General features: G+C 61.1%; 7 protein-coding genes across 7 annotated transcripts; 3 read left to right on the top strand and 4 right to left on the bottom strand.

Annotated features, from left to right (window-relative positions):
- Positions 1-674: 674 nt before the first annotated feature.
- On the bottom strand, positions 675-14,543 carry LRRC58 (leucine rich repeat containing 58). Its single transcript, XM_039914340.1, has 5 exons — positions 14,351-14,543; positions 13,764-14,265; positions 7,738-7,866; positions 5,800-6,077; positions 675-4,104 (listed from the first exon to the last, which is right to left on the bottom strand). Exons 1-5 carry the CDS (start codon positions 14,541-14,543, stop codon positions 3,896-3,898), a joined length of 1,311 nt encoding a protein of 436 aa, XP_039770274.1. The 3' UTR covers positions 675-3,895.
- A 2,554-nt stretch (positions 14,544-17,097) lies between these two features.
- LOC114817335 (butyrophilin-like protein 10) lies at positions 17,098-21,749 on the top strand. The gene is made up of 4 exons (XM_029080945.2): positions 17,098-17,185; positions 18,798-19,214; positions 20,183-20,467; positions 21,388-21,749. The coding sequence occupies exons 1-4, from the start codon at positions 17,098-17,100 to the stop codon at positions 21,420-21,422; spliced, it is 825 nt and encodes a 274-aa protein (XP_028936778.1). The 3' UTR covers positions 21,423-21,749.
- A 2,905-nt stretch (positions 21,750-24,654) lies between these two features.
- FSTL1 (follistatin like 1) lies at positions 24,655-55,306 on the bottom strand. The gene is made up of 11 exons (XM_029081428.1): positions 55,147-55,306; positions 54,174-54,230; positions 40,252-40,356; positions 37,999-38,128; positions 37,385-37,417; positions 36,421-36,551; positions 32,042-32,160; positions 31,029-31,141; positions 30,630-30,740; positions 28,666-28,760; positions 24,655-27,160 (listed from the first exon to the last, which is right to left on the bottom strand). Exons 2-11 carry the CDS (start codon positions 54,228-54,230, stop codon positions 27,116-27,118), a joined length of 939 nt encoding a protein of 312 aa, XP_028937261.1. The 5' UTR covers positions 55,147-55,306; the 3' UTR covers positions 24,655-27,115.
- Positions 55,307-65,487: 10,181 nt separating this feature from the next.
- NDUFB4 (NADH:ubiquinone oxidoreductase subunit B4) lies at positions 65,488-68,794 on the top strand. Its single transcript, XM_029081439.2, has 3 exons — positions 65,488-65,710; positions 67,152-67,298; positions 68,674-68,794. Exons 1-3 carry the CDS (start codon positions 65,531-65,533, stop codon positions 68,734-68,736), a joined length of 390 nt encoding a protein of 129 aa, XP_028937272.1. The 5' UTR covers positions 65,488-65,530; the 3' UTR covers positions 68,737-68,794.
- Positions 68,795-69,749: 955 nt separating this feature from the next.
- HGD (homogentisate 1,2-dioxygenase) lies at positions 69,750-84,880 on the bottom strand. The gene is made up of 14 exons (XM_029081418.2): positions 84,582-84,880; positions 82,434-82,505; positions 81,190-81,278; positions 79,903-80,008; positions 78,578-78,637; positions 77,486-77,577; positions 76,789-76,823; positions 74,631-74,710; positions 73,625-73,724; positions 72,929-73,053; positions 71,877-71,981; positions 71,511-71,637; positions 71,207-71,388; positions 69,750-69,915 (listed from the first exon to the last, which is right to left on the bottom strand). Exons 1-14 carry the CDS (start codon positions 84,594-84,596, stop codon positions 69,763-69,765), a joined length of 1,341 nt encoding a protein of 446 aa, XP_028937251.1. The 5' UTR covers positions 84,597-84,880; the 3' UTR covers positions 69,750-69,762.
- Positions 84,881-89,831: 4,951 nt separating this feature from the next.
- LOC100086449 (rab-like protein 3) lies at positions 89,832-99,589 on the bottom strand. The gene is given in 9 exon segments (XM_001508203.5): positions 89,832-90,082; positions 90,193-90,231; positions 91,540-91,611; positions 91,968-92,118; positions 92,396-92,510; positions 93,957-94,086; positions 97,030-97,065; positions 97,067-97,122; positions 99,499-99,589. Coding segments are annotated over 9 exon segments (708 nt in total). The 5' UTR covers positions 99,542-99,589; the 3' UTR covers positions 89,832-90,016.
- A 1,701-nt stretch (positions 99,590-101,290) lies between these two features.
- GTF2E1 (general transcription factor IIE subunit 1) lies at positions 101,291-113,925 on the top strand. Its single transcript, XM_029081420.2, has 5 exons — positions 101,291-101,326; positions 101,990-102,468; positions 109,945-110,146; positions 112,260-112,501; positions 113,413-113,925. Exons 2-5 carry the CDS (start codon positions 102,021-102,023, stop codon positions 113,844-113,846), a joined length of 1,326 nt encoding a protein of 441 aa, XP_028937253.1. The 5' UTR covers positions 101,291-101,326; positions 101,990-102,020; the 3' UTR covers positions 113,847-113,925.
- The last annotated feature ends 7,971 nt before the right edge of the window (positions 113,926-121,896 follow it).

Below are 121,896 nucleotides of genomic sequence, written 5' to 3'. Positions count from 1 at the left end.
ATGGTCCCACGCCCGATCGTGAACGTGGGTGACGCGGAGGCCGGTCGGCACCCGGCTCCTCCAAGTGCCTCGGTGCCCCCGCGAGCCATCCCTCTGGATCTCCATCTCCCACTCCCATGGAGCACAAAGCCCAGAGCCTAGTTTCCAAGCCACCCGAGGGGCCGCCGGCCAGAATCCCGCTCCTCTCCCCGAGTCCCCACCCCGCGTCAGGCCGACAGTTGGTCCCTGGCGGTTTCGGAGAAGGAACGGGAAGGCCGGCCAGGAAGCCGGATATTCCCGTTTCCCCAAGAAGTTAAGACGGAGGGCCGACCCATCCCTCGAGCAACCAACTCTGTGCCGGGGAACCTATCTCCCCCCAAATTACCCCCCCCCCCCCCGGTGGTGTCCCTCTCCACTGCCCCCTTTGGGCTCAAGTTCAGTGCTCCCTCCCCTCAGGTCCCCTCTTGCTGTGACACCAAGGGAAAGCCCCTCAGAGGGGTGCGGACGCCGGCCGAGGCCACACGGCTCCACGGTGGCGGAGCTGAGATCAGAACCCGGGCCACCGGCCTGTGGCTGCTTTGTCCCGCCTGGACCCAAGGGCCGGGAGGGTGGGTGTCAAGGGGGCTGCCGGTGAATAGACCCCTTTCAGAGCAGACTGTTTCAGCAGGAGGGAGTGGAAACATGATACGACGTTGGCAAGGGGCAGGAACGGCATTTATTGAGCGCCTACCGGGTGCAGTCTACCGCACCGAGCGCTGGGGGGATGCAACAGAAACACAGGGCCACCGTGCCCACGAGGAGGGTCCTCTCTTACGGGCGTAAGGGATGAGAAAGCCTCGAGGGGGGAAGAAGCGAAGATGGTCGAGCCAACGGCCAGAACCCAGTGGTCCAGTAGGGAAGAGGGAATCTAACCAGAAAACCACCTCCCCGGCAGTAAGCGCCGTCTCGACTCCGTTGAGTCCCGCCTGAATCGAATGATTCTGTGCTTACTGAGCGCTGTGTGTGCAGAGCACTGTGCTAAGCGCTCGAGAACAGCCTCAAGGCGCCGGACCTGAGGCGCAACAGGTCTGCCCAGAGGGACGCTTCGCAGCGTGTCTGCGGGCTGGGGCGGCAGCCGTCCGTCAGGGAGCGTTCTGGGCTGACCGGGGGGAGACCCGCCCACAGTCTCGCAGATAAAACTCTCCTCCTCCTCCCCCGCGCCAGTTTGGCCCAACATTTCAAGTCCCATCGCGGTGACGGCATAAAGCACCAGGTCTCTCCGCCCCGCCGGCTGGCGTGCAAGACCACGGCAGACACATCTCCGAATCGGCGACTGGGTTCTTTCCTTCTCCCGGGGGGCGCAACCTTCCGGCAACCTTCTTCGGCCCTGTGCGCTCACAATCCCGCCCGGGGCACCCGTCGACTTGCACCCCCCCCCTTTCCTTTTTAAGCACGCGCCCTTCGGCACGTCCACCTCCTAACCCGTTAGGCCGTGCCCGCCTCCCCCGCTGGATTGCAAGCTCCCTGGCGACGGGGATCTCGTCCAACCGCGGCACTCTCCCGAGGCCTAAACGGCGCGCGGTGTTAATTGGCCTAACGGGCGGACGGCCCCGAAGTCCGAGGCGTCGCTGCCCGCGCAGGCACGGGACTCTGGGAAATAACGGCGGCCGCTTTTGATTTCACGCCGGGCGTACGACGGCTCAAGGGAACGCCGGCTCCGTGTGGGAATTCCCAGCCCGGAGGCTTCTGGCCAGATCCTTTGGAAAGGGGGAAAAGGAAATAGAGTAAGGCACTTGATTCTGAATCGGGTGCAATTCAGGGCCGGCGACAGAGGACCGAGCCCGTCTTCTACGGTCACGTGACCCACCCCCTCACGGGGGCGGGCCCGTGGTAACTGAGGAGCCGGGGCCCGCGTGAAAGGGTCGGGGACCCCTTGCCGGCCGTGTGAATTAGATGCATCGAAGTGCTCCTTGAGCTTCCAACAAAGATGCGATTGTGGGGATTAATTCTCATTACGCTCATTGGATTAAGTTTCCTTATTCAGTTCGGCCAGCGGGGGGATAACAAAGGCAGCGGCTTGTCTTCCCCGAGCCGCCAAAGGGCTCCTTTCAAGACATCCAAAAGCCGCAGATCCAGAGGGCCGGGCGGCCCTGAGAAACTGGATCTGGGTCCCGCCCCCCCGCCTCGATGGCTCCCGCTGGCACCCGGAAGTGCTGTCTGGGCCCCCGAGCCCAGTGGCCCATGACAGGGGGACGCTTCTCGGCCCTTTTTTCTCCGGGCTGGGGGCGGGGAAGGGGCGTAAAGAGACGGGGCGAGGGGGGGATGAGGAGGAGACACACACAGAGACAGAGCGAAAATAGGCCGGTGGACAGAACCGCTTCTCCCCTCCCGAGAGCGGAGATTTCTCTCCAGGATCTCAGAAGTCACGGTCGCCACAGGCCGTAGCTTTTCACCCAAGCTTCCACCCAGGCCGCCTCCGGAGGCTAGGGAGGTTCGGTCTTGGCGTGGGAGGTGTGTACGTGTTGGGGGGGTGACGCAGGACCGGACACGTCTCCAATAAGGCTGGGGGTGGGGGGGGGGGGGGGGAACAAGCGTGCCGCGGGAGAGAAGCTGCTTCTCCCCGCCGCCCTCCCCCCAGCCCCGGGACCTAGAATCTCAGCGCTGGACGGGAATTCCCAGGGAGAGGGCGGGAACGAAGCCTCCCTCCGACTCTTCCAGCCGCTTGCCCGGGAAGGGGCTTGGCATTTGGGTCTCCAGGCGACGAGGGTCAGCCTGAGAGCGAAGGGGAAATTGCCCTCTCTCCCGGGAGGGAGGGTGCCAGGGCTCTATCCTGCCCTGAGAAGGCAGGGTCAGGATCGACACGCAGCTGAGCCACCCCCGGCTCACCGAGCCTTCTGCCGGTCTAGAGGCTCGCGGGGGCGAGCCGACAGCGCAGCTGCGGAGTGCTAAAAACGCCGGGCCCGTCCTCGCCTGGCCGAGAAGCGACGCCTCGTTTGGTCTCGAAGTGGGCAACGACGGGCACACGTGAAGAGGGCACACTTCCAGTCCCCGGCAGTGCCCGGTCCGCGCACCTCCCTCAGGCCCGGCAGGCGGAGAAAGGTCCCCGTCTCGGGCTCGGGTCTCCGGGAGGAGTCGGGCTCCACCACGGGAGAGACTCGCTCGCGGGTGGGATCCGGGGCACGGTCCTGACCATCCCCACGCCCGACCGGGGACTCCTTACTGCACAGCGGAGGCGGGCGGCGGCTACCAAAGCCCAGATCGGTCCCGAGAGCAGGTGGGCAGAGGCGTCGAAGCTCACTGGGAATCGTCCCTCGGCCCTGGCGAGGACACCGGAATCCAGGCAACGTTGGCACCGTGGCCCGGGGACGGAAACCGCCCGGGTAAAGGCACAGTGGCGGTGGTCACGGAGGAGAAGAAGTTCGGGACGAGAGAGGAAGGACCGGAGCTCGAGAGGGACGTGGTCCCGGAGGACCCCGAGAGTCCGCTCCCGGAGGAGGACTAGGCTCGGAGGAGAAGGGAAGACGGGCGGGACGGGAGGAGGGTGGAAGAGTCGGAAGACCCGGCGGTGGGCAAGGTGGCGCGGCGGTGGTCTGGGCGGGAGACCGCGCCCGCTCTCCCCCGGGCCCCTCCTTCCACCCGGAGCTTCCAGCCCTTCGGTGCCCGGCCCGGCCCCGCTCGCTGTCTGTTGCCCACCCCCACCCCTCCCTGCCGGGGCCAAGAATCCGGCAGAGCGACGGCCCGCCGACTCGAAAACGCTTGACGGCCGGCCTTCTCGCCGTCGCTCTGGAACGGCGGCGCGGCCGGCCCCCGGCCGGGGCAGTCCGGGCCTTCCGCCGAGGCGGGGGGCGGGGGACGCCCGGGAGAGGAGGAGGAGAGGCCGACGACCCCGAGGCGGCGGAGCGGCCCGGCCGGGTCCTCGGCCCCCGAGGCGCGCAGCTCAGCCCAGCAGGACCTTCTGCATCCTGCGGGCGGCCACGCCGGCCTCGTCCTCCGAGTCGGACTCGCTCTGGGAGGTGGAGCTGTGCGAGGCGGAGCTGCAGGGGGACGAGCACTCCGGAGAGCACAGGTAGTGCATCAGGGGCAGCCGGTACTTCCCGCAGAAGTCGACAAACTTGATCTGCCGGACGCAGCAGTCGAAGTAGACGCCTGAGGGGCAGGGAGGAGAACAGAGGGACCGTTAGGAGGGAGGGTGGGGGCGGGAGACCCCAGGGGCCGGTCCGTCGGGGGGCTCGGGGCGCTTCCCGCCGGGCCCGCCGGCCGAGACCTCCTCCCCCTCTCCCGTCCCCCCGCCCGCCAGCGCCCTCGGTCGCAGCCTCTGCCCCGGGCCGCACGTGCCCGAGGCCCTCCGGAGGAGAGAATCTTCGAGGCCGCTCGACCCCGCGCGGCCTTGGCATGCCCCGCCCCCCCCGGGCCATTCTGGCCTGCCGAGATGGGGCAATACGACCTCGGAGGCCGGGGTGGCCCCGGCTCCTCGCTGACGCAAGCGAGGGCCCCGCTCGGAGATGACACTGGCACAGTACGTTCCGAGTATTTCCAACGGTGCCCTGCACGCGGTACGCGCTCGCTAAATCCCACTGACCGATTCCAGGAAAGTCAGCCTGGCATCCCTCGGTCCAGGTCGGGGACCGCGGGGACCCGGAGTCGCTCTCCCTGCGCTGTACGTTCCCAAGCGCTCAGCAGAGCGCTCTGCACGGAGTAAGCGCTCAATAAATACGACTGAATTGAGCGAACGAACCGCCCGGGACAGGCAGGCTTCGGGGGCCGCTGGTGACAGCGGTCAAGCCGACAGAGCCAAAACGGGGAGCACCCGCAACAGAGGGACACCCACGGGAGGAGGAGGTCAGTCGGTCGTATTTACCGAGCGCTTACTACGTGCAGAGCACTGCACTAAGCACTTGGAGAATACAATAAACTGACATTCACTGCTCACAACGAGCTTACGGTCTAGAGGCGGTGCCGGGCCTACTGTTCTACTGTTCTACCGTACTCTCTCCAGCACTAAATACGGCACCTTGCACACGATAAGTGCTCAACAGATGTGACCGAATGAGTGAACAGGCAAGCCAAGGTCACGCGGCCGACAAGCGGAGAAGCCGGGATTAGAACCCAGGTCCTTCCGACTCCCAGGCCTGAGCTCTTTCCACCCCTGCAAGGAAGAACTGAGGGGAAAGAGACCCGAGACAGTCAGTGGTTGCCCTTCCTGACTGTGTCCCCCCCTCCCCCCAGCTCCTGGTTTAACGTCCCCCGCCCCTGAATTTAAGCGCTTACTTTGGGCCAGGCACTGTTCTAAGCGCTGGGGTAGATACAAATTAATCAGGGAGGTGGGGCACAATCTGTGTCCCACACTCCTGATCCCCATTTTCCGATGAGGGGACCGACAGCCAGAGAAGCGAAGTGACTTGCCCAAGCTGGATTAGAACCCGGGTTCTCCCGACACCCAGGCCCGGGCTCCAACCCCTAAGCAGCGCGGCTCAGCGCAAAGAGCCCGGGCTTGGGAGTCAGAGGTCATGGGTTCGGATCCCGGCTCTGCCACTTGCCAGCCGTGTGACCCTGGGCGAGTCACCTCACTTCTCGGTGCCCCGGTGACCTCACCTGTAAAATGGGGATTAAGACCGCGGGCCTCACGTGGGACCACCCGATGACCCTGTATCTCCCCCAGCGCTTAAAGAGCGCTCTGCACACAGTAAGCGCTTAACAGATACCAACGTTTTTATCATCAAGCCTCGCTGCCGGCCCCCAAGTCCGGCCTGGGATTCGAACCCGCCCCTCCAGAGCGGGCCACGGCCTGAACGGTGGCGCCTCGGACCGCTGGGCCGTCCCGACGCGGACGTCGCAACCCACCTCCGCATTTCGGGTTGGGGCAGTTGCTGGCTAAGTCCAGGTAGCGGACGAGGTTTTCGGGGAGGTCCCGGGGAGTGTAGGCGATGCTGCGGGTCTTGATGGTGCGGCCCGCCAGCTCCAGGAGGCTCGGGGGGTTGTACGTGAGGTCCCTGACGAAGCGGACCACCAGCGGGTTTCCACGCAGGCTCAGCTCCTGCAGCTGGACCAGGCTGAGGATCTCCCGGGGCAGGTACGACAGGAGGTTGTTGTGAAGGCTCAGCGACCGCAGCGAGTGCAACCTGAATCAATCACAAACATCGCCGGGGCTCTTGGCGGTGACCGTAATCCCGGTACGTGGTAAGTACTTACGCTGAGCTAAGCGCCGTTCCAGGCAGCGGGGTTGATACCGGCTCTTCGGGTTGGACGCGGTCCCCGTCCCACCCGGGGCTCACACTCATCCCCATTTTACAGACGAGGTCGCTGAGGCCCAGAGAAGTCAAGTCACTGGCCCGGGGTCACACAGCAGAGGGGGCGGAGCGGGGATTAGAACCCAGGTCCTTCCCACTTCCGGGCCCACGCTCCATCCGCTAAGCCACACCGTTCCTCCTCGGTTTTGTGCGAAGCGCTGTACTAAGCACTGGGGCGTATAGATCATCAAGTCCCACGTGGTCTAAGTCAGAAGGAGAACGGGGGTTGAATCCCCGTTTTGCCGACGAGGGAACCGAGGCCCAGAGAAGCCAAGGGACTCGCCCAAGGTCACACGGCAGAGAAGCGGAGGAGCCGGGATTAGAACCTCGTCACAGTCCTCGCTGAGGTTTTCGTGAAGCGCTTACTATGTGCGCGGGGCTGTCCTGAGCGCCGGGGTAAGGTTGGACACAGTCCCTTGGCTCACGTGGGACTCACAGTCGAGGTGGGAGAGAGAACGGGTATCAAATCCCCGCTTGACAGGCGAGGAAACCGAGGCCGAGCGACTCACCCCAAGTCACACGGTGGAGGTGCCGGGATTAAGACTGAGAGCCATGTGGGACCTGGGCCATGTCCAACACCATCATCATGTAAGTACCCAGTGCTTAGAACAGTGCCTGGCACGCGGTAAGTGCATAACCAATATTAATTTAAAAAAAAAAAAAAAAAATCAGGTCCTCTGACTCTCAAGCCCCGGCTTTTCCCACCAGGGCACACTGCTTCTAAATCTGAAAAGAGGCAGCTTGGTGTAGTGGAAAGAGCACAAGCCTGGGAGTCAGAAGGTCACGGGTTCTAATTCCGCCTCCACGTCTGCTGTGTGACTTTGGGCAAGTCACTTCACTTCTCTGGGCGCCGGTCACCTCATCTGTAAAACGGGGATTGAGACCGTGAGCCCCACACGGGATGGGGACTGTGTCCGACAAGATCTGCTTGTATCCACCCCGACGCTTAGTACAGTGCCTGGCACAGAATAAGCGCTTAACGGATACCAAGGCCCAGCCTCCGGCGGCACCCCCGGGGTTGGTCGACGAGAACGCGGGCGCGCTTCCCGCTTTTTAACCACGGTCGTCGAGGAGAGCAAGGCGGGGGGCTCCCAGGCCGGATCTCGGCTAACTCACCCAGTAGCTACGACGGGAAGGGTGCCAGAGGCCAGAAGAGTCGTGTGCGATTGATCGCCCGGGGGAAGGCGGCCAATAGGTCGCCGGGGTTGCTTCAAAGGCTCCGGGCGAGGTCACGGAGGGTTTGCGGGACCGGACAAGCCTCACTGCCCCCGTGCAGGGCTGAAAACGAGGCCCTCTCCGCCTTCTTCCCCTGCTTTGGGCTTTGCCCCCCGACAGCCCACGGGGCCCGAAGCCAGAGCTGGGTCCCATCGCCGCCCGCTGAACGTTCAGTGCTCTGCACACAGTAAACGCTCAATAAACGCCACCGACCGACGAGCCCGGGGACGCTCCCCGGGTCCCCGATTCACCCTTGGAAGGGTCTGGAGTCACTCACTGGGCTAACTGGGGAGGGACGCTCTGGATCTTGTTGTCACACAGCACCAAGTAGTTCAGAGAAGGCAGGTTGGCGATTTCAGGAGGGATTTCTTTGATGAAGTTTCCGCCAAGGTATAAAAACTCTAAACTGGAAAGAAAGAGAGAGAGAGGAAAAAAGAGCTGAAAGGAAACATTCCATTCCCCTTGAGCGGACATCTACCTGAGAAAAAGGCACGGTATGATTCCCTCAACCACCGAGAACGAATCTCTTCATCCAGAGGAGGGCGGCGGGGGAAAACCAAAAAGAAAACACTAAAACCAATCAAGTTTATTGAGCGCTTTCTGTCGCAGAGCACTGTTCTGAGCGTTTGGGAAAGTACAACACAGCGAGGTTAACAGACACATTCCCTGCCCCCAAAGAGCTTATAGTCAAGGGAGGAACATAGATATTAAATAAATTGTAGGAGGAGGGGGAGAAGCAGACACCCCCTCCCCCCGCCGCTCACTCTGCCGACGTAGAATGCGCCGCCACCACCGTCCCCATCTCTCAAGCCTCCACACGCAGTCGGCTGCCCAAATTCCACCAGGTCTTCCTCCGCAAAATTTCCAGAATCCGTTCCTTCCTCTCCCCCTCCAATCCGTAAGCTTGTCGTGGATGGGGGACGACCAACTCTGTTAAACTGTATTCTCCCAAGCGCCTGGTGCAGTGTTTGGCACATAGTAAGCGCTCAAGACAACTGATGAACTCGCCTGACCGGGGGGCTCCTTTTCGGAAGAAAAGGAGGCTTGTTCCCTTTAATAATAATATTTATGGTCTCTGTTAAGCGCTTACTATGTGCCAGGCACCGTTCTAAGCACTGGGGTGGACACAGGCAAATACACCCCGCCCCCACCAGTAACGATGATGGTATTTTTTAAGCGCTTACTTTGGGCCAGGCACCGTTCTAAGCGCCGGGGTAGATACGAATTAATCAGGTTGGGCACAATCCGTGTCCCACGCTCTCAATGCCCATTTTCCGACGACGGGGCCGAGGCCCTGAGAAGCGAAGCCACTTGCCCTGGGTCACCCGGCAGACGAGTGGCGGAGCCAGGATTAGAACCCGTGACCTTCTGACTGCCAGGCCCGTCCTCTATCCAATGCTGTTTCCTTTTCTGCAGTTCTCTGCGGGCTCTGGCCCAGGCCTTTCTGTCTCCTGGGTGGGGCGGCGGGGGAGGGAGGGGTGTCCGTCTTGGTCCGTTCGTGGAAGTCCGATGCGATAGGTGGGAGGAAACCGCCTGATTAGGAAAAAGACAGCTTAGAGGCCACGGCGGCCGGGCCGAGACCCCGGGGGCCCCGCGGAGGCCCGGGTGATGCCCAGGGCGGTGGCCTGGGGGACGGCGACCGTCAGTACGGTACACACAGTACCGTTCTGTAATTTATTTTCTTATATTCATGTCCGTCTCCCCCTCCTCTCGCTCGTAAGCTCGCCGTGAGCAGGGAACGGGGCCGTTTATTGTTCTGTCGTCCTCTCCCGAGCGCTTAGGACAGTGCGGTGCACACAGAAAGTGCTCGATAAATACGACCGAGGGACGACTGACTGGAGCTAGTCCGGGAGGGAGACAGGGTGGGAAAGGGGAGCCCTTCCCAAAGGGGAGTCCGCAGTCTCTCCTAACGCCAAAAGACGGTCAGCGGCCGCCCGGCTGGAGACCCGGACGGACCGGAGGCCCTGGAAGCCAAAAGCCTGCTTGGATTTCAGTCCACGTCGGTCTCCCGCCTCGACAGCGGCCCGTTCTTGGTTCACCTGTCCTGCTCTGGGCTCTTCGGGCAAACCAACCCGTTTCGGCAGACTTCCCCCTCGAAGTTGCTTTGATGGTAATAAGCCCTTACTGGAATTCACGCGCTGGATCCCGTCCCTGTCCCAAACCCTCAGAAGGGAGGACTGGTACTTCATCCCCACTGTCCCGGATGGGGAAACTGAGACACGGAGAGCTTCAGGGACGCGGCCAAGGTCATCAAGGAGGAGGCGGTACATCTGGGACTACAAAGTTTCCAATCCCGCCGAGCGCTTCTCGGCCTGACGTCCGGGTGGGAGAGGGCTGTGAAAGGTGCCTCCCGCCGGGGGAGACGGGTCGGGGTAATTCCCGACCTCGCGGCCCTGCCACGCCGCGCCCATCTCGTCCTTGAGGAGACAAACGAGCTAACCGCACAAGCTCCTCCCTCGCCTCCGCGCCATTTCACTTGTCGGAAGGGAACTTTAGCGCTTACTACGCGCCAGGCACCGTCCTAAGCGCTGCGCACAGTTTAAAAAGGAGGGCGGCCTCACCCCGAGTCAGGCTGGGGCGGTGGAAGGGCCAGTTCCCCATTTCCTGGTAAGAACAACCCAATGTCCCAAAATCCAAGGTTCGGGGTGGGCGCCACGGGCCCGCCTACCCCCGTTTCCACGCAAGTCCTGCGAATGTCACCTAAGGATAACAGCACGCGCTAACCACTCGCCCGGTGCGTAACGCCCTGCCAAATGCCGGCAGAGTGAACACATCAGGCGGGGCCCTCGGCCCGGGGGACAGATCAAATCGCCCCGTCTGCCCCCGCTTCAACTCGAGTCCATCCAGAATGAGCGTTTTATCCTGGAATTAAAGTCATCGTCACCGACACAATCGTCACCGGGGTGTCGAAGACGGGGTTGAGCCTTCCTCCTCTCTTTAACAGCTTAATGCGGCCTCTTTCCGTCTCCCCGCACCCCGCCACATCAGAAATTTTGCAAGCGGGGGCGAAGTTCAGCAGGTCCGGGCACCGGCCGCATGAACACGCTGCCCGGGCCGGACCAGTCGGGATGACCCTCTCCAAATTAGTGGATAAGTGTTTAATAACTAAGTAACTTTGGTGAGAGGGGGACGAAGTGATGATCAAAGCTCACCTTCTCCACGTTGTTCGGGTTATTCATTCTCTCCTGGATAAGTCTGTGAGCCTCGCTGGGGGGGGAGGGAGGGGAGTCGGATGGGGTGGAGGTTTGAGTCGGTGGGTTAATCGATTACTGTGCGCGGAGAACGCCGCGGGGGAGACCGGACAACCGGATCGGAGACGGGATGATCGGACCGGGCCCCGCCTGATGATTTCGTACCTTCCAAAGCGCTTAGTGGCATGGCGGACAAGCAGCGTGGCGTAGTGGCTGGAGCCTAGGCACCAGAAGGTCATGGGTTCTAGTCCCGGCTCCGCCACTCGCTTGCTGGGTGACCCCGGGCAAGTCACTTCCCTCCTCTGGACCTCAGTTACCTCATCTGTAAAGCGGGGATGGAGACTGTGAGCCCCACGTGGGACAGGGACGGCGTCCAACCTGATTTCTCGTATCCACTCCAGCGCTTAGTACAATGCCTGGCACCTAATAAGCGCTTAATACTACCATTATTCGTAGTAGTACAGTGCCTGGCACGTAGTGAGTTCTTAAGTATCACCATTAAGGTCAGCTTTGCCTCGAAAAGACCCCCCAAGACACCATCTAGGGTCCCGGAAGCTACAAGTCCCAACCAGCCTACATCACACTGCCATCGCTTAGAACAGTGCTTGGCACACAGTGAGCGTTTAACCAATACCATCATTATTATTATCCAGGTTTCAGGAAGCCGCACGGCAACGCCGGGCTTTTCCCGGAGGGAACGTGAACGGCGCCACTGGGGTTCGACCCACCGCCAAGGCCACAGGGATCGACGCTCTCGCTCCGGAAGGTTTTGAGCGCCTCCCGTCCTCTTCCGATCAGGCACGTGGAGCCCCTGTGGCGGGGCAGCCTTTGCTTCCCCCCGAAACCCGCTCACAGTACAGCGCTCTGCACATCACGGGTGCCGGGCACATAGCAAAGGCTTAACAAATGCCATCATCCCCATCATTATCATCGTTATCATTATTGCCTGCGCAGGTTGTCGATCATCATTACTATTATTACTATTACCCGGTCAGGTTGTCAATGTCGGGGGGATGGCGTGGAGGAGGTTCCCGCCCTTGTATCCCCCCTGGTTCTTGGCACAGTGCTGGGCACATAGTAAAGGCTCAACATACACCAACATCATCCCCTTCGTTATTATTACCTGGTGAGGTTGTTGATGTGGGGGGGATGGGTTGGAGGAGATCCCCACCCGTGTCCCCCCCAGTGCTTGCCACAGTGCTGGGCACATAGTAAAGGCTGAACAAATGCCATCATCATCATCATTATTACCAGGTGAGGTTGTCGATGTGGGGGGGGATGTGTTGGAGGAGGTTCTCACCCTTGTAATAATAATAATAATAATGCTGGTATTTGTTAAGCGCTTACTATGTGCCGAGCACTGTTCTAAGCACTGGGGTAGACACAGGGGAATCAGGTTGTCCCACGTGGGGCTCACAGTCTTAATCCCCATTTTACAAATGAGGTCACTGAGGCACCGAGAAGTGAAGTGACTTGCCCAAAGTCACACAGCTGACAAGTGGCTGAGCCAGGATTCGAACCCATGAACTCTGACTCCAAAGCCCGTGCTCTTTCCACTGAGCCATGCTGCTTCTTTGTACCCCCCAGGTGCTTGGCACAGCGCTGGGCACATAGTAAAGGCTCAACATACACCAACATCATCCTCTTCGTTATTGTTATCATTATTATTATTACCTGGTGAGGTTGTCGATGTGGGGGGGATGTGTTGGAGGAGGTCCCCGCCCCTGTGTCCCCCCCAATGCTTGGCACAGTGCTAAGCACACAGTAGGCGCTTAACAAATGCCATCATCCCCATCGTTATTACCTGGTGCGGTTGTAGATGTGTTGGAGTTCCCCGCCCTTGTGCCCCCCCACCCAGTGCTTGGCCCAGTGCTGGGCACACAGTAAAAGCTGAACAAATGCCACCATCCCCATCATTATTATTACCCGGTGAGGTTGTCGATGTGAGGGGGATGTGTTGGAGAAGGTGCCCACCCTCGTATCCCCGCCCAGCGCTTGGCACAGTGCTGGGCACACAGTAGGCGCTTAACAAATGCCATCATCCCCATCGTTATTATTACCAGGTGAGGTTGTCGATGGGGGGGGGATGTGTTGGAGAAGGTGCCCACCCTCGTATCCCCCCCAGTGCTGGGCCCAGTGCTGGGCACACAGTAAAAGCTGAACAAACGCCATCATCCCCATCGTTATTATTACCTGGTGAGGTTGTCGATGGGGGGGGGGTGTGTTGGAGGAGGTTCCCACCCTCGTATCCCCGCCCAGTGCTTGGCACAGTGCTGGGCACACAGTAAAAGCTGAACAAACGCCATCATCCCCATCGTTATTATTACCAGGTGAGGTTGTCGATGTGGGGGGGATGTGTTGGAGGAGGTGCCCACCCCTGTGTCCCCCCCGGTGCTTGGCACAGTGCTAGGCACACAGTAAAGGCTCAACATACACCAACATCATCCCCTTCGTTATTGTTATTATTATTATTATTACCAGGTGAGGTTGTCGATGTGGGGGGGATGTGTTGGAGGAGGTGCCCACCCTTATATCCCCCCCAGTGCTGGGCACACAGTAAAAGCTGAACAAACGCCACCATCCCCATCATTATTATTACCTGGTGAGGTTGTCGATGTGAGGGGGATGTGTTGGAGGAGGTGCCCACCCTTGTATCCCCCCCGGTGCTTGCCACAGTGCTGGGCACATAGTAAAGGCTGAACAAATGCCATCATCATTGTTATTATTACCAGGTGAGGTTGTCGATGTGGGGGGGATGTGCTGGAGAAGGTGCCCACCCTCGTATGCCCCCCCAGTGCTGGGCACACAGTAAAAGCTGAACAAATGCCACCATCCCCATCATTATTATTACGTGGTGAGGTTGTCGATGTGGAGGGGATGTGTCGGAGGCGGTGCCCACCCTCGTATCCCCCCCAGTGCTGGGCACACAGTAAAAGCTGAACAAATGCCACCTTTCCCATCATTATTATTACGTGGTGAGGTTGTCGATGTGGAGGGGATGTGTCGGAGGAGGTGCCCACCCTCGTATCCCCCCCAGCGCTTGGCCCAGTGCTGGACGCACAGCAGGCGCTTAACCAATGCCCCCCCCCATCATCATCATCATCATCATTACCTGGTGAGGTTTTCGATGTCGGGGGGGATGGTGTGGAGGAGGTTGCCGCCGAGGCTGAGGCTCTGGAGGGCGGTGAGGCCGAGGAGGGCGGGCGGGAGTCGTCGGAAGCGGTTTCCGCTGAGGTTGAGGACGCGCAGGGAGCGGGCGAGGGGGGCGCGGGCCAGTCCTTTGGGCAGCGCCCCGGGCCCGCCCAGCCGGTTGTTCTTGGCCAGCAGCGTGCGGAGGCAGCGGAGGCCCAGCAGCTCGGGCCCCAGGGCGCTCAGCGCGTTGCCGCTCAGGTCGAGGAGCAGCAGGTGCGGGAAGCGGGCGGCCAGGCCCGGCGGCAGCGCCGGCAGCCCGTTGTGAGGCAGCAGGAGCCGCCGCGCCGCCCCGCGCCCGCCCCGCGCCTCCAGCTCCCACCGCACGGCCTCCGGGGACACGCCGAGACGCGACAGGTTCAGCTCCGCCTCGGGGCCGCCGCCGCCGCCGCCGCCGTCCTCCTCCTCCTCGGCCTCCTCGGGGCCGCCCGCCGCCGCCGCCGCCATCATGGCGGTCGTCGTCGTCGTCTTCTCCGCCTCCTCCTCCATCCCCCCTCCCCGGCCCCGGACTCTGGATCCCGCCCGCCCCGGACCCTGAATACCGCCCGCCGCCTCGCCCCCGGGGCGGGGCTGCGCCCGCGTCATACAGGGGCCGGGGCCGCGCCCCGGACTCTGAATCGCCGAGCGGCTCCCTGAGGGGGGGAGCCGGAGGAGGGGCGACCTCTGTCACGTGACGGAGGGCCCGGGGGAGGCCCACCCGCATGCGCACTACGGAGCGGCCCCGCCTTCAGTCCCCCCGGGCTCCCTGCCTACCTTCATTCACTCATTCCTTCCTTCCTTCCTTCCTTCCTTCCTTCCTTCCTTCCTTCCTTCCTTCCTTCCTTCCTTCCTTCCTTCCTTCCTTCCTTCCTTCCTTCCTTCCTTCCTTCCCTCCTTCCCTCCTTCCTTCCCTCCTTCCTTCCTTCCCCACTTCCTTCCTTCCTTCCCCACTTCCTTCCCCACTTCCTTCCTCCCTCCCTCTCTCCCTCCTTCCCTTCCTCCCTTCCATCCTCCCTTCCTTCCTCCCTTCCTTCATTCCCCACTTCCTTCCTTCCTTCATTCCTTCCTCCCTTCCATCCTTCTTTCCTCCCTTCCTCCCTTCCATCTTTCATTCCTTCCCCCTTCCTTCCCCCTTCCTTCCTTCCTTCCTTCCTTCCCCCCTTCCTTCCTTCCTTCCTTCCTTCCTTCCTTCCTTCCTTCCTTCCTTCCTTCCTTCCTTCCTTCCTTCCTTCCTTCCTTCCTTCCTTCCTTCCTTCCTTCCTTCCTCCCTCCCTCCCTTCCTTCCTTCCTTCCTCCCTTCCTCCCTTCCTCCCTCCCGCCCTTCCTCCCTCCCTTCCTTCCTCCCTTCCTTCCTTCCTCCCTTCCTTCCTTCCTCCCTTCCTCCCTTCCATCTTACATTCATTACTCCCTCCCTCCCTCCCTTCATCCATTCTTCCCTTCCTTCATTCATGCAGTCGTATTTATGGAGCGCTGACTGTGTGCTGAGCACTGGACTGAGCACTTGGAATGTACAATTCGGCGACAGAGAGAAAGAGAGAGACAATCCCTGCCCAACAACGGGCTCACTGACTAAATCATTCATTCATTCATACGTGCAATCATGCAGAGCACTGCACTAAGCGCTCAATTCATTCATTCAATCGTACTTATTGAGCACTTACTGTGTTCAGAGCACTGGACTATTCGTTCATTCATTCAATCGTATTTATTGAGCGCTTACTGTGTGCCGAGCACTGGACAAAGCGCTCAGTTCACTCATTCATCGAAGCATATTTATCGAGCGCTTACTGGGTGCGGGGCACCGTACTAAGCGCTTCATGCCTTCACTAATCACAATCGTATTTCTCGAGCGCTTCCTGCGTGCGAAACACTGTACTAAGCGCTTGGGAGAGCACACTAGAAGAGCGGAGACCTTCCCTGCCCACAAGGAGCTCACAGTCTGCAGGGGGAGACAGACATGAAAATAAACCGATAGCGTGGGGAGAGGTGTTCATTAGTGTAAATAAATTAGTAGATAAATAAATAAATTCCAGATATATATGCAGATCTAAACATATGTGCTTTGGGGAAGGGTGGGAGGTCGAATGGAGGAGGGAGTCAGAGCGGCGCCGAAGGGAATGGGAGAAGAGGAGGGGAGGGCTCAGTCAGGGAAGGCTTCCTGGAGGAGACGGGCCTTCAAAATAAGGCTCTGAAGTGGGGGGAGAGTGGTTCAACCCTACACTTGAATATAAATAAATAGATAAATAAGTTACAGATATATAGAGATATATGCAGATGTTCGTAGTTATTGAGAGTTTGCTGTGTGCCGGCCACTGTACTAAGCGCCGGGGTGGATACCGGCACATGGGGTTGGCCACAGTCCCCGTCCCCCGTGGGGCTCACGGTCTCCATCCCCATTTTCCAGCGGAGGGAACCGAGGCCCGGAGAAGTGAAGCGGCTCGCCCCAGGTCACCCGGCAGACACGTGGCGGAGTCGGCATTAGAACCCACCACCTCCGACTCCCAAGCCCCGGCTCTTGTCACCAAGCCACGCCGCTTCTCAGCGTGGTCTGCTAAGCGCTGGGGAGAAGACGCTACAACGATAAACAGACGCCTTCCCCGCCCTCGACGGGCTTCCAGTTTAGAGGTCCTCCGGGCCCACGTCCCGCCCGCATCCCTCCCGCTGCCGTCCATTCCCTGGGCCCTCTGCCCTCAATCCCTCCCACTGCCGTCCAGCTCTCCCGCTCCCTCGGCCTTCTGCCTCTATCCCCCCCACTGCCGTCCAGCTCCCCCACTCCCTCGGCCCTCTGGCCTCAACCCCCCCCACTGCCGTCCAGCTCCCCCACTCCCTCGGCCCTCAATCCTCCCCCACTGCCGTCCAGCTCCCCCAGTCCCTCGGCCCTCTGCCCTCAATCCCTCCCACTGCCGTCCAACTCCCCAGCTTCCTCGGCCCTCTGCCCTCAATCCCTCCCGCTGCCGTCCGGCTCCCCCTTTCCCCCTGCCCTCCGCCCCCCATCCCTCTTGCTCCGCTCCCCCGTTGCTGCCGACTCTCTGCATCCCCAAGCTCCACGCCCCCATCCCTCCCACTCCCGCCCAGCTCTCCCATTCCCTCGGCCCTCTGCCCTCAATCCCTCCCACTGCGGGCCTCCGTCCCTCCCCGCCACCCCCCCTCCGGCCTCCTGTCAGCCTCCCTCCCAGGGGGTTCCCGATCCCCGCCTCTCCGCCCCGCATCCTTCCCATAGACGGGGCGGCCTGCTGGCCCTCGCCACAACGTCCCCCGCAACCCCCCGCACCCGGAGGATGCTCAGATCGACCCCCCCTGCGCCCCTGGTGCTGACCGCCCCGCGCCCCCTCCTCCTCTTCCTCCTCCTCCTGCTCCACCGGCCAGGTGAGTCCGGCCCCTCGCCTGGACGGACCCCGGCGGACACCCCCGCTGGACACCCAGTCCGGATGGTGCAGGGGATGGGTGGGTGGGGGGCAAAGGCAAATCCGAAGGCGGGGGGGGACCCTCTGGTAATCCAGCGCTTAGGACAGCGCTTGGCACACAGTGAGCGCTTAACAGATCCCATTATCGGTGGGGTCCCCGAGGGCCAGGAGGCGGCCCGCGTCCGGTTCCTCGTTTTGGGGTGGTGGGAGAGGGGGAGGAGGAGCATCCCGGCGGCTGGGGGATGGGGGGCGTGGGGGGAATGTTCTCGTGCCCCCTCGAGCCCCCCCCCCCGCACCCCCACATTCTGCGGGGCCCGAGCGGAGGAGGACGACTCGATGGGGGATGTGTGCGTCGGGAAGGCAAATTTGGTCCCCGGGGGTTAGAGCGGGCCCGTGTCTGGGTCCGTGGGGTCGGTCGGGGGGAGCATCCCCGTGGGTGGCGGGTGCGGGAGGAGTGTCCTTCTGCCCCCTCGAGACCCCCACCCCCGTCCCGCGCGGCCCGAGTTCGCGACGGACGATCCGATGGGGGGGGGGGTGTGATAGGACGATAAATGTGGTACCCGGGGACTCCACCCGGCAGGTGAGATGCTGGGGTCGGGGGTGGCGGGGAAGGTGGAGAGACTGAGGCGGGGAGGAAGGTGTTCCCGGGTCCCCGCCAACCTTCAGAACGAACGAGGGGCCGGCTAGGTGTCATTCAAAGAAATATGGCCCCTAGGGCCGGAACCCACGGGAGGCTGAGATGGCGGAGAGACTGAGTGGCGGGGAGGGGTTCCCGGGAGCCCGTGGTCGAGTCCTTTCCCCACCCGTTCCACGACGCGACTTCTCAAAGGGAAATTCATCAGCTACTCCGAGGCGGCAGGGCACGGCGCGTCGCGCACGGGCCCGGCCGTCGGAAAGCCGCGGGTCCCGATCCCGGCTCCGCCACTCGTCTGCTGGGTGACCTTGGGCCGGTCACTTCACTTCCCTTTGCCTCATTAACCGTCAGATGAGAGCCCGAGCCCCACGTGGGACGGGGACGGCGTCCAACCCCGTTTACTTGTAGCCGCCCCGGCCCTTAAATACCCAGGCACTAGGTACTAGAGAGGCAGCGTGGCTCAGTGGAAAGAGGCCGGGCTTGGGAGTCCGAGGTCATGGGTTCGAATCCCGGCCCTGCCGCTCGTCAGCCGGGCGACCGTGGGCGAGTCACTTCGCTTCTCTGGGCCTCGGTGACCTCATCTGTCAAATGGGGATGAAGACCGGGAGCCCCGCGGGGGACAACCTGATGAGCCCGTATCTCCCCCAGCGCTTAGAGCAGTGCTCTGCACATAGTAAGCGCTTAACAAATACCGACATTATTATTATTATTATTATTATTACCTTAGTGCCCGGCACCTAGTAAGCGCCTAACCGGTACCACAGTTACGATTATAAAGACGGTTCGGGAGCCGGGGGCGAATGTCAGCTCTCGGTCGGCGGGCCCGGGCCTTCCTCCGCGGTGGGGAGCCGGGCCGGGGGGCGGGGGGGGTCTCTCGGCCGGGATCTCACCCGCCTCGCCCCCCGCTCCTCTCGCCCTCCCGGGACCCCCGCCCCCGCAGGGGCGCCGGCGTCGGAGGAGAAGGAACTGCGGGTCCGGCCCTACACGGACGTGACCCTGCCCTGCACCTTCTCCTTCGTGGACGGCCCCGACGGGCTGGAGCTGTCCTGGGAGCGCGACGACATCCGGGAGGAGTTCGAGGTGGCCGACGAGAAGGAGTACTTCCGCTTCTTCCGCTTCTACGACTTCTTCGAGGTCTTCTCCAAGGTGGTGTACCGGTTCGGCGACGGCCGGGAGCAGCTGGAGGAGCAGAACGGCCTCTACGGGGGGCGGGTGTCGGTGGACCCCGACGACATGGCGGAGGGCAGCCTGGCCCTGCTCCTCAGGGACGTCGAGGCGCACGACGAGGCCGTCTACACCTGCTCGGCCAGCACGCCCCACGGCCGGGGTAGGCGCAAGATCAAGCTGGTTGTGGAAGGTGAGGACCCCCCCCTCCCGTCCCCCGCGCCGGGGTCCTGGGGGTCCCGGGTCGGGGCGCCCCGCTGGCCCTGAGAATCGGGGTTTCCTGGGGAGGGGCCCACCTCCAGCACCTAGCTGTGATTTATTTAGAGAAGCAGCGTGGCTCAGCGGCAAGAGCCCGGGCTGGGGAGTCAGAGGTCATGGGTTCGAATCCCGGCTCTGCCGCTTGTCAGCTGGGTGACTGTGGGCGAGTCACTTCGCTTCTCTGGGCCTCAGTTCCCTCATCTGGAAAATGGGGATGAAGACCGGGAGCCCCACGGGGGACAAGCCGATGACCCCGGATCTCCCCCAGCGCTTAGGACAGTGCTCTGCACATAGCAAGCGCTTAACAAATACCAACGTTATTATTATTATTATAGAGAGAAGCGGCGTGGCTCAGCGGAAAGAGCCCGGGCTTGGGAGTCAGAGGTCACGGGTTCTAATCCCGGCTCTGCCGCTAGTCAGCTGTGTGACCTTGGGCGAGTCGCTTAACTTCTCGGTGCCTCAGTTGCCTCATCTGTCAAATGGGGATTAAAACCGTGAGCCCCACGTGGGACCTGATCACGTTGTCTCCCCCAGCGCTTAGAACAGTGCTTTGCACATAGGAAGTGCTTAACACATACCACAATTCATTTATTGTTCTTATTAGAGAAGCAGCGTGGCACAGCGGATAGAGCGCGGGCCTGGGAGTCAGGAGGTCACGGGTTCTGATCCCGGCTCCGCCGCCTGTCTGCCGGGCGACCTCGGGCAAGTCACTTCACTTCTCCGAGCCTCAGTTCCCTCATCTGGAAAATGGGGATGGAGACTCGGAGCCCCACGTGGGACAGGGCCTCCGTCCAACCCGATGGACCGGGGTCCACCCCGGCTCTTAGAACGGTGCTCGGCGCATAGTAAGCGCCTAAGAAGCGCCACGGTATTCATTCTTACCCTTCCCCGCCCGGGCCCTAGAGGCCGAAGAGCCCCAGGTGCGGTTCGACCGCCGGGGCGACGGGAACGTGGCCGTGTGCCTCTCCAAGGGCTGGTACCACATGCCCGGCGTGACCTGGCTGAACCGGGCCGAGGAGGACATCAGCAACTTCGGCAGCGTGGAGATCCTGGAGGAGCGGAAGGACGGGGCTCACCGGGTCGTCACCGTCCTCGACTACCCCGTCAAGCTCCACGAGACATACGTCTGCCGCATCCTGGAGACCGACGCCAACCACCAGCCCATCAAGTCCATCCGCCGGATCCCCAGTGAGCGGGCGGGCCCCGGGCCGCTGGGCCGGGGGCGGCGCTGGGCAGATTTTCATTCCTTCGGTCAGAGGGTCGTATTTATTGAGTGCCTACTGCGGGCAGAGCACCCGACTAAGCGCTTGGGAGAGACGGACACATTCCCCGCCCACAATGAGCCGACGGTCTAGGGGTGGGCATAAAATGAATCAAAAAATAAATCAGTGACAGAGGTGGGCATAAGTGCCGTGGGGCTGGGAGGGGGGATGGATAAAGGAGAAGCAATAGAGAAGCAGCGCGGCTCAGTGGCAAGAGCCCGGGCTTGGGAGTCAGAGGTCGTGGGTTCGAATCCCGGCTCTGCCCCTTGTCGGCTGGGTGACCGTGGGCGAGTCACTTCACTTCTCTGGGCCTCAGTGACCTCACCCGTGAGATGGGGATCGGGACCCTGAGCCCCGTGGGGGACACGGACCGTGTCCAACCTGATTAGCCTGTGCCCACCCCAGCGCTTAATACGGTGCCCGGCGCAGAGTAAGCGCTTAACAAATTCCGTAAAATAGAAAGACACTCGGTGTTCCAAAGAGCTCTCTGGGAGAAGTGCTGAGGGATTAATTATCGGCGTTTGTGAATCGATCAGGCATATTTATTGAGCACCTGCTGTGTGCGGGGCACTGTACTAAGCGATTGGGAAGCGGTGCGTCCCGATGGAAAGAGCACGGGTTTGGGAGACGGAAGACCCGGATTCTAATTCACGCTCCGCCGCTTACCTGCTGGGTGACTAGGGGCGAGTCACTTCACTCCTCTGGGCCTCAATTCTCCCGTCGGCACAATGGGGATTCAGTTCCTGTTCTCCTTCCTTCTTAGACTCAGTAAGCGCTTAACAAATACCGCACTTACCGTTATTATTGACGCTCCTCCTCCGATGCTGTTTTTTTTTTCTTTTTCAGAGAGAAAGTTCCACAAGATGTACGATTACTACTAGCTGCCCCGAGACCGCTCTCAGGAACCCAGGCCCCGAGGATCCCAGTCTTCCCCCACGGGGGTCCCGGGCGGCCCGCGACCCGCGTCTGGAGGAAGAGGGGCAGAGAGGGCAGATGGCCGGAGATCCCCCGGTCGTCCGCTGTCTCCACCCGCTGTCTCCGCGTCTCTTGTCTTCCCGGGGCGTAGGCCTCCGTTTCCTCCCCCCTTCCCGGGGTTCCGGCCTTTAGGTTTTCTCCATTTCCCCTCTCCCCCTCACCGTTTCTCCGTCTCGGGACCCGGAGGCTTCGTAGGAATGAAATAGAGTGCTAATTAAAGTCGCTATCTGTCTCGCTCTAGGCTTTGGCTGCTTCGATGCGGTTGAATGAACGGGGGACTCCCCGTTTTACAGATGGAGAAACTGAGGCCCAGAGAGGCGGTGCCTTGCCCTGCCCGGGGGCTCCCCCTCATCTGCGAAGCACTGTACCCGAGCGCCAGCCCCCGTAATGATCAAAATCGAGCCACTTCAGTCACAGATCTCTCCGCCCACGTCCCCGCACACCCACCTCCATCCTCAGCTGCGGTGCCGGCTCTCGGTCGATCCGTCGATCAGTCGGTATTTACTGAGCGCTGACAGTGTGCAGAGCACTGGAGTAAGCGCTTGGGAAGAGTAATAACAGTTGTGGCATTTGTTAAGCGTTCACTAGGTGCCAGGGACTGTGCTAACCGCCGGGTTCGATCCGAGCAAATCGGGTTGGGGACAGTTCCTGTCTAGAGGGGCTCTCCCCTCCTCTTCACTCCTGCCTCCCGCAGATGAGTTATTTGTTTGGTTTGGCTTTATCGTGTTTATTTTTCAGGGTTTGACTGTCTTTAGTTTCCCCTTTTCTTCACCCCTTTTACGCTGTGTGTCTGTTGAGGCTCCCCTAAGACTTTCCTTATACCAGCTCGGTCCTCTGGTTAAACTAAATGCCTCGTTCACTCATTCGATCGTATTTCTTGAGCGCTTACTGCGTGCAGAGCACTGTACGAAGCGCTTAATACTTCGTCCGCAGACAGAAATGGTCCGACTCCTTCAAAGGTCCGTTGTCCCAGGTCTGGCTGGTTCTCTAGGAGGAATGAGTTAGGAGAGCCTTTAGACCTCCATCCGACGTTCAAAGAAATTCCCCACGCAAAGCTATGCGCCGTGGCTGGGCCTATTAAGCTCCTTGAGGGCAAGGATCGTGTTTATCGCGCACATAGTACTCTCTCCCAAGCGCTTAGTACGATATCCTGCAAAAACCGAGTTCTCAATAAACACCAGTGATTTACTGAGGCGTGGGCCCACTCGTTTCCTGGCTGAAACGTCAGCGTGAAGCAGCGTGGCCCACTGGATAGACCACAGACCTGGAATTCACAAAGCCCTGGGTTTTAATCCCGCCTCCGCCACTTGTCTGGGCAGGTCGTTTCTCTTCTCTGGGCCTCAGTCACCTCGACTCTAAAATGGGGGTTAAGACTGTGAGCCCCTTCCAGGACACAGGCTGTATCTAACCTGATTACCTTGTATCTCCCACAGTGCGTAGGACAGTGCCTGGCACATGGTAAGCGCTTACCAAATACCATTAAAAATGATGCTGAGTTCTGGATTCAGTTTCCTAGACAAGAGGCCAGACATAGTTCATTACACTTATCCAGACAAGGAAAGCCACAGGAAGTTTCGCCAAGGTCATTCCTAGAGTCGGGGGTGTTCATTTTCTGGATCATTATCGGGAAAATTCGGGCCAAAGGTCTCTTTCGTTTGGATGATCGAGGAAGAAAACGGAGCGTCTTTTATTTATTTTGGGAATTAGCCAGGGACTTACTCCATTCTGGGCCTCGCCTGTGCTCTCAAGACCCTCACCACGGCTCACCTGGCTGGCAGACCCCCTAGAAGACAGACAGGAGCTCCTCACGATAACATGTATCGGGGAGCCAGGAGGCTGATGAAATCAGCCCGAGAAAATAGCCGCGAGGATAACGAAAATTGTCGCCGCGCTCTGCCTCCGTTTAGAGCTTTTATTTTCCCAGAGCGCTTTCCCGACAATTATCTCGTTTTTCCGCTCCCAGCGTCCCTGAGGCAGGTGCCTCCGCGATTCCCATTTTACAGAGGAGGGAGCCGAGGCCCAGAGGGGTTCAGTGATCTGCTGGAGGTCCCGCAGCAGGCCGGTGGCCCAGCTCGGGTCTCCGGACCGCCACAGCCTCACTCTGACCGCCAGAACCCGCCGCTTTGTACCAGGGACATCTGGCTGAGGGGTTCTAAGTGCGTGAAGCTGTTCAACGCCCCAAATTTTCGGGTTCACCACTGCTTTGGACCCCCTCTTCAACGAGTCTCCACTCCTCCTCGAACCCTCCTCCCTGCCCGGCCAGCGTTTCCCCCGAGCCCTTAGGTCTGGACCTCTTGCCCAGCTCTGGACCTCGAGTTCCCCGAATTCCCTTGGGTCCAAATCTCCCGTCACCCCGATATTCAACTTGGCGGAGGGAGACAGGGTCGCGTGAGAAGACAGAAGCGGCGTGGCAAAGCGGATAGAGCCCGGGCCTGAGAATCAGAAGGACCTGGGCTCTCATCCCGGCTCCACCACGTCTGCCGGGTGACCTCGGGCGAGTCACTTGACTTCTCCGGGCCTCGGTTCCCTCATCTGTAAAATGGGGATGAAGACTGGGAGCTCCATGAGGGACTGTGTCCAACTCGATTTGCTTGTTTCGCTCCCAGCGCTCAGTACAGTGGTGTCGACCACTCAGGGGGAAGGAAGTGAGAGGAATGGGGGCCCACGGGGGCAGTGAAAGGGCTGAATAATAATAATAGCGATAATATCTGTTAAGCATGTCCTGTGAGCCAAGCTCTGTACTAAACACTGGGACAGGTACAAGATCAAGTAGGACAAAGTCCCGGTCCCGCACGGGGCTCCCAGGTCTAAGCAGGAAGGAGACCAGGTACTGACTCTCCGATTTACAAATGAGGAAACTGAAACACAGTGAAGTGACTTGCCTAAGGTCACACAGCAGGCAAGTGGCAGGTCTGGGATTAGAACTCAGGTCCATACGCTCGCCACTAAGCCACATCGTTTCTCTCAGGGCAAGAGGGTTTCAGGGGGAGAGGAAGCAGTTTCCCGGCTGTACCTTGGGTGGGAACCATCCTCCCATCCTAACCCTGGGCCCAAACCAGAGTCCCCTTTACAAAACGCTCGACGGCGCGTTGCAGAGTCCTCTTGGCTTTCACTCGGGAGAGAGAACCGGAGAGAAGGCCTGGTGTAACTTTTTTTATTTGGCTGTTATATCCCAAAAAGAAAAACAAACTTATCAGGCATTATAAAAAACAAATAGTAGGATAAATGCAGTAAGGAAGCTCCCCGCCCCCCGAGTGACGGTTACATTTCACCGACTCCCTCGCTCAGACGCCCCCCCGCCCCCCACCCCCTCCGGGGAAAGTGGTTCTTATGTGGTTTCTCCAAGCTCGGTGGTCCGAACGCCAGACCCCCGGGGGGCTGGGACCTGTCTGGGGTTTAATTTGGGTCCGTCTTCCCTGCTAGATGGTGAGCTCCTCCGGAGCAGGGCACCTCTCTTGTACCCTCCCACGCCCGGCGTCCGGTACCCCGTGCACAGTAGACTGTAAGCTCCTGGAGGACAGGCGCCGTGTCTCTCTCCCAAGCGCTCAGTCCAGTGCTCGGCACACAGCGGGCGCTCCGTAAATGCTAGGGGTGGATCGGCCCTTCGGGCGGGCTGCCCACGGTGGGGCCCGAAGTCTCCTTGGCAGCCACGCTGCCCCGTGGGAAACGGCTCCGCCACCTCGCCGCCCAACGCGGCCGGACCCCCGCTCCCCAACTCCGCGGGGCCTCGGTGCTGGGAAGCGGAACCCCTTTCCCGCGAGTGAGAACTGGGAACTGGGTTAAGGCATAGGCTGTCCCGGGTTCTCTAAGGCACTTGGTCACGGAGACCCTGGGGCGGGGGGAGGGCCGGGGGAGGAGAAGGGAGGGAGGAGGGGTGTTCTCAGACGAGCCGAGTCCTCCGGGGTCGAAGAGCGCACTCGAAGTCGCCCAAACCCACTGGAAGAGGAGCTGAGGAGCAACCACCCGAGAGAGTCCTCCTGCCTCGGCCCCGCCACCTCCCTCGGCGGCCTCGACATCCGCCTCCGGGCAGTGGTGGGGCAGAAGAGCCCGGTTTCACCTCCCGGGGGTCGAGGGGGACGGAAGCGCGATCTCAATGGGTCCTTCCGCTGCGCCCCCCAATGATCTGTCGACCTCCCCGCTCTCCCGCTGGATCCTGGGGATCGTTCTCGAGATGACATCCGCCGCCGAGAGAGGTCACGTTCTCTAGGCCCCGCTCCCTGGGATCCCGGCAGCAGAGGCCCCCGGATTATAGCCCCCTCCCCGGGCCTTGAGGTAGGACCACCCCACGACTTCCGGTCGGAGACCCCCGCCCCGGCGAGGGTCGGCAGGACGGGACGTAGGACGTCGCTTCGTGTTCGTGAGGGAGAAAGAGAAGAGGTCCCCGGGCTAGCCAGCCGGGGAGGGGCTAGGGCAGGATCCCCTCCTCCTGAGATCTGTGGGGGAAGGGGACACCCTCAGGCCAGGGACCCGGTGGATGGCGACTGGTCCTCCGCTTCCCGGTTTCCTGAGTCCTTTGGCTCGGAAAGTCTTCCCGGATGGGGACGGGGGAGAGCGGGACCTCCGGAAAGGCCGATCCGGACAGGGTTGGGGATGGTGTCGGGGGAGTAGAAGGTGACTGCTTGAAGACCCCCTCGTTACTCGTTTCCAATTGGGTGCCCTCGCCGTCCTTCCCACCCCTCCTATCCCTCCAAGGCCGACTCCCTCCGCCTTCACTCCGGGAAGCTGGGAGAAATCAGGGGGCAGCTGATCTGGGATGGGGTGGGGGGGTCTCCGTCCTAGGCCAGAGCCATTTTCGGACCTACAGCGATGAACGCGATGCCTTAAATAACCCTCATCTGCCCACGCCCTCCCTCGAACCTAGGGACTCCCGGGAAGTACAAAAGCTCGTCTCTAATTAAGAAAACAAAATAACCACAATAACGACACCGACGGCCCGACCGGGGAAGTCGACTCGTCGTAGGGTCTTCAGCGATCGTAGCACCTTCGTGAAAAGTCAAAAATGGAGAGCGGAGAAGGCGGGGAGCGTGGTGAGCGAGAGCGGGGGCCGCGGCGGGGACAGAAGGGGACAGGGAATGGGGCCGCGTCCCGGGCGGGACCGGCCCGGCGGTTTGGGAGGTGGGGGGGGGGGTTGCAGGGGCCCCAGGGGTCACGTGATGTTGGCTGGTTAACGGGTCCAAGACCCGCCACCCCGCTCACCCCCCGGCTCCGATCCGCCCGATCCGGCCCGTCGGGGGTGGAGGATTCTGGGACTTGCGGGAGCGGCGGACAACCCCCCGACGCCCCGGCTTCCCGCTCTTCCTATTGCACTTCCTAGCTCGAGGGACCCTCCACCGCTTCCGGCCTGGGGGGCGGGGAGGGTGGGGGGTTGTCCCCGTACCCCTCCACCTACCTCCGGAAATGCAGCTCCCCCTCCCCCCGCTCTCCCCTCGCTTTTTCTCTATTACAAAACAAGTAGAACAAAACAAAACTCATCGCTATACACTGTAAATATCGGTGGCTGGACGGCTGAAGCAGACGGTCCGGAATACTGACATCAGAAGGGAAGGGGCGGAGGGGCCCAAAGCCACCTCGTCCCCTCTTCGGAGGCTGGCGGGCTCGGCTACATCTCTTTGATGCTCCCTCTCTTGGTCTTTTCGGCCGTCTCCTTAGGGGAGGGAGAGAAGAGGGGAGAGAGCAGGGAAGAGTAAAGAGAAGAGAAAAGAGTAGAGAAGAGTACAGTAGAGTAGAGTAGAGTAGAGTAGAGAAGAGAAGAGAAGAGAAGAGAAGAGAAGAGAAGAGGGCGGAAGAGAAGAGAAGAGGGCGGAAGAGAAGAGAAGAGGACGGAAGAGAAGAGGAGAGAAGAGGAGAGAAGAGGAGAGAAGAGGGCAGGAGAGAAGAAAAGAGGAAAGAAGAGAAGAGGAGAGAAGAGAAGAGGAGAGAAGAGAAGAGGAGAGAAGAGGAGAGGAGAGAAGAGAAGAGAGAGTAGAGAAGAGAAGAGAAGAGAAGAGAAGGGAAGAGGGCGGAAGAGAAGAGAAGAGGGCGGAAGAGAAGAGGAGAGAAGAGGAGAGAAGAGAAGAGGGCAGGAGAGAAGAGAAGAGAAGAGAAGAGAAGAGAAGAGAAGAGAAGAGAAGAGAAGAGAAGAGAAGAGAAGAGAAGAGAAGAGAAGAGAAGAGGGCAGGAGAGAAGAGAAGAGGAAAGAAGAGAAGAGGAGAGAAGAGAAGAGGAGAGAAGAGGAGAGGAGAGAAGAGAAGAGAGAGTAGAGAAGAGAAGAAAAGAGAAGAGAAGAGAAGGGAAGAGGGCAGAAGAGAAGAGAAGAGGGCAGAAGAGAAGAGGAGAGAAGAGGAGAGAAGAGGAGAGAAGAGGAGAGAAGAGAAGAGGGCAGGAGAGAAGAGAAGAGGAAAGAAGAGAAGAGGAGAGAAGAGAAGAGAGAAGAGGAGAGGAGAGAAGAGGAGAGGAGAGGAGAGAAGAGAGAGTAGAGAAGAGAAGAGAAGAGAAGAGAAGAGAAGAGAAGAGAAGAGAAGAGAAGAGAAGAGAAGAGAAGAGAAGAGGGCAGGAGAAAAGAGAAGAGGAAAGAAGAGAAGAGGAGAGAAGAGGAGAGAAGAGAAGAGGGCAGGAGAGAAGAGAAGAGGGCAGGAGAGAAGAAAAGAGGAAAAAAGAGAAGAGGAGAGGAGAGGAGAGAAGAGAAGAGAAGGGAAGAGGGCGGAAGAGAAGAGGGGAGAAGAGGAGAGAAGAGGAGAGAAGAGAAGAGAAGTGAAGAGAAGAGGGCAGGAGAAAAGAGAAGAGGAAAGACGAGAAGAGGAGAGAAGAGGAGAGGAGAGAAGAGAGAGTAGAGAAGGGAAGGGAAGGGAAGGGAAGGGAAGGGAAGGGAAGGGAAGGGAAGGGAAGGGAAGGGAAGGGAAGGGAAGGGAAGGGAAGGGAAGGGAAGGGAAGGGAAGGGAAGAGAAGAGAAGAGAAGAGAAGAGAAGAGAAGAGAAGAGAAGAGAAGAGAAGAGAAGAGAAGAGAAGAGAAGAGAAGAGAAGAGAAGAGAAGAGAAGAGAAGAGAAGAGAAGAGGGCGGGAGAGAAGAAAAGAGGAGGGCAGGGTGAGCCCGGGGCCGGCCGAGTAGGGGGCGGCCGAGCCCGGGGGCGTCTCCCAAGGGCCCGGGGAGGCCGGGGTGGAGGGGTCGCTCACCTGGTGCTTCTGAAGCTCCTGGACGTATCTGGCCAGCTCCTCCTCGGTCAGCTCCACGTCCGCCGGCTGCTGCTGTCCCCCCTTTCTCTTTTTCCCTGCAAGGACAAGGCCGGCTCAGAATGGTTGGCGTGAGCTCGTTGTGGGCGGGGAACGTGCCCCTTTTTTGTTCTACTCTCCTCTCCCAAGCACTTAGTACAGTGCTCCGCACTCACCGAGCGCTCGATACATACGACCGAATGGGGCGGTGCCAGCAGATTTGGTGCGGAAACACGAGATATCGCTGGGTGGGGACTGCCTCTATCTGTTGCCTAATTGGGCCTTCCAAGCGCTTAGTACGGTGTTCTGCACACAGGCGGCGCTCAGTAAATACGACTGAAGGCATGAGATTTAGACCGTAAGCTCCACTAGACCGTCAGCTACTTGAGGACAAGGATCGGGCCTACCAACTGCATTGTACTATGTTCTCCCCAGCGCTTGGTACAGTGCTCTGTTCCCAGTAGGTGCTCAGTAAATACCACCGACGGACAGACCGAGGCCTCCGCCGACGCAGCACGGCCCGGAGGAGCCGCGTGACCTAGCGGACACAGCCCAGGCTTGGGAGTAGGAGGGACTTGGGTTCTAATCCCGGCTCCGCGGCTTTTCGGCTACGTGACCCCGGGCAAGACGCTTAACTTCTCTGGGCCTCAGTCACCTCATCTGCAAAACGGGGTTTAAGACGGTGAGCCCCGTGTGGGACAAGGATCGTGTCCAACCTGATTTGCTTGTATCCACCCCGGTGTTTAGTGCAGTGGCCGGCACAAACTAAGTGCCTAACACATACTGTTATTAGTATTATTAATATTTCTACTACTACTACTACTAATAATGCATTTCTACCTTCCCCAGGTTATATCTTCAGCGACCACTTCAGCTCTTTCGCGTCTCTCACAACCTCGTGAACTCACAACCGCTTCTGTCCACACAGAAGCAGCGTGGCCTCCGCGGGTGAGAATTGGGCGGGATTGGGAATCAGAGGTCCTGGGTTCTAATCCCGGCTCTGCCGCTTGCCCGCGGCAACTCGCTCCACTTCTCTAGGCCTCAGTTCTCTCATCTGTAAAATGGGGATCAAACACCTATTCTCTCTTCCCCTTAGACTGCGAGCCCCTTGTGGGGCAGGGACTGTGGCCAACGTGATTACAGATTGTCAGCTCCCCATGGACAGGGAGTAAGTCCGCTGATTCTGCTTAGTACAGAAGCGCTCAGTACAGTGCTCTGCACGTAGTAAGGACTCAATAAATACCACTGATTGATTTTTTCGTCCCTACCTCGGTGCTTAGTTCAGTGGTTGGCACATAGGAAGCACTTAAATGCCACTGTTATCATTATAATCATAATAGATCAATCAATAGCATTTCCTGAGCACTGACTGTGCAGAGCACTGTACTAAGCGCTTAGGAGAGTACAATACAGCAGAATTAGCAGACACCCCCCCTGCCCCCGATGAGCTTCCAGTCTACCTTCCCCACGCTGCGACTTCAGTACTAACTCACCCACCGATTCCTTTTTCTTCCCTCCTCCCGCCTCTGTTTTATTTCACAGTCTCTGCAAATCATTTTCAAGTCTAGAACCCCGGTCTGCTGGATCGACGGGACCCCCGTCCGAGCCAGAGGTGGAGGGGTGGTCGCGGCGTGGCTCAGTGGAAAGAACCCGGGCCTGGGAGGCAGAGGTCACGGGTTCGAATCCCGGCTCCGCCACCTGGCAGCTGGGTGACCGGCCCCCAGTCACTTCACTTCTCTGGGCCTCAGTGACCTCATCTGTCAAATGGGGACTAACTGTGAGCCCCACATGGGACAATCTGATGACCCTGTATCTCCCCCAGCGCTTAAAACAGTGCTCTGCCCACGATAGGCGCTTACAGATATTGACATTATTATTATTATTAATATTACTTCCCCCCGGGCCGGGGGAAGGGGGAGGGTCCTTACCGTCGCAGGCCATGGCGGTGCACACCCAGTTCCCGCAGGCGCAGACGCATCGGTTGCACTCCACCTGGGTCTCAGCCCCGTCCTCGTACGTTTCGTCTTCCAGGGCGCATTCTGCGGGGGCCGGCCACGGTTCAGTTCCCCACGGGGAGCCCGGGCCTTCGGCCCCGTTGTCCCGGGAAGGGGCCGTCGTTGCCCTGGTCCCCAACGTGGCCCTGCTCCCGGCTTCGCTCTGGCCTGGCTCTCGGCTCCACCACCCAGGTCCCCGTCCCGGCCCCCGGTTCCCCCTCGGTCGCTGATACGGCCCGCGTTGCGGCTCCGTCCCAGCCCCCGGGCCCCGCGGCCCCCAGCCTCCCCCGCGCCGACCGAGTCGTCCCCGAGCGGGAAGAAGGGACGGCCTACTTTTCTCCGGTGGCTTGAAGGAAGGGTTGAGGCACTTGAGGAACTCGGTGAAGCTTAGCTTCCAGTCGGCGTTGTCGTCCGACAGCTCGATGAGGGCGTCGACGCACAGGCCCCTGGGAGAAAGCGGAGAGCTCGACGGGAACGGCGCGGGGACTCCCGGGCTCGGGGGGGACGGCCTCGGCCACCACGCTTCCCGGGGTCTGCGGTTAAGGGGACCCTGGGGCCCGCTCCCAGCAACGCATCCCCGGAATCCGCCAGTGCACCGAGCGCTCGGAGATCCAGAGATCCCCCATTATGCAGCCGCCCAGCCCCCTACCCCTCATCCTATCCAAGTGTTTTCTTTTCCCAAGACCCTCCCCAAATCTGCCAACCCAGACTCCGGAGGAGGGTGACCATCAGGCCCATGGAATTCACCGGCACAGGCTAAAATCTCCCCGGAGGGGACTCGGACCCGGGGCTCTGTAACATCATCAGGGCCGGACCCGGGGCCATCCCACTTGGAAGCCACGGTCCCCGAGGGGAGGGGGGGCCGTCACACGGATTGGGGGCCGACGAGGGGGAGCCCGTCTGGGGTCCGATGAAGATGCGTCCTGCCTCTCAGCCCCGCGGCACTTAGGTCCATAGCTGGAATTTCTATCTTTCTATTCCTAGAAAGACTGTAAGCTCAGTGTGGGCAGGGTACGTGTCCGTTCATCGTTGCACTGTACTCTCCCAAGCACTTAGCACAGTGCTCCGCACACAATGAGCACTCGATAAATACGACCGAATGAACGAACGAATTCAACCACCCTGAAAGCATTCGCCACTCGACTCCGGTGAAAAGATCGAACAGCCCGAATCGTCGTCGCCGGCGGCGTCACCGCCGAGATCGAGGGTCACCCCAATTCCTCAACCCCCTCTTGAATCACTGGGTCGAGTCCCTCGCCCAGATCTCCCGGGCCAATCCACCCCACTACTAAAACCTCCCCGGCCAACTCCGCCCCCACCGAAAAAGTCCTGGATCTCCCGGGTACCTGAGCAGCTTGTTGGTTTCTTGATCGACGTAAGTGGTGATGTTGAGGGCGGTCTCGTTCTGCTCCACGAACTTCAGGAACTCGCTGGAGTCCAAGCTGGAGTCTCCGTTGTCAAAGTTCTGCGAGGGGTCCGGGGGGACGCGTGGGGCTCGGCCCGAAGGGGGGGTCCGCCCTATCGACCCACCCGCTCCCTTCTGCCCCGTCCCGACTTGCTCCCTTATACTCGTCCCCCTCCCGGCCCCACAGCGCTCATGTCTGTTTCGCGAATCTACTGATTGACGATAACGCCCGTCGTCCCCTCTAGACCGTAAGCTCGTTGTCGGCAGGGAATGTGGCTTTTACTGTTATAGTATCCTCTCCCACTCGCTCAGTACGGTGCTCTGCAAACAGTAAGCGCTCAATAAATACGATGGACTTCCCGACTGGAGGGATCACCCCCTCTCCTCCTTACTCCCTCAGGAGAGACAATCCCACTTCCCTCTCTTAGCCTGTGGAGGGTTTCCCGGCAAGGAGGCAGCACGTGAGAGGGCTTGGGGCCTAGCGGATAGAAAATGGTCCCGGGGATTCAGAAGGGCCTGGGTTCTAATCCCAGCTCTACCATTGCGATGCTGAGCAAGTCACGAACCTCTCGCAGCCTCAGTTTCCTCCTCTGTAAAATCGGGGTGAGATCCCCGCTCTCCCTCTCGGATTGGGAGCCCTGGTTTTTTTTTAATGATATTTATTAAACACTTCCTATGTGTCAGGCGCTCGTCTAAGCGCTGGGGTAGATGCAAACTGACCAGGATGGACACAGTCCACGTCCCACTTGGGGCTCTCAGTCTTAATCCCCGTTTTCCAGATGAGGGGACCGAGGCCCAGGGAAGCGAAGTGATCTGCCCAACAGCAGACAAGCGGTGGAGCTGGGATTAGAACTCAGGTCCTTCTGACTCCCAGGCCCGGGCTCTCTCCTCGTCGGGCGGTCAAGATAGAGGCTGCTCGGCCGGATGTGGAAGCCCTGCATGCATTCATTTATTGAGCGCTAACTGTGTGCAGAGCACTGTACAGGACACCTTCTTCCTACCAGGTCCCGTGGAGACGGGGATTTGAGCACCGTGTGAGGGTGGCATGGGGCGCAGGTGGGGGAGAGCACTCTCTAGCCCGCCCTCTGAGGAGCCCGGTAATTAAATCGAATAGCAGGTGTCTCTAGCCCTTCGGGGGAGGCCTGGGGTCCCCGGAGCCCCCGCCAAGTTTGGATGTGTAATCGGTTCCCATCTGGAGAAGCAGCGCGGCTCAGTGGAAGGAGCGCGGGCTTGGGAGTCAGAGATCACGGGTTCTAATCCCGGCTCTGCCGCTAGTCAGCGGTGTGACCTTGGGCAAGTCACTTATCTTCTCTGTGCCTCAGTTACCTCCTCTGTCGAATGGGGATTAAAACTGTGAGCCCCACGTGGGACGGACCGATCACCTTGGATCCCCCAGCGCTTAGAACAGTGCTTTGCACATAGTAAGCGCTTAACCAATACCACAATTTAAAGCCAATCATCTTGAAATGAGAGGACGGTGCAGCCCACAGAGCCTGGGAGCCTGAAGGTCATGGGTTCTAATCCCGGCTCTGCTACTTGTCTGCTGGGTGACCTTGGCCAAGTCACTTCACTTCTCTGGGCCTCAGTTCCCTCCTCAGTAAAATGGGGATGAAGACTGGGAGCCCCACGTCTCTACCTCAGTGCTCAGAACAGTGCTTGGCACCCAGTAAGCGCTTGACAAATACCATCACCATCATTATTATAGAGAAGCAGCGTGGCTTAGCGGAAAGAGGCCGGGCTTGGGAGTCAGAGGTCGTGGGTTCTAATCCCGACTCCGCCACTTGTCAGCTGTGTGACTGTGGGCAGGTCACTTCCCTTCTCTGGGCCTCAGTTACCTCATCCGTAAAAATGGGGATTGAAAAATGTGAGCCCCACGTGGGACAATCTGATGACCCTGTATCTCCCCCCGGCGCTCAGAACAGTGCTCTGCACATAGTAAGCGCTTAACAGATACCATATTTACTATTATCGCTTCTCTGGGCTTCGGTTGCCTCATCTGTCAAATGGGGATCGAGGCTGTGAACGCCACGTGGGACGGGGACTGGGTCCAACCTGATTTGCTTTTATCCACCCCAGCGCTTAGTAAAAGGGCTGGCACATAGTAAGTGCCCAACAAATACCATAATTATTATTATTATCTCGTCCTCCTCGGTTCCTTGTCGAACTCCCCGCCCCCCCCGCCCCGCTCCCCGCCCTTTGTTCCCAGGGCCCCGCTCTTTGATGTGTGACCCCTCCCCTCCGCCCCACACCGTTCCCTCCTGACCACTCCCGGCCCTGCGGAATTACGGGCCGGGCTGCGGATTACGGACGGACGCAGAGGAGAAGGGGTGTGGGCACCCTGGCATCCTGGGGGCAGGGGGAGAGGGGAGCCGGCTTCGCTGGCTGGAAGACGCACGGAATTAAAAGTCAACTAAGGGCTTCGCCTAAAGGCGCTCCGCTTTCCCCCGAAAGGCTGGCCCCAACCAGACCGGCAGGCTAATAATAATCGTGGTATTTATTAAGCGCTTATTACTTGCCAGGCACCGTTCTAAGCGCTGGAGCCGTAGGGCTCATAGGCTCAATCCCCGTTTTCCAGATGAGGGGACCGAGGCCCAGAGGAAGTGAAGTGACTTGCCCCAGGTCACGCGGCAGACAGATGGCGGAGCTGGGATCGGAACCCAAGTCCTCGGTGGCTGGGGGCGGCGGGAAGACGGTGGGGGAGACGGACGGCCGAGAGCCGGGGGGCCGAGGAGGGGATCTGGGGGGGTTAAACTAGGCCCACCCGCGGCCTCCACCGGCTCTGTCCCCCGGGGAGTCGGAACGTACGGAAACGGATTAAACCCCGACCGCGGAAACTTCCCAGGGACGGTCGCTGGAATAATAATCATAATTGCGGTATTTTTTCGGTGCTCGCTATGCGCCAGGCACTCCACTAAGTGCTGGAGCGGGTACAAGCAAATCTGGTTGGACCCAGTCCCCGTCCCACGTGGGGCTCACAGTCCTAATCCCCATTTTACGGGTGAGGTTACTGAGAAAAGGGCAAGTGAAGCGACTTGCCCGTGGCGGAGCTAGGATTAGAACCCGGGTCCTTGCTTTTCCCAGGTCCGTGCTCTGTCCACTAAGCTTCTCGGGAAGCAGCTCTGGATGCTAATTCACCCACTCTGGGAGCCCCGGGGGTCTCCGGTTTCCAACCCGAGCCCGCTCTGGGGGATCGTAGATACGCGGGGAGAATTAATGTTGCCGAGAGGGTGTGGGAGACGAGGGCGCCGAGGGAGGGGCCCATCTGCCCCTCACCCACTATATCCTGTTTTGATCACTTCATCTTCCCTCATGACTCCGTCACCAACCTTCCGCCGCCCCCTCGCCCTATTATTAATAACTGCTGAGCGCTTACTACGTGCCAGGCGCTGTACTAAGCGCTGGGGCGGATAAGAGCAAATCGGGCCGGACGCAATCCCCGACCGAGGTGGGGCTCACAGTCTTAATCCCCGTTCGATGGATGAGGAAACCGAGGCCCAGAGAAGGGGGGTTACCTGCCCAAGGTCACACAGCAGACGAGCGGCGGAGCCGGGATTAGAACCCAGGACCTTCCGACTCCCAGGCCGGGCTCTATCCACTACACCGTGCTGCCCCTTCCTAGCACAGTTAATAACTGTGGTGCTTCTTGAGGGCTGGCTCCGGGCCAAGCGCTCAGTAGAGTGCTTTGCGCAGAGTAAGCGTTCAATAAATACGACTGACAAAAAATACAAGCGATTGATCGATGCCGAGCGCCGTACTAAGCGCTGGGGCAGAAACGAGATAAGCAGGCCCCACGGGGGACTCCCGCTCTAGGTAGACGAGAGAGAGCAGGTAGTGAATCCCCGGTTTGGCAGGTGAGGGAACTAGGGAACAGAGAAGTGAAGTACTTGCTCAAGGTCACACAGCGGACCAAGTCCCCCGACTCTCGAGGCTGGGCTCTTTCCGCTAGGCCACGCTGCTTCCCACGCTGCTTAATAATAATCACGATACTAATGATGGCATCTGTTAAGCGCTTACTACGTGCCGACCACCGTTCTAAGCGCTGGGGGAGATACAAGGTCATCAGGGTGTCCCACGGTGGCTCGTTGCGGGCAGGGAACGCGTCTGCTCACTGTTGCGTTATACTCTCCCAGGCGCTCAGCGCAGGGCCCCGCACACGGTAAGCGCTCAGTCAGTACGACTGACCGACGACCGACTGACCTGGGGGCGGGCACCGGGCCTAATTTCTCCCCCTCCCGGGGCATCTGACCCCCACGAGCCCCGCGATCCCAGGGAGTCGTGCCGGGGGAGGGGCGGGGGGCTTCCTGCCCCACCCAGGGGTACCTTGAAGTAGCGGTCTAAGATTTGACTGTAGTTGTTGCCCTTGGAAAACCAGCCGTCGGGGACGATCTCGGCTTCCAGCCACTGGATGATGCGTCTCCGGAGCTCATCGCGGTCGGACTGGTAGCAGACCACTGTCGGGGGCGGCGGGGGTCACGGACCACGGAGGGACGGGGGTACGGAGAGAGGGCAAGAGGTGGGGGTAAGGCCCGAGGTTACGGCGACTTGGTCGTGCCCAGATTCTGTTTCTCCGGTGCCCGCCTCTCTACCTCCCCGGCTGGGGAGGTTTCCAAAATGGCGCACCTCCGCAGCTGGCACCATACCAGCCTGGACTTGCACCGGGAGTCGGAGAGGGTCAGTGTCGTGGGGCAGAGGTGACCCCCCCCACCCCCACCCCGGGCGTCCCGATCCGCCTGAACCCGTCGGGTTCCCGACCGGGACTTGCCAGCACCACCCGGGGGAATCCAGCTCCGGGCCTCCCTTCTCCCAGATGAGCCTCGGGTCCTGGTTCAGAGGGATCGAGGGTGCAATCCTCGCTCCCGTGACCACAGTCCCCGAGTACCCAGCAGCGGGGGCGGGCCAGATCTGCAGGGACAGGGTCCCGCTCCGGTTCCGACCCAGACGGGAGGAGTTTGGGCGGAACCACCGGGGAGCCGGAAGCCCGAGGGGAGAAGGGACGGGGCAGCCGGCCGCCTCCCTCGGGCCCGAGAGAGCCACCGCCTTCCATCAGCGCCTGGGGCTCTTGGCATCAGTCGGGGGTCTCCGTGAGCAACCAGCGGGCCCGAGACCCCGGGGCTCCGACGCCAGCCACTCCGACGATGGCCAGAGCGGCCGGGCCCACGCCGGGCCCGGCTGGCATCGGCGGGAGAGGCCAGCGCCCGGCGAAAGACTCGGACCCCGGCTTCCCGGGAGGGGAAGCCGCCGGCCGGCTGGCTCGGGGGCCGGGGAGGGCACGGCCGGTCCTCACCTGGACTCGAGGACGGAGACGACGGCTTCTTCTCTGCCAACGGAAAGAGAGAGATGTTGTGGCACGGGGAGAGGGACGGGTCGCGTGGGGCGGGGGCACGGGAGGTAGCCTGAGCTCGCCCCCCGGACAGGTCAGGGGCCATCACCCTATACGGCGCCTGGGATGGGGAGGAAGGAGGGCTCCCGAGGGGTGGCAAGGAGAAGCGGTGTGGCCTAGTGGCTAGAGCCCGGCCCTGGGATTCAGAAAGACCTGGATTCTAATCCCGGCTCCGCCCCCCTGTCAGCTGTGTGACCTTCGGCAAGTCACTTGGCCTCTCTGGGCCCCAGTCCCCTCATCTCTCAAATGGGGATGAAGACCGCGAGCCCCGCGTGGGGCAACCTGATGGCCTCGCGTCTCCCCCGGTGCTTAGAACCGTGCTTGGCACACGGTAAGCGCTTAACAGGTACCATTATTTATTTCTCTCTCAGATGGGGATGAAGACCGTGAGCTCCACGTGGGACCCGGGCTGGGTCCAACCTGATGAGCCTGGATCTTCCCCGGCGCTTAGACCAGTGCTTAACCAATACTATATTATTATTATTATTATCAGAGGGGGACGGGGAGGGGCAGACCACCTTTGCACTGTCCGTCGTAGTCCACCTGGATCTTGGAGCCAGTGAGACAGGCGTCACGGTGCAGCTCGCAGTGGTTGAGGTAAGTCTTCGCGTTGCTGCCGCACACGGGCCTCTTGTGAGGTTTGCATTGCTGGAACAGAGCGCGACTCGGTCGGTCGATCGTATTTACCGAGCGCTTAGTGTGCGCAGAGCCCTGCGCTAAGCACCTGGGAGGGGACGATCCGACGATAAACGGACACCCGCCCTGCCCACAACGAGCTGACGGTCCAGAGGGGAGGACGGACACGAATAGAGAGAAATGAACGAGGGATGTGGGCGCGGGCGGGTGCGGGGCTGGGAAGCGGGGATGAAGAAAGGGAGCGAGGCAGGACGACGGAGAAGGGAGCGGGAGAGGAGGAAAGGAGGGAGGCGTCAGAGGAGCCAGCGAGGACAAGGGGGACGGGGCCCGGCCCGGGCATCTCCCCCTGCCATTTTATTTTCACATCGCAAAGCCCCCTCCCCCCGGGAAAGCCCTCCTTTCCCAGCCAATGGCATCAGTGGGGCAATCAGAGAAGAAAAAACGGGGAAAACCGGGAATACATTAACGGCCCCTCGCTTTTTCTTCGGGTATCCGTTAAGCGCTTACTACGTACCGGGCACCATACTGAGCGCTGGGGGAGATTACGAGCTATACAAACCGGACCCGGCTCACGGCCCAGATGGGGCCCGCGGTCTAAAATCCCCATTTTCCAGATGAGGTAACCGAGGCGAGGAGAAGTGAGGTGACTTGCCCAAGTTGACGCAGAAGCATTAGCTCTAGAAATCAACAGTTAGCCATTCCCCTTGAGACCTAAGGGGGACCCGGGCTCAGAGAGAAGCGGCGGGGCTCAGTGGAAAGAGCCCGGGCTTGGGAGTCAGAGGTCGTGGGTTCGAATCCCGGCTCGGCCACTTGTGGGGGACTGTGGGCAAGTCACTTCACTTCTCTGGGCCTCGGTGACCTCATCTGGAAAATGGGGATTGAGCTTGTGAGCCTCACGTGGGACAACCCGATGATCCTGTATCTACCCCAGCGCTTAGAACAGTGCTCTGCACGTAGTAAGCGCTTAACAAATACCGACGTTATTATTATTATTTTTAGGAGGCTTTCTGGCCTGTTGGCTCTCTGCAGCCTGGCCCCTCGGCTTTCTTTCTCCCACCAGAGTCAGCACCTATACCCGCTTCAGTCCGTTACTTCGTCCGCTTGGGAGAAGGACAGAAATGATTTGACTTTAGGCCTCCGCCTCCCACCTCTGGCCTGGAATGCCCTCCCTCCTCAAATCCTCCAAACTTGCCCTCTTCAAAGCCCTACTGAGAGCTCAGGAGGCCTTCCCAGACCGAGCCCCCCTTTTCCTCCGTTCCTCCTCCCCTCCCCATCGCCCCGACTCCCTCCCTCCGCTCTACCCCCCCTTCCCGCCCCACAGCACTTGTATCTATTATTCTATTTATTTTATTAATGATCTATAATTCTATCTATTTATATTGATGCCTGTCTACTTGTTTTATGGTCTGCCTCCCCTCTTCTAGACTGCGAGCCCGTTGATGGGGAGGGATCGTCTCTCTTCGTTGCTGAACTGTACTTTCCAAGCGCTCAGTACAGTGCTCTGCCCACGGTAAGCGCTCAATAAATCCGACTGAATGAACGAATAAGGTAGCAAATAAACACCCAACTCCAAGCAGAGTGACTCCACGTGACTTTATTTACTAGGCTAGGGCTCGGAGTGAACGATCAAAGAGACCAGGCCCCCGTTGAGGGTGGGAGGCCCGGCCGGAAGCGGCGTGGGCTAATGGGAGGAGCCCGGGCTTGGGAGTCAGAGGACCCGGGTTCTAATTCCGCCCCTGCCAACCGCTTGCTGGGTGACCTGGGGCAGGTCACGTCACTTCTCGGGGCCTCGGTTTCCTCAACTGCAAAATGGGGAATCAATACCTGTTCTCTCTCCTACTTCAGACTGTGAGGCCCACGTGGGACCGGGACGCCGTCTGATCTAAAGGGACTTGGACCTACCCCTGAGCTTCAAACAGTGTTTAACACATAGGAAGCGCTTAACAAGTACCATAGAGCAAACAAAGCAATAAAGCAAACCATTCGGCCGGCGGCAGGACGGACTTTTTCCCACTTAACCAGCGGTGTCTGACCACATTTCCACGGGTACAGGGTCCCAGCTGGTTAGGGGCTCAGCGGGAGACCATCGCTGCCACGGAGAATCCCTCCCTCGTGCCCCGAGGCGGGCAACTTACCTCGATGCAGAGGCAGGAGGGCTGCCCCTTCTCAGTGACGGTACATTCGCGGCCCGCCCCGCAGAAAACATTGGCACAGATTTTCGATTTGCTCTTTGGCTCTTCCTGCAAAGCAAGATGATAAAATCACCATCAGACCTTTTTTGTGTGCGTCTGGGGAGGGAAACCAAGGAGGGACCCAAATCAGGACAAACCAAGGAGAATGTTCTGCCTTCCCTAGTTTTTTTTAATGGCATCCGTTAAGTGCTTATTATGTGCCAAGCACTCTTCTAAGCACTGGGGTAGATACAAGTTAATCAGATGGAACACAGTCCATGTCCCCCGTGGGGCTCAGTCTTAATCCCCGTTTTACAGATGAGGGAACTGAGGCACAGACAAGTAAAGTGACTTGCCCAAAGTCACACAGCTGACAAGCGGCGGAGCCGGGATTAGAACCCACGACCTCCGCCTCCCGAGCCCGTGCTCTTGCCCCTAAGCCACGCCGCTTCTCTACACTGACTCCTCTTCGACCTTCCCTCTAGGTCGCTCGCTCTGAATTTCTCCAAGTTCTCCTCGATCCTACTGCTATTTTTGTCCCGTTCCACTTCGTCGGGTAACAGATGCCACATGTTTGCCAGCTGCTTTGTAAAAAATCGTTCCCTTTCCTTCCGGAACCCGCCGCCTTCCTGCTCCAGTGGGCGGATCCCCCACATCCCGACCCCTATCCGCGCCCTTCGCGGGTCTGTCCGTTTCGATCGCGTCTCCTCTCGGCCTTTGTCTTTGCAAAGTGAAGAATCCTCTCTTTTCTAGCCGTTTATCGATCGAAAGTATTTACTGAACGCTTACGGGTGCACAGCGCTGTCCTGAGTGCTTGGGAGAGTGCAATCCATCCATCAATCAATCAGTGGTATTTACCGAGTGCTTACTGTGTGCAGAGCACTTGGGAAAGCACAATGCAATAGAGTTGATCGATGCGATCCCTGCCCACCAGAAGCTTACAGTCTAAGACGGGGCGGGGAACGTGTCTTTTATACTGTGCTGTTCCATTCACTCCGTCACGCTTACTGAGCGCTTACGGCGGGCCCGGCACTGTCCTAAACGCTCGGGAGAGTACAATATAACAATTAACAGACACGTTCCCTGCCCACGATGAGCTTGCAGTCTCCAGTTGTACTCTCGCAAGCTAGTAAGTGCTCGATAGATACGATCGACTGACATTAAAATAAATTAGGGGTAGAGTGCGGGACTTAGAAGACTCGATGCCCGTCTCCCCCTCTCCGAGTGTGAGCTCGCTGTGGGCGGGGATTGTCACTCTTTACTGCTGCACTGTACTTTCCCAAGTGCTCAGTACAGTGCTCTGCACGCACGCTCGGTGAATACGACCGAATGAATACTTCCCGTACACACCCGCGCCCGCCCGGACCCATTCGTGCAAAGGCAGGCACACGGTCCCGTACACACACCCAAAAAACCACACTCAGAGCCGTGTACACACCCAAATCCGTACACATAAACCCGCTCCCGTACACACACCCAAACACACGGAGATGGGGCTCCCTAGTCAGTGCTCCTTCAAATCCTTACACTATCCAAGTCCAGCTTCCCTTCGGCCCTTCCCGCCGCTCCCTTTCTCCACAGGGCCAACTGTGCCGGGGGGGAGAGAGGGGAGCCCCCCTTCTCGCCATCCAGACTTCTTTGTCCAAGGAGACTCGGTTTCCTCCCCGACGAAATGAGTCATGGAAAAACTTCTCTCGACTCCCGGCGCCCCCTCCCCACCGAAATGTCCACGGAAAGGGGTGTAATCTGAGATGGGGAACCCGTGTCATCCAGGGAGAGGGGGAAGAAGGGTGGGAGATCGGGGAGGGCAGGCAGAAAGAGTCACACTCTCTTTCTCTCTCTCGGGAAGAGGGGGCTTCCAACTTCCCTCCCCAACCAGGGACTGGGAAATCCACCAGACCGTCAGATCCTTGAAAGCAGGGATTGTGTCTACTGACCCTCCTGGGAGTCAGAAGGACCTGGGTTTGAATCCCTGCTCTGCCACTTGTCAGCTGTGTGACTGTGGGCAAGTCACTTCACTTCTCTGTGCCTCAGTTCCCTCATCTGCAAAAGGGGGATTAGGACTGTGAGCCCCACGTGGGGCAGAGACTGCGTCCAACCCCATTTGCTTGTTTCCACCCTAGTGCTTGGTATAGAGCCTGGCACACAGTAAGCGCTTAATAAATACCACAATTACTATCATTATTAATGATAATGTCGGTATTTGTTAAGCGCTTACTACGTGTAGAGCACTGTTCTAAGCGCTGTGGGAGATACAGGGTATTCAGGTTGTCCCACGTGAGGCTCACAGTCTTAGTCCCCATCTTACAGATGAGGTCACTGAAGCACAGAGAAGTGAAGCGACTTGCCCACAGTCACCCAGCTGACAAGCGGCAGAGGCGGGATTCGAACCCATGACCTCTGACTCCCAGGCCCGGGCTCCTTCCACCGAGCCACGCTAAAGTGACCAGTCCCAGAGTCACCCAGCCTACAGGTGGAGGAGCCGGGACTAGAACCCGGGTCCTTCTGACTCCCAGGCCCGGGCTCTCTCCGCTAGGCCACGCCGCTTCTCCCAGCGCTCTGCGTGTTTCAGTAGGGTCTGCTGGAAGCAGACAGAGGTAGTTAAATGTTCCCATACACTGTATTGCCATAGCAACGGCCGGTCCGGCTGTAGGGGGGTGGGAGGGTGGACCTCCCTCTCCCGCGGCCTCCCGCCCATCCCCCCGCGAGGCCTCCGAGGATGACGATCGCCCTCGGAAATGCCGGGGGGACGGACGGAGGCGGAAGGGCCGCGCCGTCTCGGGGCCGGCGGGGGGGACCGGCCCGGTCGGCCCTCCCGCCGCCGGCTCCCGCTCCCCGTCTGGGCCCGGACGCCCGGGGGGAGACCGAGGCGGGAAGGGGAATGCGGCGGAGAATCTCCGACTCGTCGACTAACAGCCAGGCCACACAAAGCCACCCGGGTGCTAACGGCGAGGCGCTCCCGTCGCCATCCGGCCCGGTCGGGCCGGCCGGACGCCCGGGGGCCCGGCGGCAAACTGCTCGGGGGACGGTGCTCGGGCAAGGGCGGTAATAATAAATGGGGTGTTTGTTAAGCGCCCGTTACGTACCGAGCCCTGTTCCCGGCGCCGGGGACGATACGAGCTAGGTCGGATTCCGCACCCTGGGCGATTAGTACGCACTCTGCACCGTGGAAGAGCTCGCAGAGCTGGGGTAGGTAAGATAGTCAGGTTGGACACAGTCCCTGGGCTACCTGGAGTCTGACCGCCCGGGCTTGGGAGTCAGAGGTCATGGGTTCGAATCCCAGCTCTGCCGCTCTTCAGCTGGGTGACTGCGGGCAAGTCACTTCACTTCTCTGGGCCTCGGTGACCTCACCTGGAAAATGGGGATTAAGTGTGAGCCTCACGTGGGACCACCCGATGGCCCCGTACCTCCCCCGGCGCTCAGAACAGTGCTCTGCACATAGTGAGCGCTTAACAAATACCAACATTATTATTATTAAGTAAAAGAGACAGGACAGGTATGGAATTCCACTTTATACATGAGGAACTGAGGCACAGAGGAGGTGAAGCGACTTGCCCAAGGTCACAGAGCACACAGTCTACTGTACTGAGCGCTCGGGAGCGGACAACGGAGTTGGTATACCCAATCCCCACCCTCAAGGGAGTTACAGTCTACCGGTGCCGTCCTAAACACCGGGGCGGGCGCTACAGCGGTAGGATCACGATCCCTCACGATCCCTCGCTCTTCTTTACATCTAATACCTCCCCCTCTTTCTAACTTCCTCCGCCGCCGGCTGAGCTCCCTATCGCCGAGGAAGAGTCGCTTCATTCTTCCGTGCCGTCGGCTCCGGGCAGCGCCTCCCCGCGCTCTTGGGGCTTGGAGACGATAGGCCGCGGACACGTGCAAATCCCATCGGCGTTCCCGGCCCACGTATTTTCCCCCCCCGACAGCCGCGGGGACACAGCTGGGGCGAAGAACGCGAGCGGCAACGGCAGCCGGCCAATCTTCCACCGCCGTCTGCTCGGGGGCCGGCCAATGACCGTCCGCCAGGTACTCGGCCCCGCTCGGCCCGCCGTCCTCCCGCGTCTTGCTCCGAGGCCCGCGTGGGCACCGAGGGCTCTTTCGCGGCACGTTCGGACCCCGCTTCCAAACGCAAACGCTTTCTTTGCCGAGTCTTCCCGACGGAGGGGACGGAAAAGCCTTAAAGCGCCGCTACGCATGCCCCCGCCATCAGTCGCCTCACCCCCGTCGGCGCCAGATCGCCGAGTATCGTATCGCCATCGTGATAAGACGATGGTATTTATTAAGCGCTCACAGTGTAGCAGGTACTGTTCTAAGCCCCGGGTTGGATACAAGATAATCGGGTTGGACGCACGGTCCCTGTCCCACCTAGGGCTCCCGGTTTCAATCCCCCTTTTCCAGATGAGGAAACTGAGGCCCAGAGAAGTGAGCTGACTTGTCCCACAACGGACAAGAACAGTGCTCTGCACAGAGTAAGCGCTTAACAAATACCAACATTATTATTTTCCCGTAGTTTCCTTGGTAAAAAATACAGAAGTGGTTTACCACCGCCTTCTTCTGCCCGGTAAAAACTTAAGTCTCTGCCGTTGCCTTTGATCGACATTTTGATCAACTGATCATCCGCCTTGGGCTCTTTCCCAGCCCGCTGCTGGCCAAGGCAGGTCAATCGACTCTGTCCGACGCCTCGGCTTAGACCTTTCCGTCAGGGGTGACCCTGACGAGTGAGCATCTCTCGATAGCATAGCTCTAAGCTTCGTTACCATATAATAATAATAATCATTATAATAATAACAATGTTGGTATTTGCTAAGCACTTGCTATGTGGCGAGCACTGTTCTAAGAGCTGGGGGAGATACAGGGCCACCGGGTGGTCCCACGTGAGGCCCACCGTCTTCGTCCCCATTTTCCAGATGAGGTCACCGAGGCCCAGAGAAGTGAAGTGACTCGCCCACGGTCATCCAGCTGACAAGTGGCAGAGTCGGCATTCGAACCCATGACCTCTGCCTCCCAAGCCCGGGCTCTTGCCACTGAGCCACGCCGCTTCTCCTATGCAAACTATCCTGCCACCACAAGGCATCGATTCAGAGGAGAGGCTTAATAAATACCACCGATTAATTGACAGAGAGGATAGTCGCTAACCGAGAGGCTAGGAGAAGCAGGACCACGGGCCTGAGGGACCGGAGGATCCGGATTCTAATCCCAGCCCTGCCACATGTCCACTGTGTGACCCTGGCCAAGTCATTTCACCTCTCTGGGCCTCAGTCCCTCCTCCGTAAAACGGTGATTAAGACCGCGAGCCCCGCATGGGACGTGGACTGCGTCCAACCTGATTAGCCGGTACCTACCCCAGCGCTTAGGACAGTGCCTGCCACACAGTAAGACCTCGACAGATACCACAGATGAAAAAGACTGTGAGCCCCACGTGGGACATGGACTGTACCTCACCTGATTAGCTTGTGCCCACCCCAGCACTTAGTACAGTGCCTGGCACATAGTGAGCACCTAACAAATGCCATTTTGAAAAAAGGAGTCATTTCCTGACCTCCTCAAAGGGAGGACAGAGGAAACCCCGGGACGTCCCCGCTCCGTTACGCCGAGCTGAGAAAGCCAGCCGGTCGCAGTCATAAAAGGGGGTCCCGGGGAGGGATGGGGGGTGGGCGGGGGGCCGGGGCAAGCTTCTGTAGCTCCATCGACTCCACGGCCCTGCGGGCCGGAGGGTCATTATGCTTGGGCGTGCCTCGCTTTCTGCCAAATGGCCACCGCGCTGTTTATTTATTTACTTCTCTGCAGGTCGTTCTCTGTGGGGCCCGGGGCCTGAAGGGGGAATGGGATGGGATTCCTCAGTGTTCAGATGAACACTGTGTCCAGTCCCGTCCCCCAGGGGTTCTGGCCATTGCCGCCCTCACCCCCGGGGGTGGAGGGGTTTGCTTCAGGAGGGGACGGGGAGGGGGGATGTGCCGGACGATGGACTGTGGAGAGTTTTACAACCATCGCCAACACCGGCCCGCCCGCCCCGGGGACCGCACCGCCGGCCTGTTCGTCTCCAGCCGGCCAGGGTTCAGCCCCACCTTCTGTCGATGGATGGATGGATCGATCATATTTACCAAGCATCTACTTTGTGCAGGGCGCTGTATTAAGCACTTGGGAGAGGACAATCGAGCAGAGATGGTGGACACGTTCCCCACCCAAATGGGCTGGAGCGGGAGAGAAACACCAACGGATATAAATAAATGTCGGATGCGGACGTAAGCGCTGAGGGGTCGGTGGGGGGGGATAACTAAGCCACCGCCACAACAAGGAGGTCTGCCCTCCTCCACAACAAGCCGCTGGCAGGTTCGGCCAGCGCCGGCTACTCTCCCGACCTCCACACTCCGCCCTCGTTGGCATACGCCGCCCCGCCTTGTCCCGCTGACCCCGCTTTCCCTTTATTCCTCCCCCATCCCAAATCTGTTAAGTCCATATCCGTCATTTCCAAGCGCTCAGTACAGTATCCTGCACACAGTAAGAGCTCAATAAATACCCCGGCTGATGGACTGACGCCAGTCCCAGACTGAGCTCCCCTTCTCCCTCTACTCCCTCTACCGCCTCCCCTTCACCTCTCCGCAGCTTAACCCTCTTTTCCCCCCATTTCCCTCCGCTCCTCCCCCTCTCCCTTCCCATCCCCTCAGCACTGTACTGGTCCGCTCGACTGTATATATTTTCATCACCCTATTTATTTTGTTAATGAAATGTACATCGCCTCGATTCTATTTAGTCGCCATCGTTTTTAAGAGATGTTCTTCCCTTTGACTCTATTTATCGCCATCGTTCTCGTCCGTCCGTCTCCCCCGATCGGACCGTGAGCCCGTCAAAGGGCAGGGACCGTCTCTATCTGTTGCCGACTTGTTCATTCCAAGCGCTTAGTCCAGTGCTCTGCACATAGTAAGCGCTCAATAAATACTATTGAATGAATTGAATGAAAGAGATGGAGACAGCGGACTCCGGTCTGGAGCGCCGGGTGGGCCCCGGCCCCGAAGCTGAAGTCCGGAGAGCGGAGAACGTGATTACCAATTCTGTTATAGCGTAGTCGGTCAATCATATTTATTGAGGGTTTACTGTGTGCACAGCACTGTACTGAGCCGCTGGGAAAGGACACCAAACGCTTAGTACAGTGCTCTGCCCACAGTACGCACTCAATAACAAATAATATTAATTTTTATTGTATTAAGGACTTCCTATGTGCCAGGCACTGTCATACAATCAAATCAGGTCAGACACAGTCCCTAATCCATATAATAATAATGTTGGTATCTGTTAAGAGCTTACTATGTGCAGAGCACTGTTCTAAGCACTGGGGGAGATACAGGGTCATCAGGTGGTCCCACGTGAGGTTCACGGTCTTAATCCCCATTTTTGCAGATGAGGTCACTGAGGCACAGAGAAGTGAAGCGACTCTCCCACAGTCGCACAGCTGACAAGTGGCAGAGCCGGGATTCTAACCCACGACCTCTGACTCCCAAGCCCGGGCTCTCTCCACGGAGCCACGCTGCTTCTCTCACAGCCTCAATCCCCATTTTACAGATGAGGGAACTGAGACACAGAGAAGCGAAGCGACTGGCCCAAGGTCACACGGCAGACAAGCGGCAGAGCCAGAATTACAACTCAGGTCCTTCGGAGTCCCAGGACCAGGATCCATCCCCTAAACCACGCTGCAAGCGGCCCCGCTCGCATCCCCAGGGCCTTGCCCGTCGGGTGCCTACTGAGATCCGGGGTGCAACCGGCCGCTAGACGGGCAGGAGGGCGCTTGTGACTGTGACCCGAGGAAGCCGGCTGCAGGCAGAGCCGGCCTTCCCTCCCTAAATAACTCCATACCCGTCCCTTGCTCCGGACCCTCCCGCCTCCCCCACCCCGGAAGCGCTCTCCTTCCTCCACACGCCGCGCCTAGAGGAGAAGGCGCGGCCCCGGGTTCGAGTCCCGGCCCCGCCACTAGCCCGCTGTGTGACCTTGGCTGAGTCACTTAATCTCTCCGGGCCTCCGTTTCCCCGTCTATAAAGTGGCGATCATCTATCCCAATGCTTAGGGCATAGTATGTGTGTGATAAATGCCATAGTTATCATCAGCAGCCATCCCTCCCCGTTTTCAAAGCCCTCCTAGAGTCACCCTCTCCAAGAGGCCCTCCCTGATTCCTCCCTCCTTTCCCTCGATCATACCGACTCTCATGAATTTATCTCTGTGCCTCAGTTCCCTCATCTGTAAAATGGGGATTAAGACTGTGAGCCCCACGTGGGACAACCTGATTCCCCTATGTCTACCCCAGCGCTTAGAACAGTGCTCGGCACATAGTAGGCGCTTAACAAATACCAACATTATTATTATTAATATTATTTACCTGTTCCGTTCACTCTGTTTTCTCATAAATGTCCACTACCTCTCTCTATTGTCTCATTTCACAATATCTTTGTCTACCATCCCAAAGGCGCCTTCCGACTCCATTGTATCATATTCTCCCGAGCACTTAGCACAATGCCCTGCACAAGATAAGCGCTCGATAAACCGATCGATCGATACGGTCCTCAAGGGCAGGGAGGGCGGCTTTTACTTCCGCGTGCTTCTCCCAGTCGATCAATAATATTTCTGTGTGCAGAGCGTTATACTGAGTGCTTGAGAGTGTGCGGTACAAGAGAGTCGGAAGACACGTTCCCGATCCACCAGGAGCTCACGGGCCAGAGACGGAGACGGAAATTCAAACAAATTAGGGGTTTGTGCGTAGGAAGGGCTGGGGAGCTGAGGGTGGGGTGAATACCAAATGCTTAAAGGGTACAGATCCAAGTGCATAGGTGACGCAGAAGGGAGAAGGAGTAAGGTAAATGAAGACTTAGGGACGACCTCTTGGAGGAGATGTGATTTTAATAAGGTTTAATAAATACTCAGCCAATACGGCTAGTAACGCAGTGGGCCCCCAACTGGGAACTGAATCACGGGGGAATAGCGGCGTCTGTACTAAGCAGCGTGACCCCTACGACTTCCAGGTTGCGGAGGATCAGTTCGGGCAGGGATTGTCTCTATTTGTCGCCGACCTGTATTTTCCAAGGGCTTGCAGAGTGCTCCGCACACAGTAAGCGCTCAATAAGTACGACTGAACGAATGAATTGATGAGGGAGTTTAGATACAGTCCCTGTCCTCCACGGGGCTCACAGACTACGGAGTAGGATTTAATCCCCCTTTAACAGACGAAGAAACTGAAGTACAGAAAAGTGCGGTCACACGGCAGACAGGTGGAGGAACCGGGATCAGAACCCAGGTCCGTCCGACTCGCGGGCCAGGGCTCTTTCCACCAGGCCACGCTGCTTCTCGAAGCAGTTAATTAATTAATGTTGGTATTTGTTAAGCGCTTACGTGCAGAACACTGTTCTAAGCGCTGGGGGAGATAGGGGGTCGTCGGGTTGTCCCACGTGAGGCTCACAGTTAATCCCCATTTTCCAGATGAGGTCAGTGAGGCACGGAGAAGTGAAGTGACTCGCCCACAGGCACCCAGCTGACAAGTGGCAGAGCCGGGATTCGAACCCATGACCTCTGACTCCCAAGCCCCGGCTCTTTCCACTGAGCCACGCTAGATGACATCCCCCACACCCTCCCGCCCTCTCTGTCCAGGGAATGGATACCCAGCCTAAGCCTCCCTCTGGGAGTCAGTTCCTCCTGCGGTCAGGTCGGATCTGGGGCCAAACCCTCATCTTCCCGGGGACGAAACGAGGCGGAAATCGGGGCCCTTCCGGGGATTCCAGGGGGACGGGATCCCCTAGAACGGGTCTCTTCATTCAATCTTATTACTCTACACGGAGCACTGGGCTAAACGCTTGGCGGAATACGATACGACCGACACACTCCCTGTCCGCAACGAGCCAGGTCTCTCGAGCAGCTTCCAGCTCCCAACGATGGGGAGTCTAGCGGGGATTAAGGGTTAACTGGGTGTTTATGGCCGGGATTAAACAAGGGATGCTCCCTTCTTGGGGATGTGATAGCAGGCTGGCTGTTGACAGTACCAAAGTCGATTTCCGCCTCAAACAGGCCGAAGCAAACCGGACTCCCACCCTCACACGGGGCAGTGGCCGAGGCCGGCTCGGAGGACTTTCCGGGGTTTTTTTTTTCCGGCCGCCAACCCGGAATCCGGCCGGAGCAGCCGCCTAGCCCCCGTCAGTCAGTCGGTCAGTCAATCGTATTTATTGGCCGCTCACTGGGTGCACGGCACTGTACTAAGAGCTCCAGAAAGGACAACGGAACAATAAACAGACACATGCCCTGCCAATGACGAGCTCACGGTCTAGCGGGGCCGGGGGGCAGACAGTAATAAAAATAAATAAATGACAGATATGACATAAGTGCTGTGGGGCTGGGAGGCGCTCATTCGTTTAGACCGTGAGCCCGTCATTGGGCAGGGATGGTCTCTAACTGTTGCATTCCAAGCGCTTTGTACAGTGCTCTGCACATAGTAAGTGCTCAATAAATACTATTGAATGAATGAAATTCAATAAATGCCATAATTGTTTGCTTTCAATAAGGAGAAAAGCAGAAACACCAAGTGGAGAAATGAGCAGACAGCTATTGCACACAAAGGCAGAGGCAGCTGACGGGAGGAGACGCGACAGAGAAGGTGAAGGGAAGACTCTCGGACGAGGTGACTTTTCGGGAGGTCCTGGGGACCTGGCCTGGTGGAAAGAGCCCAGGCCTGGGAGTCAGAGGACCTGAGTGCTAACCTCAGTCCCTCCACCTACCTGCCGTGTGACCTTGGGAAAGTCACTTCACGTCTCCGTACCTCAATTTCTTCATCTGCAAACGGGGATCCATTATCCCTTCTCCCTCCTACTTAGACCGTGAGCCCCATGTGGGACGGGGATCGTGCCCGACCTGCTTCACGGTAAGCCCCTTGTTAGACTCTAAGCTCCTCGGGGGCCAGGAACACATCTACCAGTTCCGCATATCGTACTCTCCCAAGCCCTTAGCACGGAGCTCTGCACGCCACAAGCAATCAATCAATACGACTGATTGAGGATCATGCTTCCACCCCGGTGCCTAGAACAGTGCTTGGCACACAGTGAGCGCTTAACAAATACCACAACTATGCTTGTCATCATTATTCGTAGTACTATATCCTTGGGAGGCTTTTGGTTTGGCTCATTTGAGCGGGAGGGCATTCCATTCAGAGAGTGTGAGGGGAAATACCGATTTCAGGGGAAGAAATGGGAGCCGCTAGCGGATGTTAAAAAAAGGAGGAAAGTTCTCAGCAAATCCCTTCCGTGCCAGAGCTGAACTGAGGCACTTTTGACTAGTGATTTGGGATTCATTTCCCAAGACTAGCCACTCCCTCTAAAGCCAAACATTTTGTCTTTCTCCACCCATCACTTTCAATTCCTCCCTTCCAGGCCCGTTTCCTCTGGGCCTCTACGGTCCCCGCCGAGAGCATTTTCGGCCGAGGTCGGCTCCCGTCATCACGGACAATCAAGCACGGCCCTCTTACTCCTCCCAGCCCTTCAAATCAATCAATCAATCGGTCAGTGGAATTAACTGCGCATTTTACGAGGACAGAAAACCGTACAGAGCTCTTGGGGGAGTACATTAAGGCACAGTCCCTGCCCTCCAGGGGCTTACAGTCCAACGGGGGAGACAGACACTACACTAATTTACAGAATCAAAGAAGAAAGTGGATAGATTGGATTAAGAGAGTGAGAATTTGAGTATGAACCTGGATTTGTAGTTTTATTTGTCATTCATTCAATCGTATTTATCGAGCGCTTCCTATGTGCAGAGCCCTGGACTAAGCGCTTGGAATGGACAATTCGGCCACAGATAGAGACCGTCCCTGCCCAGTGACGGGCTCGCGGTCTAAACTGTGGGACGGTCTAAAGTGTCCCATCTTCGGCCCTTACGTACATACCAATATTTTAAGGTCTGTCTCCCCCTCTACCTTATATCTACCAATTCTGTTACATTCCCGAGTGCTTAGTACAGTGCTCTGCAAGCAGGAAGCGCTCAATAAGTACAACTGATAAGGGTATCTCAGTTCCCTGCAGGTCCTCCCCATGATATCAGCAATCTGGAATGCAAAGTCCCTGAAAAAAGGTTGTAAAATTAGCTCCAATGTGTACTTGCGGAGATGAAGAACACATCTCTCTCGGGTCCACTGAAATCTGTTTCCCCAATATTTTCCACAGACATTCTACAGTCCGAGGAACCGGGGGGATTCACGTTCGTTCCACACGCTCTGATTTTTTTCAGACTCCAAGGGAGCGCTCATCTGGAAGATCCCACCATGCCTCCAAACCCTGCTGCCTTCAAACTTCAAATCAGACAAAGCAGCCTGGGTGGGAACACTCACAGATTTTATAGGCATCCCGATTAATTAAAAAAAAACCCAACAACAACCCTCAGCAAAAAAGTACCGAAATTTCAGAGTGCTCTACGGTCTGGGTTTTAGTAAATTTTTTTTTTAAAAAATCCAAATTTAATTTTTCATCGTACGTTTTCTGAAATTGTTCCTCAGGAGAATCAGTGAACTTGCCTGGAAACACCGAACGTGGCAATGGCCAAAGAAGGAGCTAAGTATTTCTACTACAAGCACCATTAACTCCCAGATAAAACACATTAAAACGAGGCGCAATATTGTAGCTTATCGTCGTGAGCGGTTTTAGCCGCCCATTTACCAGAATTAGTTTTGGTTTATTAAATCCTGCCCTGGACCGTGACATTTTCAAGTCCATCTCTTTTAGCGCCCCGCTCCGAGTGATTCCGTGCTACTCCTGGCTGTAGAACCCCAAGAGGAAGACCCTGCCCTGAAACACGGACCCCAGCTTTTAGCACTTACCGCAACTGCAGCCCATTCACCGGGGGCTACTGTTTCCACGTTTACTACTGAGCTATTGAAGCATCATCACTTTTCTCTCCTCGTTCTCCCCCCAGACCTCTCGTGGTCGGGGCTTCTACAAAGACCCTCACCCTGGGCTTAGCTGGGGAGAATCCCGTTTTGGTTTTTTTGGTTTCTTCCGGATTTCCCTCGGGGGGCTCTCTAAGTTCACCCAGCCAGAGGGTAGTAAGGAAGACGAATGATCCTGTACCTATCCCAGCGGAGATCGTGAGATCGTCAGGGGCGGTGAAAGTGTCGGCCCGTCCTGTCGCATTGACCCTCCCGAACGCTTAATAAAGCGCTCTGCACGTAGTAAGCGCTTCATAGATACCACTGATTGATTTGTTCGATGCTTGGCTCGTAGTAAGCACTTAACGAATACCACATGATGATGATGAAGAATGGGAGATCAGATGGCCCTCTCCCAAAGGCTCAGTACAGTGCCGCGCGCCCAGTAAGCACTCGGTCGATTTCCGTCGATGGACCGGTTGATTGAGGGAACGAATGGGGAGGCGGGGGACAGAGCGACCCACGCGGGAACTCGCCTTTTGTAAGGCACATTCCCTCTCTCCCTCATTCGGGCCGGGCTGGAGTCTGTTAATCGCTTCCACATTGTCCTGCCATAATTATCGAATATTTTGTTTCTGACCTCACTTTCTAGAGACCAAAGCCCAGCCAGCTTGGCGTTTTTTCCTCTCCCAGCCAGGAAGTCCACCGTTACTTTGCAGAATGGGGGTGGCGGGGAAGGTCTGGAGCGGAGAAAGGAGGAGGGAAAGGGGGCGTCTCGAGTGGGGGCGTTGGTGGGGGGGGGGGGGGTGGGGGTGGGGGTCTTCTGGCAACGTCTCAGGGATGGATTCGGTTTGGAGAAAGCCCAGAAATGGGCGACTGGGGAAAGGTTGGCGGGGAAGGAGTCCGGAGGGGGAGCGAGGAAGGATCCGGGGCGGCACCGGTCCCTGCCCCTTTCGGGTTCACCCTCCCGGGCCTGCCCCCCGCCCCGGAGCCCCTCACCCACCTCGGCACGGACCCAGGCGGTGGCCAGGAGGGCGAGGACGGGCAGGCGGGTCCACATCTGCAATGGACAGAGAGGGGGTGAGGATCCGCACATCTGGTCCCGCCTGGTCCGGCCTGTTCCTTTGCCCGGACTGGTCCCCCTCCCCTCTCCCATAGGATCCACCCCCTCCTCTGCCCCAACCCCTCTCATCCAGAACCCCCATCCTCTCCCCTCTCTCCCCCAGCCCCCCACCCCTCTCCGCCAGCTCCCATCCTCTCCCCTGCCCCCGGCCCCCGACCCTTTCTCCTCTCCCCCAGCCCCCTCCCTTCTCCCCCAGCGTTCACTCCCCAGCCCTCCACCCCTCTCCCCCAGCCCCCCCTTCCCCTCTCCTCCAGCATCCACCCCCCCGCCCCGACCCCTTCCTCTGTCCCCAGCCCCCCACCCCTCTCGCCCGGCTCCCATCCTCTCCCCCAGCCCCCGCCCCTTTTTCCTCTCCCCCAGCCCCCCTCCCTTCTCCCCCAGCATTCACTCCCCAGCCCTCCACCTCTCTCCCCCAGCCCCCTGACCCCCTTCTCTCTCCCCCAGCCCCCCTTCCCCTCTCCCCCAGCATCCACCCCCTACCCCTGACCCTCTTCTCTCTCCCCAGCCCCCATCCCCTCTCCCCCAGCCCCCCCTTCCCCTCTCCCCCAGCATCCACCCCGCCCCTGACCCCCACCTCTCCCTCAGCCCCCCGCCCCTCTCCCCTCAGGCATCCACCCCCCACCCCCTCCTCTCCCCCCCTTTTCCCCAGCCCCCCATCCTTTCCCCTCTCCTCCAGTATTCGTCTCCCCACCCCCCTCCGCTCTCCCCAGCCCTTGGGCCCTCTCCCCCAACCCTCATCCTCTCTCCCCAGCCCCCCTCTCCCCTCTCCCCCAGCATCCACCCTCGACCCCCTCCTCTCTCCCGAGCCCCCCGGCCCCCCTCTCCTGTCCCCCAGCCCCCCGGGCCCGCTCACCTTGCGACGGGGGCGTCGGGGGTCCCGGCGGGAGGCGCGGAGGCGGGAAGGGGCCTGGCCGCCGAGGGAGAAGAGGGAGAGGGAGAGTCCGGTCCGGCTCCGGCTCCGGGAAACGCGATGGCCGCCCTGGGAGGGGGATCCCGCGCCCCCAGACCCCCAGACCCCGCCCCCGCATCCCTCCCCCTTTCTCTTCCTCCGCCTTTTCCCTCCCTTTTCCTTTCTCGTCAGCAACACCGTCATCATCAGCCAGCCCTCAGAACCTAGTGAGCGCTTAACGAATGCCATCATCCACATCATCATTATTAATAATAATAATAATAATAATAACGTTGGTATTCGTTAAGCGCTTACTAGGTGCCCAGCACTGTTCTAAGCGCTGGGGGAGAGACAGGGTCATCAGGTGGTTCCCACGTGGGGCTCACAGTTTTCATCCCCATTTGACAGATGAGGTCACTGAGGCACAGAGAAGTTAAGTGACGTGCCCACGGTCACACTTATAACAAGGGGATTTGTGAAGCGCTTACTATGTGCAGAACACTGTTCTAAGCACTGGGGTAGATACAAGGTCATGAGATTGTCCCACGTGAGCCTCACAGTCTTCATCCCCATTTGACAGATGAGGTCACTGAGGCCCAGAGATGTTAAGTGACTTGCCCACAGTCACACAGCTGACAAGTGGCAGGGCCGGGATCGTACTCTTCCAGGCGCTGGGTCCGGTGCTCTGCACATAGCGCTCAATAAATACGATCGAATGAATGAATAAAGTGCCTACAGTCCGGGGGGGACACACGGTTTCGATGGAAACCCCTCTTCTCTCCCTGCCACTGGGAAAACTGGTTTTAACTGGTGTCCAGGTAGACCTCAGCAGTACCTAGGCATGAAGGCTCTTAAATGGGCCGACCCCGACCGCTATAGCCGGCCACAATCTCTCATCCGGCCGAGTTGGGCTGTGTGGGGCGGCGACCCCCCCTTTAAAATCCCAAAATCAGTCTCACGGCTAGAGGAGGGATTTCTTTCCCATTCGTGAGACTTTGCGGCGGCTCAACTGTTCTCCTCAAATGTACGAAAGCGTGAGCCTTTAGACAACGCCAGGCTTCGGACGCTTATTCCGTGAGAACCTGACACCTGAAAACGCGGGATTAGTAGCCGAGTCTGTTTTTCACTCTTATGGCTAGAATCACCTGCACCTCACCCACCGCTATCTCGGCTGTTTTCTTGCCTTTAATGCTCAAATCTCATTAATTGGGCTCGTTCTCTCTCCTTCTTGCCTCTTTTCTGTCTCCCCGGGAATTAGACTATCACGCCACTGGAGAGGTCATGTGCTCCGGCCCTCTGCCTCCAATGAACTGCCTGCCCTCCGTGATAGATGGGGGTTTCTTCTTTTTCCGGAGTCAGTCACATTTTTCGAGCTCATTCCCTGTGCGCAGCACTGTACTAAGCGTTTGGGAGAGTACAGTAGAACGATACACAGTCCCTGCCCACAGTGGGCAATCTAGAGGGGGAGAGTCATTCGTATGAATAAATAAAGTGCTGCAAGGGCTCGGAGGGGGGTATAAAGGGAATAAAGGGAGTAAGTCGAGGCAGCGTTGAAGGGAATGGGAAAAGAGGAAAGGAGGGCTTGGTCGGGGAAGGCCTCTTGGAGGAGATGGGCCTTCAGTAAGGCTTTGAGGGTGGAAAGTAATTGTCCGTCGGCTATGAAGAGGGAGGGCGTTCCAGGCCAGAGGCAGGACGTGGGCGAGAGGTCGGAGGCGAGACGGACGAGATGGAAGGCCCGTGGGGTTGGCGTTAGAGGCGTGAAAGAGAGCTTTAAGAGCTCCAGGAGTGGTGATGCCTCTTCTGATTTCGCATTTCTTTTTTGGGTCTAATCGAAATCTCTCCAGCTTTATCCTGAGCCCAATTCCCCCGGCGCAGTCCTCGGTGGACGCTGAGAAAGGACGGCCGGCTCCACCTCTAGTCTTGAGGACAGGTTATTTATTAAGCCGCTCTTAGCCTTCTGTTCTCTGGTCTCAACCGACTCAATTTGTTTCTTCTGATTTCCAAGGCTGGATTTTTCCTAATTGTCATTGCTCTATTGCTCATCTCCGGACTCTTCTACTCTCTCCGAATCCATTTCAAAGTGCGGTGAGCAAGACAGGGTGTGGGATGGAGGGATGGGACCCTTGCCCTCTCCTATCAGATCCCAGGTGGGTTGGGGGAAGGCGGAAGAGGAGAGGGACAGGTTGGCCCGCTGCAGTAATAATAATAATTGTGATATTTGTTCAGCGCTGACTATATGTCGGGCACTGTACTAAACACCGGGTTGGATATGAGCTGATCGGATTGGACCCAGTCCCTGTCCCAGGTGGGGCTCACAGTCTCAATCCTCCTTTTACAGATGGAAATTGAGGCCCAGAGAAGTGACGTGACCTATCCAAGGTCACACAGCAGACAAGTGGTGGAGCCGGGATTACAAGACCTGACTTTCTGACTCCCGGGCCCGGGCTCGATCCGCTAGGCCGCACTGCAGTCTGACCCAGGGGAGGAGTGGCCCCGGCTGCCCTCCCAGCGTTTACACTCTGCAGGCAGGGTGGCGATGAGAGTTAGGCCCGACGGCCCCTCCCTGCCCCGCTCCTGGGGCCAAGAGGCGACCCCTTGACTGTCCGGAGGTCCAAGAGGGCACCGTCCCCGTCTTCCCTGTTTTCCCTTTGCCCGCGCTGCTGCCTTGAATAAAAAGCGACAAGCCCTGTTGGGGGAGGAGGTGTGGAGCGGGGAAAGGGGAGAGGAGCTAAACTCCGGCTTGGAGAAGCCCCCCTTCCATCTCCCACCAAAGGAAGGCAGAAGGCGGCAAACGGACGTTTCACCGTTCCCCCCCCCCCCGGGGACTCCTGCCCCACCAGCCTTCCTCCCCCCTATCCCTTGACGTAAGACCTTCGGCCCCCAAAGTGACGTCAACCCTCCCCCTCGTCCCTCCGGACCCAGCTGCGTGCCCCACCCGGGGCCGGGCCGAGGGAGGGGACCCCCGGCTAGCTGCCCGGGGGAGCTCGGGGCCGGGAGGGGCCCGGTGTGAGTCTAACTCGAAAATATTTCAGGCCCGGGCCCGGCTCCCAGTTAAGCGGTAACTGCCGGGCCTCTCGGGGAGGCCCTGTGGGGCGTTGTCGTAGAAATACGAGACCGTCGGACCGTGAGATAAACGCTCCTCGGTACGGACCCACCGTCCTCTCGTCTCTCGCTCCGGCTCCCCCTCGGCCCCGTTTGGGTCTCTGTCTCCCATTCTCCGCCTCTCTGTCGTAAGACCATCGGATCCTGAGCGATTCCACCCCAGCTCGGTCCCACGGTCTTTCCGGCCCCAGGACTTGTGCATTTATTTATTTCTCTGAACATGTCTCCCCTCTTCTAGACTGTAGGCTCGTTGCGGGCAGGGCACGCATCTCTTTGTTGTTGTATGTTACTCAGTTTGGCGTGGTGGATAGAGGCCTGGGAGTCAGAAGGGCATGGGTTCTAATGCCGGCTCCGCCACTCGTCTGCTGTGTGACCTTGGGCAAGCCACCTAACTTCTCCGTGCCTCAGGGACCTCATCTGTAAAATGGGGAGGAAGACCGTGAGCTCCGTGTGAGACAGGGATTGTGTACAACCCGATGTACTTGTATCTGCCCCAGCGTTTAGTACAGTGCCTGGAACATAGTAAGCGTTTAACAAACACCATCATCATCATCATTATTACTCTTCCAAGCGCTTGGTCCGTGCTCCGCACACAGCACGACTGACTGACGTGGTCTCTAATGGGGGCCCCAGGAGGCTGGGAGAGCCCGTGGGCCGGTGGCTCCCGGACACTCAACCTCACGGTTAGGGATGGACCGTCCAGCATCTCTGGCTCTCTCCCGGTGGCCCGGCACAGACCATCCAACACCCCTCCCTGACTCTCCCCTCCCCATCCCCGTCTCTCCCCAAGTGACCCAATACAGGCCATCCGACCCCCTTGACTCTCTCCTTTCCACCCCTGACCGTCCCCCAGTGACCCAGCACGGACCATCCATCACCCCTGACTCTCCCTCTCCACCCGACTCCCCGGGTGACCCAGAACAGACCATCCCACACCTCTGACTCTCCCCTCTCCATCCCTGACTCTCTCCCTGTGACCCAGCACGGACCATCCCACACTCCTCACTCTCCCCTCTCCACCCCTGACTCTCCCCTAGTGACCCAGCATGGACCATCCAACACCCCTGACGCTCTTGGGGGGCAATTGGGGTGGGGGACTGGGCCCCTGCGGGGACGGGGTAAACATTAGCCGGGGGCTTCAGGGACCCTTGAGGTAAGGTGTGGGTTTCTGAGAGGACAAGGGACAGGGTCTATGGGACCAGAAGAGCTGGCTGTGAGCAGGAGGGGGGCCCGATTCCTGAGGCCCCTATCGTCCCTGGTCCATTTCCCCTCCCCTTAAGCTCCCCCCTCAACTCACAATTGCTCGGATCCAGGCTCAGGCAAATGGAACCTTGTCCCGGTCCCCAGCCTGGAGGGAAAACCTGCTTCGGGGGTGGAAAACCGGACTCCCATCATCGCTTCCGGGGCCTCTGCCCTTTTTGTGGTATTTGTTACGTGCTGGGGAGTAGTAGACACAAGTTAAGCAGGTTGGGCACGGTCCCTGTCCCACCCGGGGCTCGCACTCTTCAACCCCTTTTTCCAGATAAAGTAACTGAGGCACCGAGAGGTGATGTGACTTGCCCAAAGTCACACAGCAGACAAGTGGCTCGTCTCTTCCAAGAAGGCCTCCCTGACCGCGCCCTCCTCTCCTCCCGCCCCCTTCTGCGTCGCCGGGACTTGCTTCCTTCATTCATCCTCCCTCCCATTCCCACAGCAAAGGTATATATCTGTATACATCTGTTCATTCATTCACTCACTCATTCAATAGTATTTATTGAGCGCTTACTATGTGCAGAGCACTGGACTAAGCACTTGGAACGGACAGATCGGTAACAGAGACAGTCAGTTATTTGTTTATATTAATATCTACCTCCCCCTCTAGGCTGTGAGCTCACTGTAGGCGGGGAATGTGTCTGTTTGTTGCTCTGTTGTTCTCTCTCCAGTGCTTAGTGCTCTGCAGACAGTAAGCGCTTAATAAAAACGATTAAATGAATGAATGAACGATGTAGCGGAGCCGGGCTGAGAAGTCCGGTCTTTTTGACTCCCAGGCCCGAGCTCTATCCAGCAGGCCATCCTGCCTCTCTGCTGGGGAGATGGTGACGGTTCCATTCGTGCTTGGTAACAGTTTCCCAAGGCAAACCCTTTCTGGGGCGGGACACCCGCCTCTCCGCTGTTCGGGGACCTTCCCCGGGCGGGGAATGAAATCATCGCATCATCGGGCCTGGGTCCGGCGCGACCCCCCTTCGGGCCCGCTGGGACGCGGGGGGGCCGGCAAACACGCGGGGCGTCCACGACGACGATGGGCGGGCGGGCGGGCCGCACGGGTCCCGGTCGATGCCCCCGTGGCGTCGGCGCCGCTCGATCCCCTTCGGCCGGAATGTCGTCGGCGACGGCCCCGGCGGCCTCCGAAGACCCAGTCCCGGCCAGATGTCGGCTCTTCTCGGTGCTCTGACGGGGCGGGGGAGGCGTGGGTCCCCTCAGACCGTCCCCCGAGGGGGCTGCGGGAGGGTCCGGCCGGAGGAAAACCGTCAGAGTTCTCTCCCTGACTTTTGGAGGGGGAAATCAAATCCAAGAGGGTTTGCCAAAAGAAGAATTTTTGACCGCACCCGTCTGTCCGGTTAAGACCCCGGCAAGGTTGAGAGGTGGGCTCTAAATACCCCTCCCTCTGTCAGTCAGTCAATTGTACTTATTATTATTAATAGTGATAGTAATAATGATAATAATCACAATTCTGCACTTAGTATGTGCCAGGCACTGTATAAGCGCCGGGGTGGATACAAGCAGATCGGGTTGGACACAGTCCCCGTCCCACGTGGGGCTCAGAGTCTCAATCCCATTTTGCAGATGAGGTAACTGAGGTGCAGAGAAGTGACGTGACTTGCCCTACTGAGCACACACTGCGTGCAGAGCGCTGTGTGGGCACGTTCCCTGCCGACAAAGAGGGAAATTAAGATCAGGCCACGGATTTCACCCCCTGCTAACTCTCTGCCCCGTTCCTCGTGGCCGGAGAGCCAGGGATCTCTCGTCTTAGCCACCGGCCTGCTGCGTGACCTTGGACAACTCACTTACCCTCTCTGGGCTTTGGGGTCCTTATCGGTAAAATGAAAATGAAACCCGTTCTCCCTGCTTCAATCGACTTGTACGAAGCTCCTGGGAAATGCAGCAGTCGGTAGACACGTTCCCTGCCCACGGTGAGCTTACGGTCTAGTTTACCGTCTATTTCCGAGGTTACGAGTCCGATGCGGGGCAAGGATTGTATGTGATGATCTCATATCTACCCCAGAGTTTAGCACAGAGCTTGGTTGATTAATTTTGTCTGTCTCCCCTTCTAGATTACGAGCTTTTTGTGGGCAGGCGTCTTGTCTACCAACTCTTTTAATGATAATAATGTTGGTATTTGTTAAGCGCTTACTATGTGCAGAGCACTGTTCTAAGCGCTGGGGGAGATCCAGGGTCATCGGGTTGTTCCACGTGAGGCTCACAATCTTCATCCCCATTTGACAGATGAGGTCACCGAGGCACAGAGAAGTGAAGTGACTTGCTCACAGTCACCCAGCTGACAAGTGGCAGGGCCGGGATTCGAACCCATGACCAATACGGCTGTACTGTATTATACCCTCCCAAGCACTTAGTAGAGTGCTCTGCATACAGAAAGAATTAGTAGGAAGAGCTCGGGCCTGGGAGTTAGAAGACCTGGGTTCTAATCCCAGCTCCTCATGCGCCTGCTGGGTGATCTGGGGCAAGTGGCTTCACTTCTCTGTGCCTCAGTGACCTCGTCTGGAAAATGGGGACCCAGTCCCCGTACCGCACGTAGGTCCAAGGGAGTAGTGGCAAGAGCCCGGGCTTGGGAGTCAGAGAGGACGTGGGTTCTAATCCCGGCTCCGCCGCTTGTCTGCCGCGTGACCCTGGGCAAGTCACTTCACTTCTCAGTGCCTCCGTTCCCTCATCTGGGAAATGGGGATGAAGACTGTGAGTCCCATGTGGGGACAACCTGATTACCCCGTGTCTACCCCAGGGCTTAGTACAGCGGTTGGCACCTAGTAAGCGCTTAATAAATGCCATCATTACTGATATTATTAACCCCATTTCCCTGATGTTCTTGCACAAAAATTCCCAAAGTTTCAAGCACTTAGTCCAGGGCTCTATATGCAGTAAGCGCTCAATAAATACCATTTATTGATTTCTCCCACCCGCTGGACTTGCCAACATTTCTCATTACGAAACCATGATGTACCATGATACCAGAAGAGCAGAGGCCCGGGAGTCAGAGGACCTGAATTCTAATCCCGGCTCCGCCACTGTGTAACCTTGGGCGAGTCGCTTAACTTCTCTGTGCCTCAGTCACCTTACCTGTAAAAGTCGGATGAAATCCTCCTCCCTCCGACTTAGACTGTGAATCCTAGGGGGACTGTGTCCAACCTCATTATCTTGCAATTACCCCTGGCGCTTAGGACAGTCCCTCTAGGCTGTAAACTCACTGTGGACAGGGAATATGTCTACCCACCTTGTTCTACTGTACTCTCCCAGGCGCTCAGTACAGTACCGTGAAGCAGCGTGGCTCAGTGGAAAGAACCCGGGCTTGGGAGTCAGAGGTCATGGGTTCGAATCCCAGCTCCGCCACTTGCCAGCTGTGTGACTGTGGGCAATCATTTAACTTCTCTGTGCTTCAGTGACCTCATCTGTAAAATGGGGATTAAAACTGTGAGCCCCACGTGGGCCAAGCTGATCACCCTGTATCTCCCCCAGCGCTTAGAACAGTGCTCTGCACATACTAAGCGCCGAATACCAACATTATTATTATTATTATTACAGTAAAGCTCTGCACACAGGAAGCACTCAATAAATACGACGGACTGATTGACAACGCTTGACAAATAGCAAGCGCTTAACAAATACCGTAAAAAAAAGGTTGCCCTCCTGGGCTTCCATTCCATATCACTGCCGTCATCTCGCTTGGAGGCGATCCGAATATTTCATCACCCGATGTGCTCAGAAGAATACTCAATAGCCACAGCCCCAACGCAGCCGGAGGGTTTAACTGTTTGGAGCCCCCGACTCTCAGAGAAGTGTACACGGAAGACACCTTCGGACTCCGTGCCTTCGATCTTTGACTCCTCTGTTTCCCAGGAGGCTTCCCCGGTGGAGAGATCAAAGCATCAGTGGGGCAGGGAAGCAGCGGATGGAGCCCGAGCCTGGAATTGTCCATTCCGAGCCCTTAGTCCCGTGCTCTGCACATAGGAAGCGCTCAATAAACACTACTGAATGAATGGAAGTCGGACGAAAGCGGTGCCGGCTCTGCCACTTGTCTGCCGTGTGGCTGTGGGCAAGTTGCTTGGCTTCTCTGGGCCTCGTTTTCCTCGTCTGTAAAAAGGGGGTGAAGACTGCGAGCCCCATGGGGGACAGGGGCTGGGCCCAACCTGATTAGCTTCTAACGACCCCAGGGCATATAGTAAGTGCTTAGTAAATACCATTTATAAAAAAACGATGGGTCTTTGGAAATCTCACCTTCTCCAGGAGGACTCTTCCATCTTCATCTTCCTCCTCGCAGGCCGAGGCGCGGCGAGGCTGGCCGGGATTCTCAATGCAAGGGGAAATGGGAGACATTAGGGGTTACCCCCTTTCATCACTGCCTGGCTTTTCTCAGATTTTGGGTGCTTGGACCGTCCTCGACACTTAGTACGGTGCTCTGCACAGAGAAAGCACTCAAAAAATACCAGTTGATTGATTTTTCACTTCCTTCGGCCGGTTTTTCACCCTGGCCAAGGATGCGGGGGGGTGTCGATTTTTCATCCTGTGCCTAAGTGGATCATTTTTCTACAAAGACGTTCAGACCACATTTCCCCGCTCCTGAAAAACCTCCAGGGGTGAGAAACACCACGACGTAGTGGATAGAGCATGGGCCTGGGAGTCAGGGGCGCTTAACAAATACTATTATGATGATGATTATGTCTTAGAGGCGGGCGGACTATAAGCTCATATGGGCAGGGAATGTGTCTGTTTATTAATAATAATAATAATGTTGGTATTTGTTAAGCGCTTACTATGTGCCGGGCACTGTTCTAAGCGCTGGGGGAGATACAGGGTCATCAGGTTGTCCCACTTGAGGCTCACAGTCTTCATCCCCATTTTACAGAGGAGGTCACTGAGGCCCAGAGAAGTGAAGTGACTTGCCCAAAGTCACACAGCTGAAAGGTGGCAGAGGTGGATTTAGAACCCATGACCTCTGACTCCCAAGCCCGTGCTCTTTTCACTGAGCCACGCTGCTGTCCTCTCCCAGCGCTCAGTACAGCGGCCTGCACGGAGTAGGCGCTCAGTAAATACCACTGCCTGACCCCGCCAAGCGAAGGCGCTAAATCACCACTGGGGGCGCCACCACTAGGGGAACCAAATCGCGAGGCGCATGCGCGGCCGCCCGGCTCCTCCCGCGTGCCACCTCGGCGCCGGGGAGGGCCTGGCGCGCGTGCGCCGTAACTAGGGGCGGGCACGGCGCACGCGCGGTCCCCTCTTCTGAAAGGGCGGGGGGAGGCTTGGGCGGTGGCGAGCCCGGCGCACGCGCGGCCCCCGCTCCCCAGGGGAGGGCCTAGCGCGCGTGCGCAGTGAAGAGGGAGCCAGCGCGGCGCACGCACTGTCCCCTCTCCGCGAGGGTCCGGAGGAGGGTTTAGCGCGCGTGCGCAGTGAAGAGGGAGCCAGCGCGGCGCACGTGCCGTCCTATCTCCACGAGGGTCGGGGGGAAGGAGAGGGCCCAGGGCGCATGCGCAGTCCCCTCTTCTGAAAGGGCTGGGGGGAGGAGGCCGGGGCGGTGGCGAGCACGGCGCACGCGCGGTCCCCGCTCCCCGGAGAGGGCCTAGCGCGCGTGCGCAGCGAAGAGGGCGCCAGCGCGGCGCACGCACGCGAGGGGAGGGGGCGGGAGGGAGAGGGCCCAGCGCGCGTGCGCAATTCCCTCTTCTGAAAGGGCGGGGGGGGGAGGCCGGGGCGGTGGCGAGCACGGCGCACGCGCGGTCCTCGCTCCCCGCAGAGGGCCTAGCGCGCGTGCGCAGTAAAGAGGGCGCCAGCGCGGCGCACGCGCGCGAGTGTGTGTGAGGGGGCGGGGGGAGAGGGGAGAGGACCCAGCGCGCGTGCGCAGTCCCCTCTTCTGAAAGGGCGGGGGGAGGAGGCCGGGGCGGTGGCGAGCACGGCGCACGCGCGGGTGGGGGGGGAGGGGAGGGCCTAGCGCGCGTGCGCAGTGAGCGGGAGGGGGCCGGGCGGCGCGTGCGCAGTGGGCGCGGAGATGGCGGAGGCCCGGTACCGGCCGGCCCCGTTGGCCTCCCTGCCCGCCACCCTCGACCCGGCCGAGTACAACGTCAGCCCCGAGGATCGCCGCCTGCAGGCCCGCCGCCTGGCCATCCGGGCCCGCCTCAAGCGACAGTACCTGCTGCAGTACGACAACCCCCATCGCCGCGCCCTCATCGTGAGTCCGCGCATGCGCACAACACTCCCCCCCCCCCCCCCCCGAATAAACTCTAATCATCACACTCATAAGGGCGTTTGACAGATGAGGGAGCTGAGGCACAGAGAATTTAATAATAATCATGTTGGTGTTTGTCAAGCGCTTACTAGGTGCAGAGCACTGTTCTGAGCGCTGGGGAGGAGACAAGGTCATCAGGTTGAGGCTCCCGGGCTTCATCCCCATTTGACAGATGAGGGAACTGAGGCCCAGAGAAGTTAATAATAATGATGGTGGTGTTTGTCAAGCGCTTTCTAGGTGCAGAGCACTGTTCTGAGCGCTGGGGAGGAGACAAGGTCATCAGGTTGTCCCTCGTGAGGCTCCCGGGCTTCGTCCCCATTTGACAGATGAGGTCACTGAGGCCCAGAGAATAATAATAATGATGTTGGTATGTGCTAAGCGCTTACTAGGTGCCGAGCACTGTTCTAAACGCTGGGGGAGATACAGGGTCATCAGGTTGTCCCACGTGGGGCTCACACACTTTTAATCCCCATTGTACAGATGAGGGAACTGAGGCCCAGAGAAGTTAATAATAATAATGGTGGTGTTTGTCAAGCGCTTACTAGGTGCAGAGCACTGTTCTGAGCGCTGGGGAGGAGACAAGGTCATCAGGTTGTCCCTCGTGAGGCTCCCGGGCCTCGTCCCCATTTGACAGATGAGGTCACTGAGGCCCAGATAATAATAGTAATAATGATGTTATGTGCTAAGCGCTTACTAGGTGCAGAGCACTGTTCTGAGCACTGGGGAGGATACAAGGTCATCAGGTTGTCCCACTTGAGGCCCACGGGCTTCATCCCCATTTGACAGATGAGGGAACTGAGGCCCAGAGAAGTTAATAATAATAATCATGTTGGCGTTTGTCCAGCTCTTACTATGTGCAGAGCACTGTTCTGAGCACCGGGGGAGGTACAAAGTCATCGGGTTGCAACAATAATAGTAATGTTATGTTGGTGTTTGTTGAGCGCTTCCTATGTGCAGAGCACTGTTCTGAGCACCGGGGGAGATACAAGGTCATCAGGTTGTCCCACGTGGGGCTCACAGTCTTAATCCCCGTTTTACAGATGAGGGAACTGAGGCCCAGAGAAGTGAAGTGACTCGCCCAGAGTCACCCAGCTGGCACGTGGCAGAGCCGGGATTGGAACCCATGACCTCTGACTCCCAAGCCGGGGCTCTTTCCACTGAGCCGCGCTGCTTCTCTGATCTGATTCGTTGTATCCCCCTCCAGCGCTTAGGGCAGTGCTCGGCACATAGTAAGCGCTTTACAGATATCATCATCATTATCATCGTCGGCCCCGGCGCGTCGATCAGCGTCGGGCACGTAGTAAGTACCGCGGTTACTTAAGAAGTACCGTAGTTACCGAGGAGCGGGCAGCGGGGTTGACGGATGTCGTCGGGTGCGTTGCAGGATGACCCCGCGCTCTACCGCTGGACCTACGCCCGCTCCACCAATGTCTATCCCAATTTCAAGCCCACCCCCAAGACCTCCCTGCTGGGGGCCATAGCGGGCATCGGCCCCCTCTTCTTCTGGTATTACATCTTTAAAACCGACAGGGTAAGTCGGGGGGCCGGGGGGGCCGGGGCACAGGCGTCAATAAGAATAATAATAATAGTAATGTTGGTATTTGTTAAGCGCTTACTACGTGCAGAGCACTGTTTAATGAGATGTACATCACCCTGATTCTATCTAGTTGCCATTGCCTCTACGAGACGTTCTTCCCCTCGACCCTATTTATTGCCCTCGTTCTCGTCTGCCCGTCTCCCCCGATTAGACAGACCGTGAGTCCGTCGAAGGGCAGGGACCGTCTCTATCTGTTGCCGACTTGTCCGTTCCAAGCGCTCAGTCCAGTGCTCTGCAGATAGTAAGCGCCCAATAAATACTGTTGAGTGAATGAGTGAATGTTCTAAGCGCTGGGGTAGATCGATCCATTAGTCGAGGGTTCCTTGGTGCAGGGAACGGAATTCGTTTTTGACCCGGGGTTGCTCTTGCAGCATCTTTTAAGAGCATACTGGGTGCCAGGCACCGTATCTGGCATCTCCCCCAGCGCTTAGCACGGTGCTTGGCCCGTGGTCATCCCCCGATTAGACCGTGAGCCCGTCGTCGGGCAGGGGCGGTCTCCATCTGTTGCCCAATTGTCCGTTCCAAGCGCTTAGTCCAGGGCTCTGCCCGTTGGAAGCGCCCGATAGGTACTACCGAAGGAAAGAGTGAAGCTCCTTAAATAATCCCGGTAATAGCAGGGTTTCGCGGAAAGAGCACGGGCTTGGGAGTCGGAGGTCGTGGGTTCTAATCCCACTTTGCAGCTGGGTGACTTTGGACCTCATCCGTAAAATGGGGGTGAAGCCGGCGAGCCCCTCGGGGGACAACCTGATGACCCGGTATCCGCCCCAGCGCTTAGAACGGCGCTCGGCCCCTAGTAAGCCGAGAACGTGTCCGTCGTATCGTCCGAGCGCTCGGTACAGTTCCCTGCCCGCAGTAAGCACTCAAATACGATTGATCTGTGGCAGCTTGGCTTAGAGGAAAGAGCCCGGAGCTGGTTTCTGATCTCACTTGTGACTTTAGGCAAGTCACCTGCCCTCTCTGGGGGTGGAAGCACGTCTCTCTGCTTCCCTTTCCTCTTCTGTAAAACGGAGGTGAAATTCTTGTTCTCCCTCCCCCTTAGGTCGTGTGTTCCGTGTGGGGCAGGGCCCGGGGGTCCCCAGATTATCTCGTAGCCACCCCAGCTTTTAGTACAGGGGTTGGCACGTAGTAAGCGCTTACCAAATACCTCAGTCGGAATGTATAGAGTTACTGAGAGGTGGAGCCAGCCTGATCAAACCACTGCCTCTTTTGGGTAGTTTTCCCCCCCTCAGGGGTCTCGACTGGATGGGAGCCTGCACGTCTGCACCCTCCGAAACCCTCTTGATTTCTCTCTCCTTTTCGGTTGGGGCAGGATAAAAAGGAGAAGCTGATCCAGGAAGGCAAGTTGAAGCGCCCGCTGAGCCTCCTTTCCTGAAACGGCGCACGGACGGACGGCGGGGCTTCTGGAGAAATAAATGTGATTTTCCTCTTTAGCGAGCGTTGGGTGATGGTGTCGACGCTCTCTCTCTGCCAGCTCGTGCTGGCTGCTTCCCCTTCCCCCCCCCCCCCCGCCAGGGCATCGGTCGGCCGGCGTCACCTCTAGCCCGGCGAGGGATGGACTTGGCTGGCGTGGGCCGGCGCGGTCACCCCCCGGGCCGGGAAGCTGGTCGGGGCCGGTCCGGTCGTGGTCGGCCCAGCCCGAGGCCGCCCCCGGCCCTTGCCCAAGTCTCCTGTGGCCCAGCGGGGCCCGTGGCTGAAGGGCGGGTCGTCCCGCCCTCCCGAGCCCATCCCAGGGGTCCAGCGCGTCCCCTCCGTGCCTCGGTTGGGTGAGCGGATGCCCTGGCTGGGGCGGGAGGGGCATTCTCGCCGCCTGCGGGTCTGCCAGGCCCCGGCTCGGCTCAGAGCCGGGCCGTTTCACTCTTCCGTGCCCCCCGAACCTCTCTCCTGGTTCTTCCTGTCTCTGTCGCCGTCTTTCCCGCTGCCCCGGCCCACGCGAACGGCCCCGCCCCCCGCCGGCCCCGGGGCGGGTCGGATGCCCGGCTGGGACGAACCGCCCCCCTCCCCTGCCCCCCGCCCCCGCGTCTGGCGTCCGGGCCGCCCCGGCTCGCGGCGGCGACGCCCAGCGGCGGGAGGTGTCAGAGCTGCGCGGGGCAGACGCGGACCCACCCCCCGCCACCACGCGCGTGCCCACCCGGGCTGCCGCTCACAGCTTTGAGCCAGTCGTGTCACCACCCCGTACATCGCCCCTCCGCCCGCCCGGCCCCCGCTTGCGGCCGGTCCTGGTCGATGGCATTTATTGAGCGCTCACCGTGCGCGGAGCACCGCACCGAGCGCTTGGGAGGGGACGGCAGAACGGGGCCGGTGGACACGTTCCCTGCCCAAAGCGAGCTCACAGTCTAGACCCCAGTTAGCGTTGAGCGGCTTTTCTAGGCTTCGGTACGTGCTTCACCAAATTCCGGGGCTACTTGCGAGGGGCGGCGGCGTCCCTGGCGTCGGGCGTGAAGTGGCTGCGTAGCGACTCCCAGCACTTGCTGTAGCTCGCGTCCAGGCCGCTGCCGGCCGTGAGGCCCCACCGGGTGACCGCCATGTTGAGGGACGACTCGAACATGAAGGCCTGGTAGGCGGGGGGGGGGGGGGGGGGGCGGGCGGAACAGCACGAGGCGACGGTCAGGGCGGACCCCCGACCCTCCCCCGGTCGCCCGCCCACCTCCGCTTCCAACAGAGACGCCTCGCCGTCGGCTTTAAAACCCTCAATCCTCTCGCCCCCTCCTATCGCGTCTCGTCGCTCTCCTGCTCCAACCCGGCCCGCACGCTTCTCCGGTGCCAACCTTCTCGCTGTCCCCCCCGTCTTGTGCCTCGCCGCCGACCCCTCACCGCGTCCCGGAGCCCCCTCCCTCGTCGTATCCAACGGACGATGGCTCTCCCCACCCCTTCAGAGCCTTATCGAAGGCCCATCTCCTCCGAGAGGCCTTCCCCGACTCGGCCCCCTTTTCAGCGCTAGAACGGCGCTCTGCACGGAGTAAGGCGCTTAACAGATACCAACTTTATCATTATTCATCTCCTCCCACACCCGCATCGCCTCCGTACTTGGCTGTGTATCCCCTAAGTTCTTGATAAACCCTCAGCCCTACGGCTCCTATGTACGTATCTGTAATTTCTTCTGATTCTTGCCTCCCCTTTTAGACTATAAGGTCCTCGTGGTCAGGGAACCTGTCTACCAACTCTGTAGCGTGGTACTCTCCCTGGAATAATAATAATATAATAATAATAATAATAGTATTTAAGCGCTTACCGGCTTACTAAGTGCCAGGCACCGTACTAAGCGCTAGGGCGGACTCGAGCGAATCGGGTCGGACCGAGTCCCTTTCCCACCTCACGGTCTCGGTCCCCGTTGGACGGCCGAGGTAACCGAGGCACAGAGAGATGAAGCGACCCGCCCAAGGTGACACAGCAGACGTGGGATTGGAACCCACGGCCTTCCGATTCCCAGGCGTGGGCTCTACCCGCCGTGCCGCGCTCGGCCCGCGGTGAGCGCTCAGTAAATGTTATCGGATCGAGGGAGGCTCCGCCGGACAGACCGAAGCCGGCTTCGATGTTGCACGGAGGGGATGCCGGCTAGTTAGGAGTCAGTCGGGGGTATTTATCGAGCGCTTGCCGTGCGCGGAGCGCCGTGCTGAGTACCGGGGAGAGGACAGGAGGAGAACAGACGGGCATTCCCTGCCCACGAGGACCGTACGAAGGCGGCGCGGGTGCCATCTCCGACCGGTGGGCGTCGGCCCCGCCGCTCCCGCGGCCCGCCTGGGCCGGGCAGGGCCGGCCGGCGGAGCGCATCCCCTGAGCCGGCGGGGTCCCCCGACCCCCGGACGTGGCCCGCCCCCCGGCCCGGAGGCGGGGGGGGTCCTCACCATGGTTCCGTCGGCCACCCTCTCGGGCTCCAGCCTGGCCTCGGTGGCCCGGTCGAAGCAGTCGGAGTCGGGCCCGTGCGGGGTCATGGCGCTGTGCAGGCTGCAGCCTCCGGGCAGGAACCCTTCCTCCTTGGCCTCGTAGCTCCCGTGGATGAGGCCCATGAACTCGCTCATGCAGTTCCCTGCGAGGGAGAGGGGAAGGAGGACCGGCCGGGGGGGCCTCCCGGCCGGGCCCCTCCCGCTCCCGCCCCTCCCTAGGGTGGCGGGTTCCCCGCCGGGTCAGGGCACGGAGGGAGGCGCTCACTGTGGTAGTAAGGAGGCCGGAACGTGTGGTCGGCGACCCCCCAGCGGGGCGGGAAGATGACGAAGTCGGCGACGGCCACGCCGGGCCGGAGGGACTTGGCGGTCAGCACCGTGAAGATGGAGGGGTCCTGGGCCGGAGGGGACGGCTCAGAACGGCGCCCTCCCCCCCGGCGAGCGCCCCGTAAATACGACCGGCCGAGCGGCCGAAGGCCTCGCCGCCCTCGGCGACGGGGGGGGGCGGGTGGAGGAGGAGGAGGGGAAGGGGAGGAGCGTCTCCCCGGGGCAGAGACGGTCGACCGGGCGGAGACGTCCGCCGGGCGCGGCCGACCGGGGCCTCCCCGCCGTCCCCTCGCCCCCGGGCGCTCACCGCGTGGTCGAAGGCCACGCTGTTGATGACCATGAAGAGGTCCAGGTCGTACTTGTAGGGCGTGTAGTTCCCGTGCCAGGCCACCACGTTGAAGGGGGAGGACGCCTGGAGCCGGGAGAAAGGAAGCGAGGCCGGCCGGGCGGAGGAGTCGGCCCCCGCCCCGGCCCCTCTCCGCCACGGCCTTTCCCGGCCCCGGACGGGGCGGCCTGTCGGGACGTCGGCCGGGTGTCCGGGCGCGGGCGGCGGGGCGGCGATCCTCTCACCCGTCGACGGAGCCGGCAGCCCCACCCCTCCGTCCGTCCTCACCCTCTTCTATCTACCCCTGCGCGGGGCACGCGGCTGCCGGGGCCGATCCGATTATCTTGCAGCCGTCCCGGCGCTCAGGACGGTGCCCGGCACACGGTGAGCGCCCCGCGGAAACCACGGTCGTCGTTCCGTTGATCTTGACGACATCCACGCCGGACTACTTGTCCCGCCCTGCCGCCCGTCTCCCCCCGTTTCGACCGGGAGCCCGTCGGTGGGCGGCGGCGGGCTCTATCTGTTGCCCGGTCGTCCATTCCCAGCGCTCAGTCCAGTGCCCTGCACACAGCAAGCGCCCAATAAATACTACCGGATGAATGAACGAATAAGCGCCGAACGCTAGGGAAGCGGCAGGGCCTAGTCAGAGGGACCGAGGGTCAGGAGGACCCGGGTTCTAACGCCGGCTCTGTCGCTCCTCTGCCGAGTGACCTTGGGTCGCTTCTCTGGGCCTCAGTTTCCTCATCCGTGAAACGGGGACGAAGACCGTGAGCCCCACGTGGAGCGGGGACCGGCTCCGGCCCGACGAGCTTAATTCTACCGAGAGCTCAGCAGAGTGCCTCGCACGAAGGAAGCGCTTAACAGACGCCATTTAGAAACTACCGTCAGACGCCACGTGAAGTGCACTGAACGAACATTAAAAACCATAATACCGTTTAAAAAAAATAAATAACCGCGCTTATCGTGGCTTCGGGTCGAGCCCTCCCCCCCCCCCGGCTCGCTTCCCCACCGGGGCACCCGACCGAGTCACGGACCTGCTTGGCGGCGAACAGCCGGCCCTGGTATTTGTTGAGCACGGTGTAGCCGCCGGGCGCTTGGCGATCTTCGTACCAGGCCACGGGCACCAGGAAATCCCGGGGGTTGGCCAGCCCGTTAGCACCTGGAGGGAGAAGGAGAAGCGGCCCGTGGCCGGATCGTCCAGCCCGAGCGCCCGGTCCAGTTGGCGAGCGCTCAGTAAACGCTACCGAGTGAACGAACGAATCACGGACGGAGCCCGGGGCCGGGCAGTCGGGAGGCGGTGGCTTCTGATCCCGGCTTCTCCGCCGCGTGACCCTGGGCGAGTCGCTTCGCCTCTCCGGGCCTCGTTGACCTCATCGGCGAAATCGGGATGGAGGCTCCGAGCCCCGGGTAGCAAATCCGATATGCCCGTGACCGCCCCGCGGCGCTTAGTACGGTGCCCGGCCCGTAGGAAGCGCTCGACGAATCCCGCGGCCGTGAGTCTCTGCGTCTGCTCAGGTCGACCGAGGGGAAGCACGCTCGTTCGGGGAGGGGGACCGATCCCGTGGCTAAAGGACGTTCGGGAGGCTCCTCCCGAGGCCGGGAGCGGGGGTCTCTTCGTTCCTCCGGGGAGAAACCGAGGCAGCGAGGGGCCGACCGCCTTGGGGTTCTGAGTCGATCCATGGTGTTTCTTTAGGGGCCGGCCCGCAGGAGGAGCGGCGGGAAATCTTTACCGATGGGTCCCAGGTCGGGCAACTCGAAGTGGACCCCGTAGACCTCCAGGATGTAGCCCCTGGTCTCCTGGAAGACGTCCACTCTGAAGCGCATGCCTCTCTGGAAAGGAAAGGCCAACAGGGCCGTCTCTCTCCCCGCCGACGCCGGCCTCCCTCCGGCCTGGAACTCCCTCCCCTCTCCCATCCGACAGACCACCCCCTCTCCCCACCTTCGGAGCCCCCCTAAAACCTCAGCCCCCCCCCCCCCGACTAACCCCTCATTTCCCCTCTTCCCTCTGCCTCCTGCGTCATCTCGGCGCTTGGCTCTGAATAATAATAATAATAACGTTGGTATCTGTTAAGCGCTCACTAGGTGCGGAGCACCGTTCTAAGCGCTGGGGGAGACGCAGGGGGATCGGGTCGTCCCACGTGGGCTCCCGGTCTTCATCCCCATTTTACAGATGAGGGGACCGAGGCCCAGAGAAGTGAAGTGACTCGCCCGCGGTCACCCAGCGGACAGGTGGCAGAGCCGGGATTCGAACTCGTGACCTCTCACTCCCAGGCCCGGGCTCTTTCCACTGAGCCAAGCTGCTTCTCAACCCTTCTGAACCCTCCAGTCACTCCGCCCTCAGGCGTGGCTCAGTGGAAAGAGGCCGGGCCTGGGAGTCAGAGGTCACGGGTTCGAATGCCCGCTCCGCCACCTGTCGGCTGGGTGACCTCGGGCGGGTCGCTTCACTTCTCTGGGCCTCAGCGACCCCGTCGGTAAGATGGGAATGAAGCCGGCCAGCCCCACGGGGGACCAGCTGATGACCCCGTATCCCCCCCAGCGCTTAGGACGGCGCCCGGCGCGTCGTAAGCGCTTAACGCATACCGACATTATTAATAGGGCTTCGAAGGGGGGGAAGAGAGCCGGTTTGGAGGAGGTGGGGAGGGAGGGCGTTCCAGGTGAGAGGTAGGACGTGGGCCGGGGGTCGACGGCGGGACGGGCGAGAGCGAGGCCCGGCGAGGAGGTGAGCGGCCCACTTACCTGAATCACGCAGATTTCTTTGGGCTCCACCAGCATCTTCCCAAACTCGGTGTAAATAAGCAGCTTCCCCTGCTGCGGCACTAGAGAGGAAAGGGCGGGAGAGAAGCCCGTGGGCCGGGGGAGAAGCCGCCCCCGGGTGACGGTCACCGGGGGCTCGACCTCCCCCGGAGAACCCCCGGAACGGCCTCCCTGAGCCCGATTTGCACGAGAAGCAGCCCGGCTCAGTGGCAAGAGCCCGGGCCGGGGAGTCGCAGGTCGTGGGTTCTGATCCCGGCTCCGCCGCTCGTCAGCCGGGTGACTTCGGGCCGGTCACTTCGCTTCTCTGGGCCTCAGTTCCCTCATCCGTAAACTGGGGATGAAAACCGGGAGCCCCACGTGGGACCGCCCGATCGCCTCGTATCCCTCCCGGCGCTGAGAACAGTGCTTTGCCCATAGTAAGCGCTGAACGGATACCATCGTCAATATTCAATAGTATTTATCGAGCGCTTACTGTGGGCAGAGCACTGGACTAAGCGCTTGGAATGGACGGATCGGTAACGGATAGAGACGGTCCCTGCCCTTCGACGGGCTAATTGTTATATGCGTCCACATCTTTTGAGAAGCAGCGTGGCCGAGTGGGAAGAGCCCGGGCTGGGGAGTCAGAGGTGGTGGGTTCTAATCCCGCCTCCGCCCCTTGCCAGCCGGGTGACTTGGGGCAACCTCTCCGGGCCTCAGTGACCTCATCTGGAAAACGGGGATTGAGACCGTCAGCCCCCGGGGGGGACCGCCTGATTCCCTTGTATCCCCCCCCCCCAGCGATTAGAACAGTGCTTGGCGCATAGTAAGCGCTTAACAAATGCCATCATCCTCATTAGTATTAGCACAGTGCTCTGCACACAGTAAGAGCGCCATAAAATACGACTGAATGCAGGAACTAGCGCCACCTGGTGGAGCGGGGTCACCGGCTGTGTGACCTCGGGCAAGTCACTTCACTTCTCTGGGCCTCAGTTCCCTCATGTGTCAAATGGGGATGAAGACCGGGAGGAGCCCCCCGTGGGACCACCTGATCACCTTGTATCCCCCCCAGCGCTTAGAACAGTGCTTGGCGCACAGTATGTGCTCAAGAAGCGGCGTGGCCCAGTGGAAAGAGCCCGGGCTTGGGAGTCAGAGGTCATGGGTTCAAATCCCGAATCTGCCGCTTGTCAGCCGTGCGACTGTGGGCGAGTCACTTCACTTCTCTGGGCCCCAGTGACCTCCTCTGTAAAATGGGGATTAACTGGGAGCCTCCCGTGGGACGACCCGATGACCCCGTATCTCCCCCGGCGCTTAGAACGGTGCTCTGCACATAGCAAGGGCTTAACAAATACCGTCGTCGTCATTATTACTGCTGAGACCCCGTAGCAGCCCCACCCGTGAGCGACCGGCTACCAGGGCAGAGTATGAGATTCGTTCATTCATTCGATCGCGTTCACTGAGCGCTTACTGGGTGCAGAGCGCTGTACTAAGCGCTTGGAAAGTACAATTCAGCAATAAAGAGAGACGCAACGGGCTCGCAGCCTGGAGGTGGACAATAACTAGGATTGTGCTGCCTGGCCAATAGACCGGAAGCGGGCAGAGAGCCCGGCCCTGTGAGTCAGAAGTCCAGAGTTCTAATCCCGGCTCTGCCACTCTGTGACCTTGGGCAAGTCTGTTCACTTCTCTAGGCCTCGGTCACCTCACCTGGAAAACGGGGATGAAGACCGTGAGCCCCTTGTGGGACGGGGACCGTGTCCAACCCCATCTATCCCGACGCCTAGAACGGCGTCCGGCGCCTAGGAAGCGCTCGTCATCATCATTAATTCTGCTATACCGTCCTCTCCGAAGCGCTCAGTACAGTGCTCTGCGCACGGTAAGTGCCCGATGAGTACGATCGACTGATTGATCAACATGCCCCTCTCCTGGACACCCTGGGAAAGCTTCAGGGAGCTGAGTGGGGAGATTCGTTCAATCATTCCTTCACCCGTATTTATTGAGCGCTTACTCTGTGCAGAGCACTGGACTAAGCCCCCTCCGGTTGAGCTGCGGAGCGGGCGAGTGGAAGGAGGGAGAAGGAGAGCTGTCGGGGAGCTTTGGGGAAAGCGATAAACCGTGGCCGGTGACCGAGGAAAGGGGAAATCATTTCCCAGGAAGAAAAACTCACCGATCAGGAAATCCCCGTCTGAATTGTAGAAGCATCTGCCAACGAAAAGAGACGGTCACTCCTGAGAGGTTGGGAGTCCCCACGTTACCCCTTGTGCGGGGGAGGCGTCACCCGATCTTCTCTGTGCCTCAGTTTCCCCACCCGTAAAACGGGGACTGGATCCCACTCCCTCCTACCTAGACCGTGGGTCCCGGGCGGGGCGGGGACCGCGTCCAAATCGATAACTTTGTATCCACCCCAGCACCGAAGGAAAGAGCCGGGATCGGGAGTCGGGGGTGGTGGGTTCTGATCCCGGCTCCGCCACGCGTCTGCTGCGTGACTCGGGGCAAGTCACTTCACTTCTCCGGGCCTCAGTGACCTCCTCCGTAAAATGGGGATCGAGACTACGAGCTCCACGTGGGGCAACCTCCTCACCTGCTATCTACCCCAGTGCTTAGAACAGTGCTTGGCACGTAGTAAGGGCCTAACAAATGCCGTTATTTTTATCATCATGACGATCGGTCCCGGGTCCATCCAGCCCGGCTTCGCCTCCAGCGGAGAAGCCGGGACGTCCGGAGGACCCGGGGCCCGGCCCGCCATCTTGGACGCAAAGTCCGGCCCGACCCGGCGACCCCGGCATCCCCCCCAGTGCTGAGAACGGTGCTCTGCGCATAGTAGGCGCTTAACAGATGCCAACGTTATTATTATCATTACTTACTTGTCCTCCATGGAGGAGTTGCAGGTGAAGATGTGGATTGCAATCCCGGAGTTGGACCTGATGTCGCCGGCTCCACACAAGGTGTGCAGCCCCTGAGGAGAAGCACCCACCGGGCCTTAATCGGACCAGCCCCCCATCCCGCCCCCTCCTCGACCGCCTGGGGGGGAAGGGTCCGACCCGGGGCCGGGGGTCCCGGGGAGCGGCCACCCCGGGGGTGGAAGCCGTCCCGCGGCCCGGACCCAAATTCGATCGATTCTATCCCGGCTCAGAGGCCCGTCCGTCCTCTACGGCTCTGCGTTGGGTGCCGACCGGGCCGAGCGCCGTTCGTCGGGCTCCGTGTCGAGCGCTGGACTGAGCGCCGTTCGACGGGCCCCGATTGTGCCGCCGCGGGCTCCGGGGGCAGGTACCGGGGCAACCACCCCGACCGGCCCCCGATCCACCGAGGCGGGGGTGCTACCGATCCCGGTGGTCTGCTTTTACCCTAAATCCCCCGGACGTGGTCTAGTGGAACGAACACGGGCCTGGGAGTCGGAGGACCCCGGTTCAAGTCCCGGGCCTGCCGAGGGACCTCGGGCAAGTCACTCTACTCCTCCGGCCTCGGTTTCCTCATCTCTCTAACGGGAATAACGATTCCTGCCTCCCCCCCCCCCCCCACCCCGCCCAGGAACACCGTGGGGACAGACTGAGATCACGAAGGCGGCGGGGCCGTGGAAAAGCGTGTGTGCTGGGCTAACTGAAGGAGCTCTTCTCCTCCGCCGTACTGGACTCTCCTAAGCTCTCGGCCCAATGCTGAGCGCACGGCGAGCGTCGGTAATCACCACCGACGATGACGATTACGCTCACCAGTCCCGCCTCCGGATTCTTCACAATTCCGGTCAACAGCTCAGACTGTGAACCCCAGACGGGCTCATCCTGCCCATCGTCGTGGGGAGGGATCAGGGAGGGTTCGTGCCGGAGGCCCCAACCTGGCCCTGCCTCCCCCCTCTTACCTTGGGCAGGGAGTGGGTCTCTCTATTAGACTCCCCCTAAGAGTTCAGTACGGTGTACCGCGCAGAGGACGCGCTCAATAAATACGACCCGCTGGGCACTCACGGCCACGAAATCCACCTTCTTCTGAGAGGCCTTGGGGATCTCGATCGGCTTCCATCTGAGCTGAAAGGAAATAAGGCGGAGGGTGCGATCTCCCGCTCCCCCCAGATGCTCCCTTCCCAACCCCGCTAGGCAAGGCGCCGACAGAGAAGCGGCGCGGCTCAGTGGAAAGAGCCCGGGCTTGGGAGTCAGAGGTCGCGGGTTCTGATCCCGGCTCTGCCACCTGTCAGCTGTGTGACTTTGGGCGAGTCACTTCACTTCTCGGTGCCTCAGTTGCCTCATCTGTAAAATGGGGATGAAGACCGTGAGCCCCACGTGGGACGACCTGATTCCCTCGTATCCCCCCAGCGCTTAGAACAGTGCGCGGCACATAGTAAGCGCTTAAGGAACACCAACGTCGTCGTTACCCGGGGGGGGGGCCGAACTTCTGCTGGCCCTGCCGGGCCCTGGTCGCTCTGCTCTTCTCCCCGGAGAGGGACAGGGAAGGAGGGAGGTGAGAGAACACCCCCATCCCCCTGGAAACGGGTCCCTCAACCGTCCCCTCGTTCCCCCGTCCCCCTCGCAACCCCGGGCTGCAAGCCGGACAGGTCCTCCCGCCTTCCAGTACGTTCAGTTTTACTTGAGCTCCGCCTCCGAGGACTCTGCTAATTGCCCTTCTGCAACTTGAGAGTGCAGAGTGGCGTGAAAGATTGTGAGCTCCAGGTGGAGCGTGGCCTGGTGGCCAGGGCAGGGGTTTGGGAGTCAGAGGACGTGGGTTCTGATCCCGGCTCCGCCATTTGTCCGCTGAGGGACCTCGGCCAAGTCACGTCACTTCTCCGGGCCCCGGTCACTTCGTCTGCAAAATGGGGATTAAGACTGGGAGCCCCACGTGGGACGGGGCTGATCACCTCGGATCTACCCCGGCACTCAGAGCACGGCTTGGCACACAAGTGAGCGCTTAGCCCGTATCGTTATTATTATTATGGACTGCGTCCAATCCGATTAGCTTGTCTCTACCGCGGTGCTTACCGTAGTGCCCGGCACGTAGTAAGTGCTTAATAGATACCGTGAAAAAAACCACAGCAAGAATACAAAACCGCTGAGGGGCCCAAACAGAGCCAGGGAGAGGACCGGGCTTAGCCCAGGGGTCCTCGTGACCCTCCTTAGGACCTGAGAGGTGGCTAGGAGACGAAGGTAGAGGTCAGCGGGGTGACCCGAGGCCGCTACGGCCAACTCCACCCCGAGACGGACTCCCAAGAGCGAAGGACGGCAAGGCCGCAGCCTATCCCGGGGGTCTCCACTTGCCCGGCTCCGGGGCCGGGGGGCTGGGAGGAGGGCAGGCCGGGTACCTGGTTGGGGTCCGGGCCGACCTCATCCCAGCGGTGCGTCAGGTGGCCCTGGTCGGCGGGCTCGAAGGGCTCGTGGCAGACGGAAGGGAGGATCCTGTAGAACCAGCTGGGGGGCAGAGAGGGGCCGGAGGTCAGAGGTCGAGCCGCCGGCCGGCACCCGGAGGATGAATGGTCGGCCTTCCCTCCGGCGTCGGGCCCGGACCCCGTCCCCGACGGCGGCGGCCGGGTGCTGGGCGGCACCGGCTGCCGGTCATCCTCCTGGACGCCGCCTTCATCGTTAGGCGTGGACCGACCCGCTCCCCTGACTCTCCCCTCCCCATCAGGAGCCCTGTACGTGCTCTCCGACACCCCCGCCTCTTCCCCCGCGACCCAGCGTGGACCACCCAACGGAGGAGCAGCAAGGCCTAGGGGCAAGAGAGCACGGGCTGGGGGGGCGGAGGGCGTGGGTTCCGATCCCGGCTCTGCCGCTTGTCTGCCGGGTGACCTTGGGCGAGTCGCTTCACTTCTCAGTTTCCTCGTCTGTAAAATGGGGGTGAAGACCGTGAGCCCTACGTGGGACAGTCTAATGACCTACCCCAGCGCTTAGAACAGTGCTTAGCACACAGTAAGCGCTTAAGAAATACCATCATTATTATTATTATTACCCCTGACTCTCCTTTCCTCATCTCTCACGCTACCCACCGCCCCCGGGAGCCCAGCCTGGACCATCCAATACCCCTGACTCTTCCCCCAGTGACCCCACCAGACCCCTCAGCCCCGCAACTCTTCCTTCTTCACTCCTTGCTCTCCCTCTCAGCAGAGAGATCCCTGATCTGCGACTTTACCCAACCTCTCGCGAACCTACCGGTATTTTCAGCCCGCGCACCTTTCTGCGGGAACAAATTCCAGGCAATAAACAAGTGGGAGGAGAAGGACTTCGACTCCGGCCGTTTGGAACCCTCCGGCTCCAGGGGAGGCCTCTGACCCGGGTGGGGTGGGATCCAGGGACTGGCGATTCCGTGCTCCCCCTGCTCCCCCCGTCCTGGCTCCGCCACCTCCCCCCTCGCCCGCTCTGGGGGCGGTCCCTCCCGCCCCCCCGGGCGGCTCCATGCCCTGACCATCCAAGGAAAACCTGCCCGCCCGGTCGTCGAAAGCGACCGATCGTGCCGCGCCCTCCCAACGTGACCCATCCCCGGCTGCCAAACCTTCTTGCTTCGGCCTGCCCCGGGAGGGGAGGAGAGTGGGGAGGAGGGATGGCGGGCAGCGGGAGGGTCCGGGGACGGAGGCCGGGCGACGGGGGACTCCTACCTTCTCTTGTTGGAGCCCCGGGGGCAAGTGAACGCCGACCCCGACAGCTGTTCGGCGTACAGGCCGTAGGGACACACCTGAGGGTTATTCTGCCAGAGGGAAGACGAGTGAAGGAGCAGACGTGACGGGGAGAGGCCGACTCCAAATCAAACAACCGGTGGTATTTCCTGAGGGCCTGGCGCCGTACTAAACACCTGGGGGAGTTCCAGGGCAGCAGGACCGACGTTCCCCGCCCACAGGGAGCTCTCACTCTAACCCCGAATGGGCCGCCGTCTCTCGGCAGGAGTTTCCAGAGGGGCCCTGGGGTCCGGTCCGGACCCTGAGACGCAGAGGCCGGTGGCCCCGCCTGGATCCCGGCCTCCCGGGCCCTCCCGGAAGCCGTGAGGAACAGCCTCCGCGGGGTGAGGAGAGCCCACTACCCATGGCTCGAGACAGGGCCCCGGGGCGGATCGGGCTACTGCTCCTCTCGGTCAGCCAGTCAGTGGTATTTATCGTGCGCTTGCCGGGTGCAGGGCACTCTATTAAGCGTTGGGAGAGGACGTTAGAACACTGCAACGGATACATTCCCTGCCCGCGGCGAGCTTACGGTCGAGAGGGGGAGACAGACATGAAGAGAAATACATAAAAAGGCAGGTGTGGACATAAGTGGTGTGGGAGGCGGGGGATGAATAAAGGGAGGAAGTCGAGGTGACGCGGAAGGGAGTGGGAGAAAAGGAAAAGAGGGCTTGGTCAGGGAAGGCCCCGGACTGCCACTAGAAGACCCTTTCACCCCCAGCCTGGCCCGACTCCAGCCCCCCAGAGCCCCCGGCCTCTTCCGTGAGGGGGCAGAGATCTCGGGGTGGTGGGAGGGCCCGGCGGGTCGTCTGTCGGGCCAGGATGGTCATTCTGATGGCCATCTCGGGTCCCCTCTTGGGGACGTTCAAACCTCCCTGGATGTGGTCCTCCTCGATCTGCTTCCCCGTCGCCCCTAACGTCTACGGTACCCGACTTGGGCGGCGCCTGGCTTGCCAACGTGGGCACAGGAGGGGCGGGCTGGGGCACAGGAGGGGCGGGCTGGGGCACGGAGGTGCCGCCATCCATTCATTCAGTTATATCTACTGAGTCCTTACTGTGTGCAGAGCGCTGAACGAAGGACTTGGGAGAGCGCAAGGATACGACAATACCGTACTATTGCGTTATCCCGGGGGGGAGCGACCCCCACGTCCCGGAGAGCCGGCAAACCCGCCGTTCGGGGCTTCCCGTACCTGACCCTCCGGCAGAGCTCCGGGACAGCGGGGATCCTCGGACGCGAACTCGTTCCCGAACCCCGACATGTACTGTAAAACGAGGCAAACGCAGCGTCTGTGAGTCCTCTTGTGGAAGCTGCCGTGGACTGGGAGGGTCGGGGGGGGTGGGGGAGCTGGAGGGGATGGGGAGAAGGAATTGATTCAGCGCTTGCTCCGGGTCGAGCACTGTGCCAAACGCTAGGGCGGATCGAAGAGATTCAGAGCGGACACAGTCCCTAGTCCCCTTCAGAGCCCCCGAAGAGGGAGGGACGCGGGGAACTTCTTCCCATTTTACAGAGGAGGACGCCGAGGCCCAGAGGGGTTCAGCGACTTGCCCAGGGTCACCCGGCAAGACGGGGCAGAGCTAGAAATAATAATAATAACGTTGAGCGCTTACTACGTACAGAGCACTGTTCTAAGCGCCGGGGGAGATACAGGGTCATCGGGTCGTCCCACGCGAGGCTCCCGGTCTTCATCCCCATTTGACAGATGAGGTCACTGAGGCCCAGGGAAGTGAAGTGACTCGCCCACAGTCACACGGCTGACGAGGGGCAGAGCCGGGATTCGAACCCATGACCTCTGACTCCCAAGCCCGGCCTCTTTCCACTGAGCCCCGCTGCTTCTCTAGTTCTGCTTCTGTCCCCATATGAGACAGGGACTGTGACCGACCTGATTGACTTGTATCTATCCCAGTGCTCAGAACAGTGCTTGGCATAGGGAAAGCGCTTAAATATAATAACGATAAGGATAGTAATAATAAGCTGCGGGGATTAGTGGAAAGAGGCCGGGCTTGGGAGTCAAAGGTCACGGGTTCGAATCCCGGCTCGGCCACCTGTCAGCTGGGTGACCCTGGGCGGGTCACTTCACTTCTCTGTGCCTCGGTGACCTCATCTGGAAAAATGGGGATTAAAAACCGTGAGCCCCACGCGGGACAATCTGATGACCCTGTATCGACCCCAGCGCTTAGAACGGCGCTCAGCACCTAGTAAGCGCTTAACAAATACCTCAAAAAAATAATAATGATTGATCGCCTCCTGGGAGTAGAGCGCTGAACTAAGTGCTTGGGTGAGTGCGACAGTGCTAGTAATAATAATAATTATGGTTTCTGCTAAGGATGTGCCGGGCACCGTACTAAGCGCTGGGGTGGAAACAAGCAAATCGGGTTGGACCAAGTCCCCGTCCCAGGCGGGGCTCACAGGTCACCGGGGCACAGAGGAGTGAAGCAGCCTGCCTAAGGTCACACAGCAGACGAGTGGCGGAGGCAGAATTAGAACCCGTGACCCAGGGCCACTAAGCCCTGCCGCTTCTCTAGGCCGATCTGATTGGCTTGGCTCTGCTACACCCTCATCCCTGCCCGGAAGGGGAGAGAGGTGGGCAGGACCCACTGAGGAATTTCTAGATCAGCAACATCTGACTGGTGGGCTCAGTGGAAAGAGCCCGGGCTTGGGAGTCAGAGGTCATGGGTTCTAATCCCGGCTGGCCGGCTGTGTGACTTTGGGCAAGACACTTCACCTCTCTGGGCCTCAGTTCCCTCATCTGGAAAATGGGGATTAAAACCGTGAGCCCCACGTGGGACGACCTGATCACCTCGCATCCCCCCCAGCGCTTAGGACGGTGCTTGGCACGTAGTAAGCGCTTAACAAATGCCATCATCATCGATAGAACGGTGTTAGTAGACCTCTTCCCTGACCACAGTGAGCTGCCAGTCTAGAGGATGGACTGGTACCTCCGCGTTTAGTACAGTGTCAGGTGCATAGTAAGCGCTTAACGAATGCCATTTTTAAAAAAATGGATGAACCGGAAAGCACGCGAACACACACGCGTGCACCCATCGCCCCTGCCCCCCCGGGGTACGAATCCCTCAAGGGCCAGGGACTCGGTTTAACCCCCCCCGCCCGCCGCCCGAAATGTTTCCCAGCGTTCAGTCCAGTGTCTACTGCACAGAGCCGGCACTCAATCCTATCGCCACCACTTACTACTTTCGACTTCCTCCTCCTCCTCCTCCTCCTCCTCCTCTCCCCCGTTTCCCCAGCCTCAGGCTCGCCCACCTGTCCGGCCAGGGAGGGGGTGGGGCGCGGACCCCGGCTCCCCAATCCCGCTCCCCCGTATCCTCAAGTCACCCCGTACCTTCAGTCCGGCCATTCCGCTTCTGCCTCAGGCGGTGACCCCTTCTCCAATTCTCTCCTTCCCCAAGGACCAAGCGTCGGCGTCGCGGCGAGGGTCGGGCTCCACGCGAGCTGCTTCTGGCCGTTCCCTGCCGCGGGGGTGCCTCTCCTCTCTCCTTCTCACGTCCTCGTAGGTCACGGCCTCGCTGCCTAGAGGAATTTCAAAACCGCCCGTCCGGCGGGTGAGAAAGTCCACCTCTCGGATCGCCAGTTGTTTACGTAGCGTTGTCTTTTTTGGATTAGATTCAGATCCCTCTCCCTGCCCTCTGAATAAGGTCCAGGGGCCTGTGGACAGAAGATAACCCATCCCGTTTTCCTTCTGATGTGAGCCGTTGACCCGAGAAGAGAGAAAAACAGAGCTAGAGCGGCTCTTCGGTAGGACGGCGGGAGGGAGTGGCGGGGGGGGGGGGGGGGGCGGCGAGGAGAGGAGGCCGGCAAGGCCGTTTTGGGGGTTTCGAGGATTTACGTGGAGGAAAAGCCAGTCGGAGTCCCGACGCTGCAGCGGGACGGGTTGCCCGGGGCGGATTTTGTATGGAAAAACCGGATCCTCGGTGAACCGACACATTCCAGAACCTGGGGGAGCAGGCCCGGGGAACGACAGATGAAGAAAAGCTCCGGGCACAAAGAAGAGGCCCCAGGCCTCTTAATAATGTTGGTATTTGTTAAGCGCTTACTCTGGGCAGAGCACTGTTCTGAGCGCTGGGGTAGACACAGGTGAGTCAGGTTGTCCCACGTGGGGCTCACGGTCTTAATCCCCATTTGACAGACGAGGTAACCGAGGCCCAGAGAAGTGAAGTGACCCGCCCACGGTCACACAACTGACAAGTGGCAGAGCCGGCATTCGAACCCATGACCTCTGACTCCCAAGCCCGGGCTCTTGCCACTGAGCCACGCTGCTTCTCCACCCCCGCCACCGTCCTTTCCCGGATCCGAGTCCCGCTCTCCGGAGCCGGCACGACCTCCCTCACCTGACTCTGGCTCAGACAGCCCACGGAGGCATGGCGTGGCGGGTAGAGCCTGGGAGTCAGAAGGTCACGGGCTCTAATCCCGCCTCCGCCATTCGTCTGCCGCGTGACCTTGGGCAATTCACTTCTCCGGGCCTCAGTGACCTCATCTGTAAAATGAGGATGGAGCCTGGGAGCCCCACGGGGGACAGGGACTGTGTCCAATCTGACGGCTTGTATCCGCCCCGGCGCTTAGTACGGCGCCTGGCACAGAGTATGCGCTTAATACCGCAGTTATTATTAAATGACTGCGGAGGTCCTCCTTCTCAGTTATAACTTCTCAGTTATTTTAAAATTAATATTAAAGAGACCAGGGCTGAAAGCAGGGAGTATTTATTGAGCGGTGCGTGCAGAGCACCGTACAGACGCTTGGGAGAGGATAAGAGAGCGATATAACAGACCCGGTCCCTGCCCACGATGAGTTTACAGTCTAGAGCGGGGAGACGGACGTTACTATAAACAAATAAAAGTAACGGATTTGGACCCAAGTGGGCTGGGAGGGGGAAGGAATAGAGGGAGCAAAGTCGGGGCGACGTAGAAGGCGGTGGGAGGAGAGGAAAGGAGGGGTGAGTGACGGAAGGCCTCTCGGAGGAGATGGGCCTTGGGTGATGACGACGGCTTTCGGCGAAGCGCTTACTATGTGCAAAGCACTGTTCGTAGCGTGGGCTTTGAAGGCGGGCGGGGGAATCTGAGGAGGGAGGGGGCTCCGGGCCGGCGGCGGGCCTCGGGCGGCGAGAGAGACGCGGTCGAGGCACAGTGTAAACGTCGGAGGAGCAAAGTGTGCGGGCTGGGTTGGATTAGGAGAGCAGGCGGGTGAGAGGGGGCGAGGCTCAGTCTTCCGGGAGACGGCGTGACCTTGGGCGAGCCACTTAGCCTCTCTGGGCTCGACGTCCTCAAGTGTAAAACACTCCCAACACACCTGCCTTTCCCTGCCTCACCGGGTTGTGGCGAGGACACGGTGAGATGATGGTGTTGTGCAAATCCAAGGCCCCGTCGACTCCCTATTTCCCCTTGCTCTGCTCGTGTTGAGGTGCGACGTGACGTCTTTTCCTCCTTTAGGGGTTTGTTAAGCGCTTACCACGTGCCAGGAAGAATCAGACCCGGCTCCTCGCTTACTGCCCGTGACCAGGCCCGTCGGTCATTCGTTCGTTAGTACTTATTGAGCGCTTACTCTGTGCAGAGCACTGGACTAGGCGCTTGGCATGAACAATTCGGCCACAGTTCATTCATTCGTTCCTTCGGTCGTATTTATTGAGCGCTTACTATGTGCGGAGCGCCGGACTGAGCGCTCGGAATGGACAAATCGGCAACAATCCGTGCATTCGTTCATTCGGTCGTATTTACTGAGCGCTTACTATGCGCGGAGCGCCGGACTGAGCGCTCGGAATGGACAAATCGGCAACAATCCGTGCATCCGTTCATTCGGTCGTATTTACTGAGCGCTCGGAATGGACAATTGGGCAGGTCATTGACCATTAGTCAACGGGAGTCCGTCAGCTCTCTCTTCTCCGCAGTGCCAGGCCTTCCTTTAGTTTTTAACAGTATTCGATAACTTTTACTACGTGCCGGGCACCATACTAAGTGCTGAGGTAGAAACAAGATCCTCAGAGTGGACGCGGTCCCTGTCCCGCATGGGGCTCAAAGTCTAAGTCTAGAGAAGCAGCGTGGCTCAGTGGAAAGAGGCCGGGCTTGGGAGTCAGAGGTCACGGGTTCGAATGCCGGCTCTGCCACCCGTCAGCCGGGGGACCGTGGGCGAGTCACTTCGCTTCTCGGGGTCTCGGTGACCTCATCTGGAAAATGGGGATGAAGACCGGGAGCCTCACGTGGGACAGCCTGATGACCCTGTGTGTCCCCCAGCGCTTGGAACAGTGCTCTGCACATAGTAAGCGCTTAACAAATACCAACATTATTATTATTATTATTACGTAGGGAGGAGAGCCCTGGATAGGGTTTTCAGGTTCTCCATCAGCTGACTCCCCCTCGCCCACCTGCTGACTTGATTTACCAAACCGGTCCTCTCCGCCCCTCATTCTCAACCCTCCCCCCCGCCCCCCCGGCTTCCCCCTTCCACACAACTCCGCCACTTGTCAGGCGTGTGACTGTGGGCAAGTCACTTAACGTCTCTGTGCCTCAGTTCCCTCATCTGTAAAATGGGGATGAAGACCGTGAGCCTCACGTGGGACAGCCTGATGACCCTGTATCCCCCCAGCGCTTAGAACAGTGCTCTGCAGAGTGAGCGCTTAACAAATACCAACATTAACTCCACCTAATACTCAAATCCGGCGACCCACCCCCCTCTCCCCTCCATCAAAGCCTCCCCCTTGGTTCCCCCCACCTCCCCACTCACGTTACCCCATCACTCGCCTCGGTCCTGCCCGAGAAACTCACGTAGTTTTGGGGGTCCGTTGTGTTTTTCCGAGCGTTGGGCGCAGTGTACCGAGCGGGCGCTCAATAAATACTTAAAAAACCACCTCCTCCGGAGGCCATTCCCAGATTAGTCCTTCGCCTTCCGGTCAAGCGTCTCCCCCGGCCCCGTCAGCCGCTTTAAGCGCTGCTCGCTCGTTCTTTTATTCTTTTGTTTTCACTTAGGGGAGCACTGTGGCCTAGTGGATGGAGCACGGGCCCGGGAGTCAAACGCTCTGCTACTCGTCTGCTGTGTGACCACGGGCAGACCTTTTCACTTCTCCGCGCCTCAGTTACCTCACCCGTAAAATGGGGATCGAGACCGAGCCCCACGTGGGGCATGTAGGTCGTGTTTAGAAGAGTGTCCGGCACAGAGCGGGCACTTAACGAATACCACAAAAAAAAAATAGGTCATTTGTTTCTTTGCTCTTGATCGAACGTCTTGTACCCCGCCTCTCCTCTCAGCCTACGTTCCCTGCCCCGCTCGTAAGCCCCAGGACGGAGTCCCGCGTATTGCAAGCATTTAACGTCACTCCTGTTGACGGCGGAGTTGGTGACCGGTCCTTGACCAGAGGCAAAAGCAATTATTGACCGGCCACCCAACCACCAGATCTCTAATGCCGTGCCAGTTGGCAATCGCTTTAGCCTGCCGTGGGGCCGGAGGACAGAGGGCAGCTCGGAGAATCAGGAGACCTGGGGGCTATTTCCGGCTCCGCCCGTGGCGGGCTAACGGGGGGCGGGGACTGAGTCCGGCGCTCCGCGCATTAGGCGTTCCGTAAATACGCTCGATTGATTGATAGACACGGCCGTTCCGCCGCGGATCGCCCACCCCCTCGCCCGTTGCACCCCGCGCCCCCGGGGGAGAAGGACGGGCAGGGGCCGGCGAGGGGTCCCGGGGGCCGGTCCGCCGTCTGTGAAACCGCAGGCTGGGTGGGAGACCGGCGAGCTTGCTGAACCGGGACCCTGACGCTAATCCAGATTTACCTTTCCGCAGCTGGTTATCTCGAACGAGAGCCCGGCGGCTCCAAGCCCCCTCTCCCGCCTTCGTCCTGGCCCGAGACCACAGCCCACGCCTTCTCCGGCCACGGCCGGACATCCAGCTGGACGTGAGAGAAGGCGGCGGGCTTAGGTCCGCTTTACTCCTGCTGCTCCCGGTTTTTTTTTTTCCCCTTTATGGCGCTACGCGGCTGGCACCGTTCTAAACGCTGGCGTAGATACGGGTTAATCCAGTTGGACCCAGCCCCAGTCCCATGTGGGGTTCCCGGTCTCAATCCCCACTTTCCAGATGAGGAGACCGAGGCCCAGGGCAGCGAGGTGACTCGCCCCGGGTCACACGGCCGACGAGCGGCGCAGTCGGCACCGGGCAGTGCCGTGCGCACGGTAAGCGCTCGGAAAGTACGGCCGACCGACCGACTCCCGCGTCTGTTTAGGGTTACTTCCTTAGACCGGAAGCTCCCGGCGGGCAGGGAGCGTCTACCACCTCCGCTGGGTTGTCCTCTCCCGAGCGCTAAGGCCAGTGTTTCGTCCACAGGAGGCGTTCAATAAATCCCGCCGACCGACTGGACAGCCGACCCCGGCTCCGAGCCGCTGGTCCCCGCTCACGGGCGCGGCAGGGGAGAACGGGGCACTGACGCTGGGAGGGCCGGGGGAGGGGACGGTGCTCTGCACATAGTGAGCGCTCAACGGATACGACGGAATGAACGGAAGGGGCCCGGTCGCCCCCTCCTCGCCCCCCACCCCGGAGGGACAGGGCAACGACAGTCCCGCGGGGCCCGCCCGGGGACAGAGTCAGGGGGCTGGGCCAGGTCAGTGAGCCGCTCTTTTATTGCATCCCGGCCTCCCGGCGGAGACGAGGCGGAGAGCGAGAGGGGGCGCGGCGGGGTCGGTGCCGCGGGGTGGAGGCCGTCGCCTCTCGCTCCCCGAGCCCGAGGGTGACGCCGGGGACGACCGTCCCGGTCTCCGGGCTGGCGAGGGGCCTCGAGCGGGCGCTTCAGTCATAGTGAAGGCTCTTGAGCGTCCCTCCCGCGAAACGCTTCCGGTCGGGAAAGCCGGGGACCTGTTCGAGGAGGGGAGAGGTCAGCGGGTCGGGCCCGGCCCCGCCCCTCCCCGCCGTCGGCCCGCGCTTTGCCTCCCGCCCGCCGGCCGCGGGGGGGACGGGGGACGCACCTGAGCGCCGTCCCGGAAGAAGTATCTCTTCTCGATCACCTGCGGGGGCAAACGGAGAGGGGGTTCAGCAGAGGCGTTTCTCTGAAGCCCAGCAGTTGCACCGCGCTGGGCCCGACGCTCTGGGGAGGCCCCCGGGAGCCCGCCCGGGGTTGGGCGTCCGCCCGCCGGGAGGTCTAGCCCCGGAGGTCTCGAAGCAGCGTGGCTCAGTGGGAAGAGCCCGGGCTTGGGAGTCAGGGTCACGGGTTCGAACCCGGATCTGCCGCTTGTCAGCTGGGGGACTGGGGGCGAGTCACTTCGCTTCTCTGGGCCTCGGTGACCTCATCTGGAAAATGGGGATTAAACGGGAGCCTCACGTGGACGACCTGATGGCCCCGTATCTCCCCCGGCGCTCAGAACGGTGCTCTGCACGTAGTAAGCGCTTAACAAATACCAACGTTATTATTATTCTCTCTTCCGAGAGGGTTTTCCCAAGTAGGCGCTCCTTTCCTCTTCTCCCACTCCCTTCGGCGGCGCCCTGACCTGCTCCCTCTATTCATCCCCGCTTCGGGTCCCACGGAATTTAGGTCCACACCTGTCATTCACCGATTTCTCTTCACGTCCGTCTCCCCACCCTCTGAACTGTAAGCTCGTTGTGGGCGGGGACCGTGTCTGCTTACCGTTCTCGCGTCCTCTCCCAAGCGCTTAGTACAGCGCCCTGCCCAGAGTAAGCGCTCAATAAATACGACTGAATGAATGAATGAGTCCCCGGGGGGGAAGAGCCCAGGCACGAGCACCCGGGAAGGGGATCCGGGCCTCCCCGATCCAACGGGACCCGAAGCCCAAGCCGTCCGCCCGCCCGCCGGGCCCCTCCCGTGCCGGGAGGGCGATGGGCCACGCCAACCTGGGCGAGCCAAGCGTCCGGGCCGGTGTCGGGTCGCTGAACACGTAGAGGGGTGGACGAGGGTGAGGGGGGGGAGTCGATAATTGAAAGGCAAAATCCTTAGCGGGGGAAGCTGGAGGGAGCGTTGGCCGAGAACCGGCCACTGCCCCTGGATGGGGGGGATCACTTGACCGGCCGAAGAGCCGACCTTAAGTCGGGTGGGCCCTCCCTCGGGGGCAGAGACCGGTCTGGGAGGAGAAGGCGAACGCACGGGGCAGGAGGGCAGGCACCTCCACCGGCCCGCCCGGGCTGGAGCCCGCTGCCCCGGGGCCCGGCGCCGGAGGTCCCGCGCCATCTCTAAACCGGCGGCCGGGCCGGCCGGGAGGGAGGGGAGGGTCGCCCGAGGAGGAGGAGGGGCTGGTGGCGGTGGGGGGGGGCCGCCCTCCTCGCTAGGACACGGAGGCCGGAGACCAAGCCGACGGACCCACCTTGTCGAAAAACCTGCTCAGCTTGACGGCGTTGGACGAGCCCGCTGCCAGGTAGCGGAGGTGGGTACAGTCCTGGAAGACACCCCCGGGGAGGCGCCGTTAGGACTCCGTGTGCCGGGTCTGGCCCCGAACCACAGAGCCTCCCCGGAGCCGGCCCGGCGCGTAAGGCCGGCCGTGCCCGACCCGGGCTCCGGCCCCCCGGCCGGACCGGGGACGAGCGTCGCCCTCCGTCCGCCCGGTGCCCGCGGCGAAGGTCGATTCGGCACCCGGGACGGGCGCCTGGAGACGGTCCCAGAGAGGCCCGGCTCCGGGGGCGGGGCGTGAGGCGAGACCCGGATCGCACGGTGCCGGGCCGCCCCCCGCCCCAGCTCCGTCCACCTAACCGAGCCGACCCCCGGGAGGTCCCCTCGGGGGCGGGGGAGACCCACCAAATTGATCTCCTCGGCGTTGAAATCTTCAGCCAGGAAAGCTGTCCTGGTGAGGACCTCGTGCCGTTTCCCTTCGGGGATCTGGTCCAGCTTGGTCCCTATGACCAGCAAAGGGAGCTGGTTATCGGCAAACTGTTCCCGGTCGTAGTCCCTGGGAAAGGGGCGGGGGTGAAAGGTGAGCCTCTTTGGCAACTTGCTGGGGACGGGGCGCTCGGTAAATACCAGATCTACCCAGTATCACTCCTACCCCCACGGGGAAATACCGGCCACTCCGCCAACGCTCCCAACCCCAACGTCTTCCAGTGGGGGCCGGGCGACGCTCCGCCGCCTCCTGGCCAATTTCCGAAGACCCCCCCCCCCCGAGGGTCCGAAAGTAACGGGCGGAGGGGAGGACGGTCCCAACGGTGACGCGGGACGTAGCTACTCACCCTCCGGTCACCAGGACCCCGGTGGGCCCCTGGTCCCTGTTGAGAGCTTCCAGTGACCAGCGATACAGGTTTTGGGAGGACTTCTTATTGGTCAGGTCGTGGACCAGAATGATGCCTGCGGAAGCCGGGAGGAAAAAGGGGTCAGCGGCCCCCCCTGTCGCTCCCGCCCGGTCTGACGTCTGCAGATTTGGAGACGGTCAGTCGGTCGTTCAATCGTATTTGTTGAGCGCAGGTGAGCGCTTGGGAGGGGACAATACAACAACAGACGGACCCATTCCCCGCCCGCAACGAGCTGACAGTCTAGAGGGGGAGATGGACATTATCCTACGTAAATCTGGAGGGTGGAGGGGTCTCAAATTCATTCACTCATTCAGCCGTATTCATCGGGCGCTTCCCGTGCGCAGAGCGCTGTTCTAAGCGCTTGGGAAGTACAATTCGGCAACAGAGAGGGACGATCCCTGCCCACGGTGGGCTCACAGTCTAGAACGGGGGGGGGGGGGGAGTCAGACATCAGAACAAGTAAACGGGCGTCGGGAGCATCATTATAAATAGGATTACAGATATAAACACCTCATTCGTAAAAATAAGTGGAATTAAAACGATAGATACGTACGTACATACACGAGTGCCGGGGGGCGGGTAGAGGAAGGAGAGGGGTCGGGGAGACGGGGAGAGGAGGAGGCGCAGGGGAAAAGGGGGGCTCCAATCCTATGCTTCTGACCCAAACGCCTGACCGGCCCCACCCCGGCCTTCCCCAAGGGCGCTCCTTACGGGAAGGTCGATCCGGCCTCGGCTAGTTGGCCCGGTGACTTCTTTGCTCCGAGGAAGTCTCGCGTGACTCCTCCGGGAGCCCTCCCTAGCTGGACAGCCTCCTCGTCGGGGGGTGAGACCTGGACTGTAAAAACCTGGGGGGCCGGGGGCCCCTACCTCTAATTCAGTTTCTTACCCCTCTCCCCTCTTGGACCGTAAGCTCCTCGAGGGCAGGGAGTGTTTAGGGCAGGGCCCTGCACCAAGTGAGCGCTCGATAATCGTCCCTCTCTCCAGGGTGCTCGGAGAATACCAGTTACGACGGCACATACCGCGAAGCCACGGTAACGGGGGCGTCCCGCCGTCCGCAAGGCGGACGGCCCGCCGATACCGTAGGTTGGCAGAAGCTAGGGTGCCCGCGGAAGCAGCACGGCCTAGTGGCTGGAGCCCGGGAGTCCGAAGGTCACGGGTTCTAATCCTGGCGCCGCCGCCTGTGTGACCTCGGGCAAGTCACCCCGCTCCTCCGGACCTCAGTCCCCTCCTCTGTAAAATGGGGCTTGAGACTGGGAGCCCCGTGTGGGACAGGGACTGCGTCCTACCCGTCCATCTGGCACCTACCCCAGCACTTAGAACAGTGGCGGGCACACAGTAAGCGCTTAACAGATACCACAATAAATGATCATCGTGGAGTGCCGGGGCCCGAGCCGGACGGGAGAAGAGCACCGGGGCGGAGCCCAGGCGGAGGCTCGACCTCGGGGCCCCGGTTTGGGCAACGGGGAAGTGGGAGAAAGAAAGGGGGGAGGAAAAGGTTTACCGTTCACGGCGTTGTAGAACACCGCTCTCGTGTTTTTCACACTGTTGGCGCTGCCCACCGAGCCGCCGACATCCCACAGTTCGATGTAGTAGGTCTTCTCTTCCGGAGTTCCTTCCTTGTAGTCGTGAACCTGAAAAACCCAGTGACGGAAATCCGCTCTGCGGAGTGCCTACTGTCTGCGGGCCACCGCGCTGGGAGCCCGGGGTGCGAAGAGCACCGTACCGGGCCCCCGGGGAGCACGCGACACAAGAAGATACGGTCTCCGACCGGGAGGAGCTTACGCTCTAATAGGGGCGACAGGAAGGCATCGATTAACTCCGCGCCGTGGGAGCAGGAGGGAAGACGGAGACGCAGACGGAAAGAACCGAAGCAAGCCAGCGTGGAATAAATCAGCCAAAGATCCCGAAGCGCTAGACGGGGATCCGCCTCTCGTCGGCTGCGCGGCCTCGGGCGAGTCACCTCACTTGGCCGTCTCTCCGTTCCCTCGGGGATTAATGCTGGGAGCCCCAAGTGGGACACGGACCGGGTCCAACCCGATTAGCGTCGATCTCCCCCGGTGCTTAGAACACCGTTGGGTAAGCGCTTAAAAAACATCCTGGTCATTACGAGACGCGTCCCGGCGAGATGAGTTTCTGAAGGTCTCCACGATTCCTCTCCTCCCCGCTGGTTTTTACCGTCTTTGGAAGTTTAGGATCAAACCGCGGGCCTCCTGGGCCCAAGGGGCCTCTGAGGAGGAAGGCTAAGTCTTGGCTTCCCAGGAGGGCCTCGGTTCCCGGGCCGGAATCTGTCTCCCGGCCCGCGGGACCATAGTCCGGAATGCCGAGGGCCTGGGCGGTCAGAGCCGGGGGGGTCCCCGGATCCACCGTCCGCTGAAATTCGGGAGTCCAAATCCGGTTCTCCCTCCTACTGAAAACGGTGAACCCCACGTCGGACAGGTGTCTGATCTGATTACCTTATAATAATAATAAGGTTGGTATTTGTTAAGCGCTACTCTGTGCAGAGCACTGTTCTAAGCGCTGGGGGAGATCCAGGGTCATCAGGTGGTCCCCCGTGAGGCTCACAGTTAATCCCCATTTGACAGATGAGGGAACTGAGGCACAGAGAAGTGACTCGCCCCCAGTCACCCAGCTGACAGGCGGCAGAGCCGGGAGTCGAACTCATGACCTCTGACTCCCAAGCCCACGCCCTTTCCACTGAGCCACGCTGCTTCCCCAGCCACGTTATGTCGGCGCTTGGCACAGTCCTCGGTACGGAGTAAGCGCCTAACCAACACCACAGATAGTAAGACCGCGCGGCTAAGGCTGGTCTCAACCCCAAAAGTAGGATTTCCAGGGAGCCTGGAACCTTTCCCTTCACATCACCACGGGGCCCCGTGGCCTATACGATGATTCTCATTCAGTCCTTCAGTCCTATTTATTGAGCGCTTACCGTGGGCGGAGCACTGTACTAAGCGCTTGGAATGGACAAATCGGCAACGGATAGAGACGGTCCCTGCCCACTGACGGGCGCACGTCTGATCACTCAGCCGACTGCTCCGAACGGACCGTGGTATTAGAGAATAAGCTCAGAGGCAGCCTGGCTCGGTGGAACGAGCACGGAACTGGGAGTTAGGACACCAGGGTTCTAATCCTCGGTCTGCTTTTTTTTAATTTTTTAAAACGGTATCCATTAGGCGCTCACTATGCGCCAGGCACCGTACTAAATGCTGGGGTAGATAGACGCTAATCGGGTTGGGCACAGACCACGTCCCGCATGGGGCTCACCACCAATCCCCATTGTGCAGATGAGGTAACTGTAAACTCGTCCTCTGCGCCGTAAACTCGTCTTTAATTCATTCAGTTGTATTTATTGAGCGCTTTCCGGGTGCCAGACACTCTACCAAGCACTTGGGAGAGTACAGTGTATCGACACATTCCCGCCCACCACGAGCTCCGAGTCTAGAGAGTGCCAGCGCGCCGTGGGCAGGTTTTGTTTCCGTAATACTGTCGTGTTGCACTCTCCCGAGCGCTTAGTACAGCGCCCTGAACACGGTAAGCGTGCAATAAGTACAACCGATTGACTGAGGCCCAGAGAAGTGAAGTGACTTGCCTAAGGTCACACAGCAGACAAGTGGTGGGGCAGGGATTAGAACCCAAGTCCTTCTGACTGCCAGGCCCGGGCTCTAGCCACTGGGCACGCTGCTTCTCATGCTTACCTGCTGGATGACCTCGGTCCAGTCCCTTAATTTTCCTGCCCTTCAGTTTCCCCACCTGTGAAATGGGATTAGCTAGCTGCCCACGGGGGACGTTGGTATTTGTTAAGCGCTTACCCTGTGCAGAGCACTGTTCTAAGCGCTGGGGGAGACACGGGGTCATCAGGTGGTCCCACGGGAGGCTCCCAGTCTTCATCCCCATTTGACAGACGAGGGAACCGAGGCCCAGAGAAGGGGCTGGCTCACAGTCACCCAGCTGCCAGAGTGGCAGAGCCGGGATTCGAACCCATGACCTCTGACTCCCAAGCCCGGGCTCTTTCCACCGAGCCACGGTTTGATTGTACTGTTTCTAATAATAATAATGTTGGTATCTGTTAAGCGCTTACCGTGTGCCGAGCACTGTTCTGAGCGCTGGGGTGGACACAGGGGAATCAGGTCGTCCCACGTGAGGCTCACAGTCTTCATCCCCATTTGACAGATGGGGGAACTGAGGCACCGAGAAGTGAAGTGACCTGCCCACAGTCACCCAGCTGACAAGTGGCGGTGCCGGGATTCGAACCCATGACCCCGGACTCCAAAGCCCGGGCTCTTTCCGCTGAGCGACGCTGCTTCTCTACCAAGCGCCGCAATTATTATCCATCGATCCATCGCCTACGTCGAGCACCGACCGGGTGCCAAGCTCGGTCCCGAGCACCTGGGCAAGTCCAACGCGATAAGAGTTGGCAACGGCGACGCCCGCCCGCGGGGATTATTCCGGAATATTTTTAACGTTCCCCGGCTCCGGGTCCTCCACGCGCGCTCGTGTCACTTACTCGTTCATTCAGTAGTATGTATTGAGCGCTCGCTATGTGCACGGCACTGTCCTAAGCGCTTGGTACTTACTCGGACATCCACCGAGCAGCCGACGGTCCAGGACGGGATTTCCCAGCACTTGGTTCTGGCAGAGCAGATGAACGAGGGATGATTTCCCAACCCCTGCGGAGGGACGGGGACACGAGAGCGTCATCCACGCGGAGGTCGGAGCGTAATAAGGATAATAATAATAATAATGTTGGGATTTGTTAAGCGCTTACTCTGGGCGGAGCACTGTTCTGAGCGCTGGGGGAGAGGCAGGGTCAACAGGTGGTCCCACGTGGGGCTCACGGTTTTCATCCCCATTTGACAGACGAGGTCACCGAGGCCCAGAGAAGACAAGTGACTTGCCCAAGGTCACACAGCTGACAGGTGGTGGAGCCGGGATTAATGACAATAATAATAACGGTGGTGTTTGTTCAGCGCTTACTATGTGCAGAGCCCTGTTCTAAGCGCTGGGGGAGAGACAGGGTCATCAGATTGTCCCCCGTGGGGGTCACGGTCTTCACCCCCATTTTCCAGATGAGGTCACCGAGGCCCAGAGAAGTGCAGTGACTTGCCCACAGTCCCCCAGCTGACAAGTGGCAGAGCCGGCATTCGAACCCATGACCTCTGACTCCCGAGCCCGGGCTCTTTCCACTGAGCCACGCAGCTTCTCTAGAGAAGCAGCCGGCCCGGACCCAGGCCTGCTCCTGCCCCTCGGGACTCGGCCCGGCGACGGGGCGTAGCGAGCGTTTACTGGGAGCGCTGTACTGAGCGCCTGGGAGAGGTCCAAATGACAGACGCGCTCCCGGCCCCCGTTGATCTTACGGTCAAGACGGGGGACTCCCCGTAGCTTGGGAGACCCCAGGGAGGGAGAGGGATAACATCTGGGCTAACTTATGAGGAGTAGCGTGGCCTGGGAGTCAGAAGGTCACGGGTTCTAATCCTGACTCCACCGCTTGTCTGCTGTGTGACCCTGGGCGAGTCGCTTCACTTCTCCGTGCCTCAGTTCCCTCATCTGTCAAATGGGGATGAAGACCGTGAGCCCCACGGGGGACACCCTGATGACTGTGCATCTCCCCCAGTGCTTAGAACAGTGCTCTGCACATAGTAAGCGCTTAAAAAATACCACCACCATTATTATTGTCATTAATCCCGGCTCCACCACCTGTCAGCTGTGTGACCTTGGGCAAGTCACTTGACTTCTCCGGGCCTCGGTGACCTCGTCTGTCAAATGGGGATGAAGAGGGGGAGCCCCGAGGGGGACAATCTGCTGACCCTGTCTCTCCCCCCAGTGCTTAGAACAGTGTTTGGCCCAGAGTAAGCGCTTAACAAACACCAATATTATCATTATTATTCATCCCAGCTCCACCATTTGTCAGATGTGTGAGCTTGGGCAAGTCACCTGACTTCTCTGGGCCTCAGTGACCTCGTCTGTAAAATGGGGATGAAGCCTGGGAGCCTCACGTGGGACCACCCGATGACCCTGTCTCTCCCCCAGCGCTTAGAACAGTGCTTGGCCCAGAGTAAGCACTTAACACCACCATTATTATTATTATTAATCCCAGCTCCACCACCTGTCAGCAGTGTGACCTTGGGCAGGTCACTTGACTTCTCTGGGCCTCAGTGGCCTCATCTGTCAAATGGGGATGAAGACTGGGAGCCTCACGAGGGACCACCCGATGACCCTGGATCTCCCCCATCGCTTAGAACAGTGCTGTGCACCTAGTAAGCGCTTAACAAATACCATCACTATTATTATCATTGACTTCTCTGGGCCTCAGTCCCCTCATCTGTCAAATGGGGAGGAAGACTGTGAGCCTCCCGCGGGACCACCTGATGACCCTGAATCTCCCCCAGCGCTTAGAACAGTCCTGTGCACCTAGTAAGCGCTTAACAAATACCAACATTACTACTCTTATTCTTCTCTGTGCCTCAGTCCCCTCATCCGTCAAATGGGGAGGAAGCCTGGGAGCCTCACTTGGGACCACCTGAGGACCCTGTCTCTCCCCCAGCGCTTAGAACCGTGCTCTGCGCGTAGTAAGCGCTTAACAAATACCAACATTATTCTCACTGACTTCTCTGGGCCTCAGTTTGCTCATCTGTCAAATGGGGAGGAAGCCTGGGAGCCTCACGTGGGACCACCTGAAGACCCTGGATCTCCCCCAGCGCTTAGAACAGGGCTCTGCACCTAGTAGGCGCTTAACAAGTACCAACTTTATTATTATTATCCTTAATAAAGAGGATGAATGGATGGATGGATGGATGAATGAATGAGCGAGTGAATGAATGACAATGGCGGCCTGAGGAAAGGGGCCCCTTCGCCCCCCTCCAGACGCCGCTTACGTAGCGACGCCGCTTACGTGACGACGTCGCTTACGTGCCGCCGCCGCCCCGCTGCCTGCCGGGAAATGTAGTTTCGGCCGCCCGAGCGGGGCCCCGGCCTCCAGGCGCGGGGAAGAAGGGCCGGGCGGAAAGGAGGCGAGCTCCAGGCCGCCATCCACCCCGACCACTCACCCGAGTCGCCCAACACCAGCACCTTCACCCTGTCCAAGGCCATCTTCCTCCTCCTCCTCCCCAACGGCCCGGACTCCGCCCCCCCCCATTGGCCGGACGCCGGCCCTCCTCGGGAGCCGATTGGCCGAGCCGGCCGTCCGTCGGGGAGGGAGGCGGGAGCGGCCGGGCGGGCCGACCAATCAAAGGGGCGCGACGGGGAGGGAGGGGGGGGACCGGCGGCGCGGGCTTTTGACGTCACGCCCTCCGCGGCCGGGGGGGGGGAGGGGGAGCGGAAGTGGCGGGGCCGGCGCGGGTCAGTCGGGCCTTGGCGTCGCCACGTGGGCTGTGCTGAGCGCCCCCCGTGTGCTCAGCGCTGTGCTGAGCGCCGGGGACGGGGGAAGCCACCCTCATCGGGGGAGGCCACCTGCTCGCCGCCCTGCCAGCAGCAGCTGCAGCAGCAGGGGGTTGGGTAAGCGCTTACTAGGTGCCCAGCACTGGTCTAAGCGCTGGGGCCATCATCTGATCCTAGTGATGGTGTCGGTGAAGCGCTTATTAGGTGCCCAGCACTGGTCTAAGCGCTGGGGCCATAATAATAATCCTAGTGATGGTGTTAGTTAAGCGCTTACTAGGTGCCAAGCGCTGGGGCGATAATTATAATCCTAGTGATGGTGTCGGTGAAGCGCCTATTAGGTGCCCAGCACTGGTCTAAGCGCTGGGGTGATAATGCTCATCGTAGTGATGGGGTCGGTGAAGCGCTTATTAGGTGCCCAGCACTGGTCTAAGCGCTGGGGCCATAATCTAATCCTAGTGACGGTGTGGGTTAAGCGCTTACTAGGTGCCCAGCACTGGTCTAAGCGCTGGGGCCATAATCTAGTGATGGTGTCGGTGAAGCGCCTATTAGGTGCCCAGCACTGGTCTAAGCGCTGGGGTGATAGTGCACATCGTAGTGATGGTGTCGGTGAAGCGCTTATTAGGTGCCCAGCACTGGTCTAAGCGCTGGGGTGATAATGCACATCGTAGTGATGGTGTCGGTGAAGCGCTTATTAGGTGCCCAGCACTGGTCTAAGCGCTGGGGTGATAGTGCACATCGTAGTGATGGTGTCGGTGAAGCGCTTACTAGGTGCCAAGCACTGGTCTAAGCGCTGGGGCCATAATAATAATCATAATGATGGTGCTGGTTAAGCGCTTACTAGGTGCCAAGCACTGGTCTAAGCGCTGGGGCCATAATAATCATAGTGATGGTGTCGGTGAAGCACTTATTAGGTGCCAAGCACTGGTCTAAGCGCCGGGGTGATGATGCTCATCGTAGTGATGGTGTCGGTGAAGCGCTTATTAGGTGCCCAACACTGGTCTAAGCGATGGGGCCATAATAATAATCGTAGTGATGGTGTCGGTGAAGCGCTTACTAGGTGCCCGGCACTGGTCTAAGCGCTGGGGCGATAATACTAATTCATTCAATAGTATTTATTGAGCGCTTACTATGTGCAGAGCACTGGACTGAGCGCCGGGGATGGACGATTCGATACTAAGCGTAATGATGGCGTTGGGGAAGCGCTGACTAGGTGCCCAGCGCTGGTCTAAGCGCCGGGGCGATGATACTAGTCATAGTGATGGTGTCGGTTAAGCGCTTACTAGGTGCCCAGCGCTGGTCTAAGCGCCGGGGCGATAATGCACGTCGTAACGAGGGTGTCGGTTAAGCGCTGACTAGGTGCCAAGCACTGGTCTAAGCGCTGGGGAGATACAAGGTGATCGGGGGGTCCCACGTGAGGCTCACAGTCTTTATTCCCCTCTCCCCACAGGAGACCTCGTCTTCCGCCGCGCAGCCCTGGCGCCGTCGGTGACACAATAAGTAATGATGATGAGGATGGTGTGGGTTAAGCGCTTACCGTGTGCCAAGCGCTGTTCCGAGCGCCGGGGTGATCATACTGATCGTAACGATGGCACTGGTTAAGCGCTTACTGTGTGCTAAGCACCGTTCTAAGACCTGGGATGATGATAGTGATAGTATTCGTTAAGAGCTTACTCGGGGGCCAGCACCGTTCTAAGCGCCGGGGTGATAATCATCGTAATTTTGGCATTTAAGCGCTTACTATGTGCCCAGCACTGTTTTAAGCGCCGGGGTAGACCCAGGGTTATCCGGTGGTCCCAGGTGGGGCTCCCAGACGTCATCCCCGTTTTCCAGACGAGGTCGCCGAGGCCCAGAGAAGTGAAGCGAGTTGCCCAAGGTCACCCGGCAGACGAGGGGCGGAGCGGGGTCGCTCACCCGGCCGAGGAGGGGCCGAGCCGGGAGTCGAACCCTTGACCTCCGACTCCCGAGCCCGGGCCCCTTCCGCCGCGCCGCTCCGCCGAGCGTCGGGGCGATAGTCGCGGCGGCGTCCGTTGAGCGCTCTCAACGGGGAGAGACGGCAAGAGGGGTCGGACGCGGCCCCCGTCCCGCGGGGCGGGGCGGGAGGGGGAGCGGGTCCGTCGTCCCCGGTCCCGGCTGACCCTCGGCGACCCCTCTCGCCCTCAGCCCGGCGGAGGCGGGCGGCCCCGGGCCCGCCATGACGGACCCGGACGTGCTGACGGAGGTGCCGGCCGCCCTGAAGCGCCTGGCCAAGTACGTGGTGCGCGGCTTCTACGGGCTGGAGCACGCGCTGGCCCTGGACATCCTCATCCGCAACCCGTGCGTCAAGGAGGAGGACATGCTGGAGCTGCTCAAGTTCGACCGGAAGCAGCTGCGCGCCGTCCTCAACACCCTCAAGGGGGACAAGTTCATCAAGTGCCGCATGCGGGTGGAGACGGCCGCCGACGGCAAGACCACCCGCCACAACTACTATTTCATCAACTACCGCCTCCTGGTCAACGTGGTCAAGTACAAGCTGGACCACATGCGGCGGCGGATCGAGACGGACGAGAGGGACTCCACCAACCGCGCCTCCTTCAAGTGCCCCGTCTGCTTCAGCACCTTCACCGACCTGGAGGCCAATCAGCTCTTCGACCCCATGACAGGTGAGGCCCCCCCCCCGCCGATCACGGCGCCGGGCGGGATGCCGCCGCCGGGCCGTCCTCCGAGCGCCGGGGCGGCCGCGAGGCCGGCGGGGCGGCCGCCGTCGCCGTCCCCGTCCCACCGGCGAGGCCCAGAGGAGTCGCCGCCCGCCCGAGGTCACGCGGCGCCGGGCCGGGCCTCGGAGCCCGGGAGAGCCGCCGTCCTATTGCCGTGTCGCTCCCGGGCGCCTAGTGACGATAACGTTGGTATCCGTTAAGCGCCTGCTGTGTGCCGAGCGCTGTTCCGAGCGCTGGGGGAGACAGAGGGTCATCGTTCGTTCGTTCGGTAGTATTTATTGAGCGCTCACTCTGTGCAGAGCGCCGTACCAGGCGCTTGGAACGGACAAGTCGGCAAAAGAGAGAGACGGTCCCTGCCCTTTGACGGGCGCACGGTCTGATCGGGGGAGACGGACGGACGAGAACAAGGGTCGTCCCGCCTGAGGCTCCCGGTTAATCCCCATTTTCCAGATGAGGTAACTGAGGCCCAGCGAAGTGACTCGCCCCCGGTCACACAGCTGACAGGTGGCAGAACCGGGAGTCGAACCCATGACCTCTAGCTCTTTCCACTGCGCCGCGCTGCCTCCCCCGTACAGGGCCCCGCAGACGATAAGCGCCCAGGAAGTAGGACCGACTGGGTCCGGGGGACGTGGGCGCTAATCGCGGCTCTTCCGCCGGGTGACCTCGGGAGCCTCCCGGGCCTCAGTTTCCTCATCTGGAAGATGGGGATTTGAGGCAGCGAGCCGGGGGGGGGGGGGGGCGGGGGCGGGACGGGGAGCGTGTCCGGCCTCATCGGCTCGTATAATGTTGGTACTCGTTAAGCGCTGACTGCGTGCGGAGCACCGTGCTGAGCGCTGGGGGAGAGACAGGGCGATACAGCGTATCCGCCCCGGCGCTCGGTACGGGGGAGCGCTCGACGGATACCGTTAAAAAATAATGACAATCGGGGCCGGCTTCGGCGGGCTTTGGTTTCCTTCAGTCAGCCCGTCAACGGCGTTGACTGAGCGTCTCGCCGCGGGCAGGGTACTGAAGGCCGGGTAGAGCCCTCCCCTCGAGGGGCCGGTCGTCTACCGTGCCCAGGGTAATTTGCCGGTGGTATTTATTGAGCGCTTGCGCGCGGAGCGCTGCACTGAGCGTTTGGGAGAGTACAGAGGAACGGAGCGATGCGCTTGGGGCAGTCCGACGGAGTGAGTAGACGCCGGAGCTGCCCTCAAGGAGCCGACGGTCCGCTGTACCGAGCGCCCGGGAGGGGGTGTAGAACCGGTACGCTCTGGGGCAGGAGACCTCAGGTCTCCTCGTAACGGTCGTGATCAAAACAGTCATAATCCAATCGTGATAATTCGAGTATCTGTATCGAGGGGCAGCGTGGCCTAGCGGGTAGAGCCCGGGTGCCCGTCCCGGCTCCTCCCCTTGCCCGCCACGTGACCCCGGGCGGGTCAACGTCGCTTCTCGGGGCCTCGGTTCCTTCATCCCTATAATGGGGATTGAGACCGTGAGGCCCGTGGGGGACGGGGACCGGGTCCCAGCGGATTAGCTTCCGTCTCCCCCGGCGCTCGGTACAGTGCCCGCCGCGTAGGACGTCGTAAAAGAAAAACCAAAGCCGGAATATAAAGACCTTCTCCGTCTCTCCTCCCCCATCGCCCCCGGCCGGGGGCCGACCGGAAACCCCGTCCTCGCTGGGCCCGGGCCGTCTCCCCGGGGCCGGACGCGGTGATGAGAGATCTCCGTCTCCTCCGAAATCTCATTAGCGCGGCCTGGAATTAGCGGATCGGGAGCGGGGCCGCCGGCGGCTGCTCCCGCCGGGCGACCTCCAGGGTCGGGAGGAGCCGAGCCGGGCTCCCTCCCGTCGTCGGAAGGACGACGGCCGCCTGGGGCGATGGGGAAAGAGGGGCTCCCCCCCCCACCCCCCGGCAGCGAGCGCTCGTCTTTTTCGCTTTTTAACGGGATCGGGTAAGCGCTTGCTCTGCGCCGGGAGCCGTACTAAACGCCGGGGTAGATTCAAGCTCCGCGGCGGGGCCGCGGCCCGCGTCCCCGTTTTACAGACGAGGTCTCTGAGGCACGGAGCGGTCAGGTGACTCGCCCCGGCTCACCCGCGGCAGATGAGGGGCGGAGCCGGGATTAGAACCCGGATCCTTGTTCTGTCCCCTAGAATATGGCGTCGCCATCCCCCGCGGAGGGAAGGGGAAGCGTTGGGCTGCCGGGGAGACCCCCGAGGGCAACTACGGAGAGGCGGGCCCCAGTCCCCGCTCGAAATCCACGGCCCAGGCCAGTGAGGACCCCGGGATGAGGAGCCTTCTCTTGGGCCCCGACTCAATCCATCCGTCAGTGATACTTACCGAGCGTTACCCTGCGCGGAGCGCTGTACTGAGCTCTCCGGAGAGCAGAGTACGAGAGAGGTGGTAGACGTCATCCCCTCCCACGGAGGGCTCAGGAGAGGAGGAGGAGACAGACGTTAAAGTGACGGAGGGCGAGTCCCCGTAATTAGTGAGTCACGTGGCCAAATGGAAGGAGTGACCCGGGGGGAATTGGTTAAGCGCTTACTACGTGCCGGGCACTGTACTGAGCGCCGGGATGGATGCAGGCGGATGAGGTCGGACCCAGTCCCCGTCCCATGTGGGGCTCACAGTCGCCGTCTCCATTTTCCAGACGAGGGAACTGAGAAACGGCGACCGGCCCCCCCGGCGCTTGGAAGGGGGCTCGACGCACAGAAGAAGCGGCGTCTTGAGGTTTTGGAGCCCGCGGGGCGGTCGCCCCCCCGGCCCCTCCCGGCTGCCGGGCGGCGTCGAGCGGAGATCCCAGGCTAGTCGTCTTTATGGGGAACGATCTCTCCGTAGCTACGAGGGAGGCTTTCGTAAAGCCCAAAGATGCCCCGCTGCAGCTCCTCTCGGGGCGCGTGTGCGAGCGAGCGTGTGGGCGGGCCGGCGTGGGCGGCCCCAGGCCCCTTTTAGGTCTGTCAGCCGGCTTTTGACGGGCGGGCGGGCGGGCGGGCGATCTCCCGGGATACCCGGTCCCACTCATGTTTCGCAACCGGGAATCTTTCGCTCCCCGGAAGGCCGAGATGAGTCCGCGTCGGGGCAGCCGGGGACGCGGCTCCCGTGCGCCGAGCGGCCCGGCCGTGCGCGGTCCCCGTCCCGCGTGGGGCTCGCGGTCTCGATCCCCGTTTTGCAGAGGAGGGGAGTGAGGCCCAGGGAGGGTCGCGCGGCAGACGAGTGGGCGAGCCGGGATTAGAACCCGTGACCTCCTGACTCCCGGGCCCGGGCCCCGTCCGGGGCTAGGTCTTAGCGGTCACGTAAGACGACCGGGCCGGGCACGGTCCGCGTCCCGCGTGGGGCTGACGGTCTTCATCCACGCTTGACACGTGAGGCGACCGAGGCACGGAAGTGAAGTGACTTGCCCGCGGGCACGGAGCCAGGCGCGGCACGGTCTGGTGGATAGAATAGGGGCTCGGGAGACGGAAGGACCCGGGTTCTAATGGCGGCACGGCCTCTTGCCCGCCGCGGGACGTGGGGCAGGTCACCCTGCTTCTCCGTGCCTCCGTTACCGCATCCGTAAAATGGGGATCGAGACCGCGTGCCCCCCGTGGACGTGAATCGCGTCCAGTCCTGTCGCTACCCCAGCGGTCCTTCCGCCGCCTGCGCTTAACAGATACCAGGAAGAGCGACCGCCGGATTAGAACCCAGGTCGGTCCGACTCCCGGGCCCGCGCTCTTTCCGTCGGGCCGTGCGGCCTCTCCGTCGGAGGTGTCCGTCGAGGCCTTACCGTGCGCAGGGCGCCGGGCGCTTGGCAGCGGGCAGTTCAGCGGAGTCGGCAGACACGTTGCCCGCCCGACGGTTATTTTAAGAAAGGGAGGAGGCAGGAGGCCCGGATCCGGTTCGGAAAAGATTTGCCTTTCGGAAGGGGCCGGCCGACGGTTCGGAGAGGTCGGGGGGGGGGGGTGTTCTGTCTTTTAAAGCAGATTGGAAATCCAAGGATTCAGCCGGGGCCTTTCCTCCTAAGGATTCAAAGTGCTTTCCCCGTGCCTCACTTGTCTGTTCGTATTCTCTCTGGCCAGGGCGGTAAAACAGATAGCCGATTGCTCGGAAACCCGGTCGTCCCCGGATCTCGGGCGGCCCCGACCCCGCTGTCGCCCTTCCCAGATCTGACGCTTCTGAATGTAAATGTCGTTCCGCCTGTAGGTCACCCTGATCTCATTTCCTCTCTGCGAGTCGGCTCGCTTTCGGTAATTTCGATTCCGTACCCGACGTGCCGCCGGTCGGGCCGCCACCTGTGTCCGTAAAGGGCCCGGTCGCTCCTTAAGGTCAGTCCCCCCGACCCCTCGCCCCGAGAAGGCAGGGAGAGGGGTGGGGGGGGTCCTCTGATCCCCTTCTAGCTGGAGCCTCCGGGGAGAGGAGCGTCCACCCCGGTGCCCGTGAGGTGGACGGGCCTAACGGGAACGTGGGAAACCGGCCGGCCGAAGAAGGAGCCGCCGGACCGCCTCGGCGGGGTCCCGCGAGGGGAACGGTCGTGGGCCCCCTTCAGCCGAGGGCTCGACTCGCCCCGCGTCCCGGCGGGAGCACGACGGGCGGGGACGATGACGATAACACCGCCTTGAATTCCACCCCCTCGAGGGAGCTGGAGGACGGATGGATTTTTTTGGCTAAAATTCATCCGTTTCGGGGCTGCGTTTCCTCCTCGGCCCAAACGCCACCGAACGCCGACCGCCCTTCGGGTTTCCCGGGTGCGAGAAGCGAACGGTTCCCAGGTCCCTCGCTGGGCCGGTGGGCGGGGAGGGACGCGGCCGCGCCCGGTCGGCGCGGGGTGGGCGCGGTCGGGGCCGTGAGGTGGGCTGGGTGGCAGCCACGGGGAGGACCGACAGACCACCCTCCTCCGCCTGCGGATCCTCAGAGGCCGAAGGTCGGGGGACCCCGCGCCTAGAGGAGCTCAGAGGCACTTGACCCGCCCCGACCCCATCCCCGCTTTCATCCGGCCGCTTCCCGGGAGATGACGGTCGTCTCCCGGCCGCCCTCGCCCCCTCCCTCCCTGTTCCGCCCCCGCCCGAGTGGAGCGGATCGGAGAAGAAGCCACGCTCCCCTTCCCCGCTCCCTCCCGCCCCCGCGGGTCGGCTGGGTCCGTTTTCTAAATGAACCTAGACTGTAGTAAGCTCGTTACGGACAGGGTACGTGACTGCTAATTCTGTTGCGTTGGACTCGCCCAAGCGCTTAGCACAGCCGGATGAAGCCTCGGCAGTGGGCACCGTGGCTCGCTCCCCCCCCGCCCCCCCGCTCGGGGCTCGGGCGGCTGCCGGAGGCCGTGGCGATCGCCGAGTGCGACGGTGGGGTGGTTGTGGGCGGTGCGGAAGGGGAAACGGCGGGGGCCGGTTCGACCCGGGGGCCCTCACGCCGGCCCGCTCCGTAGCCCTCCGAGGACGGGAGCGACGTGGCGAAGCAGGACCCACCCGTCGGCCGACAGCACGGAGCGTCGACGCCGTAACGAGCGCGTGGAGAGGATTCGGACGAGTTAGTGGACGCGGCCCCCGCCTGCCCGCGTGGCTGTCCTCCCGTCGAGGTGTCTCTTCGCCTGTCCTGATAATGTAATAATAATTATAGCGTTGGTTAAACGCTTCGTAAATACCCTTGATGGGTTGACCCCCACCCAGTGCCCGCCCGGAATCTCTGCCCTCCCCCTTGTCCTGGCCCTGCGCGTGTCCCGATCCTCGGATCCAGAAAGGGGGCACGGTTGGGCGTCGGCGGAGGAAGCGGAGGCGTTCCTTACTCGACAGCTCAGCCCGGGTCGCACCGGAAGGTAACGGATGGCCGGCCGCGCGGTTGTAAGGGCCTAGTTTATCGCCCGCTTTTTCTCGAGGAGCCCGAGGCACTTGAGAAGCCTCGTCCGTCTCTCTCCGCGAAGGAGAGCGGTGACGAACGGCCCCGTTTCCCCCGGCGGAAAAAAAGCCGCAGCGGGGACCTCCGGGGGGGTCGTCTCCCCGGCCCCCCGAGCCTTCTTTGCGGCGGCCCGGCGGTCTGGTCTCTCCCCCTCCTGCTTCTCTCTCCCTCGGCTAGCACGTTTCTACTGGGGGGGGTTTGAGATGAGCGGATTAAGGAAGCCAACCGGAGATGATCCCCCCCCCCCCCCCGGCCCCGACTCCAGCAGGCGAAACCGGGGGTCTTGCGGAGAACCGCCGTTTCCCGCCGTTAGCTGCCGGGGGGCCGGGGAGGAGGGGGCTCCCGCCGGGCTCCCGGAATTTGGCTCCGGCCGAGTCCCGGCCCTCTGAGCTTCGCGGCGGCCGACCCGGGGAGCCTTCGGAGTTCCCGTGGCTCGCTCGGGCCCCCGTCTCCCGTCGAAGCCCGCGGTTCCTCGCGGGGAGGAAATGGTAGCTTTTATTTTCAAATGCGGGCATCGCGGCGGCGTCAGGCTGCAGCAGTAAGAATGATGCTATCTTTTAAGTGCTTACTGTGTGCCGGGCACTCTGCTAAGCGCCGGGGTTGGGTGCGAGCGAATCGGGTCGGACACGGTCCCTGCCCCGCCCGGAGCTCACCGTCGTAATCCCCGTGTCTCTGAGGCACAGAGAAGCGAAGCGACCTACCCGGGGTCACGGGGCAGACGAGCGGCGGGGCCGGGATCAGAACCCGGGACGTTCTGATCTGCGGCCCGCGCTCCGTCTACCGTGCCGGGCGACTTCTCGATGCCCCGGGCGGCACCCCGCCCCCGGCACACCCGCGATGGCGAGCTCCGTGTGGGGCGGGGGCCGCGTCGGAGCCCGGCGTCCGGCCCCGGGTTTGGCCCGACCCTCCGCGCCCCGTAGGCGCCTGGCACGGCCCGTCCGCCCGATCCCCTCCTGCCGGGAGCGACCGCGTGGTTTCGCCCGTCCCTACCCGTCCCCTCCGTCAGAGGTGGTGGAGGAGGAGGAGGAGGAGGAGGAGGAGGAGGAGGAGGGAGCTACCGGGCCCCGGGAGGCTGGGAGAGCCGGCGGGAGGGGTGGAAAGGGCGAGGGAGGGTCGGGGGACGGTGGGGAGGCTCGAGAAGGAGGGTAGGCGGGCCAGACCGGGGTGTGCCCACGCCCGCCCGCTCCGCCCGCTGCCGTTGGGGTACTCGTTAGGCCCTTGCCGTGTACCAAGCGCCCGTGTTAAGAGCCGGGGTAGATATAAGGTTGTCGGGTCGGACCCGGCCCCAGTCCCGCGCGGGGCTCACAGTCCCGACCCCCAGGCGAGGTACCCGAGGCCCCGAGAAGTCGAGCGACCGCCCGAGGTCAGCCAGCGGACACGTGGATCGGAACCCCCGCCCTCCGACTCCCAGGCCCGGGCTCTCGGCTTCACCTCGCCTCCCGCGAGCCCCCGGGCCGCCGTGGGGCGGGGGGAGCGTCGCGGCCCCGGGGAGAGGGGTCGGGTTAAAACCGAGCGCGCCGGGGACGTTCCTGGGGCCGGGCGACGGGCCCGGTGACCCGCCCGGCCCGACCGTTGCGCGCAGGGACCTTCCGCTGCACGTTCTGCGAGACCGAGGTGGAGGAGGATGAGTCGGCCATGCCCAAGAAGGATGCCCGCACGCTGGTGGCCCGCTTCAACGAGCAGATCGAGCCCATCTACGTGCTGCTGCGGGAGACCGAGGACGTCAACCTGGCCTACGAGATCCTGGAGCCCGAGCCCGCCGAGATCCCGGCGCTCAAGCAGAGGTGGGTGGTGGGCCCGGCGGCGGGCACGGTGTCCGCTGAGCGCCGACCGGGGGTGGGGAGTGGCCGGGGAGAGTTCGGCGGAGTCGGCGACGTTTGCGGCCCCGTCTCTCTCTGCCCTCTTGGCGTCCCGCCCCTCCTCTTGGGCTCCGGGCCCCCCTCCTCTCTCCGAGACCGTCCCGTCCGTCCGTGTTTCTCCTCTCAGGGCCCTGCCCGGGGAGGGGGGCCCAGGTTCCAGCAGCGGTAAATCTCGCCGTCCAGCTGCGAGGCGTCAGGGGCGGATGGCACAGCCCGTATTGTGCCACCCAGCCGCCATCTGCTCGCTCTCCCCTTCTGCCGGCCGTCTGGCTGGAATCTCTTCTCTCCCTCTCCGCTCTCTCTCTCTCTCCCCGGAGCCTTCCGAATCCAGAGCTCCCCCCGCCGCCGCCCCCCCCCCCCCAAACTTTACGTCTTCCAGATCCCCTTCGGAGACGTCACCCTCCTCCCGCCGCCACCGGCCCTTTCCTTTCTCTCTCCCGACCGGACACGTGTCTTTAAAAAAAAAAAAAAGGAATCCGCTCGCGGCCCAGAACCGGAACGAGAGATGATTTTCCTTACCCCTGGGAGAGCACGTTGCACCGCGAGAACGTGCGAACGGCTCTACGGCGGCCTTAAATAACGCAGGAGGCTGCCCGGTTGAATGATCGGCGGCGACGGTGAAGGAGCCGGGGGCGGCGGGAGGAGCCCGGAGCGGTCCCGCCGGGCGGGAAGAACGGGGTGCGGCTTGTAAACGTGCAGGAGCGGATGTGCGTCTTTCCAGCGGCCACCCGGGCGGAGCTCCCCCGGGACCCCCGTTATCTCCGAGGCCGGATGAATCACAAAGGCCCAGCGACTCGGGAGGCCGGGGCGGTCGACGGAGCGAAGCGCGGGGTCCGGTTCTCTCCCCGTTCAGATGGGCGGCCCGCGGGATCCGCGCCCTGGTCCGTTTTGGAGTCTGAGGCTCACTTGCTAGTCGGGCGATGGACAGAAACAATCGCCGCTGGTCCTTGGGCGGGTATCCGTTTAAACGGCCGGAAGGTCTGGTCTGCCGGTACGGGGGGCGGGGGCGTCTGTAAGGCACGGTGATGATTCGACGGCAGCTGTTTATTAAGGGCCCAGGTTGTTCCTCTTCTGGGTCCCCCCTTTTTTCCCTCTTTTTCCTCCTCTCCCCCCCCCCGTTCTGTTTTTGTAAAACCGATCGATCCCCTTTCCCCCCGCTGCATCAGCTCCTCCGCTTGGCGCCGCAGGCCGGGAGGAGACCCTTTTCCCAAGCCCCTTCCCCCTTCGCCGGGCAGTTCGTTCATTCGTTCGTTCACTAGTATTTATCGAGCGCTTCCTACGCGCAGAGCACCGGACTAGGCGCTTGGAACGGACGGTTCGGCAACAGGTAGAGACCGGCCCCCGCCCGGTGCCGGGCTCCCGGTCTAATTCTGCGGCCTCTCTGGGGGCCCGGGGGGGAAGGTGCGTCCTCAGCGGGGCCTGGCGGATAGAGCCCGGACCCGGGAGTCGGGAGGACTTGGGTTCGAATCCCAGCTCCCTGTCTCGGCTGCCGCGTGACCTCAGGCAAGTCACCTCTCCGGGCCTCGGGTACCTCGCCTGGAAAAAGGGGATTAAGAGCGTGAGCCCCACGTCGGACAGAGGCTGTGTCCGGCCTGATTTGCTTGCGTCCGCCTCGGCGCTTAGCGCGGGGCCTGGCGCGTGGTGAGTGCTTAACCGGTGCCATAGGAAGAAAGAGAGAGGAGCAGATCTTTATATTTAGTTGTGATTTATTTATATTAATGTCTGTCGCCCCCTCGACTGTGACTCTGGGCAGGGAATGCGTGTTTTCTCTTGTCCTCGCCCGAGCTTTCGGCACGGCTCACTCATTCAATTCAGGAGTATTTATCGAGCGCTTACTCTGTGCAGAGCACTGTACTAGGCGCTTGGAACGGACAGTTGGGCAACAGGTAGAGACGACCCCCGTCCGTCGCCGGGCTCCCGGTCTAATGGGGGGAGACGGTGCTCGGCACACAGAAAGGGCTCAGTGAACGCGACTGTCCGCGTTTATCCGACCCCCGTTGACGCCCGCGGTCCTTTCCTCCCTCCCCCCCCCCCCCAGCAAGGAACGGGCGGCGGCGGCGGCGGGAGCCCCCAGCCTCGCCGGCGGGCCGCCCCGGGAGGCGTGGGCCACCAGGGGCCCGTCCTACGAGGACCTGTACACGCAGAAGGTGATCATCAGCATGGACGACCGGGAGGACGTCCACCGCGCGGCGGCCGAGGGCAAGCCGCCCAGGGAGAGGCCCGTCTGGCTGCGGGAGAGCACCGTCCAGGGGGCCTACGACCACGAAGACGGGGCGGACGGTAAGGCCGGCGGGCCGGTGGCGGCCGGCGGCGGGTCTGCGCGGTTGGGACGCGTGCGCTTGCCGGGTGGTTGGTTTGCCGGTACCGTAGGGGAGCCGCGCGTCTCGGCGGAGAGAACCCGGGCCCGGGAGTCAGCGGGACCCGGGGCCTGATCCCGGCTCCGCCGCTCGTCGGCTGGGCGGCCTCGGGCCGGTCGCTTCACTTCTCCGTGCCCCGGCGCCCTCATCTGCCAGATGGGGTTTAAGACGGCGGGCCGGGATTGGGTCCAAGCTGACGGATTGGTATCTGCCCCGACGCTCGCAAAGGTGCTGGGCACACGGCGGGCGCTTAATGAGTACCAAAATAACGGTAACAGTGAGCGGGGGATGTTGAAGGCATAATGGTGGGTGGTGTAGGTGATGGCACGTGTCCTGTGTGTGGCGTGTGTGCATGCGTGTGCGGGGGGGGGGGGTGTACGCGTGGCTGGTTGGGGGCGGCGCGCGCTCTGCTTCTCCAGCGCTCGATCCCAGGTTTGGGCTCAACCCACGACGCGGTGTCCGGGCCGGAGAAGCCGACCGCGGCCGGGGCCCCCCGGCGCCGTCTCCCCGACTTGCGTCGCTTCCCCCTTCCCCCCGGCGGCCGCCGGGAGAGACTCGAGCCGCGGCCGGTGGAGGTCGACGCCCCGCTGGCTCGGACGCGAGGGGGACGGAGCCGGGGGTCCGCCTGCGGTCCGGGAGGGCGGGACCCTCGAGGGCGGAGGCGGCCGCGGGCCCGGTCGGGGGCCGGCGCCAGGAGAGCGGGGTTAGGGCGGTCCCCGGGGGAGCGGGGCCGCGGCGCCGAGCCGTCCGTCGGGCTCGGCCGTATTCACGAAGCGCTCACCGCGGGCGGAGCGCCGTGGCGGGCGCTTGACCGGGCCGTCGGCCGTCCCGCAGGGGCCCTGGGCGTCGCCGGCTTCCAGGATCGGGCGGAGGGCCGGGGGGCGCCGGACGACAACGAGGAGGTCATGCGGGCGCTGCTCATCCACGAGAAGAAGACGCCCTCGGCCGCGGCGGGCTCGGCGGGCGCCGCGGCCCCCCGGGGCCCCGGCCGCGGCAGCGACTCGGACAGCGAGACCAGCGAGTCGGACGAGGAGTCGCCGCCGCCGCGGCCGGCCGCCTTCCCCGCCGCGCTGCCGGGCCGGGACGGGGACGGGGACGAGGACGAGTTCGAGGAGGTGGCGGACGACCCCGTGGTCACGGTGGCCGGCCGGCCCTTCTCCTACGGCGAGGTGAGCCAGCAGCCGGAGCTGGTGGCCCAGATGACCCCCGAGGAGAAGGAGGCCTACATCACCATGGGGCAGCGGATGTTCGAGGACATGTACGAGTGAGCCGCCCCCGCCGGTCCTCCGGCGACGGGGTCCGGACCCTCGGGGCCGTCCGTCCGGGGCCCGCGGCGGCCGGGACGGCCGGACGGGGGGAGGTGCCGGGGCGGGGGGGGGGATCCGCTCAGGGCCCCCCCCCCCCCCTTCCCCGTCGGTTTCCGGAGCCCCCGGCGGCCCCCCGGCCCGCGCGTGGACGGTCGGGCCGGCGCCGGCCCCCTCGCCCCGGTTCCGCGGCTCCTCCGCCCGTTCCTCCCGGTGCGGCGGAGGCCGGGCCCCACCCCCGGCGTCTTCCGTTGGTTCCGGAAGGATCGTTCCCAATCCGGAGCGTCCGGACTCCGGTGCCAGGGGAGACGATGCCCGCGGGGGCGGCCGGGGCCGGGGCGAGCCGCCTGGGACCGGCCGGGGGCCGGGAACGCGGCCCCTCCGCCACGCTCGGGGCGGATTTCAGCATCTCCGTACCCCGACCCTTTTTGTAAGAATAAACCGTCTCCAACCCTTTCCGTCGAAGGTCTCTCCGTCACGTTCGGATCGATTTAACGGTCGAGGCTGGCGCCCTGCTTAGGCGCAGGGGAAGCGGTCGGCGATAATTGCCTTTGAACCTCACCCGTACCGGGAAGCCTCCCCCGGTTAAATCCCGGCACCCCGCGTCCCGTCTCCGATCCAGCCGGCGTCCCGGAGCTTCTGCATTTACCGTGCAGTAGGTCATTTCCGTATAATAGTACCGATGACGGAAATCGTTAAGCGCTTACTAGGTGCCAAGCACCGTTCTAATCGCTGGGGTAGACGGGAGGTTATCGGGGCGGCCCGCGCGGGGCTCACGGTCTCAATCCCCATTTCGCAGACGAGGTCACGGTTAAGCTCGTCGAGGGGAGGGAACGGGGGGGGGGGTCTCCCGAGGGCCGACGGCGTCGCCCCGCTCTCGTTTTCGTATCCGTTGAGCGCTTACTCTCCGCGGGGCGCCGAACCGGGCGCCGCCGCCCTCGAGCGCCGGATCGCCGGGCTCTTCTCCGCTCGCGGGGAGGCGGCGTTTCCGGAGGGACCCTCGGGAGGGCCGCCTCCCCGGCCCCGCTTCTCTCCTGGGTTCCGGAAACGGACGGGGTCGGGGGGTCCGGGGTTGCTTGGGCAGACCTAGGGGCGCACCCGGGGACGCGGAGGGAAAGCCCCAGCCCAAGCGGGACGTCCTTGGGGACGCGCCGGCGGAAGGGCGGGGAGGGTCGAGTTCGAATCCGGGGAGGAGGGGCCGGCCGGGGCCCGGCTAGGCAGGAAACTTAGGTCGGCTCTCCGCGGGGGAAGGGCCGGCGTCGGGGGTCCCGCTCGGGATGATCCGTCTGAACCGCCTTAGTTCGGTGGGAACGGTTCCGCCCGTGCCCGATTCCTCTCTCCCATTCAGGCGGTCGTATTTAACGAGCGCTCACTGTGTGCGAAGCACTGTCCCGAGCGCTCGGGAGAGGACAGCGTGATATCAGACACATTCCTTGCCCGCCACGAGCCCGGGCCCGCCTGAGTCCCGTCGGTATGAGGTTGGTTTGGTCCCCTAGACCGTAAGCCCGAAGTGGACGGGGAGTGTGTCTGTTGTATTATTGTCCTCTCCCAAGCGCTTAATAGAGTGCTCTGCGCATAAGCGCTCAGTAATAATAATAATAATAATGATAACGGTGGTGTTTGTTAAGCGCTTACTATGTGCGGAGCACCGTTCCAAGAGCTGGGGTAGACACGGGAATCAGGCGGTCCCACGTGGGGCTCGCAGTCTTGGTCCCCATTTTACGGATGAGGGAACTGAGGCGCAGAGAAGTGAAGTGACTCGCCCATGGCTGACAAGTGGCCGAGGCGGGATTCGAACCCATGCCCCCCCCCCCCCCCGACTCCAAAGCCCGGGCTCTTTCCACCGAGCCACGCCGCTTCTCTATAAAATACCAGCTCAGTCAGTAGGTTACCACTGACCGGAACGGCAACGGGACGAGTCGGGAACCGGGCGGATTCCGTTCGATTTAAACCCCCTCCGGGGCAGGGACGCTTCGTCGGCTGGGACGGGATCGTCCGCCCGAGCGCTCCGGACGGCGCCCTGGCCGCGGGAGGCGACGGGGCCCGGGGAGGGGAGCGCGGGCCCCGGGCCGCGGAGGACCTGGGTTCCGACGCCGGCCCCTCCGCTCGTCTGCTGTGCGATCGCGGGCCGGTCACTTCCCTGTGCCTCCGTGGCCTCATCCGTAAAATGGGGACTTTTAAGAGCGGGAGCCCCACGGTCGGCTACGGGGCCTGGCTCTTAGCGCTCAGCGAATACCGTAAAAAAACCAAACGAACGGACTCGCGCGTGATGAATGTAATCGATCGTTGTCCCTGTTTCGCCCCCGGCCCGTGGAGTGACAGGCCGCCCCCCGGTTCCCGGGAATATTGCCCCCTCCCAAGTGCTTAGCACAGTGCTCCGCACGCCGCGCTCAGTAGATAATACGGAAGCAGAGCGGCTCAGTGGAAAGAGCCCGGGCTTGGGAGTCCGAGGGCATGGGTTCGAATCCCAGCTCTGCCCCTCGTCAGCCGCGTGACCGTGGGCGAGTCACTTCTCCGGACCTCAGTTCCCTCGTCCGGACAATGGGGATGAAGACTGGTGAGCCTCACGGGGGACGACCCGATGACCCTGTCTCTCCCCCGGCGCTCAGAACGGTGCTCGGCACCTAGTAAGCGCTCGACAGATACCAGCGTCGTCGTCATCACGTCATCGGATGAAGGAACGCAGAATCGGCCCGCAGAGGCCTTCTGACTGGAGACCGTTTCTGGGGGGGGGGGCGGAAAGTCAAATGTAGAGGCCTGGCGGGGGGGGGGTCGGTCTGTTCCGCGACCCAGCGGGTAGAGCCCGGCCCTGGGGGTCAGAAGGTTCTGAGTTCTAGTCCCGGTTCCGCCACTTGTCCGCTGTGTGACTTTGGCCAAGTCACTGAACCCCTCCGCGCCTCGGTCACCTCGGCTGGAAAACGGGGATCGAGACGCCGAGCCCCCGCGGGCTCCCGACCGCCGACTAGGTTGCGTCGACCGGAACGGGGCCCGGCACGTAGGCGCTTCACCGACAGCGCGCTGGTTACCATTGCTGTTATCGTCCCCTCGGCGGCCGGGCGGGAGCCGGCCCCGACGTCTCTGGAAGAGAAGGGGAGCTCGGGCCGGCGGCGGCGTGGTCCGGCCATCCGCCTAGACCGGATCCCGCCTGCCTTACGGACCGGGGGCGGGCGGGGAATCGGCCGGCCGCGGAGCCGAGGCCCGCGCCGTGAATGTTTGAGCGTGTGTTTGGGTCGGAGCCGGAGCCCCGAGCGACCGTCCGGATGGATTCCGGCCGCCGGGGCGGGCGGCGCCGGCCGGGTCGACGGACCTCCTGGGGGTCGGGAGGTCTCGGGTTCTGACCCCGGCTCCGCTCGCTCGGATCCGGCGCCGGCCTGCGGCGGGTACGGTGCCCGGCACGGAGTAAGCGCTTAACGGACGCCGCGGTTGCCTCTAGACCGTAGACTCGTGGGCGGGGAGTGGGTCTGTTGGGTTGTCCTCTCCCAGGCGCTTAGAACAGTGCTCCGCACACGCCAGGCGCTCGTTAAGGAGGCAGCGGGGCTCAGTGGGAAGAGCCCGGGCTTGGGAGTCAGAGGTCGTGGGTTCTAATCCCGGCTCTGCCGGCGGAGTGACGTGGGGCAGGTCGCTTCTCTGTGCCTCGGTTACCTCATCTGAAAAACGGGGATTTAAACTGGGAGCCCCACGCGGGACGGTCTGATCGACCGGTGTCCCCCCCCCAGCGCTTAGAACAGTGCTTCGCACACAGTAGGTGCTTACTGAATACCATCGACGGACTGGCTAACGCCCCCGACCCTCCCCTCGCTGTCCCCCTCTGACCCTCCCGCCGGCAACCCGGGATGGCCCGTCCCACACCGCCAGTCGTGCGCCGGGAACACGTCTTTCCATCCGTCCGTTCGTTCAGTAGTATCTATTGGGCGCTCACTATGTGCGGAGCACCGGACCGAGCGCCCGGAACGGACAGATGGGTGGCGGGTAGAGACGGCCCCTGCCCTCGGACCTCGGGCTCACGGTCCGATCGGGGGAGACGGACGGACGGGAACGGTGGCGACGAATAGGGTCGAGGGGAAGGACGTCTCGTAGAAACGATGGCGACTGAATAGAATCGGGGCGACGTACGTCTCGTCGACGAAATAAATAGGGTGACGAAGAGATATTCAGCACAGCGCCGAGGGGGCGGGACGGGAGAGGGGGAGGAGCAGAGGGAAAAGGGGAGCTCAGTCTGCGAAGGCCTCTTGGAGGATCTCTTGTTCCGCCGGACTCTCCCAGGCGCCCAGTACAGGGCCGGGCGCCCGGCGAGCCCTCAGTCCACACGACCGGAGGAGAGCGGTGATGGTTAAGGCGAGCGAGGAATCGCCCCCGTTTCACCGGACGCCCCCCTCCCCCCCCCCCCGGGTCGCCGGGGGCCGAGGCCGAGATTTTCTCCAAGCGGCGGAGGGCGGCGGGACCTCGTTTGCGGCGGAGGTCCTCCGAGAGGGCGCCGCAGGCCGGCCCCGGGAGACGGGACGAGTGTGTCGGCGGAGAGAGAGCTCTAAAAATAAACCCGCTCGGCTCTCCGAACAGATCCGGCGCCCGGAGCCGACGACGGGCAGCGCGGGGAGGCGAGGCCGTCTAGGCCGTCGCCGGAAACGGCCCCGGGGAATTGACGGGGAGGTAGAACGGGAGCCCGGAGTCCGCGGGCCCGCCCGCGGCCCCGCCCCGTCCCCCGGTCCGTTGACCGGAGGGCGGCCGGGTGTCCGACCCGCAAGAGCCGGGAAACTCCGAATGGGGACGCGACCCGAGGGACACGCGCTCTGCGCACGTGGGGCGTCCCGGGCCCCGAGAATAACAACGGTGTCCGTTGAGCGCCTACCGTGCACCGAGCACCGTTCTAAGCGCCGGGGGAGATACGGGGTCGTCGGGTTGTCCCCCGTGGGGCCCACGGTCTTAGGCTCCATTTTCCGGACCAGGTCACTGAGGCCCGGGGAAGCGAAACGACTGGCGGAGTCGGGATTCGAACCCCCGACCCCCGACTCCCAAGCCCGGGCTCTTTCCGCTGCGCCACGCTGCTTCTCTGCCGGCAGCCCGCGGGCCGCCGTTCTTGTCCGTCTCCCCGTGCGCCCGTCAGAGGGCTGGGACCGTCTCTTGTCACCCATCTGTCCGTTCCAAGCGCTTAGTCCAGTGCTCCGCACCTAGCGAGCGCTCAGTAGATACTCTCGAATGAACGAACGGACGAACACGGGCCCGCCCGCTGTTGCGCGGACGTGGCGGGCGGCCCCGGCTTCGGCCTCTGGTGACGACGACCGTGGGCGTGGTCTTGGCTGGGCGCTCGCTAAGTGCCGAGCACTGTACTAAGCGCGGGGTACAGAACCAGCTCACCAGGTTCCTGAGGCCCAGAGAAGCGAAGTGACTTACCCGAGCACATGCTCCGGAGTCGGAGGACGTGGGTTCTGATCCCGCCTCCGCCACCTGTCTGCTGTGTGACCCTGGGCAAGTCGCTTCACTTCTCTGGGCTTCGGCGACCTCGTCGGTCAAATGGGGATTGAAAGTGTGAGCCTCACGCGGGACGACCCGAGGGCCCCGTATCTCCCCCGGCGCTTAGAACGGTGCTCGGCGCCTAGTAAGCGCTTAACGCCTGCCGTCGTCGCCATTATTATAGACGGCGGGGCCGGGGATTAGAACCCAGGTCCTCCGACTCCCAGCCCCGGGCCCTTCCCGCTGGGCCGCGCTGCTTCCCGGCCGCTCCGGGCCGTCCGTTGCCGAACCGGCCCTCCCGGGCGCTCAGTGCGGTGCTCCGCACACAGCAGGCGCTCAGTAAATACGACCGAACGGATCTCGGCCGTACGCGTGCACGCGGAGACACACGCGGGCGGGCGTCCGCGTGCCCGCGGACGCGCCGAGGCCGAGGGGCATCACCGGCACCCGAGTGGGTTTCTCTTCTCTTCTTCCGGGAGTCCTGGGCTTTTTTTTCCCCCCCCTAAATAGTATCTGTGAGGCGCCTGCTATACGGGTCAGGCACCCTAATGATGTTGGTATCCGTCAAGCGCTTACTACGTGCAGAGCGCCGTTCTAAGCGCTGGGGTAGACGCGGGGGAACCGGGTCGTCCCACGTGAGGCTCACGGTCCTCATCCCCATTTGACGGATGAGGGAACCGAGGCCCAGAGACGCCGAAGCGGCTCGCCCGGGCCACCCGGCGGACGGGCGGCGGGGCCGGGACGGGAAGCGGCGGGGCTCAGCGGGAAGGGCCCGGGCTTGGGAGTCGCAGGCGATGCGTTCGAATCCCGCCCCCGCCACCCGTCAGCCGCGGGACCGCGGGCGGGTCGCTCCCCCGGGCCTCGGCTCCCTCATCCGGGAAACGGGGATTAACCGGGAGCCTCCCGTGGGACGGCCCGAGGACCGTCTCTCCCCCAGCGCTTAGGACGGCGCTCGGCACGGAGTAGGCGCCGAACGGAGACCGCTATCGTCATCGTCGCCCGGGTCCTGCGACTCCCAGGCCCGGGCCGTTAGCCCCCGGGCCCGGCTCCCGGGGAGAGCCGGAGGAGTGGAACGAGGACGGGGCTCCGCGCGCCCGGCCGGCAGACGTTCCGTGCGGGGGCTGGCCGGGAACGGGGACTTGGCCGCGCCTCACCGGAGCGTCGCCTTCCGGAACGGCTCCCGCACGCTAGGCCCATCTGGCCCCCCGGGGCCCGGGAGGCGGGGGGGAGCGCCCGGCCCCCGCCCGGGGAGACCGGCCGCGCCCCGGCTTCGGGGGGCCCGAGGCCCGCGGAGCCGACTCTTCCGAAGCGGGAAAGGTCTCTGGCACCTCCTGCGCGTGCCGACCGCCGCGCTGGCCCCCTCCTCGCCGCCGGGCCCCGCGCCGTCCTAAGCGCTGGGGCGGACACGGGAAATCAGGCCGGCGTGGGGCTCACGGTCTTCATCCCCCTTTGACGGGTGAGGGAACGAGGCCCAGAGAGGGCGAAGCGACTCGCCCCCGGTCCACCCGGCTGACGGGTGGCGGGGCTGGGGTTCGAACTCGTGGCCTCTGACCCCAAAGCCCGGGCCCTCTTCCGCCGAGCCACGCTGCTTCCCTTGAGGCGCCTGGGCGAGCCGAAACGCTCAGACCGAAAGCCCGCCGTGGGCGGGGGATGGTCTTCTATTGTCGTAATGGTAACGATCGGTGGAAAGGGCCCAGAGTCGGCGATCGGAGGTCACGGGTTCGAGTCCCGGCTCCGCCGCCGGCAGCCGGGTGACCGGAGGCACGTCACTTCTCCGGGCCTCGGTCACCTCATCGGGAAACGGGGATCGACCGTGAGCCTCACGTGGGACGGCCCGACGGCCCCGGATCTCCCCCGGCGCTGAGAACGGGCCCCGCACCTAGGAAGCGCTTAACAAATACCGACGGTGGTAATGGTGACGGCATTGGCTCGTTCATTCGGGAGTACCTATTGAGCGCTCACCAGGCGCGGAGCGCCGGACTGAGCGCTCGGAAAATGGACAGATGGGTAACGGGTGGAGACGGGCCCCCCCTCGGCGGGCGCGCGATCTAATCGGGGGAGACGGGAACGGACGAGAACGACGGCGCTAAATCGAGTCGAGGGGATGATCTGTTAAGCGCGGAGCACCGTTCTGAGCGCCCGGGGGGGGATACGCGGTCATCGGCCTGTCCCACGTGGGGCTCGCGGTCTTCATCCCCATTTTCCCGATGAGGTCGCCGAGGCCCGGAGGAGCCAAGTGACTCGCCCACGGTCACCCGGCCGACGAGCGGCGGAGCCGGGATTCGGACCCGCGACTCCCCAGCCCGGACGTTTTTCCGCCGAGCCCCGCCTGCTCCTCCCCCCCCCCCCCCAAGCGCTCAGTACAGTGCCCCGCACGCGGCGAGCCCCCAGTAAATACGACCGGACGAACAGGAGGCGAGAGATGCCGGCGCTCAGAGGCCCGGGATTCCCGCACCCCGGCTGCCCCGGGCCTGCTGCGTGACCCCGGCCGAGTTCCCGAACCTCTCTGGGCCTCAGCGTCCTCCTCCGTTAAACGAGCGGAGCACCGCCTTCCCCTTCCTCCCTC

The sequence above is a fragment of the Ornithorhynchus anatinus genome, chromosome 16 (assembly GCF_004115215.2).
Source record: "Ornithorhynchus anatinus isolate Pmale09 chromosome 16, mOrnAna1.pri.v4, whole genome shotgun sequence".
NCBI lineage: Eukaryota > Metazoa > Chordata > Mammalia > Monotremata > Ornithorhynchidae > Ornithorhynchus > Ornithorhynchus anatinus.
Note: the sequence above shows the minus strand (reverse complement) of the source record. Positions and strands in the feature narration are given on the sequence as shown.

What these genes read in the sequence shown, in the direction of transcription:
- LRRC58 (XM_039914340.1), bottom strand. Translation starts at nt 14,543, where the DNA reads ATGCGGGTGGGCCTCCCCCGGGCCCTCCGTCACGTGACAGAGGTCGCC. An exon ending in CGGGGCGGGCGGGATCCAGA is followed by an intron (nt 14,266 to 14,350) that starts GTCCGGGGCCGG and finishes CGGCGGCGGGCG; the next exon opens with GCCCCGAGGAGGCCGAGGAG. An exon ending in GTCCCTCCCCAGTTAGCCCA is followed by an intron (nt 6,078 to 7,737) that starts GTGAGTGACTCC and finishes TGATTGATTCAG; the next exon opens with GTTGCACTCGCTGCGGTCGC.
- HGD (XM_029081418.2), bottom strand. An exon ending in CGGGGCTCCAACAAGAGAAG is followed by an intron (nt 80,009 to 81,189) that starts GTAGGAGTCCCC and finishes TCTGCCCCCCAG; the next exon opens with CTGGTTCTACAGGATCCTCC. An exon ending in GCGTGGCCTTCGACCACGCG is followed by an intron (nt 71,638 to 71,876) that starts GTGAGCGCCCGG and finishes CCTCCGGCCCAG; the next exon opens with GACCCCTCCATCTTCACGGT.
- NDUFB4 (XM_029081439.2), top strand. Translation starts at nt 65,531, where the DNA reads ATGGCGGAGGCCCGGTACCGGCCGGCCCCGTTGGCCTCCCTGCCCGCC. An exon ending in CCCATCGCCGCGCCCTCATC is followed by an intron (nt 65,711 to 67,151) that starts GTGAGTCCGCGC and finishes GGTGCGTTGCAG; the next exon opens with GATGACCCCGCGCTCTACCG. An exon ending in ACATCTTTAAAACCGACAGG is followed by an intron (nt 67,299 to 68,673) that starts GTAAGTCGGGGG and finishes CGGTTGGGGCAG; the next exon opens with GATAAAAAGGAGAAGCTGAT.
- FSTL1 (XM_029081428.1), bottom strand. Translation starts at nt 54,230, where the DNA reads ATGTGGACCCGCCTGCCCGTCCTCGCCCTCCTGGCCACCGCCTGGGTC. An exon ending in CCTCCTGCCTCTGCATCGAG is followed by an intron (nt 38,129 to 40,251) that starts GTAAGTTGCCCG and finishes GCTCTGTTCCAG; the next exon opens with CAATGCAAACCTCACAAGAG. An exon ending in CTTCAAGCCACCGGAGAAAA is followed by an intron (nt 30,741 to 31,028) that starts GTAGGCCGTCCC and finishes CGGCCCCCGCAG; the next exon opens with AATGCGCCCTGGAAGACGAA.
- LOC114817335 (XM_029080945.2), top strand. Translation starts at nt 17,098, where the DNA reads ATGCTCAGATCGACCCCCCCTGCGCCCCTGGTGCTGACCGCCCCGCGC. An exon ending in CCTCCTGCTCCACCGGCCAG is followed by an intron (nt 17,186 to 18,797) that starts GTGAGTCCGGCC and finishes CCGCCCCCGCAG; the next exon opens with GGGCGCCGGCGTCGGAGGAG. An exon ending in GATCAAGCTGGTTGTGGAAG is followed by an intron (nt 19,215 to 20,182) that starts GTGAGGACCCCC and finishes CCCGGGCCCTAG; the next exon opens with AGGCCGAAGAGCCCCAGGTG.
- GTF2E1 (XM_029081420.2), top strand. Translation starts at nt 102,021, where the DNA reads ATGACGGACCCGGACGTGCTGACGGAGGTGCCGGCCGCCCTGAAGCGC. An exon ending in GCTCTTCGACCCCATGACAG is followed by an intron (nt 102,469 to 109,944) that starts GTGAGGCCCCCC and finishes CGTTGCGCGCAG; the next exon opens with GGACCTTCCGCTGCACGTTC. An exon ending in ATCCCGGCGCTCAAGCAGAG is followed by an intron (nt 110,147 to 112,259) that starts GTGGGTGGTGGG and finishes CCCCCCCCCCAG; the next exon opens with CAAGGAACGGGCGGCGGCGG.